Source organism: Micromys minutus (assembly GCF_963924665.1).
Source record: "Micromys minutus genome assembly, chromosome: 9".
NCBI lineage: Eukaryota > Metazoa > Chordata > Mammalia > Rodentia > Muridae > Micromys > Micromys minutus.
In genome coordinates, this window is record NC_137978.1 from 61,656,597 (window position 1) to 61,782,235 (window position 125,639).

Consider the following 125,639-nt stretch of genomic DNA (forward strand, 5'->3'; position numbering starts at 1 on the left):
GCACAGCCGCCCCAGGCTGTTTACCAAACTCTTGGGGATGGACTGTGTCCCTGCAACCTTTCCGGACCCCACAAGCTCCGCTCATCACCTCCTCTCGGCAGAGGAGGTCACTGAGGTGCTTGGATGAAGTGACCAGGTGCTGGAGCTACGAGGCCCATGGATCTGCAGTCCTAGGGGGTGGAAGAACAAGTCCTTAGGTTCGGAAACCGAGGCGCAGATCTCTAAGAGCCTTGCGGGGGGTGGGGGGGCTTCCAGGTGCAGCGTCCAGGGGCGCGCGCGAGGAGGAGGAGTGGATGCTCCGGGGCGGCCGCGGGCAGGGGGCGCGTCCTGCCGGTCCCTCCCGACTGCTCTCGGGCCAACCCTCCCCGGCGCGTCCCCGCAGGCGCGCACCGAAAGCTCAGCCTGTGGGCTCGCGCACCCGCGGAGCGGGGAGCGCGCGCGCGCGCTCTGCCTCCCCGCCCCGCCCGCCGCCACCCCGCCCCCGGCCGGGTACCCTCGCCGGACCCGAGAGAGAGCGCCGCCGCCATCTTAGCCGCCGCCGCCGCCTCCAGCGCAGCGCTGCCGACGAGGGGAGGGCGCGCGCGGCCCAGCAGCACGGCGGCTGCCGCTCCCAGCCCGGTGCTCGCCGCGCCGCCCAGCCGCCGGCCCCGGGCTGCCCGCGCCCCTCTCGGCGTCCCGCGCGACTCCCTGCTGCTTCCGCGTCGGGCCGGCCGCGGCGCCCCGAGCCCGAGCGATGCTGCGCCGCCCTGCGCCCGCGCTGGCCCCGGCCGTCCGGCTGCTGCTGGCGGGGCTGCTGTGCGGCGGCGGGGTCTGGGCCGCGCGAGGTAAGCGGCGGGGCGCGGTGAGCCGGGTGCGGGAGCCATAACCGGGTGCAAGGTTGGGCCGAGTGCAGGAGTCATGCGGGGGTCGGGGCCGGGTGCGGGAACCGTGCTCGAGTGCAAGGTGGGGGGCCGAGTGCGGGAGTCGTGCGAGGCGGCGGGGTTATGGGCAAGGTGGGTACAGTGCTGCAGTCTTGCAGGGCCTTTGGGTTCTGGGCCGAGTGCGGGAATCGTGCCAGAGCCCAGGGTTCGGGTCCTAGCGCGCGCATTGTGCAAGGTTCGGGTCCGAGTGTGGGAATCGTGCGGAGGCCCAGGGCTCGGATACGATTGCGCGAATCATATTGGGCAAGGTTTGGGGGTCCGGGTTCGGGAATAGTAACCGGGTGCAAGGAGGGGGCAGAGTGCAGGAGTCGTGCAGGACCCGGGGTTCAGGTCCGAGTGCGCGCGTGGTATTGGGCGAGGCTGGGATCCGAGTGCGCAAATCATCTCCGGCAAGGTTCGGGGCCCAGATCCTATCAGGTGCACAGGTGCAGGACCCAGTGCAGGAATAGTGTCAGAGCACAGGGACCGGTGCCCAGTGAGGTCGTTAGTGTTGCTGTGGCTCGGGGTTCCGACCCGACTGTGGGACTGATCGCCTGGGCGCGGGGCTCCTGGCTCAGTGCGGAACATCGAGCCCGCTCGCTACGTGAGGTTCAGGTTCAGGCGCTCAGAGAAGAGCTCCGGAGAACCTTGGCGCGCGCTGCAGATGCCTGGGGAAAGCCAATTTCGTTCGCGGGCGGGGCACCTGGGCCTTGACTGTCCTAGTTGTAGCCTCAGGGTGGTTGAGGTGACGGTCTAGGGAGATCTGGGGACGCTGGGGGTGGGGTTGGGGGGTCAGCTCATTTTCCAGTAGCGCACGCAGGCTGGGGGTGCGCCCCCCGGGTGGGGTGCAGTGTACGTGTGTTGGGTGATCGGCCTAGGGATGCATGCACGGATTTTGGTGTGTGCTTACATAAGATTCCACTCCTCCGCATCACTTTTCCAAGATCCCGGTTCTCTGCTGCGGCTAGGTGGACACCACGACTTCGCCCCTTTTCGCCTCCTCCCCGCGTCCTTTAAACGCGGTTTCGGAAGTAGGAGAGGCAAAAACTCCGCTCCCTTCCCACCCTTTTGCCCAAAGACGAAATTAAGAAGGTGTTTGTGACCACTTTTCATCCTCCAGTGTGAACGAAGTGTTTAGCCCCCGCAGCTTTACTCAGAGTAATGTACCAGGCTTGTATGACCACCACAGAAACCAGACAGCCCCGCTAATCCCTTAGGAGCGTAGGAGGCGAACATTTCTTTGCTAACTGATTGTTTTAAATCTTCGTGCACTTCAACTAAACGTTTTACCTGTCTTCTGATATTGACCGAGGTTGCCACCAAAAAAAAAAAAAAAAAAGCTTACGCATTGCAGATGAAGGTTTCTGAATGGAACTTGAAACCATAAACATTTTCCCTGGTCGTAAAGTGTTCTAGGTATACAGTCTGTAGAGTGCTCGAATCTATTTTCTTCGAGTGTATATTTTGGGAATCAAAAGAGCTTTTGTAGGAGGAGGATTGATAGACGTCTGGGTGAGATGGTCACACAATAACTTTGCAAGCTTTAAAAAAAAAAAAAAAGATTCTTTTTCTCCTTGGCCTGACGTAGGAAAGTTGTGTTCACAAAAAGGGCAGAAGAGGGCAAAGCATCCTTTGTTCCAACGTGCCACACAGAGGGTGATAAACTGAAAACGTCTTTTATTTCATCTAGAACATTCTGTCCATTCTTGTCAAATTCAGCTCCTTGCCACTAAGTATCTAATTACCATTTGATTTTGGGGTTTTTTTTTTTTAAAGTTTCATCAAACCAAGTATGAAATGAGTTTTGAAGCCTGGTTTGAAGAGGGAAAAAAGTCAATGTTGCTTCTCTTGGGGGAAAAAAAACAAATCCATACATGAAGTGGGGGGCGGCTGGAATGGGTAATTTGGAAACAGTTCAGGTAATATTTGGTTGAGTTGGTAATAGCATTGTTTGCTTGAATCTCTGCTTTTAAGGCTTTTAAAGCGTGTCCCTACACCTACCTACATGGCTTCTCATTGTTTAATTACTTCGGTAAACTACGGTTCAGTCTCACCTGATCATCTTCACGGCTGAGAGGAATGTGAAATTTCCAACGTCTTCAAAGTAAAAATGTTTGAACATCAGTTTTCTTTTTACATTAGTTGTTTTTTATCCCCCCAGCCTGCGTGGTCATGAATATTCCATGACATGCTAATAAAACAATTTCAGTTTGAAATGCTACAAATGAGTTTTATATGTAAATATGCAATTTCTGGAGGCACTTTCCCTGGGCTCATTATTTCAGTGAACATCTGAGTCCTCCCTGCAGCGTTGGTGCTGGAGACGGAGCCCAAGGCCTGTAGCTGGGCAGGCGCTCTGCTCCTGAGCCCCGCTACCCCACACTGCCCCACACTGCCCCTTCAGTATTCCCATTTGTTTCTTGTTGCTATATGGAATGGCATAAGATGCTGTTCGTCATCTAAATGCCTTGATGATTATGAATGACATGAAGGTCACACGCAGACTTACAGTGAGAAATGATATCTATCCTAACACAAAATTGTGTCTTACAACTACTAGTTGTCTTTTGAAAAATCTGCCCCCCACCCCCATCTTTGAGATAGTCTCTCTCTGTAGCCTGGGACTTGTTGTGTAGACCAGGCTGGCCCTGAGCTTTGTGATTCTCTGAGCTCTTTTTCTCATTGTTGAAGTTACATATATGCACTTCCTGTCTGGCTAGTCCATTTCGTTTTGTTTTAAGAGTATTTTAGAGTTTCACTTTATTTTAAAAAATCAAGTAAATCAAAATATAGAAGTCTCTTCTGCGTGTCCTGAATGGTCATGTCTACAGCAGCCGAGGAGACTGGGAGATATCATCAGGAAACAGAAACTGAGAATTGAAATAAGAAAGATACATGAATATAAGATTCACTGTTTCTGTTTGTTTGCTTTTTTCTTTGTCTTTTCCTTCCTTCGTTCTTTTCTCTTTTTGCTTTTGGAGACAGGATTTCTCTGTGTAACAGCTCCGACTGACCTGGAACCAGCTTTGTAGACCAGGCTACCCCAAATTCAGAGATCCTTCTTCCACTTATGCCTCCTGAGTGCTGAGATTAAAGGTGTGTCACCACTGCCCAGCGAGATTTCACACAGCCCCAAACTGAAATATTAGGGGGTTTGTTGTTGTTTGTTTGTATTCTTTGTTTTTTACTTCAAAATCAAGATGCCAACAGTAAGCCGTAAACTAGGAGCACCTAGGCTTTCCTCCTTATCCTGATTGACAGCTGAAGTTTCTCTAGAGAGACAGGTACCCACTTGAGGATTGAGGCTGGGGTCTTGCAGATGGCTGAAGAAATAAATGCATGCTGCACTGCGTCTCCTGCCCCTCACCCCTCTACTGGAAGTACTCTGTCGTTCTGTCTGTCTGTCTGTCTTCCCAACCCCTATTCTCCCTTTCTCTACTTCACTTGCTCAATTTGCATAGCGTTTACCCCATTACGTTTTTTTTTTTTTTAATTTGGGGAGAGGGAAACATACCATCTAGCCATCTCAATAGCCCCTGCTAAATAGGTTTTTAGAAATAACTTTGAGGTGGCGGGGATTATTTAAATACAGAATTTAGTACTATCCTTAGTCAAACACTTTATTTATTTGGGCCTGTAAATGCAAAAGAATTAATAAAATGTTTAATGTAAATGTTAATAAAATCCTTAGTGTGTCATAGTTTAAAAATCTTTTTTTTTCCCCTTTGCTTAAATAAACTGTGAGCTACCATGTGGGTGCTGGGAATTGAACTCAGGTCCTCTGGAAGAGCAGCCAGTGTTCCTAACTGCTGAGCCATCTCTGGCATAAATTTTTTTTTGGGGGGGGGGGACTGTGTGGTTTGAGACAGGATTTCTCTGTGTGGCTCTGGTTGTTCTGGAACTTGCTCTGACTCACAGAGATCCACCTACCTCTGCCTCCCAAGTGCTGGGACTCAAGGCGTACACCACCACTGCCTGGCCTGTAATTTCATTTTTAAGCCAACAAGAGCGACTTATTTATGTATGTGAGAATGTAGCCTTAAATGACATTTTTGTGAAATATATAATTTCTTATTGAAGTTGGAAGATGCTATAATTGTGACAAGTTTCAGTAGCTGGGTAAGTTTCAAGTCTGTTTAAAACGGTGAATCTGAAGTATGGTTTTATTGTTTATTTTCTAACAAAGCTGAAAAGAAGTGTTATCACCCAGGTGTCATTATGGAGACTGGGGAGGTGGAGGCAGAAGAATAAGGTTTGAGGTCGTTCTTGGCTGCACAGAAAGTTACAGGCCAGTTTGGGCCATAGGGGCGTGGGTTTGGAACAGATAAACAAATTGCATTATTTTCTCAATTGTTTTGTATGATAGGAAAAGGTGGTTTTCTTTTTCTTGATAGAATTTTCATTTAAAAGAACTGAGACAGGACTAGTGGGGTGGCTTAATGGGTATGACACTTTCCATTACAGCTGACCCTAAGGTGCCTCTTGGAGACCCACATGGTAGGAGAGAATAGACTCTCTCAAGTTGTACTCTGATCTTCATACATGAGCCAGGACACTTGCAAGCTCCCCGCCAAAATACATACATATAGTAAGGAAAACCACTTAAAAAAGATCCGAGGGCTGGAGAGATGGCTCAGTGGTTAAGAGTCTCACTACTGCAGAGGACCTAGGTCTGGTTCCCAGAGGCCTATAGCCATATGTAATTCCTGTTCCAGTGGATCTGGTGCCCTCTTCTGGTCCCCAGGGGTACTGCACACATGTGGTGCACAGACATGCAGGTGAAACACGTAACAAAGATAAATAAATCTTTAAAATCAAAACAAACCAGGCATGGTGACATATACCTGTAATTATAGCACTGAGGAGGGTGAAGCAGGAGGATTGCCACAAGTTTGAAGCCAGCCTGGGCCCTGCAGCAAGTTCCAGTCCAGTGCCAGAAGACTGTACCTCACGTATTTGGGTTGAGGCTGCAGAACACTCTAGCTTGCTTTCCCCGTGGTCATGATTTGGTGGGAACGGAGTTTCTCAAAAGGAATCCATCTTTGCAAATGGAAATTTAAGATGTTGATTCTCCTGTAAAATGCAGCTTACGCAGGACGTGGGGAATGTGTGCTGTAGACTGAAGATGGTTTATGCAGTCATGTTCTCTCTACTGGGAGAGGGAGCGCCTCCATGGAAGCAAGGGGAGTGGGGGAAAAGGGGATAACATTTGAAATATAAATACAGGGACTATTCAATAAAAATGAGAAAAAGCAAACAAACGCCACTGTGCCCTTTAGACACAAGCAGAGCCTATGAAAAGGCCACAGGTGGGAGCCACATGCTGTGGCAGCCCCTCCCTGAACATCTTTGTAAGAGCCACCACAGCAATGAACTTAGTGGTGCAGAATTGTCCTGCCCTTTGTGTCCGGGATTTAACTGTGATTTTGCCCATCTTATCTAGCTTTAGGTTGGTATTATTAGAGCAGACATTTTCACAGGATCCCTTGCTGAGTGCTTAAAAAAAAAAAGGTTCTCAGCAAAGATTCAATTACTTCAAAGTAACTGAATATAGATATAGATACGTACTTAAAAACCTGAGAACTCATCTGAAGGTCAGCTCCCTTCCACTCCGAACCCCAGCAGGAAGAGTGTGGCAGGCAATGTACCAAAAGAAGGTCTGTTTTCCTTTGTGCCTTTTTTCATCAGAGGTGGGCATTGTCTCAGTCACCTGCTTTGGGTCAGCTCCCAAGAGCTCCCGTTGAGTCTCTTCCCAGTTTCTCTGTTTAACCCTTTCAACATCGCATATGTGTGAAGTAAACAGTCAGCCTCTTGAGGTCAGGAGAAAGTCAACATTCCCATATCTACTTAGTAAAACAATTAACTGATAATTCTGTTGTAGCTGGAACTCAGGGCCCTGTGTGTGCTCAGCAAGTGCCCTGCCAGCAAGCTACGTCCTATCAGTCCCTTTGAAACAGCACTGTGGAAGTATAATTCACAACCCATAAAATTTACATGTGTGTGTGTGGGGGGGGGGGTTGACATCTGATATCTTTCTCTTTTGCCCTTCAGCTTGTTTTGTGATCCAGGGTTCACCATTTGGCTAGCCTGACTAACCAGTGAATCCAAATGTCTCCATTTCTCTCCACCCCAGGAATAGGCACATTAATTACACACACACACACACACACACACACACACACACACACACACACACCCCTTAGGAGACAGCCTCATATGCCACCACCTCTGGCCTTGCATGTCTGACCCTCCTGTTTCCACCCCCGCCCCAGTGCATGCTGGGATTATATATAGGCTTGCACTCCTAGTGCTGAGATGGAACCTGAAAGTAACCCTTTAAAGCATACCATTTGGTGGTGGTGATACTCATAAATTCACAAGTACCCTTGCCACAATCGGATCCATCCCAGACCCTGTGCGCAGTGGCAGTCACAGGAGTGACTTTGGCAGGCACTGGTTTTCTGTCTGGATTTTCTGGACACGGCATGCCAGTGTTCTTACTGACCACACCCATTAGTGCGTTTGCAAGATATATCAATGTCGCAGCCTGGGTCAGAAGTTCATTAAACACTTTGGCCAAGTAGTACTCCACTGTGCTACATTTTATGTATTTATTCATCAGTTGGGAGGCATTGGGTTGCATCCACTTAGTGCTTTTTCTTTTTTAAAAAAATTATTTATCCGATGTATAAGAGTACACTGTTGCTTCAGACACACCAGAAGAGGGCATTGGATCCCATTACAGATGGTTGTGAGCCACCATGTGGTGACTGGGATTTGAACTTGGGACCTCTGGAAGAGCAGTCAGTGCTCTTAACCCCTGAGCCATCTCTCCAGCCCATGCTTAGTGCTTTTTCTGTACTATGAATATTTACATATAAGATTTTGAGGATGTGTCGTTAGATCTCTTGAGTATATATGTAGGAGTGGGATTTGTAGGTCCTATGCTAAGTCCTCCATTTCTTCCTACTCCCTTTCCTCCTCTTCTTCCTCCTCTTTTCTTCCTCCTCCTCTTCCTCCTCTTCTTCCTTTCTTCAAATCTCAGGTAGCTCAACCTGGCCTGAACTGATTGAGTATCTGGGGTTCTCACTGGTTCTCTCTCTGATCCCGCCGCCAAGAAGAGAGACCCCAGGTTTTTACCAACGATCCTTTTGGTTTAACCTGACTTTACTCAGAGTTTCCACCAGCCTGCAGCCTTCACAGTTGCCCAAGGGAGGATTCTTCTGCTCCAACAGCTTCTTCAGCTGCTGTCTGTTCTTACTGGGGCAAAGAGGCTTTCACCTAACCGGTTTCCTCCCCTCCCCACCCCCAGGGCTCTGGATACAAAGCCTCTTTTTTTTTTTTTTTCTCCTGCTCCAATTTCCTTTACACTGTATCCTGTCACTCTTTCCTTCTTGGCGTCATAGCTTTTGGCCCTTTGTCACCTTTTACTCTAAGAGGCCAATGCTTTGTGGCCCTGCATCTTCCAAGTTCTGAAGCTTGGTGATCTGAGGTGGAGCCAGCCCACGTGGGGGACACATGCAGAGTGTGGGTCTAGGCTTCCGAGTCGGGCTGAGCTTCATGAAGGGGCTGAAAATGACACATAAAGCCTTAGGCTTCAGCTGGTGAGAAGGTAGATGACAGTTGCTCATTCATTGTTATGCTAACCAAAGACCGGAGTTTAAAAAATTAAGTTATTTTGTCTGGTCTTTTGATTTTATTCTGTGATTAATGTTCCCTATTTACCCAGCCTTTAATCCTGGTATAAAACATTGAGAGATGCATTTTTAGATTCAAAAGCAATTTAAAACTCAGTAAAAAGTAACTGTCATTTTGATACCCCCTTAAAATAAAAGATATTTACTCTAAGTTCTTCCGATACTTCTGGTCCTTCTGCCTGTACTACTGGTGTGTGCTGTCACAGCAGTCTATGGGAGCAGATACACACACCCCTCATTCACACATTCACACTCGAGTGTGGCTTTGTGCATTCTAGGTGAGTACTCTAAGGCCAAGCCACACTTGAAATTGTGTGTGTGTGTGTGTGTGTGTGTGTGTGTGTGTGTGTTCCAGACCAGCTTAGAACTCACTATATCACCCTGGCCGGTCTTTTAACTTTCCACTGGCCTCCTTCCCCAGCCATTGCATACCCACCCTCCCAGCTGATGATCTGGCCTCATGGGAGACTCCCGTCTTCTATTTTCTAACAGCCTCAGAATGGAGGCCGCCCCTTTGTGTGCACATCACCTTACCAGAGACCTGTCATTCTAAGTCCATCAGAAACAGTCAGAGCAAGTGGAGTTGCTGCGTGACTGGAGGGATTAAAACCCCGTGTCAGACAGATTGTGTTTACCTTTAGAATATGTTGACTAATTCCTGCCAGTTCCGTGTTGCATATGGAATTAGCACCTAGGAGGACGGTCATGAAAATTCACGGCTAATCCTCTGTCATCTCTTTTTCCTGCCTTGCATCTCAAACATTTATCATGAGTAAGAACTGTGTACACGGACTTGACTATGATTCCCGGCCTCCTGGGTAAAAACTGTGGAAGAACAGTGGGGTGGGAGCTGGCACAAGAGCCGTAGCCAGCTCTGTGACTGAGCCCTGTCACTGCGCTGCATTAACGGCTGGGCAGCTCAGAAATCCTCAGGGAAGGTTATAAACCCGAGTTGGTGAGGGCTGATCTTTTCCTGAGCATTTGTAAATATCTTCACACTCCTCTGTGAATCCTTGGTGAAGCGGTTTTGTTGTTGTTGTTTTGCTTGGCAAAGGTTTAAAAAGGCCCTGCCCAGGTGTATGAGTTCATGTGCTTGCTTAGCAAAAGGATGATTAGGACGCATCATCTAACTTCAGAGTCTCAAATGTCAAATAAAGACCCTGTGGCTAGAGAGTCCAGCAGTTAAGACATCTTGCTGCTCTTCCAGAGGACCCGAGCTGGTTCCTGGCATTCTTACCGGGCAGCTCACAACCACCAGTAATTCTTGCTTCCGGTGGCTTGGTGCTAGAGGACGTGCTCTGTATGAGTGATCTCCGCTATTGCAAAGGTAAAACCTGGGAGCTGGGGAGGTGGCTCAGGTTTGGTTCCCAGCACTCACCTGGCAGCTCATCTCTATCCATAATGCAGTCCCAGTGCCCTCAGACCTCTGCAGGCAGTACATGCATGCAAACCCACTCATGCACAGAAAATGAAATATCACAGCAGAATGCAGTGATAGAGACTCTGACTGCGGGTGGAAAACCATGGATCAGCGGACAAAGGCGCTTGCTGCACAAGCCTGAATTTCCGGAGCCCGCGGTGGAAGGAGAGAACCGAGCTCTGAAGCTTGTTCTCCAGTCTCCAACTGTGTGCTCTGGCGCATGAACTCATATTTCTGTCTACCTAAATAGCATAAGGACCAATAAAAACCTAGGTGCCTTCTCCGTATGAATTGGGTGTGTGTCGTAGGCAAGGATACTGCCATCGGGCTATCCCCAGTCCTGGACAATGTCATGTTGCTCCAGTTCTACCGGCTTTAGTAATGTGGGCTGCAGTATCAGTCTTTGTCTCAGTGAAAAGTTTTAGAGGCCATTCATGGTCAGTGATACATAGTGGTTTATCTAACTGGTTGAGTTTTATTGACCCTTAAAAAAAAAGCTATAGGAGCTGGAGAGATGGCTCAGTGGTTAAGAGCATTTGTTGCTCTTGTAGAGGACTCAGGTTCAATTCTCAGCACCCACAGATGCTCACAGCTATCTGTGACTCTAGGGGCTGATGTCCTCCTCCGTTTCCATCAGGTACCCAAGTAGTCCATACACAGAATAAAATGAACGTGCTGCTGATGGTGAGGGGTCTGAGTGGCGCTGCTTTTCTCTAATTACAGGAGGTACTGTCAAGGCCTGAGGTATGGGAGGTATGCCTGTGTCTTTAGTTGACGTCAAGGCCTTAGTATCAGAGCAGTGACCAGACACAGGGATGCCATCAGTATGTGGAATGAGCAGCCCAACGGATGTCCCCAGCGCCCTGTTTTGGAGGGGGCAGTGAGCCACTGAGAACGGGAAAGGCAAGGCTGGCGATGTCAGAGCTGGTAGCAGCCAGACTGCAGTGGTGGAAATGGCCTGTCAGAGCTGGTTGTGACTGGAAAATGCAGAAGGTGGGTGAGCTCGATCTCTGTGTGACCGGAGCTCTGGTGGTCCATGTCCCCTGTGGCTTTGGGTCTCATCCTGTGCCTTCTCATGGAAGAGACCAGGAAGCATACAGAGCAGCAGTCACAGTATGGGATCCTAGGTCTGCGTCTGGCATGTGGCAAAGGCAGAGAGAGCCTGGAGACCCCCTGTCCCTCAGCTTGAATGAGTGGCCACCTTCTGCTTGTGGGATCCGCAACCCTGGTCAATGAGCATAGCCCGGGGCAACATGAAGGCAAGCATGGCTCTTGGGCTGGGCAGACATGGTGCAGGCTTGACCGGTGGCTGGGAGAGATAGGCCGAGCTTCCGTGTCAAGCTGAAACTAGCGGCAATAGAGCAGCAGCTAAGGACATGGGGCAGAAGTTGTAACTTCTGAACAGTCCTGACTCTTGTTTTTTGAGACAGGGTTTCTCTGTGTAGCCTTGGCTGTCCTAGAACTCACAGAGAGCTGCCTGCCTCTGACTCTAGAGTGCTGGGTTAAAGACCATACAGGCCCAACAGTCCTGATTTTCAGTTTTAAGGGGGAGTCTCACTATATTGTCTGAGGTCGGACTTGAACTTTAGGACTCAAGCAATCCTGCCTACAAGCTGATTGAATTTTCTTCTAGAAATTCAAATATACACTGGTAAACTGAGGCAGCTCGTGCAGAAAGTGGTGATGGCACCTTGGCTAGAGTAGCCGATGTTGACAAAATTAAGCCATGTCTAGTCCATTAAAATCTCTCCTAGATGCCAGGAGTGTATTTTCTCTCTCCTCACTCAGATCCTGATGTCGTAAACTGGCCCTCAACACCCTCTGACTACAGGTTACTCAGACAGTAGTAAGCAAGAGTGAGGTAGATCTGTAGGAAAACAGTGTAGCCACACACCTACACCATCACATGGGTTCCTCCCAAGTCTCGTGTATGATGAAGAGATGGGGTGAAGAGTTGAGAAGGTGGAGAGAGGATTCCGCACCAGGGTGGGTAAGAAGGTAGACAACGGCCTGTCTGTTGTGGTCTCAGGGGGAGGGAGTGGAAGAGCCTCCTGGTGCCCCTGGATCAGGTCAGGCAGTCTGTCTGCTATAGGACTGTTTGGCCCTTTCTGAAACCTGTGTCTCCAGCTCCCCAGTGCAGATCCTCAGCCACCTCACTTGCCTTTCAGGGCTATTTATTAGTGTACATTGCATAAAGCCATGGCTGACCAAATGTACCTAAGAGTTTGTATTAAAGGATTTAACTTAAGAATTGCTGTTTGAAGCTGTCCCTTGGGTTTCTTAAATTATTTAATCTATAAGAATCAGATTTACTCTTTTGTAGAAGTGTTTCACCAAAGTAAAGATAAAGAGTGTGTTTTGGAGCTGGGCAGCTCAGTTGGTAAAGGTGCTTGGTGTGGAGACCTGTTGACTGGAGTCTGACCACACATGGGCTGTGCACGCATGCCCCCACTCACACACAAACCATCATGCATCCATGCACACTCATGTGAAAATTAAAACACAGATGGGGGCTGGAGAGATGGCTTAGTGGCTAAGAACATTGGCTGTTCTTGCAGAATTGGGCTCAGTTCCCGGGACTGGCTAAGAATTGTCTGTAATTCCAGTTTCAGGGGATCCAACACCCTCTGTAGGTAATGCATGCCCACGGTACACAGGGATACATGTAGGCAGGAGACATACACATAAAATAAAAATGAGCAAGTCACCAAAATAAATAAATAAATAAACAAACAAACTGTGGCCTGGAGAGATTAAACTGTATAAAAATTTAAACTGTGCTCAGGGATTCAGAGCATTGGCTGATCTTCCAGAGGATCCAGGTTCTATTCCTAGCACCCTCGTGTCAGCTCACAGCTGTCTGCAACTCTAGTTCCGGAGGATCTGACACCCTCACACAGACATACATGTAAGTAAAACACCTATGCATATAAAAAACTAAAAATGTAAAGTGTGTTTTACATAATTCCTTTTTAAATTTTTTTTTTTTAATTTGGTGACAGTCTGCGTCCCAGGCTGGTCTCGGACTATAGACTTAACTATAGTTGAGGACAATCTTCAACTTCCCATCTTCCTGCCTCTCCTTCCCTGGTACTGGGATTACAGTGCCACCTTGAGGGATTTATGCAATGCTGGGGTTTAGCCTGGGGTGTGCTGGGTAAGCCCTCTACCACCTGAGCTGTGTCCTCAGTTTCTCCATGGGTTCCCCTGTGCTCAGTGCTGGAGTGACGACAGGCAGGTTCCCCTCTGTCCATTGGCTCTCAAAGAGGAAGTCTTCCTAATGGGATGCCCATTAGGCCATGTTGTTGGACATTTGTTGGACTTACTTGAAGTGTTTCATTCATGTAGTGTGGGGCATGGCTGCTCGGTGTGTTAATCCCAGCGTTTGGGAGGTAGGGAGCTCTTTATTTGCTGTTTGTACCAGGCCCATCCCTGTAGTTTCTGCAAGCCAGAGGCTGAGGCAGGAGGATCATATCAGTTCAGGAGTTTGAGACCAGACTGGGTAGACCTGATACCAAACCAGACCAGACCACACTCTGGGGATGTAGCTGAACCTATTACCACCCTTCAGGGTTTTAGGACTTGGTGTGATTGTTTATGGTTTTTGTTTGTTTTGTTTTGTTTTGTTTTGTTTTGAAACAGAGTTTCTCTGTATAGGCCTGGCTGTCCTGGAACTTGCTTTGTAGACCAGGCTGGCCTTGAGTTCACAGAGTTTCACCTGTCTCTGCCTTGTAGAACTTGTGTTAATGTAATTTGCCAGGGAGCTGACCTCACACCCACTATTTTCAATTCTGAAATTTCCTAGGATTTAGGCTGGCTTGGCCTTACCAATTCTTCTGTATGGTGGCACTGTCCACTTGTCTCACAGAGGATGACCTTGAACTCACAACCTTCCTACCTTCATCTCTCAAGTATTGAAGTTACAGAAGTGCACTACCATGCTTTGCATTTATTTTCTTTTAAAGATCTATTAATTTATTTTTATGTCTGGGTGTTTTCCCTGAATGTATGTGTGTATGTGTGTGTGTATGTATGTATGTGTATGTATGTTCAGCAATACATGTAGTGCCTGTGGAAGCCAGAAGAGGATGTTGGAGGGCCCTCTGGAACTGGAGGTACAGAGGTTGTGGCCACCCCGAGGGTCCTGGGAACCAAACCTGGTCCTTTGCAAGAGCAGCCAGTGCTCTTAATCACTGAGCCATCTCTCCAGCTCAGTTGTGAACAGTTACTAACCAATCATCACCTTTGTTTCCCCTCCCGGGATGGCCCCTTGCTGTCGCTGTAAAGCGGCTGCTTTTTATAAAGCTGTGGTGAGTGGAGCCTGTGTTTGCTCTTTGCTTTATTTTCCTGAGAAATCTTTTGGGATTTCTCGGCGTCAGGCTTTACCCGGGGACAGTTCCACCCTTGGGACCTGCCCAGTGCCCGTGGGAAAGGACATGAACTGCTAACCCTAGGGTGTTTTGGTGTTATCCTTGATACGACCAGTGACTTGGTTTTGCTTAGACAACATTCTATACATCTGGCTCCCCTGATGGTGCTTTTCCCAGTCCTCACTGCTCTGTGTGAGTGTGTATGTGTGATTGTGTGATTGTGTGATTGTGTGTGTGATTGTGTGTGTGTGTGAGAGAGAGTGAGAGAGAGAGAGAGAGAGAGAGAGAGAGAGAGAGAGAGAGAGAGAGAGAGAGAGTCCTTTACTTATAAAGCTGGCAGCTTGCCTGCCCATTTGAACAGGTGATAAAGGCCTGGAATTGTATTCCATTAGGATGTTAAGTACTCAAAACCATTAAGCTTTAAAAGAAAAATCTACTAATTTGTCTAAAAAACAGCAACAATTAAAAAAACAAACCCTCAGTGACTGCATTGCAGTCCTGGAATTCTAGAAGTAAAAGGAACTTCAGAAGACATGCTGCTTACACATCACCGGAAGTAGCCGAGGTTGATACCTCTGTGAGTGGTTTTTGTAGCCCAGGACTAGCAGATTAAGATCGAATAGTGGAAAGACAACTTAGAGGTTAAGAGCACCAACTGCTCTTGCTGCAGACCTGGGTTCAGTTCCCAGCGCCTCTGTGGTGGCTCACAACCACCTAGAACTCCAGTTTCAGGAGATCCGACTCCCTCTGGTCTCCACTGGCTCCTGCATGTAAATTTTAAAAAGTTCTTAAAACAAACAAAAGGTTTGAGTGCAGTGTAGCTCAGGGTTAGAGCTTGTGCTGTGCTTGTGCAAAGCCCTGGGTTCCATTCCCAGCACACCCCCAAGTATTTCGCATAACCAGTACACTGTATTTAACCTCTATGGCATTTACATGGGTTGACATCTCAGGAACTTGGATTGTGCTCACTTGCCCTGTGGCTGCAGCATTGGCAGGTGCCTAAAATATGCTGTGGCTTCACTGAGTGCTGCCCTGTGTGGTATCTTCAGTGTGAGCCCTAACTAGCTTGCCTGTCTCCAGGGGAGCCCTCCTCGTCAGGGAGCTTTACCTGGAGGGCCTGTTCTGCCTCTGAGGCTGGAAGATACTATCACTGGCCGAATTCTGCCTGAGCATCCCACAGGAGGAGTTTGGGTGTGGCCACTCCCTACTGTGAGCTCTTCTCTGAGACCCAGATTTTTATCTCTGAAGTGAGGATAGAAACAATAGCCACCTGGGGTGAGAGTATTTGAACAGTAGACTAAGTATGTATGCAGTTTTATTAATTCCATGTAAATCCCTTGCACCTCTTCTTAAATTGAGACAAAATTTACATAATGTAATAGGGACAATTTCTTTTACATTCACGTGTGTGTGTGTGTGTGTGTGTGTGTGTGTGTGTGTGTGTGCGCGCGCGCGTGCTCATGTGTGCCGTGCCACAAATGCAGAGGTCGGAAGACAACTTGAAGGGCTTGGTTCTCTCTTTCCATTGTGTGGGTCCCTAGAGATTGAACTTGGGTTTTCAGGTTTGTGTTTATGTGGACACACGCTTTTGGTTTACATGGGTAAGTACCAAGGGCACTGGATCAGGGTGTCTCTTGGCTGAAACTGCCGGTGTCTTTCAGGGTAGTGTTTTGCCTCCACACTAGTAGTGCCTGAGAGTCCCTGCTTGTACCTTCCCCAGCACTTGACTGTTCTGTTAACTGGTCTGTTTATGGCATCTCACTGTTGTTCAGGTCAACAGCATACACAAGGAACATGTGTTCACACATTTACTCACCTTGCCGTCTGTAGAGGATTCTGTTTGTCTTTTGCCTGCCTGTGTTAAGATTGTTCATTCTGGGGGCTGGAGAGACGGCCTAGTGGTTAAGAGCACTTCCAGAGAACCCGGGCTCAATTCCCAGCACCCACATGGCAGCTCAAAACTGTAACTCACACCCTCACATAGACATACATGCAAAACACAAACACACATGAAATAAAAAACAATAATAGTAAAAATAAAGAAATCATTCATCTTCTCACTGAGTAGTCCTCTTGTCCTTGAGCTCCTGCCCTTGTCTTCATTTGAGGTGAGCTCTTTATTTGGTGTCCAGGCTGGTCTCAGACATCTGATCTCAATGATCCTCTTGCCTAAGTCTCTTGACGAGCTCTGGCTACAGGTGCGTCTGGCTTATCCATCCACCCACCCACCCACCCACCCATCCGTCCGTCCGTCCGTCCGTCCGTCCGTCCGTCCGTCCGTCCGTCCGTCCATCGACAGGTTCTCACTATGTACCCCTGGCTGTCTTAGAACTTATCATGTAGACTAGGCTGGCCTCAAACTCACCGATATCCTCCTACCTCTGCCTCTCAAACTCTGGGATTAACAATGTGCACCACTATGCCTGGCTGCACCTGGCTTTTTATTGAGACATATGAGTCCTTTGTGTATCTCGGGCGACAGTCCTTTATGTGAGACACCTTCGGTAGATGTGCTTTACCAGCCTGTGGCTTGTCTTACATCTTCTTTTTTTTTTAAGATTGATTGATTGATTGATTGATTGATTTATTATGAGTACACTATAGCTGTCTCCAGACTTACCAGAAAAGGGCATCAGATCCCATCACAGATGGTTGTGAACCACCAGGTGGGAGCTGGGATTTGAACTCAGGACCTCTGGAAGAGCAGCCGGTGCTCTTAACCGCTGAGCCATCTTTCCACATGGTGTTTTTTATAGAGCAGAATTGTGAGTTTTAACAACTTATTGATATGCACAAAATCACTGGGTTTTTCTTCTTTGTCATCTGTTTGGTTTGTGTATTTCTTGTGTGAGTTTTGGCAGATCTTGCCTTCCAAGGAGTTGATCCATTTCTTATAGTTCATCAAATTGTGGGCAAATAATTGTTTGTCTTATTCCTTTGTTCTTATGTCTACAAATCGTTTACTCTTTAAAAATGTTTCTAGCTTTATTTTATTATTATTTTTAATATTTTTATTTTGTGTGTGTTCTGCCTGTGTGTGTGTGTCTGTACATCACATGTATGTAGTGCCCTTGGAGGCCAGAAGAGGGCATCGGATCCTCTGGAACGGGCATTACTGAAGATAGTGAGCCACCATGTGGTTGCTGGGAATTGAACTCAGGTCCTCTGGAAGAGCAGCCAGTGCTCTAACCATTGAGCCATCTCTCCAGTCCTTCCTCTCTTACGTCTCTACCATCAGGAATCCCTTTTCTTAGCCTGTCTGGAAGTTTGTCTCTTTTTTTTGTTAGTTGTATCTTTTCAGAGAACCAACTTTGATTTTGTTGATGTAGCTCTATTTTTTTGTTTCATAAATAACTAACCTCTTTTATATCTTTGTTTTGGGGCAGCAGTGGTTCTCAACCTTCCTAACGCTGCTACCCTTTAATACAGTTCCTCATGCTGTGACTCCCAACGACAGAATTTTTTTTTTGCTACCTCACAACTATAATTTTGATAGTATTACGAATCATAATGTAAATACTTATGCAGAATATCTGACATGTGACCCCTGTGGGTTGTGACCCACAGGGTAAGAACCACTGCTTTAGGGGCTTTGTTTTCTTTTGGGGGCCTTACTAAGCCGGTCTTGAATTCTCTGACCCTCTAGCCCATGGCTTCTGAGAGGTAGGGATGGCTTGTTATTGGCCCTGGCTCAGGTTTCTTTTCTCTTTCTAATCACTCAAGTGTTGTTCAGTGATGGGAGTTATGAGGAATGTGTGGCTAGCCAATCTTATCACTGCGTGAGTGTCGAGTGTGTTTATATAGTCTTGGGTGGTATAACACAGGTATGAACATACCTGTACATACCTGTCTTCTGTGTAGCCTGGTTTACCGTTTTTAAGTTTATTTTAATTAAAGGACTCCAGATGCATGGTAGCCTGTACCTTCCCAGGGTTGAGATGGTCAGTATTTCTTTTCTGTCTTGTCTCATTCTTTGGGTCTCCACGGCAGTGACAGGCCTCCTTCCATGTCACCTCATGATGGCAGAAAGGACTACTTCTAAAATCACAGCATCTGTTGATGTTCCCTTTGGGTGGACCTCACCCGGCACCTTTTGATGCTTTTAACAGTGCTGCTCTGAGAATTCACATTTATGTGGCTGCTTTTTTTCCCCCTCTAGTTGTAAGGCACTAGGGATGGTGTTGTGTCCATTAGTTTATTGAGAAAGTTTCAGAAGTGGCAGAAATATTTTTTGTTTGTTTTTTTAAAAAGGTTCCCCCAATACACACCCCGACCCTTGAGAAAGGGTTCCTCTGTGTAACCTTGGCTGACCTGGAATTTCCTCTATAGATGAGGCTGGAAGATGTATTTTTAATCTTTATTAGTGTGTGTGTGTGTGTGTGTGTGTGTGTGTGAATGTGAATGTGAATGCATCCCACATACATGTGGGTGCTAAAGGAGGCCAGAAGATGACATTGGATCCCACAGAGCTGAAGTTACGGGCACTTGTGTGGTACCTGATGTGCTGGATACTGAACTCAGGTCCTCTGCAAATGCAGCGCGTGCCTTGCTCCCTGAACCATCTCCAGCCCCGGCAGAATCATTTTCATTTTCACACGTCAGCCAGCAAAGGGAACCCTTGTGCTTTGCCTGTGCCGGCACGTCAGCATTTCCCATCTTCCAGCCAAGCAGCTTCGAGTTCCTCGTTTGTTCTTCAAGTGACTTTGTTTCTCAAGTTTCCACCAGCCAGCCTGGCTTTCTTTCTGGGCACCTCCAACGGTGTGGATGTTGCCTGTCTGCTGAGGGTTCAGTGGAGGGCCCTATACCTGTCAGTGTCAGTGTGGCCAGCCCCCTTTTCTGTCTGTTCTGGTGCGAGGCTTCGTCCTTCCTCCATTCCATCTACCTTGCTGCCTGTGATGTGACCCTGCACATCCCTTCTCTTCAGTCTGGCCTCGTGTCATCTTCAATATGACAAATGGGTTGGAGGGAGGCCAGTGAGGACAGAGCCTTTGAAAGGTGGCTGGAGGAGGGTCTGGGTTCCTTTGGTTTCCTGATTCGGAGCCCTTTTGAGGAGGCTACCAACACATGGTAAGTCCTCCTGGCCTTACTTTGGCCTGTCCCTGACTCCCATCCTGCTCTCAGTCCTGGTTTATGGGGAAGCCTCGTCACGTGTTCCCAGGAAGCCTCGTCACGTGTTCCCAGGAAGCCTCGTCACGCGTTCAGGATCTCAGCTGAGTGAGGCAGTGAGGCTCAGGCCCGTGCTTGGCACTGAGCGAGCCGTAGCTGAAGTTTTGCCCTTGGTCTTTGCCTGAAGCATGCAGAGAACCTGTCCATGTGAAGCCTGGTTGCCAGCTCTTGCAGTTCCCCGTCTCCTCTAAAGACAGGAACCAGCCGACCGTGTGGTTCCTCCGCAGCAGCAACCATCAGATGGTCCAGCTTCGTCTCGCGCAAATCCGCCTTTGTGAGCACCATAGGTCCCTTAGAGAGCAGCTATGGGATTTAGAGCATACGGAATAAGAGCGTTACATTTATTTTGCAAGTAATACAAGGGCTTGTCAGAGCGCTAGTTTTGTGTCGTTGGTATCATAGGAACATAAGTAACAAAGGAGAGAGAGGGGAGGAGAAGAGGATCCTGATTTTCAGACTAGGCTTTCTTGCTTTATAGATGCTCATAGCCAGCCATCGTGAGCACTTAGGGAAGCAGCTGGTAAGGGTTTTGCATAGATAATGAATGTCAGCAGGTTTTCAATACCCCATGGCCTTTTTGGAACTGCGTGTGATAAAGTTTCCTATTGTGCGTGAAGGTCAGAGACCAAAACCACACAGGACTTGGAAATGCCACTGGACTATTAGTTACCGGCTCAAGACAGTGCCCTGCCCTATTTAAATTCAAGACAAATGTGGTGGTGATAAAGGAGGAGGGAAAGGTCAAATCCTGGCCTGTATTTTCTGATAGCACTAAAATAGGAAGTGAAGGAAATTATAACTTGTGTTTTGTGGGATAACTAGGTTTGTAGTCAGCACTGTAAGCCCCGCCCGCCCGCCCGCCTGCCGATAAGAGCTTGTGCAGACATCGACATGGAACCGTTCCATGAGTTACTGTCGGGATCTGCACCTTGCATGTTACCCATTTAATTCTATAGGAAAGTGCACAGGGCGGGGGGGGGGTGCTATAAAGAGGGCTCAGCAGTTAAGAGCATTGGCTGCTTTTGCAGGGGACCTGGGTTTGGTTTCTGGTACCCACAAGGTGGCTCATAGCCATCTCTTCCAGTTCCAGGGGATCTGATGCCCTTTTCTGGTCCCTCTTCTGGTCTTCAAGGGCACCAGGCATGCACGTGGTGCAAATGGGAAGCTAGACAGACAAGCTGATTCTGAAAAAGCAGTTTAGAAACAGTGGTTGCAGGGTTTATGTTGGAAACCCCAACCTTCCCTAAAGCACCCAGGAGCCGCACGCACGGAAAGAGACTGTTGGTAGCCCGGCACGGAGATTCTCCGTTACATTCAGAGACTTAGCAATCATCCATGAGATGATCTTGAGTAAGGGAACAGTGCCAAAGCAAAGCAAGAAGCTGGTGGTCTCAGCTGCGGGCGATGAGCCAGGGTTGGCTTCCTCCCAAGGTGAGGCACTGGGGAGAACTTACCCACTCAGCTGAGGAACCTTGCCACTTTCTCTAGGTGACACCTGTGGTTGGGAAGTTTGTGACAGCCACATAGAGATGGCCCTGCCAATGCTGCCACTGAGTCAGTCCAACTGTCTCAGCCTCCAGGGTGAGGTCGGGAGCTGTGCCACCCAGGCAGTGGGTGACCTTTCTTCCCTGCCACTCTGAGGTGTTCAGAGTAAGGTTTGATTTTCCCTGCCCTTGTCCTCAGGAATGAGAGGGTTTTCCAGCTTCCTCCCTCCCTCCCTCCCTTTGCCGGCTTCAGAGACAGACACCTGAGTGAGATGCATTGTCTCAACTCCAGTCTCCCTGATTCCTCTTCACACCTCACACCTCTCTTCCTGGGAAGCCGCTGCTCTGTGAAGTCAGCAGCCATCGCCTGAGGCAGGAGCTCAGAGGAAACCGAACCCCACCCACCTGACTCAACAATCTCCAGTTGCCTGAGACGGCACCATCTTCTGTGGCCTTTCTGGGTATTCTGGACTCCAGAGAGAGCCTGTTCCGATCGCAGGGATTCTGTAGCTCAGGGTGGGGCTCCTTCATCTCCGATGGAGGCTGGCCTGGGTCAGGACAGAAGGAAAGCCAACACCCAGAAGAATCCTGTGACACCAGGGCCACCATGACCTGGCCCTTCCCAGCCTCCCGCCAAACTCAGAGAGCGATTTCTGGTTTCCTCAACTCCTAAGGCCTGCCTTTCCTGAGCTCCTCACCTGTCACCTGTGGGAACATCCAGAAAGTGTTGCGTGAACTTTTGTTTGCAGTGCTTGGGGTCCAGTTGTACAAGGGGCTGTGATGCAAACCTTACCTGCTGCAGCCAGTCTCCAGACCCTGTCCAGTGCAGCACACCAACTACAGTACACTCATGGGATTGAAGAGCCCTGAGGACACTGGGAACTGTGTAGGAAGCTCAGGTGACTGTAAGGGTCACAGGTCATCGTGGGACTTGTCCTGGTTTCTGTTGGTACCTGCCCTGCTTTGGCAGGATGAATCTAATGTTGAGAAGAACAGACTGGAGACGTAGCACCTTCAGTTAATGTCACTGCGCTGGCGTGTGTGCTCCTGGAAAAGTGTGTGAGTGTGATCGGAAGGCACTTTGGGAAATTAGGTCTGACCTTTTGTGAGGGTCTTAGTGACAAGAGAGGGAGGTTTGGATAGCGTTTGTTGCTGCTGCTGTTGCTTGGGATGGAGCCCAGGATCTTGTCCATGTCACATTCTCACCATAGTGTAAGAGTAAAGAGCTGGATATGGTGGCACAAGCTCTTTATTTCACAGCAACTCTCTGTGTAGCCCTGGCTGTCCTGAACTCTTTCTGTAGACCAGGCTGGCCTCAAACTCAGATCCACCTGCCTCTGCCTCCTTACTGCTGGGACTGAAGGCATGCGCCACCAATGCCTGGCTGTGACACAGGCTTTTAAGCTCAGCATCTGGGAGGTAGAAGCAGGCAGAATTCTGTGCTTGATTTCCAGCCTGGTCTACATAGTGAACTCTGGTCTGAAGGCTTGTAAGGCAAGGGCTCAAGCAACAGGGCGGTCTCCCCAGTCCCTCTTTTGTAGATTTTCCTTAGCCTCCTCTCTGTCTTGTGCAGCAGAAGGCTAGCAGCCACACTATAGCTCCATTCAGCTCCTTGCTTCTTGTCTTCCCATGGGGCGGGTGTCTCTGCTTTTAGTCTCCTGCCCCCTTAGCCCTGGCACCCTGCTGTCCCTCTCCTGCAGGGCCAGGCAGGCACTTCCTGCTTCCTCCCTCATGGCCCTCCCTTGGAGCTTAGGTGGGAGAAGTCTTGGGGACTCTTTTCCAACCTGGGTAAGTCTCCAGTGTCCCCTGCCGCTGTCATTTCATCACATGAAGGGCTCAGTGCAGCTCTTCAGTCCCAGTGAGCCAGACTGTCACAGAGTCAGCCCACCCCTGGTGACAGGTTGCAAGCCACGAGCCCCTAGAGGGTCAAATCTGGCTCTGCCATGTTTGAACACATGATCACCTTGTAGGAAACTGGGCCTCTCATGATGCAGTGTCACAAGCCAGTGCTTTTTGTGACCGAAGTGAGAAAATATAACCTCATCCCCACCCCCAGTCCTCTTTATAGCTGAAGATGACCTTGAACTCCAAGTCCTTTGGCCTCTAACTTTGGGTGTTTTTATTATCGGACTATGTCTGTCTGTCTGTCTGTCTGTCTGTGTGTGCATGTTCACACCAGACGCTGATGTCATATGTCTTTTTTAATTGCTTTTCGCTTTACATATTGAGACACAGTAGGTCTCTCTCTAACCCAGAGATCCCTTGTCTGCACTACCAGGGCTGGGGTTATAGGCGGGTCCTGTGGGTGCTGGGGATCTGAATACCATTCCTCATGCCTATGTGGCAAGCACTTGATCCACGGAGCTATCTCCCAGCACCTTGTCTGTGCTATTTACCAAGAAAACCAAGTGCTTGTCTGTGTGGCTTAAGAATGTTTTGCAGATTGTGTGTTTATAAATCACACTAACTTGGGTGTTTTAAAGAGTACGGCTGATTTTAGTGCGCAAAGTGTTTTTTGAGACCGATATCTCTATGTAGCCTTGGCTGTCCCGGAACTTGCTCTGTAGACCAGGCTGGCCCCCAACTCAGAGATCTGCCCACCTCTGCCTGGTGAGTGCTGGGATTAAAGTTGTTGAACAGTCGCTGCCAGCCACATTGTTCTTCTTAGTGAGGCAGGTCCAAGTCGCCTCTTGAGAAAACAGGTAGAATTTGCCTTAGAGGGTTTTTGACTATGACTGGCTAGGCACAAACAGCTTGACTCAACCAGAGTCAAGAAGATGCTAGGGCCATCTCGTGTTTGGAGGTCCAACATTGCACATTTAGTCAGTTAGCTTGTTCCTCCTAGACATTTGCCTATTTTCATTGTATGAGTGTTTTGCCTGCATGTGTGTAAGTACACTAGGTTTTTTTTAAGGATTTATTTATTATATATAAGTACACTGTAGCTGTCTTCGGACACACTAGAAGAGGCCATTAGATCCCATTACAGATGGTTGTGAGCCACCATGTGGTTGCTGGGAATTGAACTTGGGACCTCTGGAAGAGCAGTCAGTGCTCTTAACCAGTGAGCCAGCTCTCCAGCCCAGTGTCTTTTTAATTTTTACATTTTATAATTAAGGTCATTATTATTGGCGTGTCTGTGTGCTAGTGCGTGTGAGTGTGCACCACAGTGTGCATGTGGAGGTCAGAGGATACCTTGCTGGAGTTGGTTCCCTTCTCCACTGCCAGTTCCTCAGGCTGTCAGGCTTGGCCGCGGGTGTTTCTTAGTTTCCAGCGCTAAGCTCTCCTGGTGGCCTGAGAATGTCTCTTCTTTTCAGAGGTTTATGCTTATTATTTTAAATTATGTCTATGTGTGTGTTTGTATGTGGGATTGTGCTGGGACAAAAATGCTTTGACCCAAACTCGGATCCCCCGCAAGAGCAGTATCCGACCCTAATGTCTGAGCCATGTTCAGTCCGGAGAGTGTGCCTTCTGCATTTCCAGTCTGGACCTGTGCAGACATCCTTCTGCCAGCGTTCTGTTGCTCTGAAAGGGGTGTGAGAAAATCACCCTAAATAAGAAAAGCTGTGCTGGCTTTTAGGTTCAGAGGTTGCCGTTCGTCGTGGTCTGTCAGCGCGTCAGGCCTTGCTGAGTGTCTCATTGCCTGGAGGCTGCTGACCCTCTAGGGCTGTGGTTCTCAACCTTCCCAACGCTGCCACCGTTTAATACAGTTCCTCATGGTGTGGTGACCCTAGCCATTAAACTTTTGTTGCTACCCCATAACTGAAATTTCGCTGTTATGAATCATGCTGTAAGTAGCTGATATACCAGCAGGGTATCTGACATGACCCCCCCCCCCCCCCCACACACACACACAGGTTGAGAAATGGAGAGGAAAAGTGGGAAGGACAGGGAGGAAACGAGGCCACCATTCTGTTTGAGGCCACACCCCCAATGACCACCTGGTCCTACCTCCTAAAGGTTTTGCCATCTCCCAATGGTACTGCAGGCTGGTGAACAAGTTAGAGTGTCCAGTCCTTCAGGGAACACTCACTCTCCAAACTGTACCTGCCTGTTTTAGTGTTCTGCTTTGTTTTTAGATTCATATATATATATGATTTATATATATAATACTTATATTCGTATATTTATATTTGTGTATGTGTTGCCTGGGTGCATTCTGCACACCACATGTGTGCAGTACATGGTGCCCACATGGAGGTCCAATCCCCTGGAACTGGAGTTACGGATGTGTGTGAGCCACCATGTGGGCGCTGAGAACCAAACCTAGGTCCTCTGTAAGAGCAGCAGATGCTCCTAACTCCTGAACTGACTCTCCAGCCACTCTCCTGCTCCTGTGTATTTGAGGAAAGAAAAGAATTGGCTGGAGACTTTACGTGTACTCACTCTATTTTTGACAAGTTTCACTCTGGAGCTTGTAATCCTCTTGCCTCTGCCTCCTGAGTTTGCAGAAGATTGTGACGCTGTGCCTAAGTAGGGATTTAGAACATTGGCACTTTTCCACCCTGAGCGTCTTAACGGGGGCTGCTGGTGCTCCTTTAGTAACCAGGGGGGTGGGCTAGAGGCGATATTTTAATCAAAGTATAAATCTAAGCATGAACACACAAGCACCTGCTGCCACCTGGTGGCAGTATCCCAAGATTGCAGGGCCTTTTGATGAACCAAGATTCAGTTTGCCTTGGATTTTATAGGTTCAGTTTGTAGTTGAAGTGCATTAAAGATGGTTGAAACCTACAGAATGGCCAGCATAGGTGTCCTGATACAGGGTACATATGCCATCCTTACTTTTAGCCAATGTATTTCTACACAGAAAAGATATAAAGCAGAAGAGGAAGACGTGTGGTGTGTGATTGCTATCAGGGTCTCTGTGGCACATTGTGGATCTGAACCAACCTGGCAGAATCTCTTGCTTGTGGGACGTGGGCAGGAGAGCAGCCTTCTTTAGCCCACAGAATTGGGATGTGCTAGGATAAATCTTTTGTATTTGAAGTTAACCCTGAGGTTCAGGGTTCTTACTGATTGTTTTTGTTTCTGTTTTTTTGAGACACAGTTTTCTTGTGTAGCCCTGGATATATTAGAACTTGCTCTGTAGACCAGGCTGGCCTCAAACTCAGAAATCCACCTGCCTCTGCTTCACGAGTATTGGGATTAAGGTATGCACCACCGCCACCTGGCATCTGTAGATTCTAAAATCAAGTTTCTAATGATTGAGCTCTGTTGTCACAAGAATCATTTTTTGTCTGACAGTAACCCCAGAAACCCCACACACCAACAGGTGTGGCTGCTAGGTTTGCTGTTAGGAACGTAGCTGGCTTTGATGCTCTGGAATGCAGTGGACTGAGGACGCAGGGCTGCACCATGACCGATGTGGCCCTCGGCTTACAGCCTATAATCTTCTGGTGGTTTGGAGAGGAGATGAACACAGACACACCAGTCACCTGCTTCTATAAATGTTTCATAGTGCAAATAGAATGTAATGAAATATTAAAAATATCATTCATTAATTATTGAAAAGTTTAGCGTCTGGAAGTGGCCATATCCCTCATGATGCTGCCAGATTAAAGGAGTAACTGAGAAGTTTTGAATTATGAAATTAGAATACTGGGATGGTCATGAAATTAATTGACACAAAGTTATTTTCCCCCGTGAAACTTGTTAACCATTTTCAGCTGTAGCCTTTCTGTTAAGGTGAGCCTGCCCCATCTGGGTTGGGACACTGCAGGTGGCCCACACTTTGCTTTGCTTGACATATTTACATCCCTGTGGTGCTGGAAAAAAACAAGATGTCATGTTAAACCAAGAGTTTTATGGACTCAAATGTTGGAATAAAATTCAATTTTATTTTATTATGCTTGTGACTTTATTAGTAAAATAAAGCATTGATACAAGTTTGTATCAAATGCTCTTTGTTACAAGCCCAATTAATGGTTTGCTTTGTAAAACGAAAGATGGGAGTGGGGTTCAGTGTGTGGGGCTGTAGTCCCAGCAGTTTGGGAGGCAGAAGCAGGAAGATTGAAGCCATCCTGGACTATATAACTTAGAGACAGACAGAGAGACAGACAGACAGACAGACAGACAGCACCATAAAACTAGAGGTTGGCCGAGATGCATCTGAGGTTTCAGAGTTTGTGAACAATTTGCAAGTCCCATTTGCCTCAGGCTGATCCCCCGAGTTGTCCTGACTTCCTTCATACTGGGGTCTCACCAGTGGGTGAACTGCCCATCTCCCATTGCATAGTAGAGGTGCCGCTGTCCCATGAACCCTTTGATAGAAGTCCAGCCTGTGCAGCTTGTGAGACTTCCGTCAACGCCAGCAGGCATCCCTGCTACTGTGCCATCCCATCCTGTTGCCATGGGGACGGAGGGTGGGAATGCTGACTCTCCTGGTCCACTCTGTCAGAGCTCATGTCCCAGGAATGTCTTGTGGAAGGAAGGAGTCAACTTTTGTCTTCATGATCTGGGTTAGATTTTATGGGGGTGCCACTCCCGTAGTCAGACCACAGTTCACCTTTTTCAGATGACCATTGATTTACATGCCTCTGGCCTCGCTTTCCCGTGTGCGCCTGCGCTTGTGCGGAAGCCAGGCGTCACGTGCTCGCCATCGAAGACAGCAGAGCGCTAAGCAGCCTTACCGGTGTTTCCTTTTTTTTCTCCCAATGCAGTTAACAAGCACAAGCCATGGCTGGAGCCCACCTACCACGGGATAGTCACCGAGAACGACAACACGGTGCTGCTCGACCCCCCCCTCATCGCCCTGGATAAAGATTCACCGCTGCGCTTTGCAGGTACGGAGGCCAGCTGTTCACTCTCCGCAAGCCTGGCCTGGATAGGAAACGACTTGTGTCTGGATGGATGACCCGACCTCTCGGGAAGTGTTCTGGTAGCTGGGAGCTGCTTGTAGCTTCAGGCGCCACATGTTCTCCTTGTAATAGTTGAGGTAGCAGACACTAAGCCGTTCTGCTGGTCAAGGGGGGAAACACTTAGCTTAATTGCATCATGTTCTCTGCCTGGTGCAGATGGGCAGATACTGTCTAGACACACGCAGCGCAGACGGAGCACGCACGGGCCACGTGAACACTGCTCGGACAGAGGTGATGTGGGCCTGCGGACCTGCCTGTTCACTCGTGTCCAGGTGTTCAAATGCGAGTTTCACGTCACTCCAGAAACTCTCGGTTCCTTCCATTCACCTGCATGAGCTTAAGGTTGAGCAGACTTTATGGGGGAGTAACTTTCGGCCTAGATTTGCTCCCCCTCCACAATCTTTAAATTTTATTTAACTAAATTTTCCTCTGTAGTTTTATTGATGCATATGAGTGTTTTACTTGCGCTTAAGTATGTGCACCGTGTGAATGTCTGGTGTCCACAGAGGTCAGAAGAGAGCATCGTATCCCTTAGAAACTAGAGCTGTGGATACTGGGAGTCAAACCCAGGTCCTCTGCAAACGCAGCAAGTGCTCTTAACCATTGAGCCGTCTCTCCGGTCTCTCTGTGGTTTAAAATCATATATGGTGTTGTTCATATGCTGTATGCTGAGCACATTGTCAAATTGCATTTGTTTATTTTTTACGGGCATGTACCACCATGTCCAATTTAGTGAATTTACATTTTTTCTTTTTTTGTGTGTATGGGTGTTTTGCCTGCATGTGCCTGTGCACCATGTGCATGTAGTACCCAAAGGGGCCAGAAGAGGGCATTGGATTCTCTGGAACTGGAGTTAACCGTGTGAGTGACCTTGTGGGTGCTGGGAACCAAACCCTGGTCCTCTGGGAGAGCCAGTGCTCCTAACCACTGAGGAGTCATCTCTGCAGCCCCTTGTTTGTTTGTTGAGACAAAGTTTTTGATATGTTAATGCTAGCTGGCATCAAACTTGTCATCCTCCTGCTTCAGCCTTCTGAGGGATGAGGTGACAGGCATGCAGCCACAACACTTGCCTTAATAAAGTTATCAAATGTTTGATGTGAGTGATAAGATTGTATCCTGCGTTTTTGCAGAGAAAAACCTGTAGGGCAGTGTCATAGATTTTCCTGCATTACTTACAGTTGGTGGTGTTTGCCAGTCAGCTCTGCCCTGACTGCTGGAGGGTCACACTTTTTCAGTCCCAGAGTCAGAGCAAACACTGGGACCACACACGCATGTATGTGGCTGTGTCCAGCTTTTAAAGTTTTCTTCTTTCTTTCTTTTAAGTTTTAAAACGTTTATGAGTATACGTGGTTTGCCTGCTTGTGCACAAGGGTGTCAGAAGAGGGTGTCGGGTCCACCGTTGTGAGTCGTCATGTGAGTGCTGAGAGTCAGCCGAGGTTTTCTGAGCCAGCGGGCCATCTCTCCAGCCTGTGTCCAGCCTTTCATGTGGGCTCTGGGAATCCAAACCTCAGGTCGTCAGGCTTTGCCGAGATCTTACCCACTGAATCATTCATTCCCTGGCCCAAAACAACTTTTTTTATTTTTGAGAGAGGGCTTATTTTGGCTCATTTTTTAAGAGATTTATTTTTGTTACTTTTGTTCATGCACAAGCACATATACATGTGAGTGCACACACATATATTCTGCACATACTGTACATATACACATAAGCATACCCTGCACACATGCACACACAAGCACTGCTAATACACGTGCAGACATACAGTGTACACACTGCATATATACACACAAATGCACACATACAGTGCACACATAACAGTGCACACATATATACCAACATGCATACATACAGTGCTCACACATATACAAACATGGACACGTGTGCCTATGCAGAAGCCAGGAGAGGGCCTTGAATTTTGAAGCTAGCTCTAGGTGTGTGTGTGTGTGTGTGTGTGTGTGTGTGTTTTCTAGGTAGTTATCATTTTGTATGTGACATTTATATCACAGTTTTAGTGGGGTTGCCTAGGATATATTGCCACTGGATTTATATACATTCCCGAATTTTAAGAAGTGATTTAACGGCTTGGCTGGTTAAGAACACCTGCTGCTCTTGTGAGGACCAGGGTTCAACTCCCAGCACCCACGTAGTGGCTCAGAACTGTAACTCTAGTTCCAGGTAATACAAAACCCTCTTCTGATCTCTGTGGGCACCAGGCATGCTTGTGGTGGTGCAGACATACGTGTAGACAAAAACACTCTTACACATAAAAATAAAATGTTTTGAATAAAATAAGAATAAATGTTGAAAAAGGGAGTAGTGACTCAGGCTTTGAGTTTGGAGCTCATATCCATGTAGCATGTTGGGTGGTACATGCTTTCAGTCCCCTCGACCTTTGTGAGGTGGCAGCAGAGGGATTCAATATTCAGGCTTGTCCTCTGTGACACAGTCAGTTTAAGGAAGACTAGCCTGAGCTACGTGAGACCCTCTCTCGGAAAACAAGGAGGCAACAAAATGACTGTGGTCCAGGATTCCGGGTCACCACTGCCAGCCGTGATTTACAAAGCGCTAGCTAGCCGTGTGCAGCCTGCGGTGCTCAGAAACCACCACACAGCCAATAACGCATTTGCTCCTCAGCATCAAGAATAGATTCCAGGCACTGTTCCAAGGGCTTTATTAATAAAAATTGGTATTTAATTTTCCACCAGTTGAAGTAAGGATGCTTTCTGCCAGCCCCCTTTTAATGAGAGGAACTAGGATCTGGAGAGATGGCTTGGTGGTTAAGAGCACTGGCTGCTCTTCAGAGAACCAAAGTTTGTTCTCAGCACCCACATGGTCTATAACTGCAGTTCTTAGGGGTCTGATGCTCTTTTTCAGTCTCTGTGGGCACCAGGCATACACATGGTGCATATGCAAAGAAAGTCACACATATAAATATAAACAAGGAAGTAGTTTTTGTTTTGTTTAGAGACAGGGTTTCTCTGTGTAGTCCTGGCTGTCCTGGAACTTCTCTGTAGACCAGGCTGGCCTGGAACTCAGAGCTCTGCCTGTCACCTGAGCGCTAGGATTAAAGGTGTGTGCACCACCACTGTCAGCTTCACCCCTCAGTTTCATTGTCTGTAAACAGAAGTTTAACACCCTTCCTAGGGGTTAGGGATATTTGTCTATATGAGTTGAAGAGCTTAAATTCACTGAGGACTCGGATGTAGCACAGTGGTAGGGCACTTGCTTACCACTGAGCTGTGGGCTCAGGCTCTGCCCCAAGCACCACCCTCAGTAATAATAATACTAATAAAAACAAAAACTCAATCAAAGAGTAAAGCAGTGCTTGGTTCAGAGTTTTGTATGGAATGCCTGCTGTTTCAGTGTAAACAGACTCATATGAAACGAGTTTGAAAATACGTTTTCGGGGACAAGCAAGATCGTCTGGTGGGTAAAGGCACCTGCTATCAAGCTGGGTCCCTGATTCCTGGTGGAAGGAAAAAACGGCCTCCTATAAGCTGCCCTCAACCCCGATGGATTTTTTTTTTAATTCTTTTAATTAAAATTAATTTTAATTTTTTTAATTTAATTAAAAAAAATTTTTTAAATTTAGTTTAGTTTTGCTTTAGTTTTTTTCAAGACAGAGTCTTATTACATAACCCTGGCTATCCTAGAACTCAGTCTGTGGACTAGGCTGGCCTCGAACTCAGAAATCCACCTGCCTCTGCCTCCTCCTGAGTACTGGGATTAAAAGACATGAGCCACTACACCCAGTAATAAATGTAATTTTTAAAGATGTTAATGTATATTTTTAAATTTAATATTCTGTGGAAAATGTACTTCTGTCTTTTTTACATACATTGCTATTCAGTTCCCTCACACTTGAGATTATTTTTGTGTTAGCAAGGCTTATTCTGGAGACTTGTTCTGAGATTGTTTACACAGTGGCACTGAGTCAGCTGTGGTGACAAGATTGGAGATGGCTGTGTGGTGGCAGTAGCTAGCTCTCAGTGAACTGACAGTGTCCCCAGCTTGTCCTGAGGCTCTTTGTGGCCACCCCCCTCGGCTTCCAGAAGTCAAGTGTTGTCACTGGTGGGGAAACTGGTTCGGAGCGTGTCAGCTGCGTGCCATTGGGAATGGTGGTATCTCTCCATGGTGCCCTGTCTAGTTCAGTGCTTGGGGCACACATAACTCCATACCTGTATGCGGAAGGATGGTGAGTTTGTCTGAGGCCACACAGATCCTCGGACTTTGCCAGACCCTCGGGCTGCAGCCCTGTAAGACATGCCATTTCAAAGTTGAGAACAGTCTGCTTTGTGTGCAGATCAGCACTGAGCTCGCTTGACAGAGCTCCAGGGCAGACACATTTGTGGTATTGAGCATTTCTGTCCCTGGTGCCCCTGGTGTGTTGTCGGTGTCAGACTTTTAGGGAACACACAGCCAAGTCTGGATTGTTTTCTTGTAGGGAACTAAGTTGGTGTGAGGTAAGAAAATGCGACAGGGAGTTTGTTGATCGTATCTGCTGCAGGTGTCTGCCTTCATAGATGAGTCTGATAGCGATGACTCTCTCTCTGCCTTCATTCCTACATCTCTTTCAAGATTTATTATTATTAGCATTATTATTGTTTCTGGCTCTTCTCAAGTCTCTTTCTCTAGCCTGTAGTCAAGAGTGAGCATTTTGCCTACCTGCAAAATGTCAGAATACCACTTGATGTCAGGTGCCCTTGGAGGTTAGGGGAGGGTATCAGATCCCTGGAACCAAAGCCGAAGTTGTTTGGGAGCCAGCATGTTGATGGTTGGCACCAGTTTTGAGTCTCCTGCAAGAGCAGGCCAGTGCTCTGAACTTCTGAGTCATCCGTCTCCAACCCCCATCCTTCTGCTCGATTAAACGTGTTTTACTTCACAAGTAGCTTACGGTCAAATTTCAGACGTTCAGAAACCATGACCGGTGAGGCAGAAGAGTGAACACAGAAAGCCTTTCTTGGCGGAGCCTAACAGACCTGGGTGCTGGTGTGTGATCACAGACACGAAGGCATGGAGCAGGCACAGTGTATGTGGGTATGGGGCAGTGCAGGTCCCCATGGGTCACTGTCAGCTTCCTAAGAAGCTGGTAAAGCACTTGCCTAGTGAGTCCCAGGCCCTGGCTCAATCCCAAATATAAAGGGTGTCTGTCCCCTAAGAGGAGTTTATAAAACACCATGCAAAAGAATTCTCTAGTCTGTGCTGATGGAAGAAAATGATAGGACCACAAGTCCTTACTGAGAGGGTGTCCAGACAGATTACCCTCATGTCCGTTTTAAACAGTCCTTTTTTTCTTAATGCCTTCCTGCTGAGCACTGGTGCACAGCTGGCCACCTGCTGCTACATGTAGTGTGCGCACAAGCTGGGCTAGGCTGAGAGCTGAACATGGTGGCTGACAAAGGTGATGAGGTGGCTCTGCTGTGGGACTGTGGTCCTTTTTCCTGTCTGAGCTGCTGTGGTTTCTACCTGTTCTCGTCTCCTCTGGTTCTCAGTCCAGTCCCCGGGTCCCCAGCAGCATTTAAATCAATCCTTTTAAATTAGATAGGACAGATTCTGTTGCTTGCAGATTTGGAAGCCCAGAGCTGGGATGGCTGACTTCCATAAAGAATGAAGGGATGGTTGGAGCCTGAGAGCAGGAGCCCTCACAGCTTGGAGGCTGCCCAAAGAGGGTTAGTGTGCCCTCCAGAGAGGGAGGGGCCATGGAAGGACGGGGCAGTCTGAAACTGTACCTCTACCTAACTTTAGATCATGGGAAGTTGAATCTAGATTCTGTTGGATTTGTCTTTTTATATTTTGTCTTTAAAGATTCCTTCAGGAGGGAAGTGCCCTTGGCCATTTTAGATAATCTGAGCCTGGAATGAAGGGAGAGGAAGAGGTCGGAGGTCAGAAGTAACTGTGAGAATGACAGGGCAGACAGATTCTGACTCTGTCCCAGGCTGGTATAGCTGGGAATCTGATTTTCATGAGAAAAACAATATTTTAGGAGGTTTCCCCGCTGTAAGGCAATCGTGTGGAGTTTGAATAGAACAGGGAGGAAATTGTATGTGAGGTGATTCTGAGAGGTTCTCCTCTGCGGTGTGTGGGACCCAGGGAACAAGGCTGAAATCATAATAGCTGAGGGCAGAGATGCCAGTATGAGGTCAGTCAGTGCTGGTAACTTCTGTGAATTATACTGGGGAAGGGAGGAGAAGTCAGTGTCAACTGGTAAAATGAATAAACAAGCCAGTTCTCACATTGTGCAGCATATCAGAGATCCTGAGTGGCAGATATTTACATTATGATTGGAAACAGTAGCAAAAATTACAATTATGAAGTACCAACAAAAATAATTTTATGGTTGGGGGAGGTCACCGCACCACGAGGAACTGTAGTAAAGGGTTGCAGCACCAGGAAAGCTGAGAACCACTGAAGTAAATGTGTACGTATACATGTAAGTCTGTACTGTGCGTGCATGGATATAGGTATTAGCTCCTGGGAGAGAGGATTATGAGTGACATAATGAATCTGTATCAGGGGAGGAAGAGTCCCAAACATCATTGTCCATTGGCTGAGATGGAGTATTGTGTCTGTGTTAAGCACAGATAGATGCTGAAGTGTTGTGAATGAAACTGAGTCATGCCTGGGATTTGCTATGAATGTCTCTGTGCAAGCTCAAAGATGGTAGGGGGCAGTGACATGTGCCAAACAGCATGCACGCACACATACACACAGATACACAGGGCATAGACACATACTCCACACACAAACACATACATACACACAGGTTTACACCATCAGAGAAACACACACAGACATACCCCACACACAGACACATCCATGCAGACATACACACACAGATAGATACTACAAACACAGAGAGATATACACACACACACCCCAACACACACACACACACACACACACACACACACACACACACACAACATATACATATACCCCCAACAACACATATAACAGGTTTCACACCGCATATACAGACACACAGACACACACCACATACATAGAGACATGCAGGCTTAGTTTCTCACTTACACTTGGACCACATTTTTCCTGCCTTTAAAGCTCCTCCCAAGTTTAGGGCTGACCTCATCTAAAATACCTCCTGAAGGGTTGGAGAGATGGCTCAGGTTAAGAGCACCTGTTGTTCTTGCAGAGGACCTGGGTTCAGTTCCCAGCACCTGCATGGTGGCTCGCAACCTGCTGTGACTCCAATTCTGGGGTCCAGCACTTTTCTGGCCTTCACAGGCACTGCACATGAATGGCACACATGAACTTGCCCAGGAAAATATCCATGTACATAAATAAAATTCTAAAAGCAAAAGTGACCTCCTGGGTCTGGCCCCCAGCTTTTCGTGCTGGGGTAGCCAGGTGACCATGTTTACCCAGACAGACTTGTTAAAGAGCAAAAGGTCCTTTAGAACTGAAGTCCCCTCCATCCATCCAGCCATCTGCTGTCTCCTCTCTTGTTGGCAGTTCTTGCCTCAGCCTGAGAGAATGGCACAGTATTGCCACTGTGGAGGGTGAGGCAAGAGGACCACTGGAGCCTAGGTGTTCAAGAGCAGCCCAGTCCTCGGACTGAGGCCCCCACTCGCCTCTCATTGCTTGGCATCAAGCATCTTTGCCCTCTCATTGGAATGTGTGGCATTAGTGGTTGGTGATTCTCAAACTCTCACGACAGGGTCCTGGTCTGTGCTCGCCAGCAGGCCTGGTGGCCTTGCGAGGAACACCGGCTCACTCGATATAGAGTTGCCTCTCTTGCCCTGTGCTCTGCAGAAGAATGAGCTCCAGTCAGAAATTGGGAGGTTTACATTGAATTAAAGCCTTACAGCCAGGATTCAATGTATTTTATGGTGCTAGAGAGATGGTTTATTGGCTACATACAGTTCCCAGAATGTATGCCAGGCAACCACAAGCACCTGTAACTCCAGGTCCTGTGGGATCCGATGTCTCTGGCTTTTCCAACACCGTCTCTCATACCTATACACATAATTAAGTTATAAAAATAATATGGACAGAGTATATTTATAACACAGTTTGTTAGCATGTCTTAGGATGTTATTCGGGAACACATGTCACTTCGCTCTTCTATCTCAGGGCTCTACAATAGGAAACAATAAATTTTTTCCTTAAAGATCTTGGCAGGGAATGCTTTAGATTCTGCAGCCCATGGGGTCGTTTGCAGGGGATAAACTGGCAGGAAACTTAGCCATCATTGTGAGAAAATAGCCAGGGACTGACTCAGTGGGCATGTTTGTGGTCCGGCTAAATATCACTTAGGAAGACTGATGTTTGAAGTTTAGTATCATTTACAAGAGTAACAACCAGCCAGCTGTGGTGGGGTGCTGCTGTAATCCAAGCACCCAGGAGTCTAAAGCAGGAGGATCCTGGGCTGGCTTGGGCTACAGAGTAAGTTCCAGGATAGTCTGGAGCTCATCGTGAGAACCTGTCTCAGTTTGATGAAGTATTTTAAATCCGTAAAAACCATTCTTTTTGCACACAGGCCTTTGAAAAAGAGGGGGTGGCCTGACTCTCGCCCAGACTCCATGGTCTGTAGAGCCTAGCCCCACAGTAGCCTTGCAGGAGAACTGCTGTGGTGGTGTTGTGAGTCTACAGTCTCTAAGTGTTGTGAGCCTTGAGTGGTTGTCACTCACACTGTGGCCAGCGTGACTGAGAAACTAAAGACTTAATGTTGCTTCATTTTAATGTGGAGTTTAGTTTATGTTCAAGCACACCTCGTAGCCTGCATCCACCTCGCTGGACAGCACTGGTCCATGGGAGTCTTTGTGCTGTAGAAAAAAACAGAAACGCTTCCTGCCAATTGTTCAGGGGCAGCCAAAGGCCTGAGACTGTGTTGTACGCAGAGTGGAAAGTGGTTTTAGCAGCAGTGGGTGTTGAGTGCTTGCCAGGCAGTCAAGAAAATGAGTAAGTCGCTGTCTTATACATTAGTGGGACAAGTGAGCTTTAGATCATGAGGCTGTATGAAAGGCACAGAACCCTTGTTCCATGTTAATACTATGCTTAAAACCTTAAAGCAAAATGAAGCAGTGTTTCTTTTTTAGGGAAATGCATGGTAAAGCCACCAAAAAGCAGAAGCTGCTTCTTCTTTATGGTGGGCACAGGTGGAGTGCGGGGTTAGTGCTGACGAGGTGGCATCTAGTCAACAGAATTGTCACTACCAGATGGCTGTCTCCTGATGGCTGTTGTGACCTGGCTTCTGTTTCCTTATGAGGCGTTTCTGTCTGTTTCATTGATCAGGTACTTAAGACACAGTGTGTTAGTGGGAACAAAGGGAACATTAGCTCCAGATTTTTGTTTCAGTAAAACTAATGATGAACTGAATGTTTTTAGAGTCCAATTTAGAGAACTTAGCTTAAAAATAAGAACATTGTTTGGGTTTGGTGGCTCATGCTTTTAATCCTTGTACTCAGAAGGCAGAGGCAAGGGGATTTCTGTGAATTCCAGGCTAGCCTGGTCTACATACTGAGTTCCAGGCCATCTTGGGCTACATAGTAAGAACCTATAAATAAGCACATAAGAACACTTAGGTTTACTTATTAATAGTCATCAAAGGGAAAGTCCTAATGACAGCTGGAGGTGTCGGGAACCCTTAACAGTCTTGATTGTATCAGCTTCTCATCCCGGAGAGAGTTCAGTTGAGAAGTTACATAGTTTATGGTAAGTAGGATTCAAAGTAGCAGTCGGTGCGTGGATTCTCATAGCAGCCCAGCCGCTGTCTGAGGAGTGTGTGTTGAGTGCCCTGCCCAGCTTTTTAAAGTAATGTGTTGCAGCTTTGACTGTTTCCTTCTTATTCCCTCTTTGCTCTTTCCTGAATTACTGACATGGGTTTGTCTTTTTTCCCTTTAGAGAGTTTTGAGGTGACAGTCACCAAAGAAGGTGATGAAGGGTTCTTTGTTTCCCTTTTATGAATATTAACCCACTAACTTGTTTATAAAATTGGGAATCAGCCTTTAAACAGAAGCAACTGCCATGCCGTTCCCTCTATTTATTCTCCTAGTTTGTTCTTTTTTTTTTTTTTAAGTGTATTTATGGAAATTGTATGTAACCGGACCCTTGGTTAGAAATATCTAGAACTCAGACATCCATTTGAACTTCTTGCTCAGGACCACTTGTTTCGTTTACTCGGGCGTGCTTGCTTAGCACCGTGTCTCTTCTGTTCACTGGACTCATGGAAGAGCACAGTCTTATTTTCATATGAAATAAATTTTGCAGCTTTCACATGTGCATCAAGACATTAAACTTGTTCTCCCACGGGCAAGCGTGGAATCCCGGACCTTTCTAACGAGGACGGTTTGGCCGTAGTGAAGTCCCCAGGCTGGTGCCCCTCTTAGGTTCGGTAGGGTGAAGGAAGCCCAGAGCTAAGGAGACCCCCCGCCCCTCCCTGTAACAGGGATGACGGTCGTTGAAATGGATGTCTGAAAACTTGGTATTTCTACTCTCATTTAGCAGTTTTCTTTTGATTCCCTAATTTTAGCCAGGCTCATTGCACAGGAAGACTTGAGTCTTTTGTTTTTTTTCTCCTTGACAGAATTTCTGTAATCATGATGCTGACTCCACACGTCTTCTCTCAATGCTTAACTCTGTATTTTATCCTTTCCCAAACCCAAAGAGCTGCCGAGCACGCGCTCGGGGCGCCTGGACAGCCAGGCCTTGGTTGGCCGTTGCTCATGAGACTCCTTTTACCCTGCGGCCATCCTAAGTGCTCCTGTGGAATGCCTGTCTGTGTTCTCTCTCTTGTATCCCTGCATGGATGGATGCAAAGTAAACCAGTTGCTTGGAAAGCCAGAACCGCTTCTAATAAAGCCCCAGAACTCACCCGTGCTAAAGCACAGTGCCCCCCGCCCCCCGCTTTGTCCACGGACCCTCCAAACCCCCTGGCTGCTAAGTTGTTGTCGTCTATTTTCTTTGGGGGCGGAGGACAAAGTACAGAAGGTTCGAGAGGCAGGTGTAGTGACCCATTCTGGTTTACTCCCCAGGTGAGATTTGTGGCTTTAAAATTCACGGGCAGAATGTCCCCTTTGATGCTGTGGTAGTGGATAAGTCCACGGGTGAGGGAATAATCCGATCAAAAGAGAAACTAGACTGCGAGCTACAGAAAGACTACACATTCACCATCCAGGCCTACGACTGTGGAAAGGGACCCGATGGCACCGGTGTGAAAAAATCTCACAAGTAAGTGGGCCAGACAGAGCACAAAAAGAGCCACCCAGGAGATGAGCGTGCGTGGGGGAGGGTCAGCTAGGGGCTGGCTCCCGACTTCTCTGTGTTTTGGTAGCGGGAAGAGTTCAGCAGGGTCTCCGGTAGGTGGTGAAGGGTGGGTTCCAGGCCGTGTCCCCCCTTTTTGTGTCCAGCTTCTGATGGAAGCAGGTTTTACAAAGAGAACAAATGGTTTATCCCACCGAGTATTCTTGGTAAAGAAACTAAAGCCCCACTGAGAACAGTGGCTTATGCCTGTTCTTGGAAGGCCGAGGTAGGAGAACCACAAAGAAAGGCAGCCTGGGTAATAGAGCAAGACCCTGTCTCTGGAGGAGGAGGAGGAGGCTGTAGGCAGGGACAGACAGACAGACACACACTACACACAGCCCTATGTTGAACTTTTTCTTAAGGAAAATGGTTTCTTTATTATTATTTTTTGTAAACCCTAAGAGCATAAGCTAGCTAACTTGTGAAGGAAGCAGATAGGCCTCTTCCATCCTGCACTGAGTTATCTGCTTCCTGCCAGCAGAAGGCTTAACTCCAACAGAGAGGGCTCTAGGAGAGACTGGTTTAATATTCTAGACTTTTCTCACCGGCCCTTCAACACCACGCAGATTTAATGTTGCTGAGTGCCAAGTCCTCTCAGTGTGTACACTGTGTGGGACATACACTGTCTGTCACAGGACATGGTAAGGACACGCCACATAGACAAGCATAGGTTGGGACGCTCACAGGTGAACAGCAAGGAGTCCTCCAGAGTAGAGCAGAATTTCTTTGTTTTTACATGTGCATGTAATGTGTATTCACAAATGTATGGGGACATTCCTGTGTGTGGATATCCTAGGGTACATGCATTTTTCAGTTGTTCTCAGCTTTGTGTCTGGAGATGGTCTCTCCCTGCAGATGGAGGTCACCTCCCATTTTGGCTTGTCCAGCTAGCTTGTCCTGCAGTCCCATGTCAGGGCGTTAAGATGAGCCGCCATCCTGGTCTCGCATTTCTGGGGCTCAGCACTCCTGCCTTTAGACTTTCCGTGGGAGGCGCTTCATCCACTGAGCTACCCACCTCTCCACGTCAGAATTTATTTTAGCTCATATACTGAAACCTTTTCTCTAATTTTCTCCCCCTTCTTCCTTTGGCTGTATATTTATAAATTGCTGTAATAACATATCTTAACGTCATGGCCAGAGGGAGTTTGATGAATTTGTCTCCCTTCCCGTCTTGCCCCCATGTTGAAAGAAAATCCCATTTCTTTAGTTACACTCGTTTTCTGAGTCCGCTGCCTTGGTTGTAGAGCAAGAAAAAAATCAGCCCAAGTTCTGGTTTTAACTTCCCATGTCTCTGGGCCAAACTGAAAGGAGTGTAATTTGGCTCATATTCTGGCTTCAATGTAGAGAGCTCCGAAAACAATATAAAAAAAAAAAAAGGAAATTTAGAAACAGGCAGAATTGCTCCCTTTTGGGTAAAAGACAGGACAGAACCCCCCACAACAGCTTTCCCCTTGTCTAGAGCAACCGTGCACATCCAGGTGAACGACGTGAATGAGTACGCCCCCGTGTTCAAGGAGAAGTCTTACAAGGCGGCCGTGGTGGAGGGCAAGCAGCACGGTAGCATCCTCAGGGTGGAGGCGGTGGACGCGGACTGCTCCCCTCAGTTCAGCCAGATCTGCAGCTATGAGATCCTCACCCCGGACGTGCCCTTCACTGTGGACAAAGACGGTAAGAATGAGGGAGCCTCGTGAGGTCAGCCGCTGCCTGGAGTCCACCCATGCAAGTCACTCCTGTTTGACGTAACTCCCTGGTCTGAAGCCTGGGCCCTTCCAGGTTCTCCTCTGACCCAAGTCAAGTAAAGGCCTCATTTAATGGGAATCTCCTCAGTTCCGTCCACCTGCAGCTGGGTGTCCCTTTAGTTACACTGATTTTTTTTTTCCTCCATTCAGTTAGAACCTTTTACACACATCCTACACACACACTTTTGGTGATGCTAAGTATCCAGTCCAGTTCTTCGTGCATGCTAGGCAAATGTTTTTCCACTGGACTACACTATATAGTATATAGCTCCTTCTGCCTCATCCTATAGTTGAGGGTTCATTCATTCATTCGTTCTTTTAAAAATTATTTCTATGTAAAGTTAATATTACAATATTATTATTAAACATACCAATTAAATAGCATAAACTAGTATAAATTATTTTAACATGTATTATATAAATATATCTTTCTTATTTATTTATTTAGCTACCTACTTAGTGTTTTTGAAACAGGGTTTCTCTGCATATCCCTGGCTGTCCCGAACTCACTCTGTAGACTTGGCTGGCCTCAAACTCACAGAGATCCCCCTGCCTCTGCCTTTCGGGTGTTAGAACTAAAGGTATGTGCCACCACTGCCCATCTAAAATACTGGGAATGCGGTACGTTTGGATCCCCTGGAACCAGAGTCACTTGTTTTAGGTACTGAGAGTGGGTCCTCTGGAAGAGCAGCGTGTGCTCTGAACTGAGACTTACTGTGTAGCCTAGGGTGGCCTCACATGTGTTATCCTCCTGCCTCAGCCTGCTAGTTGCTCAACTGTAGCCAAGATGGGGATGTATATCCTCTTACCTCTGCCAGAACCTTAGTTCCTGAGCAACCAATGGGTGAAACACAAGAACTCATGAAGTAGCATCTCGATGATAACACGGTTTCTCCGTCATAAACTGACGCATACTGCGGAGTCCGGTAGAACTGTGCGACTGTGAGACGCTGTCGGGTCGGGAGAGATGGCTCCACAGACCCACCGCAGAGGACCTGGATTCAGTCTTTGGGACCCATCAGGCTAATCACAGCCACCTTTAAATTTAGGTCCCGGAGAATCCAACTCCCTCTTCTGGCACCTAAAGACACCAGACACGCGTGTGGTAGATATACATCATGGAGGTAGATATACATCACTCACATACATAAGTGAAATAAAAACAACCCTTAAAAAATAATAAAACCCTTATTTTTTTAAGGGTTGTACTTATTTTTAAAACAAACTCTGCAGACCTAGCTGGCCTGGACCTCAAGATCTACCTGCTTCTGCCCTCCCCATTCCCGATGCTGGGATTAAGGGTGCGCACCGCCACTGCCTGGCTCCCTGGATGTTTTGTTTTGTTTGTTTTTAGGGAAGATAGATTTATGCAGCCCAGGATAGTCTTGAACTTGGGATATAGCTCAGTATGACCTTGAATTTTTAATCCTCCTGCCTCTACTTCTCAAGAGCTGGGATTCCAGGTGTGCCAGCACTCTTGGTTATTGGAGTCCTGGTTCAAAGCTACTTCTTCCATCCTCCGTCCCTACCCCTCAACTTTTCTTTAACAGAATAAATCTTTTAGAAGAAGTGTTTAGTGAAGTTTGGCCTCATTGGTATTGGTATTTAAACTGTTTGCCGTTGTGTCTTATTACATGTAAAGTAATAAATCCGGGCAGCAAGATGGCTCCAGTAAAGAACTTGACGCACAAGCCCGATGACCCAAAACCACGGTGTAAGGAGAAGGCTAGTTCCTTTGACCTCCACACACACGAGGAGGTGTGTGTACAACCAACCACACACCAAATGAAAGTGTTTTTAAAAAGTTGGGTGAATAGTACACGCCCTTAATGCCATCACGTGGGAGGCCAAGGTCTAACCTGGCCTACATAATATAAAGGTCTAACCTGGCCTACATAATATAAGGAGTTCCAGGACAGGGTAGAAAGAATACAAGAACAAGCAGAGGATGGGCTGTGTAGATTCACACAGTCCTTGAACACCTGAGCACAGATTGGTGTGTCCCCAGCTCTGGCAGGTCGAGGGAGTGCTGTGATCTCGGGACTCGGTTTATTCAGGCTCTGTCTGTCCCTCCTGCACAACACAAGTAAAGGTGGTTCCCGTTGTTGCTTCCCTTTTCTGCCAGGTTATATTAAAAACACAGAGAAGCTAAACTATGGCAAAGAGCATCAGTATAAGCTCACAGTCACAGCCTACGACTGTGGGAAAAAAAGAGCCACGGAGGATGTCCTAGTGAAGATCAGTGTTAAGCCCACCTGCAGCCCCGGGTGGCAAGGTGAGCTGCCCTCCCTCTAGTTCCTGTGTCCGTTCTGAAACAATCGCACCGCATAAAGAACGTGGTTGTGAGCTTTCTGTCTTTTTCTCACACCCATCCACGGACCAACGCAGGCTGGAGCAGCAGGGTCGAATATGAGCCCGGCACAGGTGCTTTGGCTGTCTTCCCGAACATCCACTTGGAGACCTGTGATGAGCCTGTCACCTCTGTGCAGGCCACAGTGGAGCTGGAGACCAGCCACATAGGGAAAGGCTGTGACCGTGATACCTACTCTGAGAAGTCCCTTCACCGGCTCTGCGGTAAGGAGATCTGATGTCTGGAGCTTTCTCACTCCTCAGGGAGGAGTGACTCTTAGGACCCCAGCCCCTGGGTCTTGGTCAGTAAAATGTTAGGTAGAGCAGACATGATGTTCTGAAGTGGCTTTTGCTGCCTTGCTGCCTGGGTTTCATTCAGGACGGGAATGGGGAGTACACAGACCCTGCAGAATCAATGCAGAATTATGTATGTATGTATGTGTCTGCACCAAAGAGCCCGTGATTCATTCAAGTATGGGAGATGTAAGAACAAGAAACCAGACTTAGGAATGTGCTCTGTGATCCGGCTAGGGGACCATTTGAGCCATGAGGTCTGGTTTTGCCTAGGCCGCATAGGGCATAGTGCTTTTCCTGATGCTCTGAGTTCAGTCCCAGCTAGAGAAGGGAGGACAGTATGTACTGACCGTTATAAATCTCTCTACTCTCTTTATTTTTAATAGATTTATTTGTTTTATGCATGTGCAGTGCATGTGTGCCATGGCAGAGGACACCTCGTGGTAGTGGGTTTTCTCTGTCCTACATACCGGTTCTGGGGACCAGTCCCCAGTTTTCAGTTTACATTGCTGAGTCTTCTCTCCCCTGTTCCTTGGTGCAGTTGTTCCAGTTCTAGAAGTTTATCCTAAGGTCAGAATCATCAGACACACAAATGCTCAGTCTGAGTCCCAGAGAGAGGACTAAATAAATTACATTGTATCTGTTCAGCGAAAATGCTATGTAGCCACTTTAAGCTATGCTGTAGAAGAATAAGGAGAATATATGTATAATTTGCAGATACAGCGGGATTCCAGTTTAATTAAAAAATGTGTGTGTGCTGGAGGTGTGCCTTGTCTTAGAGAGGGTTCCTGAGGAAGGGGTGTATGGGAGCAGTGAAAAAAATAACTCGGAAGTCAAATTGTGGGTCACAAGCTGACAGCCTGTGTTCTGCTCGAGACAGCTCTCTTTACAAGATAGCATTCTCACCCTAGAAAAAATGCTAAAGGCTCTTTGGATAGCTCATGGGTCTTCCAATCAAAATCAGAAAAGCTGCTAGGAAAAAGGTCCTGGATTTTCCAACAAAGGCAGAAATCCTGTTAGAGAAATTCTAAAAGTAATTCTTAGGTTTCCAGAACAAAATCAGAAAGCCACGAAAAATTCTAAAAAGAGTTGTGTTAGCTCTCAGAGCAGTTCTTTCTCTGTGGTTGCTCTCTTGCTGGCCAAAGCCCAGTCTTGTATTTACGTATCAATTCAATCATTAATTCCAGGTTTCTTCCTGATTATCCCATGAATCAGCAGACCATGACCCCAGCTCCTTCATTGTTAGAAAGAGACAGCAAACATGGGTTTTTGTTTTTGAACAGTGCAAATGAATTCGGAGATTTGCCTACCACTGCAAGCACAGACAACAAGCTAACTAGATGGGATCTCTCTCTGAGATCGCCATTCCTACCACACCTGGGCCTAACTTTGCTCTTTCCCAGGCTGACCTTGAACTCATGAATCTGCCTGCCTTTCTATCTGAGAAGCTGGCTCATAATACAGCTGCCTTTGTTGTTTTAGGTCTGTGAAGCTCCTTATAAAATTACATTTTGTGTAGTTGAAAAAAATATATGTATTTTTAAAAAATTTGTAATTTTATTTATGTACAGAAAACTTAGTGTACATTTAACCCAGTTTAGTGGTGAGTTCTTTAGCCTTTGCCTTTTCCAGCTTGGCAATACTAGCCACAGACTTAGGACCCAGAACATTGCCTCCCCAGTGGCGGCGGATCTCGTCATATCTGTCATTATAATTGGTCCTAATAGCTCCACCAGCTTAGCCAGAGAACCCTTGTCTTCTGAGTCAATCTGTGTGAAGGCAACAGTGGTGCATGTCTTCCTGTGGACCAGGCACCCCAGCCTTTCCTTTCCCTTGATGATGCAGTAGGGCACCCCTATCTTTTGACACAGGGCAGACAGGAAAATCACCAGCTCAGTGGGGTCTACACCATGGCAATCACCACCAGCTGAGCCTTCTTGTCCTCCACCAAGGTGGTGACTGTATTCACTCCTGCTCGGAGGACAGGGGGTCTTTTAGTTGGGACGTCCCCTTTGCCAGCAGCTTTCTTCTCAGCATGGGCCTGTAGCCTTTGCTTCTTCTCTTGCTTTGTCTCTGGCCTGTACTTGTGGGCAAGCTTAAGCAGATGAGTAGCTGTTTGCCTGTCCAGGGCCTGGGTGAACTGGTTAATGGCAGGAGGTACTTTGAGCTGCTTATAGAGTGTGGCTCTTTGCTGCTGCAGCCTGATGTAGTGTGGCCATTTGACGAAGTGTGTTAGTTCTCTTTTAGGCTGGATGTCCTGCCCAATGTCAAAGTTTTTGGACCTTTTCTCAAACAAAAGATTGACCACCTTTTTGGCCTCTTGCTTCTTGATGACGGTGGGGGCTGGGGCCACCTTCTTCCCCTTGGCCTTCTATCCTTTGGGCATCTTGCTCGGCTGAAGGAGAGAGCTATATGTATTTTTTGAACTTATGTTTTCAGGGTTCTTTCCCACAGCTTTTTTTTTTTTTTTTTTAAAGATTCATCTTATTCATGAGTACACTGTAGCTGTCTTCAGACACACCAGAAGAGGGCATTGGGTCCCCTTTACAGATGGTTGTGAGCCACCATGTGGTTGCTGGGAAGTGAGCTCAGGACCTCAGGAAGAGCAGCCAGTGCTCTTAGCTGCTGAGCTATCTTTCCAGCCCTTTCCTACAGCTCTTTAAGGGCTTTCCATCTATATGTGTGCACACCCATACACACGTGTGCCCACATACATGGAAACATGCACACACCACTATTTTATATATTCATAAACAGGGACTAGAAGTGTTTATACACAAAAGTGTATATTTGGGTAGGAGCATCAGAAGTAGTTTTGTTGTTGTTGTCTGTCTTGACACAGGGCCTCGCTGCATAGCTCTGGCTAGCCCGAATCTCACTTTGTAGATCAGGCAAATTGAATACACAGAGATATGTCTGCCTTTGTCTCTGCCTCCCAAGGCCTGTGTACTATACCTGGCTATGTTATATCTTCTTCATTCTTCTCCTTAAAACAAAAAAATCCACAGGTGTGTGTGTGTGTGTGTGTGTGTGTGTGTGTGTGTGCGCGCGCGCGCGCGCTCTAGTACATGGGATGTTTTTTCTCACTCTGTAGCCAAAAACTTACTTGTAGCCCAGGCAGACTTTGAACTTGGCAATTCTGCCTCTGCCTCTCGAGTGCTAAGATTACTGATCTGTGTACTATTACACAGATTACTTGATTAAGCCAAAAAGAATCTCTTATTTTTCAAGAAAAGTAAAATCAAATCAGCAAGCATTCTAACCCTGAGTTGAGAGCTACCCCTTAGTGAGGCCCTGAACCACTCCCTGTTCTCTATGGAACTGATTCCCTGTGGTTTCAGGGGCTGCTGCCGGCACCTCAGAGCTGCTCCCATCCCCCAGTAGCTCCTTCAACTGGACTGCCGGCCTCCCCACTGACAACGGCCATGACAGTGACCAAGTCTTTGAGTTCAATGGCACTCAGGCGGTGAGGATCCCAGACGGCGTTGTGACCCTTGACCCCAAAGAGCCTTTTACAATTTCTGTGTGGATGCGGCATGGGCCTTTTGGCCGGAAGAAGGAGACAATTCTCTGCAGTTCTGATAAAACAGGTTTGTTGTGTCCCTGGACTGGCTGGTGTTTTTCAGGGTCCCCCTCACAGGGCCTGGGTCCTCTGGCTGCTCTCTCTTATGCTAGGGACACTTTGTCCTCAAGAGAGACAGAACTAGCCTGGGGGATTTATCAGTTTTACTCAGTAGATTACTCAGTAAAGCTCCTGTGGGTCTGTTTCTAATCCCTGTCTTGGAGGATTCTAATCCCTCCTAACTAGAGGATTCATTTGTGCAGATCGAATCTTTAAACCCATTAAGGAAACAGTCCTTTCTCTCCCCCTGGGCCTGAAGTTGGCAATTTACCCACAGACGCCGTCTGTCTTTGCAGAAATGAACCGACACCATTATTCCCTCTATGTCCACGGGTGCAGACTCATCTTCCTCCTCCGCCAGGACCCGTCTGAGGAGAAGAAATACAGGCCTGCGGAGTTCCACTGGAAGCTGAACCAAGTGAGTAACAGAACTTCATCCCTCGGGACATGACAGCCTGAGGGACACTGTGGTCACAGGATAGCAATATCAGACTCCTTAAATGCCTTCCCACTGCTGATCATTCCCTATGTGTGCATTCTATACATAAAATACTAACATAAACATTATGTTCTTTTGGGGCCAGAGATGGCTCCCCAGGGAAAGCACTTGGCACCAAGCCTGATGATCTGACTAGATCCCCAGAGCTCACGCCCATGTTGGAAGGAAAGTTATCCTCTGGCATGCACACGTGTTATGGCACACGTGTACGCATAGATACACACTTTCAAAATTAAAAAAAGAATATGTGTTTTAAAGTACAGTTGATTAGAATAAAGGGCGCTGTCTCAAGCGATGGGATGGCGTTGGAACCCTTCTCACATTACCTTAGTCGTCAGTATCTAAGGTCCGGTATCCCGGACTATACCAGGAAGTGCTAGACTGACTCAGCCATTCAGTGATACCACAGATACCTTAAATGTTCAAATGGTGGCCATCTTGGTGTCTTTCAGATGCCACACAAACTGCTAGCTCGACATAGCGTATGTATGGAGGGACTACAGAGCACCCCCTCTCGGTGATGTCTTTGGGGGAGGGTTTCAGCATGCCTGTGATAATCGCTTGGGAGGAAGGCCATTGAAGTATCTCTGTTAAGGAAATGAAGTCAGCTCATGCTGTAAACTGAGACTCAAACAGCTTGTGAGGGAGGGAAGCTCTGGCTTAGCTGAGACCCTTGGTCCACAGAGTTAGTGCGCCAAGGAAGGCGACAGACAGGTTGTTAGGCGGGCCTGGGGTTGCTACAACGTTGCACTGTGTAGAACAGTTGGGAGATACATAAGGGCCAAGGTATCCATGAGAGGGGAGCAGAGCTTTTATTTCTGTAAATAATCCTTTCTCAAAAGCTTTTACTGTGCTTTTCCAAGAAGCTAAAGGAAAGTATGCTGTGGAAAAATTCTGAGCAACAGAAGTGGAAGCTGCAGGCTGTGCCTGCTGAGGTGACCCGTGTGGGGTCTCCTGGTTACACATTTGTTAAAACTTCAGATATGTAAGGAAGACAGGTGAGCTCGAAGCTCACTCCCGTGTGCCTCTATCTGGCCTCTGTGGGGAGCAGCCCTTGTCAGCTTTCCTGATCATACCTATTCTCTGTAATAATTTATATTACCCATCCCCAAATTACTCAGTAATTTCCAAGAGATTCAGGACAAAGTGTTTCATCAGATGTAGACAGTTTCTCCAAGTTGTAACTTAGTGCCACAATATAGCCCTCACATCTCAAATGAAGGGTCTTCGGGCATGTCTTAGTGATTACACATATTCAGCATACCCGAGACCCTGGGTCCAATAACTAGCATCCTCATTCCCACCCCAAAAAAAGAGAGACAAAAGGAAAAGATAACAGTAATTCTTAAGATAATCAGTAAGTGCTCAGATTTCAAGCTGTTTTAAATATGTTTATATTTGAGCCAGAGACTCTCTATAGTTTGTTTAAATCAGAATTCCATAAGGAGTCAGACATTACATTAGGTTGGTTTTTTTTTTTTTTTAATTTATTTATCTTATGTATGAACACACTTTAGCTGTCTTCAGATGCACCCGAAGAGGGCATTGGATCCCATTACAGATGGTTATGAGCCACCATGTGGTTGCTGGGAATTGAACTCAGGACCTCTGGAAGAGCAGTCAGTGCTCTTAACCGCTGAGCCATCTCTCCAGACCCAGGTTGATATATTCATAATGCCTGTCCACTACTGAAAAGGAATTCAGGTTAATTTGGCATTCGGTCTAAATTACATGTTCTTATTTGTTTATTTGGTCATTTGTTTTTTTGAGGCAGGGTCTCTGTAGCCCTGGTTATGTAGACCTGGCTGAACTTGCTGTATAGACAAGGCTGGTCTCCAACTCACTGAGATGCTTCCCTTTGCTTTTTTCTTTTCCCTCCCCTCCCTTCCTTCCTCTCTCATCCTCTCCTCTTCTCTTCTTTTCGACGGGGATTCATGTAGTTCAGGTTGGCCTCAAAGTCACTGTGAAGCCAAGGATGATGCCTCTATTTTCCAACTGATGAGATTACAGCCGGGCACTATGGTGTGGTCATTTGATCCCAGGGTGTGTGGGCATTCTACCCGCTGGGCTCAGCTTGTATGTTCCTATTTGGACAAGCAGTTCAACAGAGCACATGCACATGCCCTGTCATGATTTGACTGGTGATATCACTATTTTGGTCTGAAAATGAATGACTAGTATTTGGGATGTAGAAATTACCCTCCTCCCATAGGATGTGTTTATGAAATACTTTCCCCCACAGATTTTTAAAATCCTCTTATTTTTAGGAAGTCATTCCTAGGCATGGCTCATCTTCCAGGTCCCGCCCTGCTGCGGCCGGGGTTGTGCCTTCGGCTGAGCAGCTGGTTGACATGTCACGCTTCCATTGCCTTGGATAGGTCTGTGATGAGGACTGGCACCACTTTGTCCTCAATGTGGAAGTCCCAAGTGTGACTCTCTATGTGGACGGCGTTTCGCATGAGCCCTTCTCCGTGACAGAGGACTACCCGCTTCATCCAACCAAAATAGAAACTCAGCTTGTGGTCGGAGCTTGCTGGCAAGGTAACGGCCTCGGGGAATTAACTATCGGCTCCTTAATGTGTCGTTAACTGTGTCAGAACCTTGGATCACCTTTACCCATGGCTCCTTTATCTGTGCGTAACCTTTTAGGGGGACACTACTTATGTCATTGATGGTTTGTATGGACAACAGCCCCCATCACCCTCCCTGAACCTGAGAACACACGCTCATGGGAAGTAAGGTTAGGAAACTGGTATAGAAACCAACCTGTTTGTTAATGGGTATCTGGAGGTGAGAATGGACTGTAGATGACAGAACAGTAAAGGATGTAGAAGTCTCTGGCCAACAGGCCTCTTCTATAGTATTTAGCCCTTTAGCAAGCTGTTAAGAGCTTGCTAGGATTCTGCGAGTGAGGGGATATTTGGAGAGGACCCTGACGCGTGTGTTTGCCAGGTGGCAGGCTGTCTGCTGTCTCTTGTACTTGTTATCTCAGGAAGCTTCATGGTCCTCTCTACAGCAGAAGAAACCAAGGCCCAGGGAAGGAGCAGCTCAGGATTATCCAGGTGATTAGCACAGGGCTGGGATTTGAACCTAAATGCTGTGACTCACCAGACGAGGCTTTGATCATTCCCTGAGAAGTAAAGCCTTCCTGGTTTGGTGAAACCTGTGAACCCCTTAGACAGTACGTTGGTTATTTGTGGGATATTAGGTAGCTAATTAAGTTGAAAAGGTGGCCAGCATACAGAAGGACTGACTCTGAATTCGTGTACTGATGCCCATGATGCCATGGTACCAGGTGAGAGAAAGGTTTAATGGCAGGGCCAGAAAACAGTGTAAGTTGAAACTAGTGAAGGATTTTGGGATAGTTTGCCTATCCCTGCTCTGCTGTGCAGTGGTAGAAAACACCCATGATTCTCTTGGTGATAGGGTTACAGTGACCGCACACTGCTGTTGTTTAGAGTCTGTGTGCAAAGCTAAAGGAAGCAAGTTATTAGAAATAAGCATTAACCGTTCTTGTCCAAGTTCACAGAGCCACACATCAGCCTCGGAGGGCCGTGTGCCCGACAGCCTCCTACACCGTCACTACGTGTGCTGGATGAAGAGACTTAGATACGATTTTTCTCCCCTTAGGGCCTTGCTTTTACTTAGAAAAGTATGAATGAATCTAATTCCCAAGACAAATCTGTTTATTTTAGAGTTTGAATTTCACAGTTTTTCTCTAAACTCCTTTGGGTACAAAGGAGTAAGTTAGCACACTGAGATGAACCTCTTCAGTGGGTCTGGGGTTCACTGTTGGTCTGTATGGCTTCCCGTGAGAAAATAAGATGCGAGGCAGAAGACTGAGGGGCAGGGCAAGGCCGGCAGCCTTCAGTCACAGTGCCACTGCCATCAAGCACCAGGTGTTTGTCACCCTTCCTGTGTGACTTCCACACCAAACCAACACAATTTCTTTTTTTTAAATTCCATATGTTAATAATATTTTTGCCTGTGTGTATGTTTGTACACCCCACATATGCCTTGTGCCTATGGAAGCCAGAAGAGGACATCAGATCCCCTGGAACCAGAGTCACAGATGGTTGTGAACCATCATATGGGTGTCGAGAATTGAACCCGGATCCTCTGAAAAAATAGAACACGCTCTAACTCACTGACCCATCTCTATAGCCCTGATCAACACGAGCTGTTTAAAAATTCAGTTCATATGGAGGAAGCTGCCCTTTGCCTCTCGGTGAATGTGGAATCCCTTCTCCCCAATAGTTCACAGTGGGGAGGGTGGCCATTGGCAGCTGCTCTACCTCTGTTAGAGATTTCACAGTGGATGGACGTGGAGATAAACTGCTATACAGGTCTGGCCTCACCCCAAGCCTCACATGTTGCATGGACATATGTAAGCACAGTGTTGTGGCCAGTGTTACCAAGCAGTTGCAAGGGGCAGCATTTCCCCACAACACGGTACAGAAGCTGTGGGTTCTGTGCTCAGCCATGGGTGTATAACCACCAGGGAGGCTTTGGATTCTGTACCCTGCTCTGCAGCTGTAGAGATCGTGTCTGTGAGTGCCCAGGCCTGCAGTGGTTGTTTATCTAGGTGAGATCCATAGACAGTGAGCCAGCATCCCTCCTAATGTCTTCTTCTCTCTGGCATTTAAAATCCGGAAGTGCAGACTCAGGTGTTTCGTGTGCCACGCTCTGGACCTGGTACGGGCTCCCGTTTCGTGTACATTCTGCTTCCCTGTCTGGAGGGAAGAGAACACTGGTCTAGGAGCTGAATGCTCCAGCGCCACTCCCAGGCAGACCTCCTGGAACGCAGTGTCCTGTCAGCTAAACAGATGATGAATTCGGTGTGCCTGCTTCTCTGTCTTACTTGACACTGGTTTGTGTTTCCGAAAGAAGAGGTGCCTGTATAAAAGAAGCATTGAGAGCAGGGGTCACTTCTGGGAAAAGGTCACCAGGTGCAGGCTTGTATCCAGGTGAACTGTGTCCCAGACGTCAAGGGGGGCTTTGTTCTCTGGGGCCTTCGATTGGCTGCTCCAGCACTTGACTTTTGAGGTCTGGTGTGAAGGCCCTAACCTCTCCGTCCTTTCTGCCGTCTGTCTTGCCTTTCCAGAGTATTCAGGAGTCGAAAGTGGCAATGAGACCGAGCCTGTGACGATGGCCTCTGCAGGTTGCTGGATCCCCCCATCCTCACCCGCACCCCCTGTTCACTATAATGTTTCCTTTAAAGATGAGACGTTGGTCCATTCCACATGTCGCATGAGATGAGCAAACCACATTTTGATCCCAGACACCATTTCAGCTGCTTGTCTGCATCAAGCTTCCCCATTGCGTCCTGGGACACCCCTTCCTGCAGAGGGGGGCAGATGACACCCTGTATGCTGCATTTGTGGGGGTTTTAGCACCTCCAGTTCTCCAGGCCCCACTGCACGAGGCTTCCACTAAAAGCCCCCAGGCTGGGTTTGGGAGGCCCCTCCATGGTGTTCAGCTGGTTGGACCATGGGATAGAAGAGCAATCTCTACATTTTCTGTCCTACTGGACAGAGATTCTAAACAGAAATACCAATTCTCTAGTGATGACTCGACAGCTATGCCAGGGCCCTGACCTTCATTAACATAAAAGCGACCTGTAGTTTGTGGCTCAATATTGTGGTCTGTCAAGGTCTGTCCTCTGAGGTTTTGTTTCTTTGTTACATTTTCCCTGCCTGTTTTCCTCAGAGGTAGAACTCAGCAGAGCTTCCAGGAAGTCAAGATAACTCTGCATATGACATGCTTTATGCAAGCATGTCGCCTGGAGTTCAGATCCCTATCACACACATGAACGTCCAGTGAACCTGGTGGACCACTAGTAATCCTAGTGATTAGAAGATCGAGACAGGGTTTCCCTGAACAAGCTGGCTAGTTAGACCAGCTGTATGGGCAAGCTTTGGGTTCACCAAGAGTGAATTCACCTCAGTGAATAAGGTTTCCAGAGTCAACCTCAGGTCTGTCCACATACATGCACACACATACACAAAGATATATGAACATGCATACACACATGCATACTGTACATGTGTGTATTGTGCACACACATGCATACATACATGCACGCATATACAACAACAGTGTGAATGTTGGTTCACTCATGAATACTGTACACATGCTGCACCTCTGTAGAAGGTCTCAAAGGGTTTTATGTGTGGACTCTAAGCATCCCGAGTCCCTGCAGTGTTATGATCCAGTCTTTCCCCTACCCCCAGCTCTACATCCTCAAGAGACAGGAAAAGCATCCTACAGTGGGTTCAGCCAGTAGGTGGCAGTGGTCGAGCAAGCTGATACTAAGGAGGGAGGCAGTGTCTGTACCCTGACAACGGCACTGCATTGGTCACCATCATCATAGGGTGACCAGGTGCATAAGGACCCTGGAGGGGCCTCTGGGCATTCGGGGTATGGGTGAGGGACCCTGCCTCTTCCTCCTCTCTTCTTCAGGCCATGTGCATGATCATAAACAATTTAATTTTCCATTGCGCTTCCATGTAGACTGCAAGGCTAACAGGGTTTGTTCTGAACTAACTTGCATGTCCATCCACCAAGCTCTCACTGGTAACACCACCATGAGACATACCAGGAGCCTGTGGGCCACAAGCCTAAGTTCTCTCTCCTCCCCTTCCTAAGGTGGCGACCTGCACATGACACAGTTTTTCCGAGGTAACCTGGCTGGCCTCACGATCCGTTCTGGGAAACTGGCGGACAAGAAGGTGATTGACTGTCTATACACCTGCAAAGAGGGGCTGGACCTGCAGGTCCCTGAAGATGGCAGCAGGGGCGTGCAGGTAAGAGCTCACCTGACCTTGCTCCTAGTGGGGCCAGCAGGGGAAGGCAGAGATGGGGTGCTGTACTTTACCCTATTCAGCCCTGGCTGATAACTCCACTGTCTCTCAGTTTTGGCCTCTCTCAGTTGGGACCTTATCCCCTCTCTCTGGTGTGATGATTTCAGATCCAAGCAAGCTCCAGTAAGGCGGTGTTGACCTTGGAGGGAGACAATGTTGGAGAGCTGGATAAGGCCATGCAGCACATTTCCTACCTTAACTCAAGGCAGTTCCCCACACCAGGCATCCGCAGGCTCAAGATCACCAGCACCGTCAAGTACGTAGCAGAGAATGGATTTCTGTTCACTGGCCCTTGGGCAGGAAGTGTGTGTGCCTTTAAGGATGTTTGCCTCCCCACTAGGGGAAGCAGGTTATCACTTGACCTTGCAAAGCTGACGAGGAACGGGAGCCTTTGATTGGCCGCTGCCTGCCTCACAGCTCTCAACTCCTGCTTTCCCTCCTCTTCCTGCCTCTCCGACAGGTGTTTTAATGAGGCGGCTTGCATCGAGGTGCCTCCAGTTGAGGGCTATGTGATGGTTTTACAGCCAGAAGAGCCTAAGATCAGCCTGAGCGGGGTTCACCACTTTGCCCGGGCAGCTTCTGAATTCGAAAGCCCAGAGGGTGTTTCCCTCTTCCCCGAGCTGAGAATCATCAGCACCATCACCAGAGAGGTGGAGCCCGAGGCAGATGGGGCTGAGGACCCCACAGGTAACAGCTGCAGCCCCCCCCACCTGCCTGCCTTCCTTCTTTGTCTTGGCTGGCAGCCTCTTCTTCAGCCCTTTTTCTGCCAGGTTTTTGTTGTTGTTTAGAATTATTTATTTTATGCAGATGAGTACACTGTAGCTATCTTCAGACACACCAGAAGAGGGCACCAGATCCCATTACAGATGGTTGTGAGCCACCATGTGAGGTTGCTGGGATTTGAATTCAGGACCTCTGGGAGAGTAGTCAGTGCTCTTAACCACTGAGCCATCTCTCCAGCCCTGTTTTTGGAGGTTTTAATGTTTTAGTACTTGAGTCTGTTTCTGGAACTTGGATGTAGCTTTCCTTTTTTTGTTGGGTGTTGGATTTTAAGATTTAGCTTGAGGGCCAGCCCATAGGAAGACTGTCCCACCATTCTTATGGGGATTCATTAAGTGCCATTTATTAACTGAGCTGGGTCTGGGTCTGGGCCCGGGCCTTCAGTGTGCTAATCATATAGTCTACTGCTGACTATACTCTCAGCTCTCAAGTCTTGAAGGTGACTCTCCCATTACTGAGTTTGAGATGTGACCAGGGGTTGTGGGGGAAGGTGTTGTGTCGCCTGCAGCCACTGCTATTTCTGGCTGACAATTTTTTTGCAGTGCAAGAGTCCCTGGTGTCGGAGGAAATTGTGCATGACCTGGACACCTGTGAGGTCACAGTGGAAGGGGAGGAGCTGAACTCAGAGCAGGAGAGCCTGGAGGTGGATGTGGCCCGCCTCCAGCAGAAGGGCATCGAAGTGAGCCACTCTGACCTGGGTGTGATCTTCACAGGTGAGGGGCTGGAGCCAAGCAGAGGGTAAGAAGGGAGGGGAAGACTCTTGCCTGCCTGCTGCCTGCAGATGCGCATGGTGCATTCACCTCACAATGGCACCCTTCTGCACATGGAGGGGACACAGGCAGTGCTTATGCAGGGTGGGGCTGGGCGGTAAGAGCACACGCCCTATGGATGGAGAAATGGTCCTGCTTGCTTTGCTCTCATTTCTTGACTCGGAAAGCCACAGAGGTATAGCCATTAGCTCGGCTGACCCAAGAGCCTGAAGTTAGCTACCTAGGCCCACCTGGGCTGTAGACTTAAGCCGCTCACCTTCACCACCCTACAGGTGTGGCGACCATGGCAAGCTACGAGGAGGTTTTGCACCTCTTGCGCTATCGGAATTGGCACACCAGGTCCCTGCTGGACCGGAAGTTCAAGCTCACTTGCTCAGAACTAAACGGCCGCTACCTCAGCAATGAGTTCAAGGCGGAGGTGAGTCCAGGGTGCCCACCCCAAAGGGCCAACAGTAAAAGTAATCAAATGTCCTGACTCTTGTCTCAGACCAGGGCTGGCTATTTCCACAGGGTAGACATACAGGCTCGGAGTGACTTGGTAACCTTGGAGAGCTGAGGTGAAGAATGACAGAATGTCTGTGGGGAGGGACGAGGGTGTTCTCTAGTTTCCATATAAGAAAGAGCCCCCAGGAAACCAAATGGTCCTGGTGGCTGTGTCAGATCACTGGCCCTGTTGACAGGGACGTTTGAGTCCCCGGCTGTCAAGTGCTAACACTGCCACAGTCACCCTGAGGCCACAGCAGCCAGAGGACAATACACTCTACTCTGAAACGTTCAGCAGCCTCTGCTGCAGCCGACTTCATTGGCCAGCAGCACTTCTGAGGTCTTAAGAGATGAATTCAGAGCTTTTCTGAGCAACCCACCGTCTCCATGATCCAAGTAGTGGGCAGAGGTCAAATGTAGTCGGGCCAAAGGGTGGCCAGTTAGAAAAGCAACAAATGGTGAACCTTGCTAACTCTCCCATGGTAAGGTTTGTTCTTCTGTAAGCTACACTACACATGAACCATTGGACACACACCGTTTCTGCGTCGTGTGTGTGTGTGTGTGTGTGTGTGTGTGTGTGTGTGTGTGTGTGTGTGACTGTCACACTGTTGTAACAGTTGACAGTGTCTCACTTGTGATGTTTTTCTGGTCACTGGAGTAACGGTTTGCCGTGGAGCAGCACAGCTTTGCCAGGAGCCGACTGTTCAGTGCTCAGGTACACTTGGAATGCTGACTCTTTCTCTGCTGTAGGTGAATGTGATCCACACAGCCAACCCTGTGGAACACGCCAATCACATGGCCGCCCAGCCCCAGTTTGTCCACCCTGAACATCGATCCTTTGTGGACCTATCTGGTCATAACTTGGCAAGTCCTCACCCATTTGCAGGTAGGATGGGGGGGGGGAAGCACATAGGTCAGAATGCTATGGCACATAGGGACCAGATGGACACCCCCATCCCCACCACCCCAGTATACACAAGCCTGGTAGAGAGCGTAACTTCTAACTATGGCCTGTCAGCTACCCCAGTGTTTTCAAACAAACACAAGGAAGCTCACCACAGCCACAGAACAGCAGGTGAGCAGACAGGCTTAGTGCTTCCTCCTAGGGTTTGGGGTTCACTCTTGACACATTCTATTTGACCTAGAGTAGTCGAGGGGGCCAAGGATGGGGTGGCTCTCTGGGCAAGCAGTGTCACAAAAGCTGTGTCTGGTCTTCAAATCCCGTGGCAGTTGTCCCCAGCACGGCGACTGTCGTGATTGTGGTATGTGTCAGCTTCCTGGTTTTCATGATCATCATGGGGGTGTTTCGGATCCGAGCTGCCCATCAGCGAACAATGCGGGACCAGGACACTGGGAAGGAGAACGAGATGGATTGGGATGACTCTGCCTTGACCATCACCGTCAACCCCATGGAGGTAGGTGCAGAGGGTCCCCAGACTATAAAGCACCACGGAGACCTGGGCCATATGCTCTGCATGTTGGGTTTGCGAGATTAGGGAAAAGCCCATGCTTAGAGACCTTGTCTCCGAGACAACCGATACTCTCCGCTTCTTTACCCCGAGATCTTTCTGGTATGATGGGACGATGGGACTAAGCTCTACCCTTCTGCCGTGAGCATCCCGTCCCAAGTGCATGGCCTCCGTGTTGCTAATGAGAGCATCACCTGCCTGGTCACTTGTGATGAGGTGACTCCAGTGCTGATCCATCCTTTCTGTCACTGTGGACCCTGGATGACGGGGCCACAAGTTAGACTTACACCGTCGTCTCTTTTCCAGACTTACGAGGACCAGCACAGCAGTGAGGAGGAGGAAGAAGAGGAAGAGGAGGAAGAGAGTGAGGATGGGGAGGAGGAGGAAGACATCACCAGTGCCGAGTCAGAGAGCAGTGAGGAGGAGGAAGGTGGCCCCGGGGACGGCCAGAATGCCACCCGGCAGCAGCAGCTCGAATGGGACGACTCCACACTCAGCTACTAAACACACGCTCGCTTGGCGCCCGTTCTCCAGACTCCTAGCCATCTCCCAGCCCCACAGGTCCACGATGTACAAAATCATTTTGACCAGCAGGTCTGCAGAACCCTCACCCCTCCCCCCCATTGCCGAAAGTCCTCCCTGTGCTCCGTGTGTGGGGCCACAGGCTCCACCCTCTGCCCTCCCTGCCCACCACGCTTGCAGTCTTGCTAGGAGCCTGCGCTTCCTCCCGGCGCGGGGGCACCACAACACCCAAGCTTGTCTGGAGTCCCCTGTCAGCCAGGGAGAGGACACCAGCACCTGGGACCTCCAGAGAAGCCGCAGTGAGCAGACTTGGTGACAAAGGGTTAAAAAAATTACTCCCACACAGTAATCAGTTTTCTTCTTTATTTTTAAAAGGTTTTTTTTTTTCCCCCTCCAAACTAGTGCATGTATAATGTGGGAGAGCTGGGGGTTAATATGTAGATGACCAACTGAATTTTTAATATTTTGTAAATAAATTGGGATTCTTTGTGTCCTCTGTGCTAGTGTAGTCCAGGGCAGGAATGTAAAGTCAGAACACAGGACCAGGAGGAACTGTTCCTCCCTCCTAAGAAAAGCAGACTGGAAAGGTCCAAGTCACAGTGGCCCTTGCTGTGTGGTTTCTGTACAGCCACGTGGCCAGGGCCATAGGCTTTGCGTGCTGGCTGGGGAGACCAGACCCATGCATCCCACAGTCGAGGCTGGGAACAGCCAGGATGTTGCCAAAGCCCCTGGCCTTTCTCATCCACGCCTATGACTGGCAGCCAATGGGGCTGTGCAGCCTCGCGGTTTCTGCTTAATAGCGAGTGTCGGTCTCCCTGTAGCTGGGGACTGACGGTAAGGTGCATGTGGTCAGGCGCCTCGGTTTGAGGACAACAGCTCTGAGCAAGTCTGCGCTACAGCACCCTAAAGGAGAACCTGAGGCCCAAAGACAAACTGCTAGAATGTTCCAAAACAATCTGTTTCCTCTCCTCCCCAGAGGCCCCACGGGATGCCCCCTTGCCGTCAGGTTTGGGGTAAGATCTAAGACCCAGCAAATGAGAGCCACTTGGCTCAGCAGGGGTGGGAGAGACAGCAGCTAAAACCCACACAGCACAGTTTGCCGTTCACAATCAGTTTAGACTTTTCCAGCTGGGGAATCCAGTCCTCGCTAGTAGGATGCCGACGCTGTGCTGTCTGTGGCCGCCCTCCCGTGTCCTGTCCCCTGTAGCTGCTTTTTTGGATGGAAACAGGCTAATGAAGAGAGGGACACTCAGTAGCCGCAGGGTCCCCTTCAAGATGTGTATGCGTCATATAATAAAGTTCTGGTTCTAACCCCAGCTGAGTGAGGTCCATTCTGTCATGGTGTGTGGGGGTTTGAGGGGTTCCTTTCTGAGACAAGGTCTGCTTTCAAGGCTGGCCTGGAACTTAAAGCAATCCTCCTGTCTCTGCCTGCTCAGTGCCTGGATTACAAATGTCCACCATGCCCAGGGCAGGATTTTGATTTTTATGGTACTGAGAAATGTACCTGGGGCTTCACACTTTCCAGACAAGGGATCCCCAAGTCATTTGAGCCGAGAACTTAAGAACGTAAAAAGGTTTTTATTTCTTCACACCTGTCTTTACCTGTCATGTCAAGGTTGCACAAACTGGTCTCTCAGCCCACATCAGTGAAAGGAAATATACCTTCCCCTACAGAAACATGAAACAACGTAAAAAGAAACACAGAAAATACTTTTCCAGCCAGGTACACAGACCATAACACCCGACCTAGAAAGGCTGAGCCTGGGCAGAATCTGCAGCCACACCAGGGAGCACCCTTTTCAATAAATAACATGGTATACATTCACACACACACACACACACAGACACATTTCCTATTTCAGAGTTGGTGGTACAGACTGAGGGCTCAGCAAGTGCTGTGGGGGTGCCAACCACTGCTAGACCCTCAGCTTGTCATGAAGGAGCTGGCACCTGGGCTCCTTGAGCCATGTTCTGGGCTGCTGGCAAGGCAGCGGTGATGGTTCTGCACGTCTCAGAGATGCTACCGGGAGATCCAGGTCCTGAGACGGCAGCTAATACATCAAGATGTACTGGGGATGGCACGGAAGCATAGGCACCACTGAGCTGGACTCCCAAAGCCGGGTGGCTGACTCCACTGCCCAAAGTCAGTTTGGATACCTGGGAGGAGACCGAGACGCTGCATTTCTGGAGTTGTTCTGATCGCCAGACTACACTGAATTTAGCCCTCGTCCTTGATCACACATCAGAACCTAGCTCCCCAGCTGCCGTTTGAGATGGCAGCTCTGGGAGAGATCAGTCCTGTCCTTCCATAAAGCTGCCTTTGTGTGCGGCTCACACGGACTGTGAGGAGGACTCCGTTCTGGCTTTGCCCTTCGTCTGGATTCGAGACCACACCGAGCTAAATCGGAACCGGTCTCTGAACGTTTTGAGGCCTGGAACACAGGATCTGTAGTGGAGGTCAGGTCCCTTACCCCAGCCGTGGAGGTTCCGTACAGGTTTGCACGTCATGTTCTTACCCGCAAATAAAAGGCGAGGGTGCTCCTACACCCGTAGCCAAGAGGTGGCTTCAGCAGCGCAGAGCAAGTGAGCCTGAGTCTAGACGGAAGCTCCTGGCTTCCTCGGGAGCTGCCAGAGGCTTGGTCGGTGGAGGTCGCCAAGGGTGGGCCACACAAAGGTGGCGGAGGTGAGCTGAGGATTGAGGTGTCCTGTCTGCATGGGAGGCACCAGGTGACTGCCAGGCTTGTTCCAAGCAGCCAGCTGGGATCCTGGGAAGAAGGCCCCAAGAACTGTCTTTGCTGGGCCGAGACCCACAGGTTGGAAGACTTGGGGGTACCATCCTCAAGGTGGTGCTTGCAGTGTTGACCTGGGGCTCATGAGGACAGCACCCCTTCCCCTGCACAAGAACGCGCTTCCATTTATGGCTATTCTGTTCCTTAAACATTTCGAGTCATAAATAAATAACCAGTGTAAACAAGAAGCAGTTGTTTGGCTCTTCCCCGTGAGGAACGATTCAGGCTTTGGGGCCCCTTTGATGACCACTGAGCATGCCTGGTCTCCAGTTTTACCTCTAGGGCTGAGAGCCGGGAGGGAGCCACTGTGTGACCACCAGGGGGCGCCTCTTACTGCCTGTTATCCTTGGATACATTGTGTGCCAGCCAGTTGACTTTGGTTTTCCAGCTCTCCCGGAGAGCTTCGTTGAACTTCACCCGGAAGTGCTTTAGCGCCTCTTCCTCTGTCTTCCCTAGTGCCAGAGAGTCCTGGACAAACACCAACAGCAGGGCGACATTAGAGTGTCAGGTGGCCTTCAGGCGATGCCCTGGCTATGCTTGTGGTCTGTCACCATCTCTCTCTCTGCTCCAGTTACCACAGACTAAGGATGTGGGGGGGGGGGGGAAGCATTTATACAATGTGCAAGGGGCTCAGATTGTGCAGGAGCATGTGTTTGAGTGAGTGCACGCACACACATGTGGGAGGACAGCCATGAAGGACATGTGGATTGACTAAGGAAGGTTACCATGTTTCTGCCACCCAGCACAAATGGGTCCAGTAAACTGGACCTCTCCGACCACTGCCCACTGCTAGGACAAGGATGGCATGAGGGTCCCACAATCATCGGTGCCCCCCTGGAAGTCTACCAAATGGAGCTCTACTAGGGTTCAGACTGCCCAGGCTGGCTGGGAGAAGTATACAGCCGTAGAGTAGGCCCTGACTCAACCTTGGCTTGACCCTCTGTGTTGGTAGTTTTCTTGCCAACTGGACACAAACTAGAGTCATTCGGGAAGAAGGAAATTTCAACTGAGGAAAGAAATGCCTCCATCAGATTGCCTGTAGTTAAGTTGTTGGGGCATTTTATTATTTTTTTGGGTCAGTGACTGATGTAGTAGAGTCCAGCCCACTGTGGGTGGTGCCGTCCCCTAGGCAGGTAGTCCTGGATTGTAAAAGAAGGCAGCCTGAGCAAACCACGCTGAGCAATCCATTGCCCCTTCTTCAGTGCCTGCCCTACTGCGAGCTTCTCTGCCCACGTTGCTTTTGATGACTTTTATCATAGCAGAACGGACCCCACAGGGACACTAACCTTGAGATACTGGATGTCTTTGGAGCAGCTAAGCTCAGGCAGACCTGCCGCACGCATCAGAGCAAAGAGATGAAGGAAAAGCAGCCCGTGGCGCCGCAGAATGGTGTAGGCTCGTTCACAGTAGCCTCGGAACCTGCGGATGAGGGAGGGGAGACGGGCAGGTGAGGTCCTGGGTTCTCTTCTCCACTCTGGCCCAAAGCTACTGGGCCTGTGTGCACCTTCCCCTGAGCTGTTGCCCTTGAAAGTTATCCGCCAGATGCTAGTTCCTCAGGCTGACCTCCCTCTGCCTCCTACTGGAGACACAAACCTCCTTCCCCATGGCTCAGTGAGAAAAACCAGGTTTGGAGGTCGCTCATCCCAATCCACCAGCGGGGGGGGGGGGGGGACACGGACGAGGGAACCGGAGTAGGACAGCTGTCTCCAGCCAGTTCCCTCCTCACCCCACCCCCACCCCCAACCCCGAACAGTGTCCCTGGCATGGGGAGGGGGGGCGATAATCAAGGGCAGTCCTCGCCTTTCGAATTTCTCACTGTTGCTAGTTTTCCCCTGCTGGATCACGTGGACAAAGTCGTAAGTGAGAATGAAGGGGACCCGCTCACGGTTGATTCCAAACTTGGTCTTGAAGTTCCCCAGAAAGTGGCCAAAATCAATGTGGAAGAGCTGACAGGGAGGAAAGGGCACGGAATAAGGAGCCAGAAAGAAGGGACAGAGGGGTGTATAAAGCCCCCTTATCCTAGTGTGAGCAGGACTCCAACCCCATGAACCCTAGGGGGGAAGAAAAGGATAAGGCAGATTGCTGGGAACCTCAGTTCTTGAGAGACCCAGGAAAAGAAGACACCAGCAGGGCTCACAGCCTTCACTGGGACACTAAACAGGGCGGAGAGGGGCCAGACAGCCAGTTAGCCCATAGGGAAGCCTCCCAGCCACACCCCCTACCTGCCCACTCTCTCTGATCATGATGTTGTCACTGTGCCGGTCACCAATGCCTAGCACATATGTGGCCACACAGTAGCCAGCACAGGAGAGAGTGAATTCTTCGATGGCCCGATCCAGGGCCTCCCTGAATGGGGAAGACGAAAGGTTATGGTACACCAGACCGCAGCACTTTACCAGGGGTGGATCTGCCTCTTCCTCTTGATTCTAGCCTTTTGGCTTGCTTTACTCAACAGAACGTAAGGGACACTGTTCTAGAGCCTATGCCAATGATAACTCTCTGATCTGGACATGTCCCCCCCCCCCCCACCACCGCCTCTGAGCACCTTGGTGAGAGGCTGAGGGCCAGCCTGCACAAGCAGAGACCAGGAGCAGAACCAAGTCTCTAGGCATTCAGTGGACTCAAATCTTAGACCCCCCTCCCAGGTTTGGGAAAATTCCCAGATGACCTGAGTTGTCCCAAGCCAGGCATGTATGATATCATGGTTCGCAGCAGCTGAAGTCTAAGGTTCTAATGGCGTCACATTCAGATTCAGACTGGCCCCATAGCTGAGCCAACTAGTCCGAGACGATTGCAGCCCTTCCCTCTTCTCTTGTCTCTGATAGGTCAACCCTTCCCGTATCGCACCTCCCAGAAGGCTTGAAACCTACCCAGGATTCTTGGACTTGAGCCAGTTGAGCAGAGCATCCTTGTTGAAGGCGGCTGTGGCTGCCATGTTGCTCTTATTCAGCTGGATGTTGGCGATGGTGTCCGAGTGGAGGACCACCTCAATGAGGCCTGTGCGGTCTCCGGTGGGGAGGCAGCCGTAGGGGGTCATCCTAGGTGAAGGAAAGACCAGCAGAAATGTCATGATCAAAGGCTGTTCCTGGGGATGCCACATCCAAGTTGCTGAGGACGGGAAGGATGAAGGACTCCAGAACTGGTACCCAAGATGATGAGGGTTTGAGAAAAGATGCTGCTGCCTCCTTTGGACAACAAGCCAGGAAATGCAGAGGGGAGCAAGACAAATGCACGGCCCCACTCCCTGCCCTCTCCATCTCTCCTCTCCTGAGGACAGCCCTTTCCCAACCCACACAGTAAGGACAGTGTTGATCCCTTTCAAAGGCACAGCTCTAAGGGCTGGCCCAGAAACAAAACAGTTAACAGGATGGGCCCCAACCTCAGGTCCAGGCCCTCCTGCTTCCATAGGACGTCCATGAGCTGGATCATCTGCAGAGTCAGCATGTCCTGGCGGAGGTCTGTAGTGTGGGAAGGAGACCACAGTATCTGGTAGGTTCTATTTTCCCACTGTGTATAAGCTCTTAGGTCCCAGGACCACCCCTTGGGATAGTTAGGCCTCACTCAGCAGGCTCCCTAGCCCGCCTGCTCACCATCCCCGTTCTTAAAGATGATGCCCACGCTGCCAGCGCTGCCCGCCTCCTCGCTGCTGTACATGATCCACAGTGGCTTCATTTTGGAGTCCATGAAGGTGCACTGCTCCACACTGCGGGCCAGAGAGTGGGTTCGACAGGTGCTCCTCCGCAGACCGGAAGGGTGGGAGGAGCCCTGGTAGGGCCAGGCGCGGGGCTCACCAGACTTCCTCCAGCAGGGTGCTGGGGTCGAGCGGAGACTGCAGGTGGGACAGGGCCTCCATGTAGGTCTCCTGGCGCATGCACATATGCATCATCTCCTTGGTTTGGGGCTTGGTGGTCTTCTGGGAGCTCACCTTCACAAAGTCGTTCAGTGCCTTAAGCTTGCTCAGTGCTTCCCCCTGGTGGTGGTGGTAATGGATAGGCGGTGGTGGGTGCCAGCCACAGGTAGGAAGATGGTCCAGGGATAGCAATCTGAAGCGTGTAAGCAGAACCACCGACAAAGCCTTACCTGCTTCATCAGCACCTTCATGTGGTGGGTGCTGCCTCTGCAGTAGGCTTCCATGATGAGGCCAAAACGCAGCGCCACTGATGGCACATGCATCTCAGACCTGGGGGAAAAATGAGTCTTGCCAGTCTGGGTCTCACATCCCCTCCCCAGCCTAGGTGGGACCCGGAGCTGCAGAGCATCTGAGCCTGCTAGAAGCAGGAGTTCAGCAGGATCTCAAGAAGCCTGTGATCTCCCTTCCCCGTGCCCCCCCCATAGGATTTCCAAGGGGTGCATTCAGCTACCGGAGGTGCCAAAACAGGAAGTGTCCGATCTTGCGGTTAGCCAGGGCTCGGCCCAGCAGGAACTTGGTCAACTCGCAGTCCAGGTAGGACTCGTATTTGAGCACTTGCACCAGCTGCAGGAGGTACTGGAACAGCTCGTCATCCCTGAAGAGAAGGAAAGGTGGCGGTCTCTACCGCTGGTAGGTGGCAGAGCAGGAGGCGGGTTCATCCCAACCCAGCTGTATTCCAGAAGAAGGAGCGCGGGGAGTCTGTGGGCCCCAGGGGTAGCACCCGGCTGGGACTCACGTCAGCTTCCGCAGGGACTTGATGGCGAAGGAACCCACGTAACAGTCGGGGAAGCTAAAGTCCAGAAGTTCCAGGGCACTCAGCACAGGCAGCTCGGGCCAGGAACACAGCAAATAGAGCATCTGGGACAGCTTGGTGGTCAGGTGCGGGGTGGGCGGTAACTGTCCGTCTGCCCCGGGGCTCTCCCCCCACCCCCCAGAACTCCCCTCTCTACTCACCTGGGCCACATCCTCATGTTTATTCCACTTGGTGACCAGTAGGAGGCGGGCCAGCGCCTCTGGGAAATGCTCCTGGACTTCGTGGCGCATCTTCCACACCAGGTCCTTCTCGTGCTCGTACAGCTCTCCAGATCCCCGGCGCTCCAGGATCTCCCGCAGCTGCAGCTGCTGAGGGGCGCAGACGGGGTGAGGCCTCCGGCTCCAGGCCTGACTGGAGCTCCCCCATCCCAAGGCCTGAGCTCACCTCCTCCTCTGTGATGCGCCCTCGCTCTCCGTGACGCCCCAGCTCCAGGATCTGCAACAGGTGTCGGGTTCTCGGTATCCTGGGCTTGGGGCAGCCCCTTTGGGGCCCCTGTGCAGGACTCTACCTCAAACCTGACGTTTGTCATCCTCACTGACAGAAACCACTACGTGCATTGCACAGCGTTTTCCAGCATCCTAGCTTGTGGCTACAATATCCCAGGAACATCCTTCCCACACCAAACATTACAGAATGGCAGCTCAAATGGCTCTTGGGAAACCCTGAATTGGCATAATGGCGTTACCCTAGGAACGGGCAAATCCCAGGGTGGCCAGGGTCTAACTCTCCAAAGAACTGCAAAACTGGACTAGGAAAAATCTAGAAAAATGGCTCTCAGCCTTTGGGTCAGGAGCCCTTTGGGAATGGGAGGGCGTCCAACACACCTTTCACAGGGGTCACCTAAGGCCATCTGAAAACACAGATTATTTACATGACGGTTTGTAACAACAGCAAAATGATAACTTTTAAAATGATAAAATATAAAATTTAGCTTATGGTTGGGGTCACAACATGAGGTACTATATTAAAGGGCCACAGTGTCAGGACTGAGAGCCAGAAGGATCGTCACTGACCTTCTCCAGAGCAGGGAAGTACACAGGGTGGGGAGCCACCTCAGGCAGGTAGATGACCAGGGCAGCGGCACTCTCTGTATTGGGGTTACCACGTACTGTACCCGCAGGATTCAGCAGCTCTCCTTTCTCATCTGGACACAGGGACAGATGCAGCTGTGTGTGTCAGGTCACTAGCATTGAGACCTCTATCCCCTGCTAGACACTCCCCTGGGGATGGGCCCACCTGGGACAGAAGGCCACATGTAGAGGCAGCGCTCCCCCGTCTTGAGCTGATCTTTGTAGTCGAATAGCATGAGGTTGGCCCAAGCGATGGGGCAGTCCTGGGGAAGGACACCAGTGGGTTAGGGCCAGGCACAAAAGCCCCATTTGCTGATCTCAGAGTAGGACAGACCTGAGGGGATCTGGGCTTCAAAGAAGGGCTCCCAGAAAGACTTCAAGGGAAGACCCTGCTTAAGAAAAGGGGGGATCAACTGTCTTGTCCTAGTGAGAAAACCAGCAAAGCCTGCATCCTGGCTCCTGGCCTCCAGAGAAACCTGAGCCAGTCCCATATCTGGCTCCGCATCCAGTGTACATCAGCAGGTTGAGAGCCACTTTAAATACTGAAATTGGGGAGTAGGGGCCCAGCCACTCAAGACCACAGCTGGCCCAGGCCCTACAGTCCCTCTGAGGACACTTTCTACCCAGGGAGCTGCCTGCAAAAGCCCACTAAACTACAGGTCCAGAGTAGGCCGTTCCCAGACTATCCCTAGAGTGTGTAAGGATCCATGATGGTGGAGAGGCTTGGGGTTTAGACACCCCACCACCACCACCAGGATTCCTGTCCTCAACCTGTCTGCAGCTTGTGGTACTGCAGGAAGACCTAGGCTCCTTCCAGCAAGCCCTACCCACCGCTTTCTTGGACTTCTTCTTGGTGGAGCGCGCCTTCTTGGCCTTCTCCACGACAGCATAGAGAGCAAAGCAGAGGCGAGCCATGCGCGGCAGGTCACAGATGCTGATATCAAACTCTAGTCGCTGCTTCCACACGGGCTCTGAGCACACATTCACCTCTGAGCTCGACACCGTCTTGCAAAGCATCTCATTGCCATGGAAGAGCCCGGCCTGCACAACCAGCTGGGGGGTGGGGTAGCGTGGGGGGCAGGCACAGATTAAGGGGAGCAAGGGGCCCTGAGCCCCAGCCCTCTCTCCTCACCAGACTTCTCCCAACAATTTTCTCCTCAAATGTTCTCATTCTTAAATGGGTCTGAATCTACGTTCCTCATGGTGTATGTGGGTGTGTATTGTTCTTCAGAGGGAAAGGCCAAGTAGAACAAGAAGCTGTGGGGCAGGGAAGGCCACAAACTGTGCACTGATGGCCCAAGGCATGTCCTTTCCTGTCCAGGCCTCAGTTTCTTCAACAGGAGATGGTAATTCCATGGCTCTAACATCCTAAGGCTACCTGCCCTTTTTGATCCTCATGGGCTCCTATCCAGGAGCCACACTCGTTAACCATCCCAAACCCAACACCCAGCCCTTCATGTTTATGAAATTATGGAGCTAGGAAGGAAAGCCAGACTGTCTGTGGGCCTCCCGTCTCACAGATGGAACCATAACACCTCCACCTGGAAGGCAGCTGTGAGAACGAAGGATGTGAGGCTTGTAGAAGTGTTTTTTTTAAAAAACCAAACGGCACAATGTTCCCACACTGTCTTCAGAACCCAGAGGGAGCTCAGACCCCAGGGGAGGCAGCTACCCATCCAGGCTGCAGCCATACCCCGACCAGCTGCAGCTGGCTCTTCCTTGCGCCTCACACCTCCCCAGATACCCCTTTCATCCCCACAACCTCCACCAAAGTCAAATACACAGAATTCTGCTCTGCCTGGTTTCCACGAATCAGTCTCTGGCTGGCTGGCCCACCCCACTCCCCTCTTCCTGTTTTGAAGCGGCTTACAACCACTCCAGGCAGGGACTCTGGGTAATGTGGTCAGGTGGCTTTCGTGTGACATCTTCCCACTCTTCTTCCGCTGCCACCACCCCTCCTGGCCACAGCCACCTTGTTTGTTTAGAAAACAGTGGCTCCCTCACCTGCTCCAGGAGCCCCTACCTTCATCCGCTCATCTGCATTCACTTTCCGGCCCTCAATCAGCTCGATGCAGAACGGCTGCTCCAGGGACCACAGGGACACAGAGGAGGGCTAGGGAAGTAGGGGGACAGGGTTAGTGGCAAAGAATAAGACACCTTGGGCTGGAGAGAAGGCTCAGTAGTTAAGAGCACAGACTGTTCTTCTGGAGATCCTGAGTTCAATTTCCAGAAACCACATGGTGGCTCACAACCATCTATAATGGGATCTGGCGCCCTCTTCTGGTGTGTCTGATGGCAGCTACAGTGTACTTATATATAATAGATATTTAATGAATAAATAAATAAGACACCTCTCCCCAACACTGTCTTTTTGTCAGAAAGCCTGTTGTGCAAAGCACAAGGCTCCCCAATACCTTTAAGATGCACAAGAGGACCACGGAGGCTGCCCTGTAGTTCACGCAGATCCCAACAGGACCCTTGGTCACCCATCACAGGTCCCTGAACCCACTGGCCCTCCTGCTTTCATCCTAGCAGACCGGGAATGAGCAGATGTGAGAGAGACAGGGAAAACACTGCCTCACCTTCTTAGCGGGGATTGGGGGAGGCTTGGTGCGCGGTTTCTGCACTTGGGGGGCAGGATTGCTCTGCTCATCCCGCATGGCAAGGATGGAGGAGGAGTGGACCATGGTCAGATGGGGAGTCAGTCCGCTGTGCAGGCAGCTGCAGATATACTGGAAGAGAGGTGCGGGGTGAGCTGCTGATGGGGGGGCACCGGCTCATTCCCTAAGTCCAGTTCCCTCGATGCTCCTGGCCACAGGCCACACTCGGGTGGCAGGGCGTGTGGCGCGGAAGGCTCACCTGAAAGTGGCAGAGCGGGTGGCTGCCGTAGAGATACTCGTGCCTCCCGTTCACCTGCAGGGCATAGTCCTCAGGCTGCTCCACCAGAGGCTGCCGGAACACTGTGGCCTTTTTTCGGAGGGCACAGGCCATCAGTGCCAGGGGCATGTCCTTGGTGGATACCTGGAAGGTGAAGCTCTCCTGTAGGAAGAAGGATGTCAGCCTCCTGCTCTGCCGTCCCTGAGGCCTCTAGGGCGCAGGGGTAAGGCTGAGAGAGTCCGTCTCCAAATTGTGTCTAGGTGCTCACTAATCAAGGCATGCAACCAACATCCAGGAAGCATTGGGAGGGAGGGAGGGAGGGAGGGAGGGAGGGAGATATTGTCAAATCTGCCCGATGAGTGGGAGTTCAGATTGTCTGCTGCTCTTGCAGAGGACCTGGGTTTGGTTCCTAGCATCCATATACTGGCTCACAGCCATCTCTAACTCCAGTTCTGGGGGGATCTGACATCCTCTTCCTCTTCTGACTTCTGTAGACACTAGACATGTGGGTGGTACACTTCCACACACACAGGCCAAACATTCATACACATAAAGTAAAGTAAAATGAATCCAGGGCTGAAGAGGAGGCTCAGCGGCTAAGAGCACTGGCTGCTCTTCCAGAGGTCCTGAGTTCAAATCCCAGCAACCACATGGTGGCTCACAACCCTCTGTAATGGGATCCGATGCCCTCTTCTGGTGTGTCTGAAGACAGTGACAGTGTACTCACACGAAATAAAACAAAATCTTTAAAAGACAATAAAGTAAAATAAAATAAACCCAAATTTGCCTGATGAGACAATTGGCTGAGCCCATTGGCACGCACGGGGACCTGGCAGGTGCCCTCTAATGCAGGCTCACCTCACTGCCCTCGAACTTCACATTGACCAGCAGGGCTCGGTTGCTGACCCGCAGTAAGCCAGGCCGCCAACCCCTGGCTGAGGGCTCCAGCTGCAGGGGGAAACTATACTGCAGCCACTCCGCCCAGCCCAGCTGCTGGCGCTGAGCCGCAGCCTCTTCGCAAAACTGGCGCATCTTAGTGCGGAAGTCGTTGACTTCCGGGTCCCGCAGGGAATCAAACTCATGGAGACCTTTTCGGGGAGCGAGAGGAAGAGGTCAAGGACACTGTCAAGACACGTGGGGCCAGCCCAGTCGCTTCCTGTGTCGGCTAAGTATACCTTTGCCGATGAGGAGGCTGATCTGTGAGTTGATGAGCTTCTTCACGCGGTCCCCCTCGCGCGCCACCAGGCGCAGTACGGGCAGGAAGGGCTGGATGTCACACAGCCTCCGTTGTTCATCCTCCAGCTCCTGCTGCTCCGCTGTCTGGTTCACGCAAGTGAACACGTAAGCCTCGGGGTCACTGAGCATGTGGAAGAGTGGCTCATACTGTGCACGATGCCACAGCACCTGGTAGACAGGGTCACAATCAGTCCCTACCGGACTCCCACAGGGGCAGAGGGAGACCCCAATAAGACAAAAACTCCTGTCCCGGAAGACTAGCCAGCCGTGTCAACAGACTTCCTGTCTCTGTCCTTAGTCCACGGTGTTGGGGTTTTCCGAGACTAGGAGCAGGGCAGTGGGCCCTGTATCTCCTCTAGGGGCTCATGGATGACCTTTGACTACCCAAAAGGATGGCCATTTGTGATCTTTGAAACCCTCTTCCCCCACGGATGATCATTACGATTACCACTATCATTATTTTGTAGACCAGGCTGGACCCATCTTTGTTCTGCCCCTGCTTCCTAAGAGTTGGGACCACAGACATGAACTACCAAACTGGAGTATATTTCTATAAAGATTATAGCCAAGAGCAAGGTCGCACTGACCATGAAAGAGAGAGATACAAAGGGGCTGGAGGGATGGCTCTGAGGTTAAGATCACTTGTTGTTCTTGTGGAGGCCCTGGTTTCAGTTCCTAGCACCCACATGGCAGTTCACGATGCTCTGAAATTGGAGTTTCTTATAAAATTTACACCCTCTCCTGGTCGCTGCAGGCCCTAGTACACGCAGGTTACACATACATATATATGAAGGTAAAATGCTCAGACACATTTAAAAAAAAAAAAAATCTTGTAAAAATAAAAGCTCTTCATCAGAATTGTCCCGAGACTCAAAGGTGCAAGTACAGAATTATCTGGGAGCCCCAGCGAGACAGCCCAGCAGGAGCAAACGCTTGGCAGTCTGACAATCTGAGCTCGGTCCCTAGAACCTACATAATAGAAGGAGATGCCAGAGTCCTCCAAGTTGTTCCCTGATCTCCAAGGGATGTGAATGCCCACACAAGTAAATAAATAAAGGTAACATTTTTAATTAAAAACAAAACCAGAACCAGTGGCAGTGTTAGCCCTATTATCTCATCTGGCCCAACCACAGATGGTTGTTCTCCTTCCTTCGTTTTAAATATCTGTTTACTGATTGTAATGAGGGAGGACACATCGACTGGTACATGTGTGGAAGTCAGGGAACCACCGAGGACCTGCTTCTCTCCTTCCACAGTGTCGGTTTTGGGGATCAAACTCAGGTTGTCAGGCTTGGAAGCACCCTTATCTGCTGAGCCATCTTGCCAGCCTGCCTTCTCCCTTTTTGGGACAGAAGTCTAGACTGTCCTTGAACTCATTGTCTAGCTAAAGAGGACCCAGAACTTCTGACTCCTCAGTCTCCCAGTGCCAGGGTTACAGGTGTGTATGGCCATGCCCAGTTTATGTGCTGGGACTTGAACCCAGGACAGTATGCACTGTAGGCAAGCCCCCTACTAACTTGCTACATTCTCACCCTGGAAATTATTCGGTAAACTCAAACCTCTTTCTAAGAATGCTATGTGTACTGCCAGGGTGACTTTTTAAAAAAAAAGACTTATTTATTTATTATAAGTACACTGTAGCTGTCTTCAGACACACCAGAAGAGGGCATCAGATCCCATTACAGATGGTTGTGAGCCACCATGTGGTTGCTGGGATTTGAACTCAGGACCTCTGGAAGAGCAGTCAGTGCTCTTAACCACTGCTCCATCTCTCCAGCCCCAGGGTGACAGTTCTAAAGATGAATTGGTTACAAGGCCCTGGCTCTGTGGATAGAGTGGTTCCAAAAATGACCACGCAGTCACAAGTGGGATGAGAACCCAGCCAGAGGCAGCCCCAAAAACTGGCTCGAAATCTAGCAATCTACTAAAGGGAAATGCATACTGGTAAAGAGGAAGCCGACTTTGGAATGATAAGTGGAGTTTAACCACAGGTCTTTAAACAATTCTTAGAAATTTTATCTTGTAGACTTCACAGCTAAGGGCTGGGGGGGGGGGGGGGAATAGCTCAGCTGGTAGGGTCCTTGCTTTGTAAGCATAAATAAATAAAGAGATCATCTCTCCCGTCCCCCCTTTAAATGTGGCTTCTGAGGAACTGACAACAAGGTGTACTTTTCCTAGGAGATGGCAGCCCAGGCTGCCTCTGGCCGGCTCACGCGTACAGTTTACACCCTGGAATCCTGGGTCCGTGAACAGTGTCTCCCTGAGCACAGAGGTGTGAGAACCGGGCCTTAAAGCGTTGGCTGTACCTGCTTGATGGTGCTGAGGTTGGCATTTCGGGACACTGGGAAGTTCAAGTAGACTCCTGTGGGCAGTAAGAAGTCAACAGCCACGCTCTGGTTCTCCTCTTTGGTCCAGAACTCCATGGGGCAGTCCACCCCAGGGGGCATCCTGTCCTGTTACTTCTCTGAGGCCTGTTTTTCTGTAGGAAAGGCAAAGGCACAATGATCTAGGGCTTTGGAAGGGGTGAGGGGGTGAGGAGTGGCGCAGTGCCAGATCTGGGCCACAGAAGGACAGGCAAAGCGTGCCACACGAGGCACTATCCTGCCTAGGTGGCTTGTGACTCTCCCCAACTTTAGCCACCCAGTAGGCTGAGATGCTTCTCCTCATAGGTGGATGTACCATAGGTCAAAAGGTCACCAATACATGACCCAGAGGGGGAAACAAGAACAGCAGACGCTTGAAAACGGAAGACAAAACTCTACAATTCCTCAAAAACCAATTAGCTGAAAAACAGCTTTGACTAGCCAGGCACACCGGCACCTGCTTCCTGCTTACAGTTCCAATACTTGGGAGGTGAAGGGGAGCAAAGCCAGCCTCGGCTTTATAGCAAGTTCAAAACCAGTTTGGTGACCATGAGGTGTATCTAAGAAGTTATGATTTTTGTCATGCCAACCCTCAACCATCACCAGGCACCTCTACAGTACCACCGTGTTAACAAAACACTGCAGATAACAGGGTGTGTTCACCACCCACGCTCCATGTCACCAAATCCCTCCCCGCTGCCATCAGCTTTCCCTTCCGGGTCACCACAACCTGGAATCCAGCCATTTATCAACCCTATGCATGCTTTCAGACTCTTGTTACTAGTGCGCATCCACGGGCAATTCCTAGTATTTTCTGTGTGCTTTTAAAACCTTCCTGCTTCGTGAGTCTTTAGAGCCTCTGGCCACCCAGCTTGACAGGCCATCTACAGACCCAGACGTGTGCAGCAGGTAGCACACTGCTGCTGTGAGTTCAACGGCCACGTCATATCAAGAGAACATCATTTGCTTGCAGGCCTCCTCACCAGCCTTGGGCTTCCTCATTCTTTCTCCCTCCCCCGCCCCTCCCCCCCCACACACACACACTGGGGCAGGGGGTGGGGTGGGGGCTACAGATTCCCAGTTTAGCGCTGAGCATTAAGTAGGTTTAATGTTCATACAATCAAATCTGTTGTTCACTTTATGTTTTATTATTTTGGTTTTATTGTTGTTGGTTTTTGGTCTTGAAACTGAGTCTCTACTAGGCAGGCCAGGTTGGCCTCAAACTTTATGAGGCCTCAACGTCTTAAATGCTGGGATTAAAGGAGTATACCACTGTGCCTGGCCTATTTTTAGTCTTTAAATATATATATATATATATATATATATATATATATGTGTGTGTGTGTGCATATGTATATATATGTATGTGTATATGTGTGTGTGTGTGTGTGTGTGTGTGTGTGTGTGTGTGTGTATGGCTGAGTTTGTGTGGTTCCATTGGTAAAGTACTTTCCTCCCCACCGCCCACACACACAACGCTCAACATTCAATGCCAACACCACATAAACCAACTGGGTATGGCTCTGCCCATCTGTAATCCCTGCTCATGGCAGGCAGAGACAGGAGGATCAGAAGTTCAATGCCATCTTCTACTTCACTGCAAGTTCAAAGCCAGCCTCCACTACATGAGACCCTATCTCCAAAAACAAAAACAAGAAAAGACGTCTGAGTTGGGGTGTGCGGCTCAGGGGCAAACAGCTCAGCACGTTGTGGGCGCTCTGAATTGGAGCCAACACCAAAACGTAACAGGTAAAGTCCGTGCCTACTACAAGGTCAGATTCTCCTGGATTTAAATGACATGTTTGGTTGATGAGAGATGTTGATGGTGGTACCAATTGGTCTGGGCCTGACTGGGCAGCAGCTAGCAGCTGCTCCACGCATCGAGTTGCCTCCCGTGCCCCTCCCCCACAGCCCCTGCCGCTGGTAGCTACTTCCTCTAAGTGTGAAACCTTGTCTTACTTGGGGTTCCTCTTTCTGAGGCCAAAGTTTTCCTTTTTTATTTAAAATCCGGGTGGGGCAGCAGTCGGGAATCTGGGGAATTACATCTACAATGTGTTCCTTCCAGGCTTGGGAATTCAGGGGTACCTTCAGTCCCATGAACACAGGCTTGGGCTTTTGAGGACCCTACCCAAAGGTCTAGGTCTGAGGCAAGCAGATGTTCTGTTTTTTTGTCCCTCAGCCCTGTGGAAAGGAAGGTTTCAGCTGCATTTACCCATCTGGTGGCAGAAAATTAAGTCTATAAACAATTTCTTTTAACCATGGGAAAGAACCCATGGTGTGCAGAGAATGGGAAACCACTTCTCTCTTCCCTGAAAGAAGTCTAGAAGAACAATCATTCTGTTTCCAGTAGGATATGAGAGAAAGAGAAAAGATGCAGGGACTCAGGGTTACCCCCAAATGGCACACTGGTGCCAGGGAGTTAAACTATTGGGCTCTATTTGAGCGGAACATGTCTGTGCCTTGGGACCAAGCCAATCATAGCCCACACCCAGGCACACACTCAACAGACCTCCAGGACAGACGCTGCGGAAGACACAATTAGCGTTTAAAGCATTGTACCCATAAGGACACTTCTCAGTTGGAAGCCATCGACAGGCTGCAAGCTGTCCTTCCCCATGACTGTTAGGTGGAAGAGAGGAGGAAGGGATACAGATAGCCAATGAGAACAACGAATCTCATGGTCAGAAAGCTGAGCAACAGAAGGCAGGAATGAAAGCTAACACCAAGTTCAAGGCCAGCCTGGGTCACAAGAAACATTGTCTCAAAAGAACAGATACTCTCATGACGCAGGCAGGCTTGTCCTCCCATGGAGTTCCTGCCTCCTCTCCATTTCCTCAGGCTTGCACCATCCTTCCTGGTTTCTATAGCGATGGGGAGGGCACTGAGGGTTTCCTTCTGGTTTTGAATATTATTTTGAAAATATGATTATGTTGAGCATAGCTGTGGTGGGTATGAACACATGAGGACCAATGCCCCTTGGAGGGCAGAGCTGTCAGATTCCTGAGAACTGGAGTTACAAGCAGCTGTGAACCATCCCACATGGGAACTGAACTTGGACCTCCCTAAGAGCAGTTATCACTCTTAACTGATGGGTCAGCTCCCTACCTCTCCAGCAGCATGTCCCCTAACCCTCAAGACACACCAGCAGCCAGATCTATCTCTGGGCTTCCATGGGGATTTTGTTTTCATCCTTTGAATTAGGTTTGATTTTTCTTCTTAATTTTCAATTAGCTGGAAGGCAGAGGTGGTGAATCTGAGCATTCAAGGCCAGTCTGGTTGACATAGTGAGTTCTAGACCAGCCAGGTAGACACAAGGATATCCTGTCTTAAAAGGGGGAGGGGGCATGCTAGAGAGATAGCTCAGTTGGTTAAGAGCACTGGCTGCTCTTGCAGAGGACCCAGGTTCAATTCCCAGCAACCACATGAAAACTCACACTCCTGTTCCTGGGGTTCTCACACCCCCTCACACAAGCATACGTGCAGACAAAACACCAACGAACATAAAACAATAGACAAAAATCAACTATAAAAAAGTTACATTTACTTATCTGGTCTGTTTTATGTCTATTGCAAGCATTGGCCAGCAACCTCCTGGCCAAGTTGTTCCCCTGTCCCATCTTTCCATCTTCCACTGCATGTAACTTTTCACCTGGGTTCCAAGGACCCAAACTCAAGATGTCAGCTTGCATGGCTCTCCTTCTTGCCCACTAAAATCTCAGTAACGCATCAAGTTGGTTTTTATAGTGTCTCCCACAGACAGCATCCTTTTCCACGAATGAAGCAATACCCTGTCAGACACTCTGTTTAGAAAGTTCTTTCCTAGCAGGTTGGCTGCCTCTGACAGCCAAGTTCTGCCCTCAGGGGCCACCATAATTGATCAGCCAGGAAGACAGCTCAAGGCCAGGACTGCTCCAGTACCTGTGAGCAATACCTGTATCTCAAGCATTCGTCCTGGTTTTTCTGTCTGCACCTACATTATTCAGAAAGTGTCTGAGAAGATGTCACAGGACACAGCTCAGTCCCTTCAACCTTTTCAACTTGTACCACACAATCCACAAAAGCAGCTATTGGATGAGGTTGTGGTAGATTTATGAGTCTCCCATCAGCCCTTTCAACAAATTTTGGATGTTCCCAACCATTTTTTTAAAATCAGAATGCCTTTGGTTACAAGGCTCTTTTTTTAAAAAAGGATTTATTTATTATATATAAGTACACTGTAGCTGTCTTCAGACACACCAGAAGAAGGCATCAGATCCCATTACAGATGGCTGTGAGCCACCATGTGGTTGCTGGGATTTGAACTTGGGACCACTAGAACAGTCAGTCCTCTTAGCCGCTAAGCCATCTCTCCAGCCCTCAACCAGCTTTCTTTGGCCCGAGATGGTTCAGCCAGTAAAACACTTGTCTTGCTGCTTGAGAACCTGAGGCATCCTCAGAACCCACATAAAAAGCTAGATTCGATAGGCATATGCTTGTAATATGAGAGCAGGTACCACGGGACAGGAGGAGACAGTGAAACCTGGAGCTCACCAGACAGCTAGCAAAGCTTAGCTGGTGAAGCTGCAGGCCAAAGAAAGGCCCTGTCTCAAAAAAAAAAAAAAAAAAACTGTGGAAGCCTTCCTGAGAAACGACACCTGAGATTGTCCTGACATCTCTGCGCATGCGTGTGCACATGTATACATGCATGTGAACACCTGCATAGATCTGAAAGAGAACTTTCTCCAAAGAGTTGAACAGACGTACCTGGTCTACCATCAGCATCCAGGAATGCTTCAGGGGCCCTAGGAGACTTGGGAGAGGCCTACAAGCAAGCAAGGAGAACCCCGAGCTAGGAGCCCCACTGACTAGAGTCTTGCTCCAAACTCCGGGTTTCCAGAGAGTTCTTTGCTTTCTGCTAAGCTGCTCTCAAGGCCCTCAGTAGCCACAATCTCTAGACTAATAAACTCCACCTCTGTCCAGGGTCAATGGCAAATATGGCTAATTCTGACCAGGCTAGCTCCCCAGCCTTTGTCAATACAAAGGCAATGTTGGGGGTCCTGCAATCCTGAGTCCTGGGGAATAAATAGCCTCCTTTGGGAACACATGAGTCACTTTGGCAGGACACGCTGGGGACAGGCAATAAGAACAAGAAGGGAGGTTGTACCCCCCTTCTCGGGATAACCATCTTTCTCCCCAAGGTATGGAGCCCTGGGAAAACTACATCATGCTCCCTCATGCTGCCCCAAAGGGAACCCAGAGTCATTCCAGAAGAGGAGTGTCAAGGTCCCCTGGGAGCCATTTCTACATGTCTGTAGAGTCAGAACATTCATACTGTAGCCTGAGGAGAAGCCATCTGTCTAAAGCCTGGGTTTCAGAGTCAAGATGACAATTAATCCAAGAGAGTCTGAGTCACAGAAACGTCCAGAAGGTGATTATGCATAATCCAAGTATCCATAAACCCAGACTTGGGAGATCAGAGACTGTCATCCATCTCAACAGTGAACAGGGAGGGCACTGCACAAAAGCGTCAGGAGCCCCTCAACCTCAGCAAGCCCTTCCTATCAAGGTGTTCATCTCTAGGCTGCAATTAACCTGGGAAAAAACCCAACACAGGTGGGTACTTCAGAGCACAGAGTCCAAAGGTATTTTATCTGAAGGGTAACTTCACAGCAAATCTCCAGGGATGTTCCCCAAGAAAGGACACTCATAAGACTGCCATCCTGCTCTGGATGCCAAGGAAAGTCCAAAGCCCCCAAGATGCGCACTCCTGAGGGCTCCCAGAAGGGTGCTGTGAAGAGCCTTGCTCCTCGGTTCATCTACACTAACCACTTACTGTTCCGGTCAGCAGGAAGCCGAAAGACATCTGTCACCCTCGACCTTAGGGAACTTTTTAATCGAATGAGAGAAGATAGAAAATCAAGAGGAAATAGAATGAACAAGATGATTTCATAGAGCCAAAGAGCTGGACTGAAACAAAAAGGACTTGTGGGGAGGTGTCCTGTGGATGTGAGGGGGCAGGGGGTAGATGATCCTTGGGTGACAGAAGCCACACGGACGCAAAGGATCCAGTGAGTGAGGGATCCAGCAAAGATGGGCCCCACAGGGACCAGGTGGTGACAAGGAAGACCCTGGGGCAGGAAGTCAGAAGACTAGCCCTAGATCCTAGGGGAGAAAAATGGCCAGGAAAGGTGAGCTTAGCCCCTGCTCACACTCTGGCCTCTGGTTTACTGCTAGGATCTCCCGCTTCTGCTCTTGGTGCCTCAAAGCCATCTAGCAATAGGTTTGGAGGGTGAGCCTACAACTGAGCAACTGCACCTTGGACCTTCAGCCCCCAGCACTAAGGACTGAATAAACATCTTCTCTTTGGAAGTAAGCCAGCCACCGGTATTTAGTGATAGTAATTGAAAACAATACTTAACATAGTGTTGTTTTCCTGTCATTCCCAAGACTCAGAGGGAGCACTTGAAACCTGAAAACCATTTGGCAGACAAGCCAAAAGAGAACTAGACACAGTTGTACATTGTATCCACTTTGGTTTCAGTTTTTCTTCTTGCTTTGTAGCGTCAGGATACCTGGCCCACCATCTCTGTTTCTTATATTCGTGAAAGACTTTCTTTCACTATTTCCTCAAAAAGACATAAAAAAGTGTCATGGTTTGAATATGCTTGGCCCAGAGAGTGGCACTATTTGGAGGTATGGTCTTGTTGGAGTAGGTGTGTCACTGTGGGTGTGGGCTCAAGAACCTTACCCTAGCTGCCTGGAAGCCAGAATTCTGCTTGTAGCATTCAGATGAAGATGTAGAACATTCAGCTCTTTATGAAATGCCTGCCTGGATGCTGCCATGTTTCTGCCTTGATGATAATGGACTGAACCTCTGAATCTGTAAGCCAGCCTCAATTAAATGTCTTTTATAAGACTTGTCGGGGCTGGAGAGATGGCTCAGTGGTTATGAGCACTGACTGCTCTTCCCAAGGTTCTGGGTTCAGTTCCCAGCAACCACATGGTGGCTCACAACCATCTGTAGTGGGGATCCAATGTCCTCTTCTAGTGTGTCTGAAGACAGCGACAGTGTACTCGCATGAAATAAATAAATCTTTAAAAAAGAATTAAAAAAAAAAATAAGACTTGCCTTAGTCATGGTATCTGTTCACAGCAGTAAAACCCTAAGACAAAAAAATGTGTCATATTTTTTAAATTTACATCTAAAAAAATGCCTTAAATGAACCAGACAAGATTTCACACACCTGAGACCCTAACACCAAAGAGGCAGAAGCAGGAAGCTCATGAGTTTAAGGCCAGCCTGGGCTATATCATGAGATGCCTATGCCCAGTGATGCACAACTGTAATCTTGGCCATCAGGAGGTAGTAGGACTGTCCCAAGTTCAAGGCTAACTGAAATAAGCACTCCTAGACTAGCCAGTTTTTAAAAAAACAAAACAAAAAAAAAAAAAAAACAAAAAACAAACAAACAAAAAAAAAACCACCCTCTTTCAAAAACAAAACAAAACAAAACCTCAAACCAGAGGCAAGAGAGATTGCTCAGTGGTTAAAAGTACTTGCTGCTCTTGCGAAGGACCAGTGCTGGCTTCCAGAACCCATATTTGGTGGCTGGCAACTACCTTAACTCCAGAGCCACAGGATCTGAAGCTTCTGACCTGGATCCAAGGACATTACATTCACATACATACATACACACACACATACAATCTAAAAACAATAACAAAGCCAAGCAGTTGGTGGTGCATACCTTTAATTCCAGCACTTGGGGGGTGTGGATCTCTGAGAGTCTGAAGCCACCTTAAACTACATAGTTTCAGGACAACCAGAGCTATACAAAGAGCCCTGTCTTTAAAATAAAAGTAATAATCTTTAAAAGAAAACCATTATTTCTGATGCCACAGGGGTTTGTTTGAGACAGAATCTCAAGGTAACCTTGAACTCACTATGTAGCTAAGAGTTGACTTTGAACTTCTGATCTTCCTGCCTCCTAAGTGCTAACCTAATCTATGCAGCTTTGGGAGTTGACCCAAAGCTTTGTGCATGCTAGGCAAGTACTCTGGCAACTGAGCTATATCCCAACCACTGTTAACTTAGTTTTCACATGCAATAGCATTTGGTCTCTCCTTAAAAAAAAAAAAAAAATGTGGTGACTTCTGGTTTCCCTTTTCTGTCTGTCTAGGTCATTCTTGCTAAGACCTTAACTATGTAGGACCACCCAAGGCTGCCAGGTCAAATGCAAGGGCACTGTGTCAGCTACTTCTACTTCCCTGTAACAAAGTAACTCACAGGAAGGACTTAGGAAGAAAAACTTATTTTGGCTTGCGGTTTCAGGGGTCTCTGTCCATCACCACTGGGCAAGCATGGTCATGACCAGTTAGTTCATGGCTTGCCGGAGTCCGTGGCAGAGGCTGTCCACATCATGGCAGACCAAGAAGCAGACAGCACAGCAAAAACCAAAGATACCGCTGTCACAACTTATTCTGCTTGCCCTGCCTTACTTTACACCAAGGCTTCACCGCCTCCCAGGACTGTACCACCACTTGGGGACAAACATATGAAACAGGATACTGAGCGTGACATTTCAGAGTCACACCACCACAGCCACTAACGCCATTTGCACACTGGTAGGACTCACTGTGTACAGGGCTACACAAGCCAGCGATCAGTGTCGGGACAGATGGTGGCTGTTCTTGTGAGATTAGAGAGAAGCTTTGCAAGGCCCCGCATGGTGACTGGGTGGAAGCTAAGCCACCAAGTTTCCATCATTCTGTGAGCAAGTGTCTATAAACCTATCCATCTTTCAACTTTTTAAAATCTCCCTCCAATTTCTATCAACTCCCTTTCTCCTTATCAGCCCTTTTTCCTGATTCATGACTTTTGGTTTCCGTTTTTTGGTCCATTTAATTTATCCAGGACTGTACTACTTCACTGGTATCTGGTGCTCTTTCCCTAGATCTACCAGAACAAAGAGTGCAACAGTGAGAGGTAGAGCCCCCTGAGCCTCTCCTCTGGCCATGCTTAACCGCAGACAGGCTTCATCCCTTGTGGGCATGCACAGCTGCTGTAAGAACACATTGTAATGACCGCATAGTTCCCAGAAGATGCACAACTCCAGTTTCAGGGAATCCAATGCCCTCTTCTGACCTCCATGTGCACTGCAAGCACATGGTGCACATACATACATGCAGGCAAACACTCACACACATAAAAATAAATCTTTTTTAAAAATTCAAATTCTTTACGAATAAAGGCTAAAGTAATTAGAGGGTGTTTCCGAAGCCACAGAGATGAGTAAATGTGTTTGCTATGCAAGGTTGGCAACCCAAGTTCCCTCCTCTCCACTCACATAAAGAGGACATGGAAAACAACTCCATAAAATTGTCCTCTGACCTCTGTCCACACACCATCATGGTATAAGTGTACCTGAACACACACAGTAATAATACATGTAAAACATTTAAGGCATCTTGAAAACTAAGTTTTCTGTCATAAAAATAAAAAAAGTTGTTTCCTACCTACTGCTAATGTTAACATTTGCTTAAAGCCGAGTGGTAACAGCACACACCTTTAATTTCAGCATGCAGGAGACAGAAGAAAATGGATCTCTGTGAGTCTGAGGCTAGTCTGGTCTACAAAGGGAGTTCCAGGACAGCCAGAGCAACACGGAGAAACCTTGTTTTGAAAAACTGAAGAAGAGAAGGAGGAGGAGGAAGAGGAAGAAGAAAGAAAGGTGCTTAATATTTTTATTTTGAAAGAGATCCATAACAAAGAGGTTTAGCAAGCACCAAGAAAGACCTAGAGATGATGAGAGGAGGCTGGGGAAACTTCACCACAGATGACACTGGCCCTGCCCTTTTCTACCTGAAAAGACAACAGCTACTCAGACAGGGTGTTCTCCATGCACACACAATAATCATATACCCACAGAGACTGCAAGGGGAACCCAGACTTCTCCATCACACCGCTCAACACCCACCCCACTGCTTACTACCTGGATGGGAGGTGCCTTAGGTACCTTCCTATTACTGAGGCAAGACACCATAACCAAGAAAGAGTTTATGTGGGGCTCACGATTTTCAAAGGTTAGAGTCTATGACCATGGTGGTGGGGAACACACTGGCAGGCAGGTAAACATGGCACTGGAGAAGCTGAGGACATACATTTTAAGATATAACCATGAAGCATGGGAAAGAGACACCATAAATGGCCTGAGTCTTTTGGAACCTCAACTCCCCCAGTGATACACTCCTCCAACAAGGCCACACCTCCTAATCCTTCCTAAACACTTCCACCAACTGGAGACCTAGCATTCAGATGCACAACAATGACCCAGAACCTCAAATGAGCATCCCACCTTAGTTTTGTGACTTCCCCAGTCTCTGTAGACACAGAAGTCCCTACTTAATGCTACCACATAGCCATACCTCTAGAACCCATTTGCTTCCTTTAAGAATGACCATCCCATGGATAAGTCAAAGAGGATAGATTTTCTTCAAAATTTCTATGTGTAATACAGTATCTCTTCCTTCCTCTACATGTCTCTCCCTTCCCCCAACCTACCTGTTTGGGATGAGCTAAGAAGGACCAACCAGCCGAGGTCACTCTGCCTGGGAGATTAAAGGTAATTTGCCATCAGTGAGCTTCATCCCACTTCTGCCTGGCTCTCAGCTCCTTATACATCTGAAAGAAAGGAAGAAAGAATGCTTTAAACACAGATGTCAGAATCCAGTACCTACTGATGATGTATCTCAGGGCAGTGGGTATGTAACTCAGTGGGAATGCTTACCTAACATGCAAACAGCCCCCAGCACTGAAGGAAACACTATTTCATCTCAGATTCCCTTCTTGTAAGCCAATCTCATTTTGCTGGGTCAGCCTTTCTCAATACCTGCGTCAACCCCCCACCCCAGTTCCCCGTGGTAACATAGAAGCAAACCACGGGGGTGTCCCCAGACCTGAAGCAGGGGTGTGCACCAATGGCTCAGGTGGTCTCTTAGAGCTGCTGGTTGGTTTTGTGAAAGCAAAGTTAACTGATCTGAGCCATGCCTAAGTTGGAATTCTCCATTGAGTGGCTGAAAAAAAATAAAGATAGGTTCATTCACGTCAGCTCTTCATCCCAAAGATCTCTTTCCAAAGCCAAATCTAAAGGGGAATTCATCCCTGTTGGGTTAGTGATGAAAAGGTCAGCTGTGAGCAGAGGGGTGTTTCCTCTCCACCTCGGGCACACCTAGAAATAACCTACTCCCTAAGGGAAAATGAATGGACATCCTGCTCCTGGGTACCCGTACAGTGGGGTGGCTTGAGCCTCGGTTCCGTTAGAGTGGGAAGGGCTGCTGAAGACGCACAAGACAACCCACTAATTACTGGCTTCTCCCTAAGACAAAAGCAAAGCCCTTAGGAACTCCGCTAGAAACGGTTTATATATATACACACATCTCCCTGGGTCTAAGCTGAAGTCCTCTAGCCGGCCAGACCCTGAAAGCGCACTCAGCAGCCCTGTAGCAGGAGCCTGGGCAGGTGGGTGTGGATACACACCCTTCCGTTCAGCAACTAGGAGGGCCACTAGGACTTCCCAGGAAAACTATCAGAGACCGACCCCGAGGCTTGGGTCAAGGACTAAAAGAGAAATAACTTCCACGCTGACCAGTGGAAATAACAATATTAAGAGAGCAAGGTAAACAGTTGTAGCACTGAGCCAGGAAAATGAGAAGTTCGGTGCGGAAAGAAAGCGCCTTGAGAACGCGAAAGACAAAGCAGAAAAGCATGGTGGAGCCCAGAAGATTGCATCCTCAGAAATTCAGGACGGGAGACGAGGAAGCCAGGAAAGAATGCACCAGGGATTCGTTAGGAAGGACTAAGTCCCAGAGCTGAAGACGATAGGACCTCTGAGCCTAGGTACATCTTCGGTTAGCCGCCCCTCTTGGTTCAAGGGCAAAGCTAGGGATGGAGCGGAGCGTGCGACTGATGGGTAGGGAATGGGGACAGGGGGAGGGGGTGGGTGGGGAGCGCGCACTGAACTGCTCGGCTCCAGAGAAGTAAACAGCTCTTCCTCCTAAGCAAATGACATCCTCCTCGGGAGCCCACTGAGGGTCCGGCATCAAGGGCGGCAGGAGACACACCCAGGATTTCATCCTTAGAGTCACAAAAAGATGTAACTCAGCACTTCCTCTTCCTCCTCCTTCTTCCATCTCTCTCTCTCTCTCTCTCTCTCTCTCTCTCTCTCTCTCTCTCTCTCTCTCTCTCTCTCTCTCTCTCTCACACACACACACACACACACACACACACCAGGGAATCCCAGGAAGGCTAGACCCTGTGTATGAATCGGCTTCTCCAGTGAGGTGCTGTCGCCTCCGGATGCTCCTGCCTCTCCTAAGCTCCACCACCCTAGGACCCTGATGAACTCCCACTCTACCCACCCAAACCCAGGCCGACAAAGCCTGGTATTAGGCGGGGCAGAGCATCTGGCCAGTTAGGGGAGACAACACAGGGACCCCAAAGACTCCCGCACAGGTGGGTTTCGTACCCGGTGTCGGTGGCAGGGGCGGGCTCCGTTTCCCTGGAGACAGTTACCCAGGGGATACGGCGGGAGGGTCCCGAAGTGACCGGAGGGCGCCAGCCTCCAGGCGGCCCTATGCAGCCGGCAGGGCCTGAGGGCAGGCTCCGCTTGAGAGTGAACGAGGGAGCATCGGCGGAGGGGCGCGGCTCGGGGCGGGGCTGAACAACGGGCAAGAGAGGGCTGCCGGGTGGGGCGAGGTGGGGTGCGGTCAGAGGCGGAGCATCGCAGGGATGGGGCGGGAGCAGATTCCGCCTCACCACTGCTCAGTCTACTAGCGTTAATACCCCAGGTCTGCAGGAGAAATAGCCTTAGAGTGCTAGGAGGTGGAGCCTTAGAGCAGCCCAAGTGATTCAGGAGGACAAACATAAGTCCTGTCCTGGATCTCTTAAAATCAGATTTTAGGCACTGTTTATTAAGCGAGAGCTAGTCGACTACCCAGCCTCTTTCTGTCTGTTTTAGCTTGCTTTCTATCGCTCCGATAGATAAAACACCATGACAAAAAGCAATCTGGGGAGGAAAGGGTTTATTCGACTTACATATGCCTGGTGACAGTCCATTAAGAGAAACCAAGGCAGGAACCTAGAGGCAGGAACTGAAGTAGAAGCCACAGAGAAATGCTCTAACTTACTCAGCCTGCTTTCTCAGGACCACCTGGGACCACCACTGGTGTTACTGCCCCTACTTGCCTGGGTCCCAATCATTAAGAAAATACCCCCATAGACTTGCCTACAGGACCATGTGAGTATTTTCTCAATTGAAGTTCCTCTTCCCAAATAACAAACTCTGAGTTCTATCAAGTTGAGGGGAAAACAACAACCACAACAAAAACTAACTAGGATTCAGCCCCGTGGGTTTGATAACTAGATGTCCCCGTGGGACATCTCCTGGAAGGGCAGAACATTCAGACCTGTGTTAGACCTGGAGCTGTTGTCCCTGAGTCTTGACTCTGGGCTCAGATCTAGCATGCTGGTTGTTCCTAGCAGGTGTCTGTCCATGGGAGTTCCACACATGGAATTAGAAATAGGTGGTTTATCCAGACTTTTACCCTACACGTCTGAGTTCCTTACAAAAGCTGTGCTGTGCTAGGGCCGAGGTTCCATCTACAAACCCATCGAGCAGGTATCAATTGTTATCCCTGGAACAGTGAGTGAGGAAACCCAGAGCACCCTCATGGCCTTTCTGCTTTACCTCACTTTAGTACTGGGGTTTGTGTGCCGAGCAAACACTCTATCACTGAGTTATAGCCCCAGCCTTTTTTTTTTTCTTTTAATTTATTCTGTATGTATGTGAATACATTGTCACTTCTTCAGACACACCAGAAGAGGGCACCAGATCCCATTACCGATGGTTGTGAACTACCATGTGGTTGCTGGGAATTGAACTCAGAACCTCTGGAAGAGCCACTACTCTTAAGCACTGAGCCATCTCTCCAGCTCATTTCCAGCCTTCTTAAAATAACATATATTCATATATATATATTAAAATAAAATTATATATATATATATATATATATTTTTTTTTTTTTTTTTTTTTTTTTTTTTTTTTAAAACAAGAGCTCCCTGTTTGAGATACTGGCTTGGCCTGGAACTCACTATGTAGACCAGGCTAGCCTCAAACTGACAGAAATCAATCTGTTTGCTGCTACCTCCCGAGTTTTGAGATAGTCTCACTGAGTTGCCCAGACTAACCCTGAAAAATCCTCAGCCTCTTCAGCAGCTGGGAGTACCGGCCCAGTTCACACAGATTTTGACAGCAGAGCTAGCATGGAACCAATCGGATTTCACACTGGCCCCATGAACCATTTCACTTGCTTTGTCCTGTCCTCTTGCAATGTTCTTAGATTTAAACCTTTGTGGAAAGTGGAGCTCAGAGAAGGGAGAAGCTCTAGGCCCACAGTTGCCCCAGATGAGGCCAGTCCTCACTGCTGAGAATCCTAGGAACGTCCCAGAGTTAGCAAAGAGGGAGAAAGACAAAAGCTGGCCAGAAGTTCCCAGGAACTGCTAAGCCCATGCTGAGATGGCCAGGATGTGGGAGGTGCCCAGCCAAGACTCACAAAGCTCAGGCCAGGAGCTTCCCACGGCCCCCAGCAGTTCTGCCTGGAGCAATGTAGAAGGAAAGTTAGGCAGGACAGGATGCAATTCATATCCAGTACCATGTCTAGATGGGCCATACATACATCTTCAGCACCATGTCTAGATATCTCAAAATATCGAAGGCTGGGCCTCACGGTGCCAGGTTATTAATCCCAGCACTCGAGAGGCAGAGGCAGGTGGATCTCTGTGAGTTCAAGACCAGCCTGGTCTACACAGGGGGTTCCAGGACAGCCAGGGCTACACAGTCTCAAAACAACAAACAATAAAAACAAAACATCTCCCGAGGCATATGCATATATGTTTATGTATTAACATAACCAGGGAAGGCACACACTGCCCTGTAGATTGACCTGAAACTGTTTGTATTTTAATGTTAATTCTACTTCTCCAAGAAGGGCTGCCTAGTCACTAACTCAAGAGATGACTTCATCTGAACCTTCCCATTTTAATTAGTAAAATAAAGGAAAGCCAGTGACAGGGTGGGGTGAGGGAGAGAGGAGAGGTCTGAGGAGGTCAGAGGATGGAGGATAAGGTTGTGGCAACATGAAGGTTCCCAAGGACCAGCTGGACCCAGGTAGGATTTATTGGTGCTAAAAAGCTATGAACATTAAAGATTTTATAGGTCTAGTATCTCATATAGAAGGGCAGTTTGTATCTTTGTCTATTTGATGTAATCTTGTTGTGTAGAGGGTTTGTGGATTGAGAGTTGAACATATAAACCTATATGAAAAGCTATCAGGCTGTAGAGTTGTGTTTGTGTTGAGTTGTAAACGAACCCCTGGAGTGGAAGGCAGGCAGAGGAAGACCACCAAGGGAAGGGAGTTGTGCGGACAGAGATGGGCCTTGGTGGCAGCTCCGACCGGGTGCCAGAGGTATCAGGGTCAGGCCTGAGAGTCAGGGCCGATAAAGAGATAAATTTATTATATATATATATATTTTTTTAAATATTTACTACAACACTGCCTCAAGCATCCAGCTGTGCTGTTCACAAGCCAACCTCTGGATCAATGGAACCAGGACCACTGGGTGTGGCCAACCTAAAGCCCCAAGGCCCCTGGCCCTTGGAGTCTCCACCCCTTCCCTCAGAGCCTGCATGCAAATCTGGGAGCAGAGCTGCCTAAATTCTCCAAGGTATGAAGCCTGGGTCTCCTAGGCCACCCAGACTAAGAAAAGTCATGGTTCTATCTTGAACAAGTAGACAGGGAGGAGAGAAATCCCCAACCCCCACAGGAGCCAAGTCTTTAGGTAGTGTTACCCCTCCCCCAACTCAGTTCCCCCACCAAAGCACAGGTCTGAGTGAATGTCAATCTCAAAGGCAAGATGCCTTTTACCAATGGAAGCCTGTGACTGATTTGAGGTGTCAACAGAGGAGTCTGGTACTAATTTCTCTTGGAGTCCCAGAAAAAAAATAGGAGTTTTTTTTCTATATTTTATATACCCCCCAAAAAAAAGGTGACATATCTGTATCACAAAAATGTTTTCAAATTATGCTGGCAAATACAAGAAAAATAGAAACCGTTAAAAAATTTTTTTCAAAGTCCAGAAAGATGGCTCAGTGGATAAAGGCGGTTGTCTGGCTTGCAAGGCAACCTTTGTTTGTTCTGGGGCCCTTGTAATGGTGGAAGAAGAAAGCCAACTTCACAAAGTGGTTCTGTGACCTCCATACATGCATAGTGGCACTCACCCTACTCCCAACAATAATAGTACAATAAAGTTAAAAACCAAACAATGTTTGGAGAGAAGCCAGGCTTGGAGGTACATGCCTATAAAATTTAAGATGTAGAAGATATCCATTCTTGACCTCTGACTTCCACATGCATACACACACACACACACACACACACACACACCCCTAGGAGTTTTGTTACTGTCAAAACTCAAGTGTAAACAGAGAAAAGTAGATTTCCACCCCTCTGTTTGCTACAGCTAAAAGGAGTCAATTTTCTGTAAATATCCTAGCCTAAGAACAGGAAACCAAATACTCCCACTCATGGGAGTCCTTGTTCCACTCAACAAGTTTATCAACTCTATCCATCACTCCTCCCCCTCTCTGTCCTGACACTTCCAGGTCACCAAACTATGACACAATTTCACCTCTTTCAGCAGCCTGCCTGTATCCCTGAGGGAATCTTCCTACTCAGTGGCAACTGCATTCCTAGGTGTGCTCAAATAAAACAAGAGAAGCCTTTTATTCTCTTTAGTTTTGACAGCTTGACACAGGGTAAGGTCACCTGAGAAGAGGGTAAATATGTATGTGGTGGGTTGTCTAGATTGCCCAGCCCACTACGGGTGACACCATTCCCTAGGCAGGTGGTCCTTGGGTGGTATTAGGAAACTTGCTAGGCCTGTGAGTAAGCAAACCAGAGAGGAGTTAATAGCAAGTAGCATTTTCCCATGGTTCTTGCCTTACTTCCCGCCTTGACCTCCCTCAAGGAGGGACTATGCGATGGCTATTCTTGGTTGTCAACTTGACTACATCTGGAATTGAAAACACACCTTTCATCTGGGGCACACTTTCTGCTGGATGCCTATGTAAGAACATGGAAGAAGAAAGCTTCTCTGCCTGCTTGCTCTCACCTTGCTAGAAAGTCCATTCCCTCACGGGTTTTAGAGGGGTGGCTGTCAACCTTCCTAACACAGCTCCTCATGCTGTGCTGACCCCCAACCATGGAATTATTTTGTCCCTACTTCATAACTGAAATTTTGCTACTGTTACAAATAGTAATGTAAACATCTGTTTTCCAATGGTCTTAGGTGACCCCTGTGAAAGCATCACTCGATCACCCAAAGGGTAGCAACCTACAAGTTGAGATCCACTGAATTAGAGCCTACTTCTCCGGGATTCCAGCATATACTGAAAACTGGTTAAAACATCAAACTTGTGGACTGAGCAACTACTGGATGATTGGACTTTCTGTTCACAGCCAGCCATTGTTGGGTTCGCTGGAGTTCCGCCGGTGAGTCACTTTAATAAACATTCTTTCAACTCTGTTAATCTAGAGAACCCTGGCAGACTTATAGGCCTAATAATGCCACTCCCTTGTAACCAAACATTAAAATATGTGAGCCTATAGGGGCCATTCTTACTCAAACCACCATAGACTTTACCCTCTACGATGAAATAAGCCCATTGTGTCCCTAAGTGGTTTTTCTGGTCATGGTGTTTGTCGAAGCAACAGAATGAAGACACCAGAGGTTAAAGTCAGGGGAGTGGGGGTGATCAGATACAGATACTCTAACATGTGTTAAATGTGTGTTCTAAATTCTAATCGGGAAATAGGAGGGCAATAAATATTTATCCTATCTTAGAGTTTCTCTTGCCGCAATGAAACACCATGACCAAAAACCAAGTTAGGGAGGAAAAAGCTTATTCGGCTTACATTTCTACATTGTAGTCCTTCACTGAAGGAAGCCAGGACAGGAACTCAACCAGAGCAGGAACCTGGAAACAGGAGCTGATGCAGAGGCTACGGAAGAGTGCTATGTACTTGCTTGCTCTCTAAGACTTGCTCAACCTACTTTCTTTCTTTTTAAATTATTTATCTTATGTTTGTGAGTACACTGTAGCTTTTCAGACACACCAGAAGAGGGCATCAGATCTCATTACAGATGGTTGTGAGCCACCATGTGGTTGCTGGGATTTGAACAGTCAGTGCTCTTAGCTGCTGAGCCTCCAACCTACTTTCTTAATAGAACCCAGGACTATCCACAATGGGCTGGGCCCTTCCCCATTAATCACTAATTGAGAAAATGCCTTACAGCTGGATCTCAGGGAGGCATTTCCTCAAGGGAGGCTCCTTCTTCTCTGTTGACTCTAGCTTGTACAACAAAAACAACAACAACAACAACAACAGAAAAGCCACTACAAATGACCCCTTGTCAACATTAACTTGACAGACACATCACTGTTAAGCTCCAATCTCTTCTTTCTTATCCATCCCCAAGATCTCACATTAAATACAGAAGTTTAAAGCCCTAGTCTTTACAAATTCAAACACACTAAAATTTCAGTCCCTTTAAAAAATATCAACTCTTTAAAATCCAAAGATTAAAAAAAATCCAACTATATTTAATTCTTTCAACTGTAGGCTCCAATAAAATACCTTATTTCAAATGGGAGAAAATCAGGGCACAGTCACAATCAAATCAAACCAAAACCAATCTCCAACCATCCAATGTCAGGGATCCAGTCACCATCTTCTGGGCTCTCCCAAAGGACTTGGGTCATTTCTCCAGCTCCCCACTCTGCAGCACACACAGCTGGACTTCTGGGTTCATTGCTGTTCTTGGTGGTCATCCCATAGTATCAGCAGCTCCAAAACTGCTATGGTCCCTTGCCACAACTGAGCTCCAGCTTCACCAATAGCCACTCATAGGTCTCTTTCTGGTGCCAAGCCTCAATTTCTCTGTATGACCCCCCTTCAATCCTGCACTTTCACCAATGGCCTCTCTAGACCTTTCACAGTGCCAAACCTCAGCTGCTCTTTATGACCCTTTCATGCCTTCAAAATGAGCACCACCTGGTGATTCTTACACCCCAAGTTTGGTGGCCAGCCCAAGGAACAGGCTGCCTCTAGAACAGTGCTTCTGTTTGTTGACTTTTAGAAATATTCTGACACTGTCCAGAATATTTGACCTCGCTGATGCTGGTCTCTTCTTAATCACTGCTAATTTCTCAGCTCCCTCTGACCAGCACTGAGTATCGCAGCAAAGCAAAGGTCTCACTTTACTAGTTCTGGTATCCTGTTCATCACAGGTGATGCTTCAGCCCCAGATGCCCAGAATTACAAATTCTTCACACAAAGGCCTGGCAGAGTCTTTGCTTCCCTCTAAAATGTTACAAGCCAGGCCTTCATCGTTTGCTCTCGACACAGTGACGTTCCTAGCTCAAAGTTCCAAAGTCCCCCCACGATCTTCCCCAAAACAACATGGGCAAATCTGTCACAGCACTACCCCACTCCTGGTATCAGCTTGTCTTTAGGCTTTCTATTGCTTCGATAAATGCCATGACCAACAAACAAATTAGGAAAGAAAGGGTTTATTCAGCTTACACTTCTACACTGTAGTCCAGCACCAAAGGAAACTAGGACAGGAACTCAAACAGGGCAGGAACTGGAGGCAGGAGCCAATGCTGAGACCATAAAGGAGTGCTACTTACTAGTGTATTCCCCCTGGCTTGCTCAGCCTGCTTTCTTATAGAACCCAGGACCACTCTGGGAGGGCACCACCACCTTGGAGGGCCCTTCCCCATTGATCACTAATTAAGTAAACACCCTACAGCTGGATCTTAGGAAGCATTTTCTCAACTGAGGCTCCTTCCTCTCTGATGACTCTAGCTTGTGTCAAGGTGACAAAAGCTTGTCCCCCCCCCAAAGAGACAAGATTGTGTATTTACTCACGTGGTTTCTAATTTCTGATTGTCAGCGGCGCTGCTACTGCAGCAGCTCCCTGGGTAGCTGGGACCAGAGGTGCATAGCTGCTCTGTACTGCTCTGTTCTCGAGATGCTTTTACCTAATTACAAGAGCCCTTTCTCCCATCCCGCTTCACACAATTTCATTAAGCCTTGAATCCTCACCCTCCAGTTAACTCAAGGAGCCACTCAACAGTAGTTAAAAAGCCAAGTTAGTCAGCACCTGAAGCTTCCATCTCCTCGAGGGTAAAGTCCCTAAGCTCTTGACCACAGGTCTGTCTTAACTGAGGCTCCCAGAGTTTGTGACTCAGGGCACGGACGTGGGTGAGCAGGCAGAGGAAAATGATGCTTGTGTTGGCGTTGTTCGTTCTTTCATGACTCTACCAAAAAAACAAAAAACCCACTCGTATTTCCAGGAACGTGGCTCTGGAATAGACCGGGCTTTGGAGACACCTGCTAAACTTTCTACTGCTGGGTGCCTGGCCCAGGACAGCAGCACAAGGGGGTAACCTTGGACTCAGGAACTAGGATCAATGGTACACACAGGCAGCTCCTACAAGTATTCCCAGAGGAGTCTCAGGTTCCCAACCCGAGGCCGTGAACCCGAGTTCTGTGTCCTCTATGAACGGGAAGAAGTGCTCTGTTTGTGGAAATGGATGGCCGTGAGTTCCTACTGGGGGAAAGTTTCGAGCTCCTTCCCAAAGGGCACCGGGATGGGTTTCTGGACCTAATTTTCTAGAATCAGTTTATAGATGTGTCGTGGCAACTGCAGAGGACTAAGTGAGAGGTAATTAAAAAAAAAAAAAAAAAAAAGAACCTGGCAAAAAAATTAAGTTAAACATAGGAAACAAAGCTGTCCTTAGAAATCAGGTGACTTTTGGAGTAACAGCAGGCAGATGACAGGGAGGTAGTGCCATGGGTCAGGCCTGAGTTAAAAGCCCAGTCCCAGCCTGATGCTATAATCTAAATATGCCTTTTCCCCCACTCTCTAACCTCCCCGTCTGTCTGTCTCTCTGCCCCCCCACACACACAATGGCTCACAGCTACCTGAAGGACTAGCTTCAGGGAATCTAATGCCCTCTCCTGGCCTCTGTAGGGGACATACACACACACACACACACACACACACAAACGGTGCACATATATACACGCAAGCTTACATACATGCACATAAAATAAATAAGTCCAAAAACTGATAAGTAATCAAATCAAATAAAACTCAACCACCAAAGCTTCAACAAGGTGGAGGTGCTAGTCTTAAGCAGGACATGCGACAGTTATGTGGGAGCCTTATGGACCACCTGAGGAGAACAGTCGGCTCTGGCAACCTCTGTCGGGTGGCATCACCATCATGGTCGATTGGGTTTGAAGTGGCGAACAGACTGTCTCCCCAAGTCCGCTGTCACACCGAGCTTCTGACTTTGGAGGTGTGATGAGTCTGCCCACACACCGGACAGCCAATGGATTCTGCGGCAGCCAGCTGATGGCGGTCCTCTAATCCAGCTGTGACAACATCGATCTGAAGGTGACGCACAAGACCACTGCTCCCCTTCCAGAGACAACTTCCGGTGCTCCGGCTTATTTTATCCGTCCCGTAAAGAGGGGTTCCCATGACCCTTCCTTTGGTTGCAGCCCCTCCCAGTATAATGCTAACCTAAACTTCTCAGTTCATGGCAAATGGAATTCCAGAGGCTTCCGATGAGTGCCTCCCAGAGTAGGGAACAGAGGGGTGTGGACCTTCACACACGAATGGGGGTGCCACACCCCAGGACTGTCCAGTCTTAGCCCCGTAGAAGCAAGCACTGTACTTTAGGGTTTTAGTCTTTGTTTATGGTTTGGGATTTTTTGGTGCTGGGGTTTTTTGTTTGTTTTGTTTTTCAACACAGGGTCTTACTGCCTAGTCCTGGTTAGCCTGGAACCTGGGTTTAGAAACTGCTGTTTTTTAAAAAAAAAAAAAAAGTGTTGCCTGAAGACAGGAGGAAAGCCTGGTATCTAGGCCTTGATTTGTGTCTCTGTGCATCCTTTACTTTGGCTAAAGACAGAGCTAAATGTCCTAAAGCCGAAGTCATTTTGGATTCCAGAAGCCAAACCTCAGACAGGTCTCCTAATACCCTTCCTACACCCTCTAGATGAGGGCAGTTACCCACGAGAGTGAGGCTGCGTGCTAGAGGGCTAGCATCCTCAAGAGCCATCCTGTCAGTAGAGACTTTATCAGGCCACCTTGCAGGACAGGAGCTGAGAAAATGGCCCGGAAGTCTGTACCTGGCCAGGACTCCTTACTAGGCACACCCTTCCCATTCAAACAGAAAGTGTGCATCAGTGCCTTAGAGATGAACAAGAGTGGGGTCCTGGAAGCCCTCTGTCCCTTTCCCCAGGGTTGTCACATTGAACACATCTTGCCATTCCTCCTTAATCGGTGTAATGTTGTAACCCAGCTTGTTGAGGCAGCCACAGCTCAGGGTTTATAAAAAACAAAACAAAAATCACTGGTTATACGTAAGTCTTTCCAGTGACTAGCCCCATTCCTAAGTCACCTCAGGGGAGCAGCTGGCAGTCAACTCATTAGATGCAAAGAGAAAGTTATTAATTTGCAGATTCCACGGAACTGTATTAGTCATGTGACAAGACAGAGAAGGAGGGGAAAAAGACACATTTCATAATATCACAGCAGGCCAGGGCTACAATAGGAACTATCAACCTCCTTGCCTGCTGGGAAGACCCATTCCAAGCATTATTACTGGTAATGGAAATGAAATGTCCCAACTGGCTCTTCAGCTCAGTAGAGATGCTAATAAAATCCCACAGACATCTAGAGAGGGGCGTGGCACCTGTAATGGTAGTAGAGGTGATGCACTTGTGGAAAGGGGTTAAAGGCTGCTATGGGGCTGGAGAGATGGCTCAGCAGTTAAGAGCACTGGCTGCCCTTCCAGAGGTCCTGAGTTCAAATCCCAGCAACCACATGGTGGCTCACAACCATCTGTAGTGGGATCCAATGACTTCTGGCATGTCTGAAGACAGCGACAGTGTACTCACATACATGAAATAAGTGAATAAATCATACGTGTGTGTGTGTGTGTGTGTGTGTGTGTGTGTGTGTGTGTGTGTTCGATGTATCTGTATCCACAGCCTCAACTCCTGGGCGGTAAACAGAGGGATCAGTCACTCAAGTTTGAAGATAAAAGGGAAGAAGGCACAGAGTGCCTGTATGGTCCTCAGCAGGTGCAGAGGTAGCAGGGTAGCCATTTCCAGGACAAGCCTGGCGTTTCCTGGGGCATCCTGGGCTATTTCCTGTGTGAGAGAGTCACTTTTCTTATGTAGTCCCTACCTGGGGAATCAAGCCTATGTCTACCTTTATTTTGTCCCTTTTTCCTTACTTGTATGTTCCAAGTTTTTGTAAGTAACTTGAATTAAAATCTGTGTAAAAATATATACCATACACGTGCAATGTCACTGATGACTTTAATATTTATAAATATTGTATGTATTATACACGATGTAATAATATATTAAATAAAATTTAAATATATTTAATAGTAAATATATGTTTATTATATATATTATGTGCATATATACAGTATCTAATATGCACTACAATAATGTGATATATTAAATATAATATTAAATAAAAAATTAAATATAATTAATTGTAAATATATAATGGTTATTATATATATACATATGTATATTATGTGCTTATGTAGTATCTAATATGCACTGTAGAAGACCTCAGTCCATAACTCTTAGAAGACGTGACTACCTCCATATCTTTGCAGTCTTAAAACTTGTGATTCTCAAGCCAGGCTTGGTGGTGTGAGTTTGAGGCTAAACTGATCTAGACGGAAAGGTCCTGGCCAGCGGAGGCTACAGCGTGAGACCTTGTCTCAATCCCACCACCTGCCTCCCAGTCCCACAAATTCACAAATTCCCTATTTCTTCCCCCGCTCTGTGGTAGTGGACATTGGTCCTGTTACCAAGGACCTTAGTTCCTGGGCCTGAGGCTGGCTATCCACACTCAGTCCCTTCTTCCTGTCTGTCTTACATGACCCCTTCCTCGTAGTCTCCTAAGACCCTCTGCACACAACTCTGTACTCACTGGACCTACACAAGAAAAGTCTTGGGGACACAGGGCTCTCTGCATCTGCCATCTATAACTTACCATCAGTACCTCACTCTCTGGCAAGCATTCTGTGTCCCCTTCCCCTGGGCAGGTCTCTAAGCCATTTCTGACACACACACCCCTAGAAACTATAAGATCAGCTCAGCCTCTGTCTATCTCTGTTTCTCACTGATTATGCTGGGGCTGTGGGACCACAGTGAGCAACCTCATCACCAGGGCCAGAAGCACACGTCAGGAGGCTCACAACCACCTGTAATTCCAGCTCAGGGTCTACAGCGCCCTCTGGCCTCCTCCAGCACATGCATGGTGCCGACAAAGCCATATGGAAACACATCATACACATAGATAAAAATAAATTAATCTGCGTTTCTTGGGCTGAGGAGAGGGATTAGCAGGTAAAGAGTTTGCTGCACAAAGCGTTTGAATTCCTAGAGGCCGTGCAAATGGTGGGTCAGCATTGCAGGCCACCTTGTAATTTCAGTGGCCAAAAGGCAAATGGAGGAGATTCCCCCAAAACAAGCTGGCTAGCTAGACTGCCCAATGAATAAGCTCTGGGCCACAGAAGAACCCGTAAACATCGATTGAGACAGCCTGTTTCAGTGTGACCAAATGAAAAGCATTTGAGAAAGACTCCCAGTATGAACCCCAGGTGGACACCCAGGTCTCACACATTTACACATGCATAGAGTCCCATCCCCATGTTGTGGTAAATATTAAAAAGTTCGTGAGCTATCAACTCCTATGCATTCCATTCGGGCCACTGAACTGGATCAGCGTGAGCCGCGCTGTCTCTCTGCCCACCAGGAACTTCGCTCACATTTCCCACAGCCTGGTAAAATCAAGACTCGACAACCAATAATTTATCAATCAGATTTATATGTTAAATTCTCAATCCACACAATAAGCTTACAACCAGTTGACAAAGATATAAACTGCCCATCTAGATAAGACAAATCGACCTATAGAAACCCTTAAAAGTATTCCTACCTACCTATCACCAGTAAAGACCACCTGGCTCTAGATCCTCCTTCTCCAGATCCATCTTGATTCTCCCTCCTTCCTCCTCTCTCCTGCCTTACAAAAACTTTGTTCCTGCCTCACACCTCTACTGTCCAATAATGCCTTGACATCAACCTACATCCCCATCCATGAGAACTCTGGTATAGAAATGTGCACACATCCCCCCCCCCACACACACACATGCACACACGAGAAGAAAAAAAATATTTTTTGTCAAAAAATCTGTCTCACATTCATAATCCTCATGTGCTCAAACTAAGGTTAGAGTCACTGGCTGGGAGCAGAGGAAGCCACAGAAGAACACGTAAACATCTCTCCAGAGTAGCAACTTGCCTCAGAAGTAGAGAGAAATATTCTTTATAGTAAAATAAACATACACGTATCATGGAAGAGAATGTAAAATTAATGTCAGTTTTAAAATAGGACTTGAAGCTTCAAAGCAAGGTCACGGCGGGGGTGGGGTGCCTATCATGGACTGGGGGTTACACAGAACATCTCCTTTGGCCAGAGGAGCGGCTGGGAAAGTTGGAGAAGATTGATCCATCTAGGTCAAGGTTACTGCTGCTCAGCCATTTTCCAGCTACTTCCCACAAGCCTAGTGCCCAGGGATCTTGGGTGGCCGCTTCTGAGGTAGTCCATCTATGGTGTCATGCAGAGACAGAAGCCTCAGGGACGCTATCAAGTTGCAAAAGGCTGATGTTCACACCACACCGCACAAGCTTCAGCCATAACTTGTGGCAGAGACGCCTGTCACTCGAGTGCCACTCCTTCCCACTGCGTGGGCCTCTAAGATGCCGACTTCAAGTGGCAGGAAATTTAGAGCTTTGCATGGGGGCCGGAAGCCGCCCAAGGTTCAGTTACGTTCTGATCATCAGGAAAAACCAGTGACAACTCTGGAGTCCCAGTTTTTCAGATGAAACCTTGTTGGCTTACACACTCGTCGAACTCACAAACAAGTATCTAAGTCTGTGAACTACCTGCTTCTTGCCAAGTAGCCTGGGTTGGCATCGAACTCACCATCCTCTTGCCTCGGCCTCAAGTGCCGGGATTACAGGTGTGTGCCGCTATGCCCAGCCCACCTGTCCAATTCTTTAGATTACACACTACCTATGTATGTGTTTGTATGTTACAGACATGAGAATACCACCGACCGGGTGGAGGTCAGAGGACAACTTACGGGAAACCATCCTCTCTTCCCTCCATGAATTTCTAGGGAACAAATCAGGTCATGAGACTTGGCATCGAGCATTCCTACCCACTGAGCTATCTCGGCAGCCCCGATTCTTTCTCTCATGTTAGCGATGCAAAGGATCAAGCCTAGGACCTCAGGCACGCTGGGCAAACGCTCTGTCCCAATGAGCTAAATTGCTAGCCTTCATCTAATTCCGAGGCCCTAGTACTACTAACTCAAAGCTGTTTCTATCCTTGAACGTCATAGGCAATGGTCACTTATTAGATGTGCCTCTCCAAAAAAAAAAAAAAAAAAAAAAAAAAAAAGCCACATTTCACTGGTTTCCAAATGACAGATGAGTTGCCTCATTTGAATACCTGTCACAGGCACACACAGGGAGACTAGCTCCCAGAGAGTGAGTCATCCCTGACAGGGAGCCCTCAGAAGCAGAGGCTTTCCTTTCATCGACTCTGAAAGTAAAGGATGTTTATTTATTTGGAATTGTTTCTAGATGGAGAAGTGAGTGGGGAAAGCAGGGGATTTTGGTGGGTTTCCCCCAGAAGAAATTTCTCATGAAGCAGACTATGCAAGAACAAGGTCCTGGTTACAGCTACTTCCTCTACCAGCAGCAGGTCAGCCTCGGAGAGGAACACCTTGCGCATATGTCCTGTGGCACACCCTGCCCACTTGAGGCTACCCTGGACCACTTGAGATGAAATCAAGGGCCGCTTCATTCTAGAAGGCTTCAGTGGGCTGGGGAGACGGTTAGATAGTTAAGAGTCCCCATTGCTTTTGCAGAGGGTCAAGAATTCAGTTCCCAGGAACCTTGTCAGCTCACAGCTGTCTTGAAGCAAGCACCACCTCTGATCTGAAGCCTCTGGCCTTTGAGGGCACATCCCCACTCACCCCCCCCCCCAGACCCACCCACAATTAAAACGTAAGATTTTTTTAAAAATAAAACATGGGGCTTTAGAAGAGCTAGGGATGTAGTTCAGCAGTAGACAGCTTGCCTATAATGTGCAGAGCCCTGAGGTCTATCCCTAACAATGAAAACAGAAAACAAAAATAACGGGGGGGGGGGGGGTCGTCCTTCAGTAACTAGTACTATGGGCAAAAAGCCAGGCTGCTGCCCAAGCCCCAGGTTCTGGTTTCTGAAGTCATTTCTAGGGCTACTTAAGTTTGTATGCTTTGTTTTTATTATGAGACAGGGTTACCTGTAACCTAAGCCAGCCTCAAACTGTCTATGTAGCCAAGAGTGACCTTGACATTCTGATCCTCCTGTGCCCATCCCCCAAGTTCCAGCATCATCGGAGCGCACCACAGTGCCAGGCTTTTGCCTTGGTGGGAACAAACACAGGGCCCCTGGCATGCCAGGCAAACACTGCCTACCAACACTCCAGCCCTGACCTGGGTTTCTCAAATTGCATCATGGGGTGCATGTATGCAATCAGTAGAACGCTTCCCAAGACGAATTCATCTTTTGTGCCTTCCACACCACGGAGGCTGCAAGACCACAGGGGACCCAGGCCCCAGCAGAAGGTCCATAAAAACCCTTTATCTCCTCTGGAAGGCACACACTGCCCCCACTACAGGCTTGTTTAGTGCCCTAGAACAACCACTACCCAAATCCAGCCAGACAGCCAAGGATTAACCAAGAGGACAGTCCATTCAGACAGAAAGGCTTTGCTGGTCCACCTTCTAAGAGCATCGGCCTCCTTGGCAGCTGATGCCTCTGTGGAAGTCACTTTCCCTTTGGCTTAAGGGTCTACCATTTCTCCTTGTTAGACCAAGAAGAATCTTGGGAGCAAAACTGGAGACAAATGTTAACTAGAAACAGCCGGTGCTGTGTGCTAGGCAATATTAACCTAATTTGTCTCACTTAATCTAACCTTGGAGCAGATTCCATCGACTTTATTTTACAGAGGAAATAAAACACCGGAGGAGTCGAGCAACCTACCAGAGGCCACCCAGCCGAGAAGCAGAGAGAAGAAGGTTGGAACGTGAACTCAGCCACTCCAGAAAGCAAGCTACTTAAACCCGAGAGCAATAAAGAAGTACCTCATAACCAATTACCTTTAAGAGGGTTGGCAAGACTTGTTCAGTGATGGAGAGAGGGCCTGAGAGCCATTCTGTATCCACTTAGCTTCTAGAGACAGACACGGTGTCTCTAATACAATAAATCCAGAGAAGGACCACGTGCCTGAAAATGTCAATCACATGGGGATAGGGACTGTGAAGTGGGTGGACATCAGGTTGAGGATCCCTCCCTGAGGGTTACGTCAGAGCCCATGGAGTCCCTGATTAAGAGACTTATGCTGCCCAAAGGACCACCAGGATGGGAAGTAACATGGAAAACTGTTAGGCTACAACATGCAAAAACTGAATTACAGGGGATTAGGAAGATGGTTCAGTGGATACAAGAGCTCACTGTGCAAACATGGGCGCCTGGGTTTGAATTTCCAGCATCCATGTAAAAGCCAGTCATGGTTAACAGGGCATGTAAGCCTGATGTTGGTGGGGACAGAGATAAAGGGGTCCCAGGCAGCCTAGTGGAAAGGCCCAGTTTCAGGTTCAGCTAGGGACCCTGCTTTTTTTTTTTTTTTTTTTTTTTTGAGACAGGGTTTCTCTATGTAGCCCTGGCTGTCACTAGAACCAGATCAGGCTGGCCTCGAGCTCACAGAGTTCCTCCTGCCTCTGTCTCCCTAGGGCTGGGATTAAAGGCGTGTACCATCACTGCCTGTCTGAGACTCTGTTTTAAGGGAATAAGAGAGAAAGAATGATAGACAGCCCATGTCGTCTTCTGGACTCAACATATGTGCACCTAAACACACACACACACACAGCCAAAAACAAAGCCACATGCCTAGTTGGGATGGTGAGTGAAGCCTGTCAGAGCAAGGAGATCAGGAGTTCAAGGCCATCCTTGGCTATGTAGTGAGTTTGAAGCCAACCTGAGCTCCCCGAGTCCCTGTCTAAAAGATGGGGCCGTGTTATTGTATATTATTGAATTACATGAGGTACCTGGAGTTGTCAAGGTCTTAAAGACAAGAGAGCAGTTATCAGGGGCTAAAGTGGGGAAGGGGGAGTTCTTGCTTGGGAGGAAGGGGGTCCTTCCAGCTCCTTCTCAGATACTGTCTGACTTGCTGTGTCTGGCTCCTTTACCCATTCATGAAATTCTAAAATCTGTTAATGCCTCTGAGGCTCATGTTAGGCAGTTAGCCCAAGGTCACTCGCCAGGGAAGAAAAAGGGGTAAAAAGATGGCCGAGTGGTTAACACATACTGCTCTTACAGGGAGCCGGTTCGGTCTCAACACCCATGCAGGGCGGTCCACACTGCCTTAACTCTAGCTCTAAGGGAGACATAATGCCAGGACTAACCATACATACACAGACAAATAACTTAAAAGCAACAAGAATTTTGTTGTTGTTGTTTTTTGACGCCGGGTCTGTCTATGTAGCTTAGGCTGGCCTGGAACTCAACAGATTCACCTGCCTCTGCTTCCTGAGTGCTAAGATTAAGGTATGTACCACCATGCCCAGCAAAATTATTTTTAAAGAGCAGCTGAAGCTAAAACCCAGTCCTGAGCTGGGGGCTGCCACACAGCGAGGAAGCTTGACTCCCGGAAGAAGCCTGGATTCCACACACTGTGGAGTAACCCCGTCCTACCCTGTGGGGAGACTGGCTCATGCTCACCCCTATGCAGGAGTCATCCCTTCCCAAAGTTTCAACAACAGGGTATGTGGTCTCTTCCCTGTTAAGAACTGCTCCAGCCTCCACAACAAGAAAAAGCAATGTCCCAGGTACAGCCAAGGGAGCAGAGTAGTCCTGCAGGGCCCCTGGAGGCCCCTGATGCTATCATGTTCCTCCCTGGTTCCTGCAGACTTCAGTAATGGGGCTCCCCAAATCCTTTCCAACACCACAAGCCACAGCTCATGAAATCTGTCAGGCAAATTAAAGTCCCCAAGAATGACATAGGGACTCAGAGGCAAAGAGAGAAGCTACTGTCACCTCCTCTGGTCATAGAGAAGACACCAAGCCAGCAGGTGCTGAGACAGAGAGGGGTACGGGAAAGAGAGGGAGGGAAGCGTACCCAAGGGCTCCCATCCCCTCCCTTGGAGTCCCACACAGTCTCTCAGCAGAACACACTAGAAAGCTGATGCCAGCCACAAAGCCAGGGACAGGGAAGCAGAAGGGATACTTGGGACAGCAGCTCAGCTCACCCTGCAAGGGGGGGCAGGAGTAAGAAGCTGACACCAGCTTCTTCCTTGGAAACCATACAGAATACTCCCTTTGCTCTGGTGAGCTGGTCAGTGGCTCTCAAGGGTGCCTTTGCTCTCAATTCTCATCATTGATCGAAAAAACGGTTTGTGTTTGGAAGTATGAGTGTGTGTGTACACACGTGCACATGCTTTCCATATATATATATATATAGGCTGGACAAAGACCTCAGTACAATTATTCCTCAGCAATGCTGTCCACCTTATTTTAAGACAGGGTATTATTTTATTTTTGATTTTTCGAGACAAGGTTTCTCTGTGTAGCTGTGGATGTCCTGGAACTCACTTTGTAGACCAGGCTGGCCTTGAACTCACATAGATCCACCTGCCTCTGCCTCTAAGGTACCAGGATTAAAAGTGTATACCACCACCGCCTGCCAAGACAGGGTATTATTGTTTAATTAATTAATTAATTAATTAATTTGCTGGGTGGAAATGTATCCCAGTACTTGGGAGGCAGAAGCAGGTGAATCTGAAAGTTGGAGGCTGGCCTTGTCTACAGAGTTCCAGGACAGCCAGGGCTACACAGAGAAACCCTGTTTTGAAAAATAAGAAACAAACGGCAACCAAAAAAAGAAAAAAGAAAAGAAAAAACCCCAGACGATTTTTTAAAAATTTTATATGGGGACTGGAGAGATGGCTCAGTGGTCAAGAACACCGACTGTTTTCCAGAGGTCCTGAGTTCAATTCACAGCAACTACATGGTGGCTCCCAACCATCTGTAATGGATCTGAATAGAAATCTGTTGTTTTAAGGCACAAAACTGTTGCTCCTTTGTTACAGAAGCCACAGGAACCAACACAGCATCCCGATAGGACCTGAAACCCCAAGCAAGATGCTCCCCTTCTGGGTCGCTCCTCTGTTCCCCACTCTCCGTTCTCTACTCTTCCTCCAGTTCTTGGTAAATGGAATCAATTTTCCCTCAGGAGAGGCGCTTGGATCATACCCGGCATGCCCAGCACAGGAAGCCAGCAACCTTCTCAAGCACTCTTGTCTAGCCACAGCCTGACCCTCACCCATCCTCAAAGCCTCCAGGCGTTGCACACACATTCAAACGGAAGGGGAGCTTTCTTGCGCCCCAGGGACAGCCTCGGCTCTGGGGGAGAGCTGAGCAAGCTGTGTTTTGGTGCACTGGGGCAGAAAGTCACAGTGTTTGGGTGCAAAGAGAGACCCGGGAGGTTCCCAGTTGATGTTTTTTTTCCACCTTGAAACTGGCAGCGTTTCTGATATCACGGCTGGGGAATTCCACTAGCCACTTCAATGACCGCTTGGTCTGATCGTTGAACAGCAGGACCAAGCAGAGATCTGCAATGACTGCTGATTCCAGATAACGCTGGTGTTTTTCTCACTGCCAAAACAAGCCAGGCTCCTGCGGTCCTCCAGGCCTGCTAGTCATTCATTACTGAAGCACGTGCCTTGTTCAGGGCTCTCTTTGCCCATCCTCCAGGGGCACTTGCCTTCCGGACCAGCCCTACTATCAGACCTCTTGGGAAGCACGGGCTCCCTGGGGAGTCAAGGAAGCTTTCTTTAAGGTCCCATCCTAATCAAACATTTGCTGCAGGGTGCTGGACCCACAGAGGCGAACTGGGGAACCGCTCTAAACAAAAATTTGAAAAGAACAGCCAAAGGGGGAACTGCTTCTTACATTTTACATTCACGTTCCTCTCCCACTGTGCAGTTGAAGAAAAACACCGCAAAGCAGGAAGCAACCATTCTCACTCCTCGATTTGTGGACCTCTGTCCCTCCCCTGCTCATCCCCAGAAGCCTGTAAGTTCTCTACCTGCCTTGTTCTGAACATGGTCTCCAGTCCTGGTGGGACCTTCGTGAGCATCTGTTCAACCCAGCTGAGCCAGAGAGGAGACAGAGCCCACAGCAAATGTGTATGTCAACCCCTGCAAGTTTGTAGGAGAAAGTCCCCATGGTAGAATTAAACAGCCAAGAACTAGGATGAGAACAGGGGTTATGTTCTTACTTCCCAAGTCTGTTTGTCTATCTCTATCTCTGTCTCTGTCTCTGTCTCTGTCTCTCTCTCTCTCCCTCTCGCTCCCTCTCCCACATACACGGAAGACTGTGTCCCAAGTCTCACAGGGCATCTGGGAGTGGGCTCCCTCAAGTCTGCTGCAGAAGCTTCACTCACTGCTGAGGCTACAAGCTGACAGGTCCCTGCTCCTCGCAGAGCCTAAATCCAGTGGGCTGCTCAGAGGACCCCAGATTCCAACTGGAGGTATTTTTTAAGGGAGCTAGATGAGGCCCCAGCATGTGGGCGGTTCACACCCTGACATTGCAAAGCCCATCCCCAGCCTCCACTCCCACTCCAGAGTACCTGTGCCCTCCTCTGCTATTAGTCCTGTCCTGGAGTCAGCCTGTCAGCCAGTCTCTACCATCCTGGGGCCCACAAAAGGTCATGCTGGTCTCCCTATCTCTTCAGGATAAGGTGCAGAGGAGGAAGTATGAATAAGAACAGGAAACTAAATTTAAAAAAAAAAAAAAAGGAGCCCCATTCAGGCTGATTTACCGGCAAGAGTATTTTTTTTAAAAAGGTCCGGAAATACAAAGCTGGAGGCGGTTTTGCCGCCTTAACCCCGGCTCAGCCGCAGATCTGTAGTGATCTAGCCCTCGCCTGGGTCCAAAACTCTGTGGTAAGCGGCATAGGCAATGGGGAGAGAGAAGGAAGGAGGGCCCAGAAACGTCAGTGTCTACCCCTAGCCAGTCCTGACCCTCCGTGAAGAGGCTGGGAGGACCGCCAGGGCCAGGGTGCAGAGGATCTCGATGCTCCCCTGTCCCCGAGTCTGGACTGGCAAACCCGGGTGATCCTGCTCCAGCCTCACCGCGCTACTCAGACGCCTAGAACACAATACGGACCTCGCTGCCCTGCCGGAGAGGCCCTGTCAGGAGATCGGGGCACACAGAGACAGGTGTAAGGGAGATCCTGGTACAAGGGAGATGTCCAGAACAGAACCCCAGGGAAGCTCAGGCCCAGGTCCCCGCGGACTGGCTCCAAAGGGATCCACTGTCCACTTGCCAGACACCAGGAGGCGCCCAAAGTCAAGGCGCACTGGCTGTGCGTGCTAGGAGCGCGTGGGAGAGCAGCCCTGCGCTCCCCGAACCCCCTTCCCACTTTCCGACCCAGTCTTCTTCCCACCTCTGCTCTGAATCCGGTGGAGAGCACTTACCGGTCCAGCAGCGGAGCCCACAGAGCTGGCAGCCCCGAAGCTAGGAGCGAGTGAACCAGAGGCGGGGCGCACCGCGGGATGGGCCCGCCTACTGACAGCCCGCACACTCCACTTCCCACTTTGTTTCCTTTCTACAGATAACAGGAAAAACAACTGGTCCCCTACGCCTCTCCAGCCCCGCCCCAAGCCCAACGAGCCCAGCAAGGGTAGCACAGCAGGTGCCTCTGAACCCCACAGCGGATCGCTTGCACTGTTCAAAAACAAAGTCTTCTCTTGAAGCAAAGCACACTGCCAAATAAAGGTCCGGCATCACCACAGTCACTCAGAAAACAACAAAGCAAAAACAAAACCTAGACAGGCCGGGAGTGCTACAGGATGAGTGGCTGCTGTCTTAGGCGCTCTAGAAGCCAATGCAGAAGAGTGATCGAGACAGCCTACGCGTCTTAAAGGTCCTTTAAGAACATTAGTCAGGCAAGGGCTGAGGCGCGAAGATCTCTGAGTTCAAAGCCAGCCTGGTCTACATAGTGAAGTCGGGGGGGGGGGGGGGGGGCTAAAGAGAGCCCCATCTCAAAAATAAAGAGCATCCAGTGGTTGGCAGGGTGTAGTGGAGCATGCCTCAGAGCCTAGCAGTTCCCTGTGAACTGGAGGCATCCTGTTCTACACGGTGTGTTCCAGACGAGCCAGGGCTACGCAGTGAGGCTGTTGCAAGTCTCCAATAAAGCAAACGCAGGAAAGCTAGGCTTTCCGGTTACCCGCGCTTCCTACCTTTCTAGGATCACCTGGGGAAGGTGAGGCTCGCTGAACTCACTTGATCCTTTTCAGCTCAGACCAGGAACTAAAGCGCCTTTATAAACAAACAAAAAATAAACAAAAAAAATTTTTTTTAAAGAAAAGGTCTCACTGTGTCTCCCTGACTGGTCTTGAACTCACATAGACCAGACTGGCCTCAAACTCAGAGATCCACCTGCGTCTAGCGTTTTAAAAGCCGGTGCCTCCATGCCCAGAGAAAGCTCTTGTTCTAATGAATTTGGTGGAACCTGGGGCCTTCAACAAGCTTAACCAGCTCTACCACAAAACGGGCCCCACCCCCACGATATACTGTTCCTATGAACAAACAGGACCCACCCGAGTCTCAGAGGGAATTTGGGATTGGGCTTTTTTCTAGAGCGTCCTAGAAAGGTCCACAGAATCAGTGTGATATGGTTGGAGGCTGGCAGATGCTTGCTCCCAGCCTCTCTTGAGACTGAAGGGTCGGGACCAGGACCACCAGAAACGACTCTGTTTCTGTCTAGGAAGGAAAGAAGATTTGGTGTGAGTTATTACATGGGCCCAGCTGTCTCAGATGGTGGCTGCAGGCTCTGGACACAACAGGAGACTCCAAGAGACTGAGTAGAAGGAAGGGTCCCATTCAGGGGACGGTTAGGTCTATTCCAAGATGTCCTCCTCACTAGGACACCGCATAGCCTGACTTCTACCCTATGGGATCTGATGATGACAGAGGTTTCCACTCCAACCAAGAAGAACCTGGCAAAGCCACAGGGAAAGATCATTGCAGGGAATGTGCTGGCTGAGACCACAGACTGTGCCAACGCCAGTCCCCGTGGCTGCTTTTGGCTAGGCTGCAATTTAAGCACAGCTCCTGATAGAGCTCTCCGTGAGACCGGCAGATGAGGACTATATTTGCTATTTGCAAAATACCCTCCTGGGAGCTGGGGATGCGGCTCCGTGGGTGGAGAGCTTGCCTAGCGTGTGCCCTGGGTTCAGTCTCAGCCCTGTAAACTGAACACTGTGGCAGATGCCTGTCATCCTAGCACTCAGGAGGTGGAGACAGGAGGATCAGAAGTACAAAGTCATCCTCGGCTGTACAGCAAGTTCAAGGCCAGCGTGGGCTGTGTGACAACCCGCGTCACTGTGGCAATGAGACGGCACGAACAAAGGGTTTTAATTTGGCTTACACTTCCACATCACTAACCATCACCATGGGAAGCCTAGACAGAAGCTTAAACAGGACAGGAATCTGGAGGCAGACAACTGATTTGGAGGCCTTGGAGGGGAGCTGCTTATTGTTTTGCATGGCCTCTTGAGTGCCCAACCCTACTGAGGCTGCACCTTCACCAATGGCCTCTCTTGGCTTCCCACAGCGCCGAGCCTCAGCTGCTCTCCAAGACCTCTCCATGCCTTCAGAACCAGCACCACCTGGATCACACGACCAAGTCTGGCTGCCAATATAAGGCATAGCGGTGGCTGCCTCTGAACCACAGCTTCTCTGTGCTCTCAGGAAACGCTCCCCAGAAGATTTCACCTCAGTGTCGCTGGTCTCTTCTGAATCACGCTACTTTCTTAGCTCCAGCTGACCAGCATCATTTGTCCCGGGGTTTCACTTCAGTGAAGCCAGTTTCTTGTTAACCACAGCTGACTCTTCAACCCAGTTATGCAGAAGAGAATCTTAATCAAAATACCAAACAGCCCTGACAGAGTCTTTAACCACCTCTACAAGCCAGGCCCCTATCCTCTGCGCTGCCTTTAGCATTCTCATCTTCCAAGCTCCCAGAGAGCTCTCTGTGGCTTTTCTAGCTCAAAGTTCCAAAGTCCTTCCATAATCCTCCCCAAAGCATGGTCAGGTCGGTCACAGTAGTGCCCCCTTAACCCGGTACCAACTAATCTTAGGGTCGCCATTGCTACAATGAAACATCATGACCAAAAGCAGCTTGAAGGGGAAAGGGTTAATTTGGCTTACACTTCCACATCACTGTTCATCAGCATAGGAAGTCAGAACCGGAACTCAAACAGGGCAGGGGTCGATGTAGAGACTTCGGACCTGTGCTGCTCATGCTGCTCACGGGCTTGCCCGGCCTGCTTTCTTAGAGAATTCAGAACCACCAGCTCAAGATAGGCCACACCCACAATGGGCTGGGCCCTCCCCCATCAATCACTAATTAAGAAAATGCGCCACAAGCTTGTCTAGAGTCAGATCTTAATAAAGGCATTTTTTCGGTTGAGGCTCCCTCCTCTCTGGTGACACTAGCTTGTGTCGTGTTAACATAAATTTAGCCAGGCCATCTTGTCTCAAAAAACAAAAACAAACAACAAAAAAAAGTTGGCTAGGAACTGGAGTGGATGAAAGCACTTGTTACCAACCCTGATGATCTGAGTTCAATCCCCCAGACTCTCATGGTGGAAAGAGAGACATGACTCCCCAAAGCTGTCCTCTGAACCTCATGTTTATATCATCATCATCACCATCATCATTGTCATCACTGTTGGGATTCTGTGAACCCCACCCCTCAATTACCTGGCAGTGGCCTGGTATGCTCTGCCCCAGTGACCTGACACTATAAAAGGGGCTGCTTGCCCCCTCCTCTCTCTCTTGCTCTTGGCCTCTTGCAACCTTGCTCTCCCACTCCTACCCCACCTCTTCCCCTTCCCTTCCCCCCTCTCCTTCCACATGCCCATGGCCGGCCTCTACTCCTCTATTCCTCTCTCTCTCTCTCTCTCTCTCTCTCTTTCTCTCTCTGCCTCTACCACCCTCTTAACTCTCCCATGACCTGAATAAACTCTATTCTGTACTATACCGTCGTGTGGTTGGTCCCTCAGAGGGAAGGGATTCTCAACATTCCCCCCCCCCAGTCATCTCCCTTGCCCCGAGGCCTCGCAGCACCTCCATGGGCCATACGCCCCCCCACTCTCTTCATCCTTCCCCTAACAATCACCATCTCTCACGCACATGTATAATAAACTCATACATAGGTACAAACATACTAAAACCTTTCTAAATGGGTATGAAAGGGTCAGATCTAAATTATGCCTCTACTATGCAAGATGCTGCCACGAGCCAGTCCAGTGTGTACTTTTGCACGTCCTCTTTGGTCCCCACTGCTGCCCAGGACAGTTAGCTTTATCATTATTGAATCTCATCACTGGTAAGGACACTTGGCTACTTTAGGAAGCCACACCCACTTTTCCCAGCTCCCCCAGCCTGCTACCTTACTTTGCTGTCCCTGTGAGTCTCTTTGCCTAAGAAAAGTCCACTTTATTGTTTTTTTATTTTTTCAGCCTTCTGAAGAATCCAAATACTCTTCTTTTATGGACAGCCTAACCACAGGAACTTAGAGCATCCCTCCTTTTCACTGGGGTTACCGGAAAATGCAGACTAAGTCTGGCATTTGAGTAGAGCTACTGTCCTCATTCCTAGGTTCCCAGTAGCGTGGCCCCCGGCCTTCCCCTCTCTGGTTTCTGATCTCTCGGTTCTATTTTTAACTGTTGTCATGTGTGTGTTAGAGGAAGCTACCTCAGGTTCCCTCTGAACTGTAAATGAAACGAAGTCCCTACGGTGGGTAATTTGAAGCCATTCAAAGAGAACTTGCCATAGGAAAGCCTTAGAAGAGCTGTATGGGTGCTTCTCTCTGGAAGTGGGTACCACTGGATGCACTTTGTTGGGAGACAAGAGAAGTCCTAGCCTGAAAGGATGGGGGCTGATGTGTGGAGAGCCTGCTGGCAAAGGCTGTACTCTCGGTTCCCAAGAGCCTTCTCCTGCAGAACTTCCCCTCTGCAGCCAGCCAACTTCCGCAGCATCTCTCGGATGTGACAAACAGCAAGCATCCTTGTTCTGCTCGACCTCCAGTGGCTTTGCCACAGACACCCACACATGCCCACAGGCAGGGTTACCTCAGGGCAGCTACTCTGAGCTGGGCACAGAGGTAGGGCAAGAGTGAGAAGTCCTTCCATGCCCCAGCCCGTCAGGAGGCTCATCTTACAAAAGATGCCATCCTTCCAGGCAGGGCAGAAACTACCCAGATGTGCAAGTATGGAGAAGCACAGCTGGATTTTGGTCCAGAGCAAGACCCTCCTGTGGAGCCCACTGCAGCTGTGGCGCTGTGCAACGTCAGGCAAGCGACTTAACCTCTCTGTGCTTTCCTCTTCCTTTCTGTTATTTGGCAATGCTAACGATAGGGTTCTCCTTTTAGAAGACTCCATAGGATTAGGTTACATATAAAACACTGTAGGCTGGGGAGATGGCTCCGTGATGAATAGGCTACTGGGCAAACGTGAGGACCTGAGTTCAAATTCCAAGAACCCACATAAAAGCCAGACAATGAGTGTTCACACAATGTGATGGGAGGTAGATATGGGAGAATTCCAGAAGCTCCTGGGTCAGCTAGCCTGGACAACACCGCAGTGAACAAGAGACTGTCTCAAAACAAGGTGAAAGATACAGGCCTCTGAGGCTGTCTGACTTCCACACATATGGTATGGCATTAGTGTGCCCCTCAACACACACAAGTATTTAAGCACATGCTTCTATCTGTGAAGTGGAATGAACCCCTGTAATATGTTTTTGAGAAATTATTATTACCTTAGCTATTATAGAACAGTCTTCAGACATTGCCGGATTGGATGGTTCTGCTCTGCAAGAGTTCTTTTCAACAGCAGCAACATGATTCTTGACACATCTTTTCAGCAGGTTTTAAACAAAATAGCAAGGAAGCCTGGCTGTATAGGCTTACCACAGGAGCTACTTAAGAGGCTGAGGCAGGAGCATTACAAGTTCAAGACCTGTTCGGGCTACAGAGCTCGAGGGAAGCTTGGGCAATTTAGGCAAAGTGACATTCTCTCAAAATAAAAAGGGGTGGGGCTGGGAACAGAGCTTTGGTAGAGCCCTTGCCTGGCACACCCAATCTCCCCACCCTCACCCCAGTCCTCACTATGGTAAAAACAAAACAAAACAAAGAAATCTACAGGTGCGCTGAAATCATAGGCCACCAAGGAAATCCCAGGCAACATTTGCCTCTCTGTGACCTTGGGGAAGTCCTTCAGCCTTAGTTTCCCCATCTATCCCTAGAAGCTGTGCTAGGATTGGGCAAGCACTGGCTAACTCCTGCCCTGTTCTTGGCACTGAGGCTGGCACCAACAGTTAGATTTGAAGAATCTTGTTACAGTTTCCTTAGTCCAGGAATTGCGGTCGGTCGGGCGGGATAAGAGGCTACTGCAGAGTTCCAGAATCAAGAGGCTCCCACCGCACACCCTAGGGCTGACCCTGATGTGCAACGCTCACTGCTTTGGGCCCTCTGGCCGTGCTGGGGTGCATACTAAGAGAGAAAAGAAACCATGAAGACCAAAATGATACAGTGTCTAAATGTAGACTGAGGAGTCCAGGGGGCCCTCTGAGGTCAGGACTTTAAAAAAAAAAAAAAATTGCAACAACAAAGCACCTTTTTTCTTTCTCATTTCTCACCTTGTAGTTCAGGCTGGCTTTGAGCTCTGCCATTGCCCAGATTCATGGAGGTCCTGTATTATGATTCTACAAGACCAGTCCCTTCCCATACTCCCTCAGCTCATAGATGGGGTAAACCAACTCAAAGCCTCAGATGATGCTTAGATGATGACTGAGTTAACAGCCTGGACCCCCACTGGGTCTCCATGCCACCACCGTGCAGCAGCCATCAAGAGGCAGGACTGGCCCTCCTGAGCCCATGTCACAGCCGGTGGGCAAGCCTGGATTTATTCTATTTTTATTTGTGCCACAGTGCACCTGTGAAGGTCAGAGGACAACTTCACAGGAGTCAATTGTCTCCCTCTACGTGGGGCCCTAGGATCAAACTCCGTCGTCAAGCTCGGTGGGAGGGAACTTCACCTGCTGAGCCAACCTGCCACCTCAGAGGTCAGAACCTTTGAGCAAAACCACAGCCTCAACAAAATGAGGGTCATGCGGGTATTTGAATTTCCAGCATCCCAGGCGGTGAGAGGGCCTCCAGGACAGCAAGCTGGAGTGTGGAAGCAGAAAGGCTGGGTGAGCAGGCTGGAAACAGTAAGAAGAAAGGGCCTTCCGGTGGCCGAAGTTAGAACGCAAGCCTGCACAATAAATAGCGAAGCACCGTTTATAAGTCAAAGCAGAAAATTAACATCTAGGCAGCCGCATGGGTGTCACTAAAAGATACGGGGCTGTGGCTATGGCCCAGTGATAAAACACTTGCCTAGTACCACACTAGGCCCTGAAGTCCGTCTCTGGCACAGCATAAAGCAGCCTGGTGACACACCTTTGTAATCCCAGCACCAGGGAGGTGAAGGCAGAATCCACCGGCATCTACAGAGCACATTTAGGGCTAGCCTGAGCAACATGAGACCTGTCTTTAAAAAAAAAAAAAAAAAAAAAAAAAAAAAATCCAGCTCTCTCTTCTTCCTTTTCTTCTTCTCTTTCTGTGTGAATACCTTTTCTCCTCCTTCTCCTTCCCTGAGACCTTACCCCCATGGTGACTTCCCTGGCCTCCATCCTTGTGGCCAGTGAACCCTCTCGCCGGAGAGCAGCTTCCCAATAAACCTGTCTTTAATGTAAAAAAAAAGACTGAATTTGCAGATCAAAGAGAATCAGACAAGTTTCTGTCTTTGTCTCTCTCTCTCTCTCTCCCTTTGTTGCTGTCATTTGCTTTGTTTAAGACAAGTTCTTACCATGTAGCTCTGGCCTGAAATTCACTATGTAGACCAGGTTGGCCTCAAGTTCAGAGATCTACCAGTTTCTGCCTTCTTAGTGCTGGGATTAAAGTTATGTGCCATCATGTCTGTCTAGAGAAGTTTCTTGTTTAATTCATGTGATACATTGGCCTCAAAGAACCTAACTCTGTGTGTGTGTGTGTGTGTGTTTGTATGCGCGCGCACCTGAATGTCTGCGTGGGAACATTGGGGGGGGCAGGACCTACTGACTTCCTTACAGAACCTACAGTAGAGGCAAAAAACAAAGGGCATGCAAAAGAATAATAAAAGATTAAAGAGAGAGAGAAAAGAAAAAAAACAGACAGAGATAAGAAAGGAAGGAAAATAAATGAAAGAAATCAGAAATGGAAACCTTGGCCAGGAACACTGATACGCGGTTTTATTCCTAGCACCTGGCGGCAGAATCAGGCAGATGTCCTGAGAGTACAGCCTGGTCTCAGAGTGAATTCCAGGACACCCAGGGCTACACAGAGAAACCCTGTTTCAATACAAAAGGAAAGAAGGAAGAAAGGGAGTCCGGGAGGAAGACAGGGTAAGCCTCCCTCTCCCCACGTCAGTGAATCTTTGGACACCGCTCCTCCCAGGACCTTGGAAGAAACATAGCTGTAGCAAGCTGGGCTTCGATCGCATTGGGGTGCCACTGGGCACCCATTTGTCTGCTCTCTTATCTGACACAGGGATGAGAGTGAAGCACTGTGTGTGAGCGTGGCCAGGTTCTTTCTTGGGGACACTCCTCCTGCACTGGCACACCCATGTCACAGTCCCAACTCTGCTGTGCCCATTCTCCGTATCCCTGAGCCCTCCGGCCTGAGCTGAGATAGCCCAGGTGGTCACCTGACTGAAGGGAGCTGTGCTGGTTTAAATAGAAATGGACCCCATAGCCTCAAGTGTCAGAATGTTTGTCCATAGGAAGTGGGGCTATTAGGAGGCGTGGCTTTGTTACAGGAAGTTCGTCACTGTGGAGGCGGGACTTGAGGTCTTCTGCTGCCTGAGAATTGAAATGTAGAACTCCCAGTTCCTGCAGCGCCATGTCTGCCTGCATGGTGCTATACTTCCTGCCGTGATGACAATGGACTGAACCTCTGAAACTGCAAGCCAGCTCCAAATTAAATGCCGTCCTTTCTAAGTGTCGCCTTGGCCATGGTGTCTCTTCACAGCAATAAAACCTAGACTAAGACAGAAGTTGGTATCAGGCACTGGGGTATTGCTGTGATAGGCCTAACCATGATTTTGTTTGGAGGAATGTGGACTTTGAACCTCTGGATTAGGAAAGCAGTGGAATTTTTCTTTTTAAAGATTTATTTACATGAGTACACTGTAACTGTTTTCAGACACACCAGAAGAGGGCATCAGATCTCATTACAGATGGTTGTGAGTCACCATGTGATTGGTTGCTGGGATTTGAACTCAGGGCCTCTGGAAGAGCAGTCAGTGCTCTTAACTGGTAATCCATCTCTCCAGCTCAGCAGGGGAATTTTTAAAGCTGGACTTAATGGACCATCCCAGCAGAACCATGGGAGTAAGTGGTACTGAGGGTGATTTGTACTGTGGGGCCTGGCTCAAAAGGTTTCAGAGAAGAATATTAGCACGTGGTCTAGAGCTTTTGCCCTTGTCTGAACTCTAATGAAGTACATTTTGATGAAAGGGTGGTTCAAGCCAGCCATGGTGCCTCATGCTTTTAATCTTAGCACTTGGGAGGCAGAGGCAGGCATGTCTCTGTGAGTTCAAGGCCAGCCTGGTCTACAAAGCAAGTTCCAGGACAGCCAGGACTGTTACACAGATAAACCCTGTCTCAGAAAAGAGAGAGAGACACACACACAGACAGGGAGACAGAGAGTAGAGAGAAAGAAGGAAAAGGGTAGTTCAAGGATTAATTTGGCACCAGAAAGTAGAATAGAGCTAAATCCTTTGTTCAAGATGATAAACAGATTCAAGATATTAAACTGAATTAAGGCAGTGATGACCTCAGGGGAAGATTCTGTCCAGCTAAGCTTCCATCTTGTGAAAAAGAATTAAAGAACTGGTTAGGTCCAGGCATAGTGTCATGCCTTTAATCCCAGCACCCAGGAGGCAGAGGCAGGATCTGAGTTCAAGGCCAGCCTGGTCTACAGAGAAAGTTCTGAAACTGTCAAGCTTAGGCAGTGAAGGAAGTCATCGAAAACAGAAAACTGGTGAAAATTTATTTATTTTATTTACGTGAGTACGCTGTAACTGTCTTCAGACACTTCAGACTGAACCTCTGAAACTGTAAGCCGGCCCCAAAAATCACGTTTTCCTTTGGAAGAGTTGTCATGATCATATTGTCTCTTCACAGCAATAAAACCCAAACCCAGACAGTAGTCCATCTGTGATTTCCCCAGGAATGCTATTAGAACCAAGGAGACAGAATGAAGTTCTTCTGGGAGGTAGCGCTAAGGTATGGTGGCGAGGAAGGAAAGGGTTAAGGCAGTCAGTGCCACCGGTGCAAGAGACTGGAAGAGCTAGTGGGCAGAGCCTCAGGGAGGAGCTGGGCGGTGAAGATAGAGCCAGTGCCCAGCCCCAGCTCTCTGAACCTTGAGCCCCACTGCATTCTGATCCCTGTGTTCTGCCAGTGATGTCCAAACTTGGCAAGACTCCTCCCCTAATCTATCCCAATCAGACCAATCAGAATGTCTACAAAGACCCTGCTTCCAGTTCCAAGGCTCTGAGAGAGTATTGGTTTTTTTTTTTTTTTTTTTAAAAGAAGGGAATATAGTTCAACCCAGAACAAGTTCTTCATTGATTACCACTATCTGAGATCAACAATCTCAATTGTTACAGGTTGGGACAATTATTAAGAAACTTAGTAGCAAGATATGCAGGCTCTGGCTTCCACCTCCTTTTTTTTTTTTAAGATTTATTTATTTTATTTCATATATGTGAGTTGCTCTTTTAAGACACACCAGAAGAGGGTATCGGATTCTGTTACAGATGGCTGTGAGCCACCATGTGGTTGCTGAGATTTGAACTCAGGACCTCTGGAAGAGCAGTTGGTGCTTTTAACCGCCGAGCCATCTCTCCAGCCCTGGCTTCCACCTCTTGTACCACAATGATTAAACGAACACAGCCGACTGAGGGTGGTGCCACCCACCCCTGCACCCCCAATATTTGGGAAAGATGCTGAGGCAGGAGGACCAGGGCTGGTGAGATGGCTCAGTGGCTGAAGGTGCTTGCCACCAAGCCTGATGACTTGAGTTTGGTCCCAGGCACCCACAAGGAGAGATTCATCTCCTGAAAGTTGTCCTCCAGGCTGTACACTTGTATCATAGCCAGCAGGTGCCCTCCCATACAAAATAAAGAAATAGCTATATAATAAAAATAATTTTTAAAAGATGTATTTGTTGAATTTGAGTGCTCTGTCTGCATGTACACCTGCATGCCAGAAGGGGACGAGGGAAAGATCCCATGACAGATGGTCGTGAACTACCATGGGGAATTGAACTCAGGACCTCCAGAAAAGCAGCCAGTGTTCTCAACCATGAGCCATCTCTCCAGCCCATAAATATGATTTTTAAGGAACAGTTTTAGGCTAACCTGGGCTATATCTCAAATGCCATATATCTAACTTTCATTTTACTTTATTTTATTTTGAGACATGGTTTCAATTCTTAACCCTGGCCATCCTAGAACTCACTCTGCAGACCAGGCTGGCTCTCAACTCACAGAGATCCTCCTGCCTCAGCCTCCCTAGTGCTGGGATTAAAGGTGTGCGCCACCACTGCCTGGCTTATATTTAACTTTGTAAAAGGATTTTTTTTTTTTTGTCTTCCCCTATGGTCACAGACTACTAAGGCTCAAATACCCTCGTGTATATTGCATAGCAGGAGCCACACACAGTGTGGAACCCTAAGCTGGCATTCTGCACCCTGCAGGGGAACAGGTTTATTTAAGAAGAGCCATAGGGCTGAATGACTCTGACCCCTGGTCCCTGTAAACTACCTCCTCTTGTTAGAGAGCAAGCCTGCTGCCTTCCGGAAACTGTGAGAGCCCACAGAGGGTGGGGAAGTCATCTTCCAAGAAATGAAAGAGAAAGCCTTCCACTTCCATCTAGAAAATGGTTCCCCATCCCACCCTTGAGCTCAAAGAGGCTTAACTCCACTTCCTCTGCTTAAAAGCCCACACCCTGGGGCCTGGCCCACTTTAAGGCTAAAGGTTCAAGTGGACAGGGTTTCAAGTCATTGTCACGGACAAATGGTGTGACTCCAAATGAAAATTGCAGAAATGGGGCTGGAGGGATGATTCTGACCTTAGGAGCTAGTATTGTTTTTGCAGAGGACTCACGTTTGGTTCTCCCATTGGGCAGTTCACAACCTCTTGTAACTTCAGCTCTAGGGGGTTTGACACTCTCTTATGGCCTTTACAGGAATCTCCACATAGACACACATTTTTAATCTTAGAAGATGTACTTTATGTTATTTTTTGTGTATGAGTGTTTTGCCTGCTTACACACACACACACACACACACACACACACACACACACACACACACACACAGAGAGGCATCAGATTGTCTGGAACTAGAGTTACAGACGGTTGTGAGCCACCATGTAGGTGCTGGGAGCAAACGTGTGTCCTTTGCAAGAGCAGCCAGTTCTCTTAGCCACTGAATTTCTCTAGCCTCTATATATACAAAATAAAATTTTGTTTTATTTAGGTGTTTAAAGATAAGTTTTTTCTGTGTAGCTCTGGCTGTCCTGGACCATGCTCTGTAGACCAGGCTGGCCTCAAACTCAGAGAGCCCCACCTGCCTCTGCCACACATAATTAAACGAAGTGTACATGTCAGATAACCCACTAGGCCTTTAATGGATGAAGATCTGAGAAGCCACACCCGCCAATGTAGATTGTGGCATCCCATCCTTAGAGACATGGCTCTGCCAAAGTCCCAGCGCCAGGCTGTGGCAATTACTGCTCTACAAGAAAAAAGTCTGGCCAAGAAACTCTCAGGCAGGGCTGAGGGTGTCACACCATGGCTCACTTCTCTATGGGCGGAGCCTGGAGCCGCCATACTTTCTGACTGGATAAGCCCAGGCGGCTAACATCAGAGCCGGTTTTCCACACCACTTCCCTGCCTCGGCTGTCCAGTTGGGTATGTGGTTAACTGACTGATTGGATTGTTCATACGTTGAGGGGTCCCGGGGAGCCACCTAGAGGAAGGGCAGCAGAAACAGAGGAGGTGAAGTCGAGGGGGAGACATGGGTAATTTTGTGACAGAGCACAGTTAGGTTAAACAAGGGCAACAGGAAAGAGGATGTCTTAGAAAAGCAAGGAGCTGGACAGGTGGCTCAGCTGTTAAGAGTACTGTCTGCTCTTCCAGAGGATGTGGGTTCAATTCCCAGCAACCACATGGCAGCTCACACCTGTAACTCCAGGTCCAGGAGATCCAACATCATCTTCTGGGCTCCTCAAGCACCAGGCACACATGTGGTGCTCAGACATAGAGCTAAGAAAAATACCCATCATATAAAATAATAATTAAAAGTTTAAAAAGAACACAAGACTACTTATTAAGTTAGAGACATTCTTTTTTTGTCTTGGTTTGGTTTTGGTTTTTGGAAATGGTTTCTCTGTGTCATCCTGGCTGTCCTGGAACTCAGGCTGTAGACAAGGATGGCCTCGAACTCAGAGATCCAACTACTTTGCCTTCAGAGTTCTGAAATTAAAGACATGTGCTACCACTGCTCGGCTGAGACATTCTTAAAAAAAGAAAATCTTAAGAGGTTGAACAAGTGTGCATGTGCTTGCTTGTGTGCTGTGTTTGTGTGTGTTTCTGTGTATATATATGCATGTGATTGCGTGTGTGTTTCTGTGTCTATGTGTGGGTGTGTTTGCTTGGGTGCTGTGTTTGTGTGTGTTTCTGTGTCTATGTGTGGGTGTGTTTGCTTGGGTGCTGTGTTTGTGTGTGTTTCTGTGTATATGTGTATATATGTGCTTGTCTCTGTTATGCTTGTGTGTTTCTGTGTGTTGTATATGTGTTTGTGTATGCTGTGTGTTTCTGTATGTGTCTGTGTATATATACAGTGTTTGTATCTGTCTGATGTGTTGTGCATTTTAAATGTATATATGTATATATATGTGTATTTGCATATGCCTTTTGGTATGTTGAGTGTGTATATGTCTCTGTGTGTTGTTTGTGTTGTATTGTATTTGTGTGCATATTGTATATGTGTGAATATTGTGTGTGATATGTATGTGCATATCTGTTTGTGTGTTATATATGTGTGTTGGGCAAGACCAGAACAGAATGAACGCACTTGGACACAGTCAGTTTCTAGCCTGTTCGTTGGCAATTCTTCCCCATGGAACCAAGAAGGTAGACATCTAGCAGACAAGCTTGACTCATGGCCATAACTTACTGGACCAGAGCGGAGGCCTGGATTTCAGGGAGGCCGATCAAGTTCTTCCCAGAAAAGTGGACTTGGGACCCACTGAAGAGACCCAGGGTAGGTCATCTTGGCAGGTGTGGCAAGTGGAGCCAGGTGAGTAGTGTGAGGGTGGCTCAGTCTCTGGGTCTCATAAGAGCAGCCTGTGCTGTGACAGGCCATGCATATTTGACCTTTGTCCAGTCTCCTGAAGTCAGCGCCTAACATCCTGTCTTTCTGTGGCCGGGGCTGACCAGGACTCAGGGTTGCTGGTCAGTGTCAGGATGGGGCTGGCTGCTAAGGGGAACTAGCTGTGATGAAGATGGGGACTTTCAGCCATACCCTCCCTCCATCCTACCGAGAGAAGAAGATGGTCTAGATGTCACCAGCCATCTCCGCGTAAATACTCAAGAGAAAAGGGGGATGTGTTGTTTGTTTTGAGAAAGGGTCTCATGCATCATAGGCTGGCCCCAAACTCACTACAGAGCTATACACTCTGCCTCAAGAGGACAGTGTTGAGCACTTTCTGGTCACTGCAGCTGGGGTGCCCCGTGCCCTCCTGGGCCATTCATCTCTCTGCTGTCTCTGTCTAGTCTAGTCCTTTATTACAAGTTAGAAAGTGCCAGGGGACAGTTCCCAGAGTTCTCAGAGGGGCTCCGGCAAGTTAGCAGAGCCTGACATGGGGTCGTGGGAACTGGGCTTTATCAACAGTCCTCCAGAAACAGGAAAAACAACTTTGGGGACGAGGTTACCTACTACAAAGTCCCCTTTCCAGTCCCAGTTAACGGGCTGGATTCTGATGGGGCCTGGGAAACGGACTGTGGACGGGGTGTCGACGGGGTGTCGAGTGAGGCCACGGCTTGAGACTAAGGTAGAAATAAGGCAGAGTCACACAGCCAGCCTTTGGGATCTCTCCCACCCCGTCTGCCCTCATTGTTCCTGATGCTGCCCCCACAGGGAACTTGTAGGTCCAGATCTTCCCAGGCTCACTGTGTGGTCTCGAGTACCCATCTCTGCCTCTGACTTCTCGAAAGAATCAGGCCCCCCGCATGGACGTTACCCAGCTGGCCCCTTGCCCCACAGGGACCCCACTTTGCACAGGGTTGGTTGTACCCTGGCTTTGCAACCCTCTGATGGCTCAGCTGCTCCCAAGGAACATGGGCTCTACACATATCAGGCAGACTCCTTAATCACTTGCTCTCTGCCTGCAGACAGCACTGGAATGCCATGGAATGAATGAATGAATGAATGAATGATGTAATTTTTGAATAGGCCGGTTGGGGGCAGTGACCAGTGAATATGAAGAATAAAGGACAGACTGACCTCTAGCAATTCTGCTCTTCAAGCTGGACTTCACACTCAGTGATTATGGGGTAGAGTGTGTGTGTGTTTTGTGTGTATGTGTACATGTGTGTACGCATGTGTAGATGTCAATGTTAGACTTCATCTTCTCTCTCTCTCTCTGCTTACTTTAGCTTCACCTCAGTGAGAGATGAGAACTGTCCCTGAACATGGAATTCTCCAATTCAGCCAAGCTGTCTGTCTGTCTCTGCCTCCCTAGTACTGGAATTAATGATGCATTTTATGTGCACTTCTCTGTCAGCTCTCTGTCTCCAGAGACATCAGTACATCCTTAGCTCCGTTCTTGAATCAGGGGGACTTACAGCCTTAGAGAGAGGCCATGGAGGGAAGCCCTGTAGCCTCAGCTAGCCACCCAACCCAGCCTTGGGATGGCCCGGGCTCCTCTGACCTCTAGGCTTCCTCGTCAGCCGCCTTCACTTCCCATCCAAGTCCCATGATAAAAGAACTGGAAGCAAATCTTGTGGTAGGGGGAGGGGGAGGGGGAAGTGGTGGGTGGGGAAACAGGAAGTGGAAGCTACAGCAGAGGTTCGAAGCTCCCAGGTGACTGTCTCCACCTCTTTTACCATAGCCCCATAGGAAAGGGCAGCCCTAGTCTGACTGTGGGTAAGCAGTGGGGTTAGGCAAAGCCCTGTGGTGAAGGCCTTTATTTGGGGACCACATATCACACGTGCGACTCAATTTTCCTACATCTTGTCTCAGCTCCATGCGTCTGCCCAGTGTGCAGACCAGACCAGAGACGCTCATTACGGACCAGGGGTGGCCCAGTTTTCTCCGCAGCGGGGTCGGGACTCCTTGCCCTTTTCTCAGGCTATCGTATTCGAAAGTCCGTGAAGTTCCAACCTCCGAAGGATCGGTTGAGGCTGGAGGCTGCCTCTTAAACAGAGGTTGAGGTGGGTCGTCCCGTGTGGGAGCACCTGCCCCTGCTCAGCCCAATCCTCTTTTGGAGTCTGCAGCCTCCCCTGGGAGCCTGGAGTTTGGGTTCCAGAGAGACCTCAAGCTCCACCTCGTGGCGACACACGGAACTGCAGGTGGTACAGCTCAAAGCTGAGTAGGCCTGAGGTGTAGGTGCTTCCTGATGGAAAGTGAATTCCTTCTCTGCTGAGGGCAGCCGCCGGGGTGGGGCACACCGAAGACTCGCGCTTCTGTGTTGCAGGCGCTCAGCTCCAAGGCTTGTTTTTCTGAAACCGTTTCTTCTCCCAAACTTCCTACTACTTACTTCCCACACTGCAAGTAACGCACTATCCAGAGCTGTGTCCCCCCTTTGAGGATGCTGGGCAAAATGGTTCTGATACACAGTCCTTTCCCCTTCCTTCCTCGTCACTTCCGGAGGCACCTGTGCCCACCCGTACCCTTCCAGCTGATGCCTTGCCACTCTCTAGGGAGTCCACTGGAACTGCCTCTGGGCAACGCAGCCCTCCTCCTACAGTATTGGCCCCATTCCCTCTCCTCGTCTAGCCTGACTACCCTCCTGGGTTTCTGACTTCAGCTTCCCCACATCACCCCGTGCATGGGCACATAAGCTATGGTGTGTGAGATCATCAAAGACCACGGGCCACAGGTTTGTTCCTGTGTCCAGCATGTGACTAAATGAACACACCAGACATGTCACCTATGATATGTGAATGACATCCTCTATTTGGATGCAGAGACCAGCGTCTCCACCCTCGAATTGGAATCACGGCCGGTCAGGAGCTGCCAAGTGGGTCCTGGGAATGAGAACCATGTGTGACCTTAACCACTGACTCATCGCTCCAGTTTCTAGACAGAGTCAATCTGTAGCCCAGGTACCTTGTTCCTCAACCCTCCCGGCGCTGAGATTAGAGGTGTGAGCCATGATGCCCAGCCGACTTTTTGGGTGAGCTGTAGAGAAGAGGGAGATCTGAAGGGGAAAAAAGAGAACTTGTTGACTTTTTTTTTTTTTTTTAAAGATGGTCTCTCTGTTTCAGGCTAACCCTCAACTCTTGATTCTCCTGCCTCTATCTCTCACGAGCAAGGATTACGGAGTCAGCCGCCATAGACCTCCCTCAAGTTGGATCGCAAAATTCAGAAGTTTTTTTGTGTGTGTGTGTGCTGAAGCACTCTCACCGGTGGAAGTTAACCTCCAGCACGCACGCCAGTTCTCAGCGTTCACCATGTGAGTTTTCAGGGGTCAAATTCACGCTGCCATGCTCGGTGGCAAGCATCTCTACTAACTGAGCCATTTCACTGTCCCTCCCCCCTCTAACACTTACTTATTCTATGTCTGAGTATGAGGGAGCCAACGCACAGGTACGGAGGTCAGGGGACAACTTGTCAGTCCTCATTTCCCTAGGTGGATTCCAGGAACTGAACAGAGATGGTTGTCTTAGTTAGGGCTTTACTACTGTGAACAGACGCCATGACCAAAGCAACTCATAAGGACAACATTTAATTGGGGCTGGCTTACAGGTTCAGAGGTTCAGTCCATTATCATCAAGGTGGGAGTTTGACTGCATCCAGGCAGGCATGGTGCAGGAGGAGCTGAGAGTTCTCCATCTTCATCTGAAGGCAGCTAGTGGAAGACTGACTTCCAGGCAGTTAGGATGAGGGTCTTAAAGCCAATGCCCACAGCGACACACCCACTTCAGCAAGGCCACACCCACCCTAACAAGACCACACCTACTCCAACAAGGCCACACCCACTCTAACAAGCCCACACCTACTCCAACAAGGCTACACCCACTCCAATAAGACCACACCCACTCCAACAAGGCCACACCCACTCCAACAGGACCACTCCTCAGCTCCATTCCCTGGGGGCTGAGCATATGCAAACCATCAGAACTGTCAGGTGTCTTTCTGTACTTGAGCTGTCTGTTGGCTCTCAACTTGACTTTTAAGTTTGATCCTGAGGTGCTATGGCATGCTATGCTGAACTCTGCCAGGAAATCATAGCCAGACCCACCAATTTGCTATTTCAAAACTGTCTGTGGTGGCTTAAATGAGAAATGGTTCCCATACATTTATGTCCCTGGTGGGTGGGTGG

The 125,639-nt window shown here is 48.6% G+C and overlaps 2 protein-coding genes across 4 annotated transcripts; one reads left to right on the forward strand and one right to left on the reverse strand.

The window, feature by feature from the left end:
- Nucleotides 1-511: 511 nt before the first annotated feature.
- Nucleotides 512-59,859, forward strand: CLSTN1 (calsyntenin 1). Of its 3 annotated transcripts, XM_080921214.1 has the most exons (19): nt 512-824; nt 27,699-27,821; nt 37,762-37,791; nt 38,892-39,087; nt 40,619-40,827; nt 43,024-43,173; nt 43,287-43,472; nt 46,883-47,131; nt 47,460-47,581; nt 50,041-50,203; nt 52,767-52,823; nt 54,311-54,468; nt 54,633-54,781; nt 54,986-55,212; nt 55,848-56,018; nt 56,348-56,493; nt 57,309-57,444; nt 57,789-57,973; nt 58,334-59,859. In XM_080921214.1, exons 1-19 carry the CDS (start codon nt 734-736, stop codon nt 58,529-58,531), a joined length of 2,946 nt encoding a protein of 981 aa, XP_080777340.1. In that variant the 5' UTR covers nt 512-733; the 3' UTR covers nt 58,532-59,859. The 3 variants fall into 3 exon arrangements, with proteins under 3 accessions (XP_080777340.1, XP_080777342.1, XP_080777341.1); XM_080921216.1 differs by lacking the exon at nt 52,767-52,823; XM_080921215.1 differs by lacking the exon at nt 37,762-37,791.
- A 266-nt stretch (nt 59,860-60,125) lies between these two features.
- Nucleotides 60,126-84,236, reverse strand: PIK3CD (phosphatidylinositol-4,5-bisphosphate 3-kinase catalytic subunit delta). Its single transcript, XM_080920720.1, has 23 exons — nt 84,149-84,236; nt 73,552-73,724; nt 71,185-71,413; nt 70,868-71,097; nt 69,992-70,171; nt 69,715-69,864; nt 69,156-69,245; nt 67,964-68,185; nt 67,299-67,395; nt 67,076-67,206; nt 66,447-66,497; nt 66,203-66,370; nt 65,985-66,115; nt 65,700-65,843; nt 65,419-65,518; nt 65,130-65,308; nt 64,929-65,041; nt 64,718-64,796; nt 64,209-64,376; nt 63,561-63,684; nt 63,139-63,284; nt 62,625-62,757; nt 60,126-61,806 (listed from the first exon to the last, which is right to left on the reverse strand). The coding sequence occupies exons 2-23, from the start codon at nt 73,690-73,692 to the stop codon at nt 61,669-61,671; spliced, it is 3,144 nt and encodes a 1,047-aa protein (XP_080776846.1). The 5' UTR covers nt 73,693-73,724; nt 84,149-84,236; the 3' UTR covers nt 60,126-61,668.
- Between the last annotated feature and the right edge of the window lie 41,403 nt (nt 84,237-125,639).

Coding starts and splice junctions, on each gene's coding strand:
- PIK3CD (XM_080920720.1), bottom strand. CDS start 73,692: ATGCCCCCTGGGGTGGACTGCCCCATGGAGTTCTGGACCAAAGAGGAG. Junction 69,865..69,991: donor ACCCGCTCTGCCACTTTCAG/GTGAGCCTTCCG, acceptor CCTCTCTTCCAG/TATATCTGCAGCTGCCTGCA. Junction 67,396..67,963: donor AGAAGAAGTCCAAGAAAGCG/GTGGGTAGGGCT, acceptor GTCCTTCCCCAG/GACTGCCCCATCGCTTGGGC.
- CLSTN1 (XM_080921214.1), top strand. CDS start 734: ATGCTGCGCCGCCCTGCGCCCGCGCTGGCCCCGGCCGTCCGGCTGCTG. Junction 825..27,698: donor CGGGGTCTGGGCCGCGCGAG/GTAAGCGGCGGG, acceptor CTCCCAATGCAG/TTAACAAGCACAAGCCATGG. Junction 43,473..46,882: donor GTCCCTTCACCGGCTCTGCG/GTAAGGAGATCT, acceptor CTGTGGTTTCAG/GGGCTGCTGCCGGCACCTCA.